The sequence below is a fragment of the Populus alba genome, chromosome 6, assembly GCF_005239225.2.
Source record: "Populus alba chromosome 6, ASM523922v2, whole genome shotgun sequence".
Taxonomy (NCBI): Eukaryota; Viridiplantae; Streptophyta; class Magnoliopsida; order Malpighiales; family Salicaceae; genus Populus; species Populus alba.
This window is the reverse complement of record NC_133289.1, coordinates 19,561,770-19,672,769: the sequence shown is the minus strand read 5'-3', so window position 1 is coordinate 19,672,769 and position 111,000 is coordinate 19,561,770. Positions and strand designations below refer to the sequence as shown.

The following is a 111,000-nucleotide window of genomic DNA, read 5'->3' as shown; positions in this document are numbered from 1 at the left end:
AATTATCATTTTGATTGTATTATCTAACAACTACAGTTTTAGTGCCCAGCCTTTTATTATTATTATTATTATTTTGTTCGAGTGTTTAATTTTTTATTTTACCTATATAAGTGACTAACATTTGATTTTTCAACATTAGACTTTAGAGGTTGATGTGGCTGGTGTTAATGACACATGACTATTTGTATTAACGCATGGTAAAAGATAGGCCCTGCTTGAAATTAGAGAAAATTACAGTTTTAGTACCCAATATTTTTTTTTTCTTGTTGAATGTATTATGTCATTTTAGATTTTTTTTTTATTAAAATGGATATCTAGATTAATTTGTGCGCATCTTGATTAATCCTATAAATTTTAAAATTAACAATCATATAAATTTCTAGTGATCAAAGATTTGTGGGACTCGAATTAATAATCTCTAAAGAATAAAACTAGAGTTTGATTAATTGAGTTACATCTTATTTTAAATGAGAAAAAATTTTCATTTTAGTTTTTTGTTCAGTTTGAATGTCTAACATTTTATTTTATCTATTTGAACCAGTAACCTTTAAATTTTTTTTTTTTTTTCTATTTGAGTGAATTTCATCACTTAAGACCTGTTAAATGTTGACGTGTACAGTATCGATTGATACTTGATTGTTTTGTACTGACACGTAGCAAAATGTGAGTCTCACTTGAAATTACTGAGAAAAAAAAATGAAAATGATTTTGTCGTGACTGCACGAGCCTTCACATATTGTTTGAAGTTAGGTACAAAATAATAAAACAAAAAAATTGATGGATTAAATGTTAATCCAAGAAGTTTGGGAATATCGTGAAATCTTGTATGAAGAAAATGATATCATTTTTGAGCTCTTGTCACAGAACTAGATGAGCGATGAAAAATATCTTTGGAGTAAGAAAAGAAAAGAAATAATCAAAGGTTAATCACTTATATAGGTAAAAATAAAAGATTAGGCACTTGTCCCTTTTTTACCACGTGTCGATACAAAATAGCCACGTCATTATCTAACAATGTGATATGATGAAATTCGTTCGGATATAAAATAATAATAAAAAAGATCACGCAAAAAAAATAAAAAAAGTTAAATAAAATAAAGATCCAATGTTGGCAATCAAATTGGCAGTTTCTCTGTATTTTTCTTCATTTTGAGAGGATCATAACACGGTAATTACGTCAGCCTGATGAATGCATCTCTCGGAGATAAAAAAATGTGAATAAAGCTTTCAGATATCATAATCAGGAGAGGTCTGCCCTCACAAACATATTGTATTGAAAACTAGCAAATGAATGCGTGAGAAGCTTTTATTTATTTATTTATTTATTTTAATTATGAGTATTCGAGTAAGTTTACGTGTATTTCAATTAATTTTTTTTAAAAATTTTAAAGTTAATAACCATATAAATTTATAATAATTCTAAAATTTATAAAACTCTAATAATTTTAAAAAAATAAATTTAAAATTTAATCAATATCCCGCAGGAAGTTTTTATTTTTAATGCTATGGGTGTCGTTGTCACGCGTTAGAAAAATAAAAAGAAATGATGCCCACTGGATCCATGCCGGGCGCACTTTTCTCTTTGAAGATGGACTCCTGCCCTCCTCCATTAGTATAGCTCCATTATACTGAGAGGATCGTACGTTATCACAGGTGGAGATACAGGAGGAGGACTTCTCTATCTCCTTCGCGAGTCCAAAACTAAATTAGAATCAAGTCCCTTTCTCGAGAAAGCATGGAAAATCTCTTCTCCAAGCAAATAACTCAGTGATTCACGCACAGAACTTGCCATCTTTCAACAACCCTAAATGGAAAAGCAAAGAACATTCCTTTCTCATTCTCCAAATTACCTATCAAATATTATTCTGCCGCACTCATGGAAAGGTTGCTTGCTTTTCTCGCCACCATCCCTCTGCACTCTAGACTTGGTCAGAGTTACCACGGCGGGCTGACATGGCACGCTAGATCGTGACACTTGGCCCTCACTGGTTGGGCGGCACCGTCAGTTAGAATTTCCTTACCTGGCTAAACCTATCTTGGACCTGGGAGATAAGTACGTTGGTATGTTATGCTGGTTGCTCCATTGAAACAATGCCACCTGTATATAACTGTCATTTTAGATAGACTAGACTTAGAACATGGGTCTAAGATGTTAGTGGACTGGGTTTATTATGTGGTAAGAAAGCCCGACGTGTTCAATGAGATTAAACTTTAAAATTCTCGTTTTGGAAAAGAAAAGAAAAGAAACAGTAGACTTAATTTGTAATGATTTGTTTCCATTGTATTCTCTGATACACTTTATTTTCTCAAGTCAAGCACTACTTAGAAGACTTGATAGTAAATTTACCATTACCTAAAACCCAGCTCAAACTTTCAAGGTTTAAATTCAGTTTTTTTAATTTTAGGTTTATAAAATTAAAATTAAATCAAATTAATTAATTTTTTTAAAATTTTAATTAGTTTTTTTTCACGATTTAATATTCTCATATTTTATTTATGCATTTCCTATTTGGATGAAACATATTTTTTTTTATCAATAGTATGATTTATTCACATAAGGCACGGGGCACCGGGGAGGGGTAGGGGAGTAAATTTTCGCATAGAAGAAATAAGAAGATTATGAGAGATAATTGATTTGTTTTTATTTGGAAGTATATGAAGAAGTGAAGACAGCGAGGATTAAGATGCTAGGTATAAAATATTAAGGATGCAATTGCTTCCTTCTCTAATATCTATGGACGCCACTCCTGGCCACTGCTAGGACGAAGTTACAATAAGAGGAGGAGGAGGAGGGAGGCAATTGCCCTTAATGTTTTTCAAAAAATTCATATTAGTCCTAAATAGTTGTAGAATTTTGAATTTGCTCTCTTTTTTCTAGGAATCTGACCCCGTAGTTTTTTAAGCTTTCCCATGTTACATGACATGTCTACTATAGAATAATTTGTTTAGAATAACTGTGCCTAAAATTATTATTTAAACAGCCTATTTTTTATTTTATAATTCGATTTCGAGATGATAATTTTGTTGCAATACAATATCACATTATAAAGTAATATTATTTTTCTATAATAATCAATCAAAACACGTGATTCTGTGATGTGGGTGTGGAGCCTTGTGGGCCACATCAGGAAGAGAATGGCATAAATATTTACTTATATCACCTGTTACTTTAATTTTAAAAATATTTTTAAAAAATTTAATTTTTTTTTATTTTTTTATTAACTTTAAATTAATATATTTTTAGTATTTCTAAATTATTTTGATGTGTTAATATTAAAAATAATTTTTAAAACAACAAAAAAAAACATCATTAATATATATTTTAATACAAATATTTATTAAAAAAACAATCATAATTATACTATCAAACAAACATAAAATTTCATGGCTGGAGTCCAATGCCTAACTAAAATCGAAACCTAACTCTCGAAGCAATTGAAACCATCGACGAACTGGGTTAATGATGTTAGAAAACCGAACCACAAGGGTTCGCCTGGCCGAGAGAGGGCTGAATAGAGAGAGATAAGGGCCTCTCAAGATCTCATCCCAAGGCAGAGAAACCAGGAATTTGCGAAGAGGTTAGCTTCTTTTATCTCGCTGATGTTTGTTTAGAGAAAATAATATTTAAGTCTTTAACTTTAATAAAAAAAAATATTTGGGTCGTGTTTTACTGTACATATACTTATATTTCATTGTACATTGCACGGTAAAATAATCATTTTATCATTTTAAAACAAAATGATATTGCTGGTTGTTACGGGTAAAATGATCTTTTTCATGGTTTAATTTGTCATTATCATATCAATCAAGAACAAGTCAGTCTCTTTATATTTTAGGTGCACGGTGAAATGACTTATAAAAACAAAAATAAAATAAAAATTAGGGTCTAGATGTTTTTTTTATCTTTTAACATTTTGATTGTATAATAAAATTACTCCATTGTCATTAAAAGAAAAGAAAAACTAAAATTAACATCTAGAATCATTTTCATCATGATTTTTTTAGTTATAATCGATTTAAGCAAGAGGCAATTCAATAATTTAACAAATAAAAATATAATTTGAAAAAAATAGTTGGTACATTCATTGCAGGTATTAGCGAGTTGGAACCTTTGTTCTTTAGACAATGTGTATAGCACTAGTCAACTATCAAACATTGTCTTCGTATTATATTAGAAGCATTGTAACATCCTTTTCCTTGTGGCAAAACACATGTATACGGTAAAGTAGTGGTTGAGCTCTGGTGAGTTTTTTTTTTTCTCTTTTCTCATCTTGTATTTAACATCTAGCTTTCAAAAATTAAACGTGTCTTAGTTTGTATTTAAATCAATTTTGATTATTATTTTTTTTATTATAATTTGTTTTGCTTTTAAAGATTTTTTATTTTTTTTTAATTGAACATAACCAATGCAACAGTGTAACCCATCAATATGGGTTTTTTTTTTTTCAATTATTATTATTATTTGCTGAATTATGCAACTTTGACAAATTTGTTTTTGGCATGTGTTACTAAACAACTCAAGATTTTTTTAGTGGTGTTTGGTAACGGTATGGAACATTAAGAAAAATAAAAAGATAGAGAAGTCACATGTTCCTATATTTTATATTTAAAAAATACATAAATTCATAATAAAATTTTCTAAAAAACATAATTAATCATCTTTGTAACCCTAAACAGCATTGAGCAGCAAGGATGGAGGGACATAACCGAATTACCTGTCACATTCGTCAAGTACTGGAAAAGCAAGTATCCATGTACAGGACAGAAAATTGAGCAAGGCCGACAAATACTCATCAATGCAAGAAACAACAAATGCACACCAGCCAGTCTTATTTCGCTAAAATCCCACCTCCACTCTTTCTCTTCACCAAAACCCTTCAGCGAAAATCATGGCTGGAGTACTTAACATCCACAATTTTCCTCTTCTCCATTCGGTTCCTGGCAGCCGTAAAACACCCAAGAAGTCAATTCCTACCATTAGAGCTACCTCTGAGACCCCGACTTCATCTACTTCTACTTCTACTTCTTTTACTGCACCACCCAATTTCGAGCCACCAGAGCCAAAGCGGTTTGGAGTCAGACCCGACAAGGTTTGGGATATTGTTGGAGCTTCTCTTGCCTTGATTTTCCGGTTGGGCACTGGTGTTTTTGTTAATGGGTATGTTGAATTAAACTGAACAGTTCTCTTGTTTACTCCTTTTCTTTCAGTTATGTTAATTGCTTTTTTATGTATATATTGGTTTCTCATACGTTGACAGGATTAATTGGAATCTTGTAGCTAGATGATTTTTGTTATCGATTTTGCTGTAGAGTTTACCGTGGATTTGAAGATTTCAATGTACTCAGCCACAAATGTACTATAAATTAAGTGGTATTAATAGTAAAAATTAAAATTTGCACGTAGTTCATATGAAATTCAAATTATTTTTTGTACAATGGAGCACAAAATATGTTTCCGCAAGTTAATTGAAGTCAAATAGTAGTAACTCTTGAGTGTAGTAATTCTTGAGTTCCTTAAACTATATGGGGACATAATGACCTTTTAGGTTCCCAATTTTCTCCAGATAGATTTTCGAGGCTCTTTGTACAAATGTAGAAAAAGGAAATTTGGAGGGCAATCCTGTGACAGATGATGGGAACCATAATGGTCATTATTTAAAGTCGCTTGTCTTCCATCCTTGCAATCCATTCGGGATTTCAATACGGGTGTTATCACATAAAGCAGTGAATTAGCAAAGATGAGGAGGCTACCCACGGACCCTAAATTATCAAGGAGAAAAGCTAAATGGACCTGCAGGGGGGAAAGGGAATGGGTTGTGTTGTTGGTGAAGTGACTTAGAATCCATCCCCACAGCTTTGCTCCTTGTTACAGATTCTCATATGAACTAATGTATGTTATTTTAAAAGGGCAGCAAAACTGAAAGGGAACGAGGGATAGGAAGGAAAAGGTTGGGAATTAGGTCCTGATTGGATGAATTGAGAGGCTTGGACTTACAGAGACAAGGGTTTAGAAGGCACCAATAGTATTAGATTGATTTTGGAGTTCCTTATTTGTGCTTTCTGATTAGACAGAGTCCTGTACCATTCATTGCTTTAAAAATACAGCTTTCATAGAAACCATGGAACCTAAAAGCTCAAGCTTCTAGCTGAGGTACCAAGAATGGGTGATTATATTTTCTTACAAAAGCCTTAAACTTCAGGTGTAATCTTTTAGAAATTCTCCTCCTTTTTACTTGTTCCACCCTTTGACGTTTTCCTTGTACCATCTTCCAAAGTGTACATGAAGATGCACCCTTGCCTTCTTTTAGACGCATGTAAGTTATTTTTTGTATTTTATTATCAAATTAAATGTGAAAAAAGACAAACCAAAAAGACTGAGAAATGAGAGATTATCAAACCCACCAATCTTAATCTGTAGTGATGTTATTCTTATACAATATGTGAAAACTATCATGTCCTTTATCATGTAGTTGGATCTTGTGGCAGCCACTTGGAGGATTCCTGAATTTATTATATCTTCGTGGGACTGTGGCAGGTATTCTGTATCTTTTGTTTCCAAGGATGCAATTCCACCCGACCAATATTCTCTGGAAGTAGCTGGTAGGTGTCAAATTTCCCAAATTTTAGTTGTCATACTATATGAAGTTGATATAGTGTACTTGTGTTGAATAGCTGGTGCAAGTTTCTATACCAGCTAAAAGATCAGGACAAATGTGGAGGATTTATTCTAAGTCCTAAGTTGATGTGAAAGCATATTTGGCATTCCTGTTCAAACCCACTATCTTAACAATTAATTTTGCTGATAAATGTAAATATGATATTTGTCTTTCACAGGTTATAAAGTGAAAGAGAGCTCAAAAATAGGCCCTCGACCAGAAAAGCCTATTGAGATATATGAGTTTGAAGGGTACATTACTTTCCAAATCATTTTTTTTTCTTCTGCATAATGTAGTTGGTAGAGGGAATCTAGGTGGTGAGTTTCCTTGCAGTCTTTTCTCTTGTTCTTCGTTCCACTTATGACTCTCTTACATGCAATTATGATGAATTAATACTGAATGGTTGTACCCCTTTTCCCCTCCAAATATGGATTCTGATGCACCACCTGCAAACTTCAGCTGCCCATTCTGTCGGAAGGTAATGTCATTCAAAAATACCGTGTTACAAGTTATACTTAATTGACCTTGGGTGTGTTTAATTTGGTTCGTCCCAGGTCTATATGGATGATGAACCTTGATCCATTACATATGTTGCTAGCTAATTGTTCTTATTACTGGCATGTCTCTGAAATTACCTTCTATGGCTTTCTTAAGATGTTAGCTGACGGTTGTGCAAACATGTTCAGGTTAGAGAAATTGTTGCAGTGTTGGACCTTGATGTTCTGTTTTATCCTTGCCCAAAAAATGGTCCCAATTTTCGTCCCAAGGTCGCTCAGATGGGTGGAAAACAGCAGTTCCCTTACATGGTTTGTCTTTTTTCTTTCTATTATTTTTCCCCAGTCACCACAGGTACATAATGACCAGATATAGGTTTAGCAGAACAATAGCTTGACATAAATGTTTGGAAGAACCAGGTTTTACAAGTTAAACAGTAAAACCACAACGAATCAGTGTCCAGTTCCCTATCATCTCATTCAACACCCTGAACCTTGTTAACATGGTAACAGAAGGTATCATTGGTTTCTTCGAGCAATTAATTTTCAGAGAATGAGAATCTAATGGTCACCAATTGTCTGACTGCCAACCATAAAATCTATATTATAGTTCTAGCTATTAGAAAGGAGATGACATATATATCTGGGTCTTCAACTTTATCTGTATTGGCCGTGCAAAGGGAAGTTCTTTGGCATTTAGTCTTAACTCAGGTTAGGTGTCCATTTTATCTGTGAATCATAGAATTAATTTATAAATTATAATTGTCTCTTTGTTCGAACAAGATAGAATGAAGGAACCTGAAATGAAGCCACGAGTAGCTTTGCAGCCAAACACTTCCAAAAATAGCCAACAATGTGTGTATATGCCACTGAAGAACTTAAACTACAACTCGAAAACCAATCCGCTTTGTGAAATATGATTAATATTCGAGGTATGAGCAGGTTGGGAATGTGTGGCTCTTTGTATTCTGGTCCGGGCAGCAAAATTGGTTAACAGTAAAGGCTATTTAACACTTCCTGGCTTCAGAATTCAATGCCCCATTCACATGCTTGCTTGAATTAGGTCTTCTCAAGTTCTGATTTCATAATCTAATCATGTCTCTTGCAATTTCAATTTCCTATTTCACTCTTGCAGAATTTCATATCGTCATTTTCCTTCTATCCTTAGGTAAAGCCGGCTTAAGGTGAATACAAGTTTTGGGCTAAATTATAAATGAGATCTTTTAAAATATTTAAGAAATATTTTATTTTTATTTTTTATGTATGCCTGACAAGTGGGGTCTTGGGCAATGGTCATTTCGTACTTGGAGCCTTTTGTTAAGTGGGGACGATCTTCATTTCATAAAACATAATTGACAAATATACATTACTTATTCTTAGGATTTTTTGTTAAGTGAGGGTTTTGGGCCATTGTCCAAGTGGCTCTTAGGCTCTGTCCTTAGGCTTAATGGTTTTAAACTTTTAATGCAAGTCATACCTTAAGGGAGTGACTTTAAGTCGAAGCCAAGGCTCAAAATTTTGCTTGTGGTTGCAGGTAGATCCAAATACTGGAACTGCAATGTATGAATCGGATGACATAATTAAGTATCTGGTTCAAAAATATGGTGTGTTTCTCAACATCGACCCACTTTCATAATTTACTTCCATGTCTTTTCATTGTTTTCTCATCACTAAACCACGTTATCTGAAAGAATAAAAAGTAAAGCTATAGAATACAATTTGCATGATAAGTTTGCCCTTTTTTTTGTTTTTACTGCTCATTTTATTAATAGATAGATTAAATTTATTTTCTTAAAATTTTGGTAACTGTGATTCCATATCTTATCTTGGTCAAAGCAAGCCTATTTAGTATGGCTTGTTAGGTACTCTTTCATTTCATCTATACCTTTTGTCAATTTTAGGTGACTAAAGGAGAGGTTTAAAATTTTAAATGACGATTTGCTTCTTTTTTTTTAAGCATGATATTTTAACCTATCTGCTCTCTTCAACCATCTTATATATCTCTCTATTTGATTATCTTATTTAGGTGATGGAAGTATTCCTTTCACGCTGTCGCTTGGTCTTTTAACGGTCAGCAATTTGCTTATCTATTACACTCTCTAGTCAATTTGTAGAACGTAAATTTCAAAGATATCTCTTGATGATTTCTGTTGCTTATCTATTACACTCTCTAGTTAATTTGTAGAATGTAAATTTCAAAGATATAGAATGTAAATTTCAAAGATATCTCTTGATGATTTCTGTTGCTTATCTATTACACTCTCTAGTCAATTTGTAGAATGTAAATTTCAAAGATATCTCTTGATGATTTCTGTTCTTGCAGACTCTGACCGAAGGTTTTGCCATGATTGGTCGTATGGGAAAGGTAAATAATGTTGAATTTTAGTTTGTAAATAGTTCCCATGATTATTACAAAAGAAGCTCATCTTTCTTCCTGTGAAATATTTATTTATAAAACGTTCTTTGTAATTTGTAAAATTATGTTTTATGCTGCCTTCAATTCCATTTTAGTTCATCGTGATTTTTATGTTCTCTACTAGTAATGTAATGGTGCAGATTCTCTTTAATGATCATTTGTGTTAATGCAGGGGTCCTCTTATACTCCATCTAAACTGCCACCCAAACCACTTGAACTATGGGCATACGAGGTTTGTAGAGTGTCATATCAATTTTGATACTTCAACTTGCACGCTTGCTGTTCTTTCTCCTTCGACACCCTCTTCCCTTTCTGCTTTTCTATTGGGACTTCAATGGCCTTTATGTACACGATACAGAGTTAATTGTTTCCTGATTTTGAAAAAGAAGTTTTAGATATTTGTTTTCTATTTCAGGGTTCCCCGTTCTGCAAGATTGTTCGAGAAGTACTTGTCGAATTAGAATTACCACATATTGTTCGAAGGTAAAGTCCACATTTTTTTTGTGCTCTTTCTAACAAACAATTATCACTCCCATTAATTCCACTATAATTGGCATACTTTCGACGTGTTAGTAGTGAGGCACTGTTCCTTTCTGTCAATAGAAAGCATTTCACCGGTTCCATCAGTTTTGCTTATTGAGTAGCATGCCATCAAGTTACTGTTTTAAAGCGTGTGTACCACGCGCACACGCGCACGCACACACGTAATATGCAGGAACATTTTGTCTGATAAGGCTTCTGTTGTTTTTTATTATTAGCTGTGCTCGTGGTAGCCCAAAACGACAGATACTATTTGAGAAAGTTGGGCATTTTCAGGTGATTTATATTTATTTGTTAGTGCATTTCATATGTAACTAGAAACACACACCCTATTATCAGCATCTATCTATTTAGAGTGTGATATCAATTTTACAACAATGGTTTCCAGGCGCCTTACATTGAAGATCCAAATACTGGGGTCCAGATGTTTGAAAGCGCAGAAATTGTGGAATATCTAAAAGTAACATATGCAACTTCATAAGCAAACTTCCTACAGGCATTTGAGGTTTTATAGTATAATTGTAGTGAATGTATAACATAGTGTATTGCTGTGGTTCTACCGAGTTAAGTGCACCACAGAGAGGGTTTGGCTAGTTCCTCTTTGATTAATCTGCATTTAGGATGAACTTCTGTTGGATGTTATTTTCTTTTTCAATATTGCTTCCTGAAATTCTGATGTTCCATTCCACAAGAACTGTTCACTCAATAAGTCAATATTTACAAACAAGAGGTAATTCAATTATGGAGAATATGTTGTTAAGGGCATTGAACTAAATATCTGGGCTATGTTTTTATGTGGTGTGGGACCTTTTACAACTAAAATCATTTACCAAATAAAATAGCCGATGCAGGACAAAATTCCCTATTTAAAGCAGAAGAAACAAGAAAAATTTGAGATATAGATATAGATTATTGACTTGATTTGATTTAATAAACTTGATTAATTTTATAATATAATTAAAAAAAATTAAAAAAGGCATTGACATTAAAAAAAGCAAAAAAAATTTGTAATAATTAACTATAAAAAATGAATTGCCAATATTATACTTGATAGGAGAATAAAAAAAGTATGTTAAAGACTTATCATCGCTCCGTCACGAACATTGCCTCACCAACAAAACGAGTCTATTGAGACAATTCTAAGTTATTGTAAAAAATTACATGACTATTGAAAGAGACTGCACCCGCTGTTAGAGTGATAGCCTAAAATGCAAACAAAATAAAATATCATAAAGTGAGCATTTCATGCTTATATTTAATTAATTAATTTAGTTTAATTCAAAAATAAAATTTATTTTAAAAAAGCTGGTTTTTTTAAATAACAAATAAAAAAAATTTAGATAACCCGGGTTCATTTTCAAAATTAGTGAAGAATCCTATAGAAAGCAATTAAAAAAAATAACATTTCCCAATTTCTAATGAAATAATGTTGAAAGATGAAATTGATACACAAAAACAAGAGCTAAAAAGGGGGGAGAATCAGGTAAATCCAAACGAATCTTCTCAACTAATGTTAATCTCCTAAACTCACAATCCGTGAAATCATAACCCGGATTTAATCAAGAAGCTTAATTCCCAATTAATTTAATGTTGAAGATTAAAATAAAAAAATATCAATTTAAAAAAGTTGCCAAGTAAAAAAAAAAAATAGCAATCAAAAGAATGAAAATCAAATCTAATAGGAAATAAAAACTAATGGAGGATAAAATCGTAAAAAAAATAATTTTTAAAAATTATCTCAAATAAAACAAATAACAATCAAAATAATAAGGACCAAATTTGATAGATGACAAAATTGAAGGAGGATAAAATTGAAGAAAAATCATATTTTATAAATTATTTCAAATAAAAAAAATAATAATCAAAAGAAAATGGACCAAATTTGAATGAAAAACAAATTAAAGGGTAATTCATGAAAATTAAAGAGGAAAAAAAAATAAAGGAAAAACAAATTTGGAATGAAATACAATCCTAACATACATACTATACACGTATAGAATTTATACTTAAAACAAAACTAATTTAAATTATTTATTACTTATTAAAGTTCTTAGAATATAACTAATCTGAAATTTCATTATTGTCATTATTGTTCTTAACTTTGTGCAAAAGAAACCAGCTACAGTAAGCCTTTTGATATTTCAATAACATAACTTAAGTTAGGTATACTCCTAAATAATAACTAACGAACTACAACAATTATACTCAATTATATCTCTACAAAGATTGAGCCTATACTCCAGACTTTAAGGAAGAAATTTTGTAGAAAGTTGAGCACTGCAGTAGCAGTAGCTATGAGGGAGAGGGATCATATTTCTTTTATCAAATCTTTGATTGGTACCTTAATTCCATGCATGAAATTGCCATCCATGATTTTATTTTTATTTTTCTCAATAAAAGATTTTGTCTAGACTAAATTCCGATGTAGCGTGTTTGAAGGTTCTAAACAATTAATTATAAATATATTATTATTGGATCATGTAGAAAATCTAGTATATTTATTTATGAATCAGTAAAATTAAGTTAAAAAAAAAAAAGCTTGATTGTGCTAAATAAGCAGTCTAATAAAAAAAAATTCATAATTTTTTTATTTAATTATTAGATCATACTTAAATTTAATCAGAAAATTTTACAAGAGGATAAAATAAAGAAAGCCTTTAAGGCTTAGAAAATATTATTTGAGCTAATTTTTATTTTTCTAGTTATATTTTTGGATTTTTATGTTTTTTTTTTTAATTAGAATTTTTATTTTTGTTTATCTAGTAAAGGTCGGTTATTTACAGTTTTAGATCTCTTGAAGTGATAGATTACATTAGAAAAAAAATATTCAGTAGTAAAAATATAAATCAAGGTTCTAGTTTACACCCTTTTAGGCAAAATTCTATCTTTTTTTTATGCTTGCTTTTTTCTTGTCAAATCTGCTGCGTCAAAATCCATGATAAAAATACGAGGAGAAAACTCAGTTACCACCTCAACCAACACTTAAATTATTTGATTTTTACCGTGTTCTATCCTATTTGCAGTTTAATGGTAAAAAAAAAAAATCATTCATCTTGATCAACAGTAAGAACAGTGCATGAATTCAGAGATGCAGATTATATCTATCTAAGTATAGTCATCCCACTAAGTTTGATTAAACTCAGAAAGAGCCAATGGTCTGCATTTTTTACCAGGCCAGCTTTCTGCGTTTTCAACTTTACAATAACAGAACCAAGCTGCTACTTTGCATCAAAAGTGCAAATCCAATGGTAGGGATTTAGGTCAGCTCCCTAATTTAGGATGAAGGTTTCTTTTAGAGCAGAAAACAGCTAAAAATATTGAAGCACAGAAAAAAAGAAGAAAAAAAAGGATAGAGCAAACCCCACTACGCCTATAATTAGACATAGACATACAAAACAAGGTGTGCCAAGGGTTTCGAGAGAAACACTGCTAAATTTACCAGCTCTCTCCAGATTTAGCACCAGTACAGCTGCTTATTAAGCCTATAATTTAACAACTCAAATCGATAGTGCCGCAGTTTTCTAATAAACATCTTCAAGGGAAAGGTTTTACTCTGAGACGAGAGCATGGCTCCTCAACCCTCCTCCTCCTTCATTGCTATTGCATTGTTGCTTGCTGTCGCTTCTGCAAGTGCTACAGATCAAACTCAAGGTATGACTCTCTTGCATGCAGTACTCTTTCTTTCATACACACGCACACAGACAAGCATATGTGTTTTCTTTTTCATTTTTCTGCCATTAGAATGAATGAGACTTTAATTATATATGGTAACGTAAATATGTTTCTTTTGAAACACGTATTTGTTTTCCTTTGACAAGTTCTATGATCTGAATTCGTTTGCTGTCTCTTTGGAGCATTCTTAGAAATAAGAAGCATAAACGACTCATTCTTTCTCTTTTGTTATGTAACAAGTGAGTTTGATTCTTGGGATTTTCTTGGCAGCATCTGCATTAGAATTCAGTTACGCTGGTTCACATGGCCCTGCCAACTGGGGAAGCTTGCACCTAAAATTCTCTGCATGCACGTCTGGAGAAACTCAGTCTCCTGTCAACATTATCAAGAAAAAGGCCGTGAAAAACAAAAATTTGACACCCTTGACCAGGGCTTACAAACTTGCGAACGCTACTCTTGTTAACAATGGCGTCAATATTGGGGTTTGTTCCTGAAATAACTTTGTTGCTTTTATCTTAAGGAATTCCTATGCTGTAATCAGCTCTTTGGCATATATTGTGGTAGGTCAGGTTGATATGAGCTAATGGAGAAAAAATAGCTTCAACAGATCTCCTGGAAAACTTTATATATGCTGGTCCGAAATATATCATTTGCCTTTTCATAATGCTAATAATTATTCTGAATGCTGAATTTTCTAAATGCAGCTGAGGTATGAGGGGAACCCTGGAGTCTTGATTGTAGATCATCAAAACTACACATTGAAGGAAATGCACTGGCATTCTCCTTCCGAGCATCAGATTGACGGAATCCGGTATGCTCTCTCTCCCTCTCTAGGTTCATAAATTGCTATCCAATGGCCTTGACCCTGTCTGCTTAAAGTGGCCTGCCCTTCCACGCACTATTTAAAACTTTATTTTCTTAACCTTTTTCAAAAATCTAATCTGCATTAAACATGTGTACATTACCGTAGATAAAATAAAAACAATCTTTGATTCATAGTAACAGACACTCAATTGGCATTCTATGTCTGCAGATACGCCGCCGAGCTTCATCTAGTCCACAAGAAAGATTCTGGCTCTGTCGCTGTTGTGTCAATACTCTACGAACTTGGTGATGCTGATCCATTTATCAACAAGGTAGAATTCACGTCACATTTTCATTGTATACTATTTTTTAGTTATTTCCAAAGGACGTGTAGCAGGAATCCAAATAAGCAATTACTACATATTTCTTTGGTTGACGGAAACAATCCTGTTCATTTCTGGTAATCTCGTAAGATCCTGAATTTGTCCTGCATGAATAGATTGAAGGCCTGACATCTCCAAGAGAAAATTTTAACCAATAAAAGCTATTCGTGGTTGCAGATTAAAGGCAAGCTGGATGCTCTAGCAAAGGAGGTTTGTGCTGGCAATGAAGAAGCCCGTATTCCTGTTGGGGTCTTGGACAATAAGCTCTTACGAAAAAATACCCGCAAGTATTACAGATACGTTGGTTCTTTCACCAGTCCTCCATGCACTGAAAATGTGATCTGGAACATTCTTGGCAAGGTAATATATACGCATGTATAAATATAGCTATATTTGTATGAGTGCAGACATATACAACGATAATGACACACGAATATGCAGGTGAGAACAATATCGAAGGAGCAGCTAGAAGCCCTGAGAGCTCCATTGGGTGATGATTACAAGCAGAATTCAAGGCCTGTGCAGTCGCTGAATGGAAGAACGATTGAACTATATAATGAATTCACCGACTAAAATTATTCCTTCTGGAAACAAATTGTTATTTTCCTGTCATACGAGCTTCTGTATGTAATATTAATATTGCTAATTTACCAGCGTAGGTCATTTCCATGACATCTCAGCTGTGTACGCAGATGTAGCTTCACCCCGAATTGCACTTGCTTTTATTTCAGTTTGACAGCTGTGGTCTAAAATAGCAGTTCATATAAAGCTGATGACAAATACCTTGATTTCAAGTCTAATGCCAGGCTAACCATGGTTGGTGATGTGTACAATTCTCCCTAAATTCATGACATTGCCAGAAACTTGAAAGCAACAGAAATTGTCCCAACTCATCAATCAATCAATCTATGCTTAGAAAACCGGCAATTTAATAGTCTTATCGATCCACACCTTGTAATTAATTGAAGCAAGAGAATAAAACAGGCTGGTCGAGAAAAGTCAACATGATTTGATTGGAAAATCAAGCAAATAATTGCATTTGCCTGTTTGCTCTCATGCGTCAAATTTGCCAACTGTGTTCAAATTCATATTTGTAGGGATTCAAGATCAATCCGTTGACAAGAGTTCCCTAGTTGAGCAATCCCACGTCGATTTGCTTGTCCCCGCAAAGTGAGAGAAGAAGATTGGACTAATCGGTGGAAACAATGTAGAGTTTTGATTGGTTTGCTTGCTTGAATATATATCAGAATATTTTTAAATTTTCTTTTTTATATGGTTTGGTATAGTCAAGATTCTAAAGCATTCACGCAATGGCATTTGCAGACACCACAGAAGTCAATAATGGCGGGATTCCCTCGCTTAAAGAGTGAAGAAAGTTGAACACACCGACGACTTGTTTACCTAAGAAAATGGTAAGTTCGCGAACACCATTGCTAAACAGATGAGACCACGCAAAGATCAAACTCACCCAACTTTTCAAGTTACCTTAATATCCTACTTCTAAAACTCTTAAACTCTACCATTAGATAGTTGACAATAGCTTTCCTCGAAAGATTCAGGCATGCCCTAACCTTGTTAGCAAGAAAACACTTATTGGTGATTTTCTCGAGCCTTACTCTAAAAACCCTTGTAGAACCTTGAGAAGAAACTGAGACATGTATCTTCCAAATTAATCTTTATCTAGACGATCAAACTAGACAAATGAGTGATTACTTTCCATATGAGTGGGTTCCACGCGCATGTGAAGGGGATGACCAAACTTTCGAATGCAAACAATATTTACATTAGAAATTTATCAAATTTAATATTTCATGCATTTAACCCCGAGAAAATGATAAAATCACATGCAATGTAAAATTATAATTCAGCATCCTTGCAGAAGAGCCACTATCCAATGATATATAGTCTTCATGAACTGCATTATTATAATAATAACAATTTACACTCAATTTATATCTACAAGCCCTTTCAGAGGGGGGGGGGAAGAGCAGTAAAATCAGGAAAATTTTATAGGATTTAGGGAGTAATTAGTAATATTTTATGAATTATTTTTTAGATATATCTTAAATAAAGAGAGAAAAAAAGATAAAATCTACAATCATAAATATATTTTCCACTAAAAGTTTTCTCTCCTAATTTTATTTATATATATATATATATAAATTCAAAAAATAATTAATAAAACACTACTAATTACTCCCAAAACATTATAAAATTTCTCACAAAATCACATCACAGGCTAAAAAACAACGTGGAAAGGTAGTAACTGTAGTTACCGCGTTTGAAACGGTTAATTCACCAAGCCAAGTCATCCTAAACTGTAATTCAAATTGAACCCCAGAGAAGATACCCAATCACGACCGCAACCCCTCTTGCCTGGACCCCACCGTTTACTTGACCCAATCAGTTCAAACCACGTCAATCTCGACACTCCACGACTCCGATCTCCTCCCGGACGCAAACCTCGTCATTCCTCCCAGACCAACAACCGGCTCCATTCCAACGCTCCTTCTTGGTGGCGCGTCTCTATCACTCGCCGGCAACCGGTCCCTAATATCACTCGATTTCTTAAGCGCGTAACTCTCGCTAACCGATCCACCATGCGACGTGACATTGCCACTCTTCAGTGATATATCTTTATTGTTACTCTTAGACCTGAAGATGGCTTTAAAACTGGCAAAGAAACTTTTTTTTTCCTTCTTGTCCCTTTTAGTACTTTCCTTCTTTCCGATTGATTGAAAAGATCTTTGTTCTTGCTGTTGCTTCCGCAATCTACGGTTACGATCTTTCTTCGATCTCACTCTTCCCATACAAGATACTTTCGGTGAAGACGGTTCAACCACCGATTTACCGGTCGAACCGGACCGTTTAGGAAACCATCGTGTGTTTCCAGGCTTACAGTTACGGCGATTGTTTTTGTCAACAACGAAGGTTGATTTCTGTGTCTTTGGTAAGCCAATGATTGACGCTTTAGTGTGCAAGCTGGAGAAACGCTGTGAGTTGGAGGGGTTAGGGTTGGGGATGATGTTCGGGTTTAAGTTTGTGGAGTTCGAGTTTCCTTTTGTGGAATCCTTGCGTTCGTAGTAAGCATTGGTGCTGAACCAGTCGAGTTCGGCATCTTTGGAAAGCCAGAAGGATTCTGGCGGGAAATCTGGTGGTGCTTCGGCGAGATCGGAGGAGTCCAGTGGTGGTTGGGAATGGTTGGTGGTGGTGGTGGAGGAGGCGGCGATGGTTTCACATGCGACTTTGCGGTCGCAGGAGCCGCCGGCGCAGGCTGAGACTAGAGTTTCAAGATCCACCTGTGGCATTGTCCGTACAAAAAAGAAAAAAGTATGTTCACAGTATCTTTAGAGAGAGAGAGAGAGAGAGTAATTAGAGAGGAGGAGATTAACACTGGAGGGTTTTTATAAAGGAAGTGACGAAGCACAATGAGAGAGAGAGAGAGAGGTTTTTTGGAGGGAGAGTTTCAACTTGTTGACTGGTGCTGGGTGCTGCTGGTATTTTTATGAGAAAACAAGCACTCTGTCTGTTTTACGCAAAACAAAACCTTTTCTTTAACTTTCATGGGAGATAAATAAATAAAAATACAACTTCTTTCTTTTAAAAAGAAAAACAATTAAGAAAATAATACATCAAGAGGAGCAAGTGAAACTGATGCTAATTAATCAATCTTCTTAATACAAAAAAATAAAAATAAAAATACCTTTTTTTTGTCTCCATAAAAGCCTTATTTTCTACCAGTCTTTTTCATATTTCCTACTTCTCTCTCTTTTTTTTCTTCATTTTACTTTTTAATTCAGGTTTTGTCAATTTTATTTTACTAAATAAGAAAGGAAGGAAGGAAAATGTTGATCGGGGTAGCGGCTTTAGGCCGCCGTTCTCCACCCTCCCTCTCTCTCTTTTTTTTAATATTTTCTTCTTCTTCTTCTTGGGAAGTATACTACGACCAACGTGTCTTGTTTTTTATACAGTTGGATTTCTAATTGTTCCGCTCACAAAGACCAAGTTTTTTCTTTGTTTCTTTCTTTATGTTACGAGTACTTTTATAGTAAAAACCGTGATAAGTTTTTTTCTTCTTCCTCCAATGAAACTAACGCTTTTATTAAAAAAATAATAATAACTAAAAGAAGAGGTGAATTTGTTTTTCACCTCTTCATAAGAAAATAAAGAAATGTTCTAGGTTTTTTTAAAAAAATTATAATTTAATATTAAATTTATAGGTGATTGAGTTTTATAATATTTTCAAATTAATTTTTATGAAATTATTTTCACCTTATAATCTAGTTTGTAAATGGATACGAGTGAATCTAATTTATTATATTTTTTTCTCTTAATTAATTTATACTCAATGAATGTAGTATTTAGGAGTCGAATATCAAGTCGATGGAAGTTATTTTTGTTTGAAAGGCAATCTACATTTGGATCTTGAATATACTTTGAATAAGCTTCGTGATCCATCCAAGATGTAGCCTGTGTCTTTTATATGGGTCTTACCTTAAAATTTGTGACACAAACTATACATATTTGTTTAATTTTATTAATATTATCTTCCTTCATATTTGTTTAATTTTCAAAGAACAATTCATCCTGTAAAGACCCAAGTCAATATTATTGCCATCTCCATCCAGGCCAGTCCCTTGAATCCAACAACTCGAATATTTGGTTTGAATAATTAGAATTATAATGTTTATTTATTTTATTAATGTTATCTTCCCGTGCTGATGCATGATTGAATACTTGATGGACCGAGCATCGAGGTTCCAGCCTCGGTACTATATTATAAATCAGCTCCCTTTATATTCTATACGAAAAACACAAAAACTTGGCTACTTGGGGTCCATATTTATTAATTTATTTTTGTTTTACTTGAAAGCTTATGGAGTCGATAAAAATCTAACCGACCCACGTCTTCTTTCCCATCTTTTCTTTTCCTGATAAATTTAAACGAATGAGTGTCTGTATTATACAATAGCTTATATTAATTAATTAATTAAAGAGAAGTACAGTTGATTTTAAAATGTTGTTTATTTTGAAATATATTAGAATATTATTTCTATTTTTTAAAAAATTATAATTAATATCAGCATATCAAAAAATTTTAATATATATAAAACACTGTTTGAGCTGTAGTTTTTTATACGAATGTGTGTGTTGAATTTCAAGAGAGAAACATGTACGCTCAGCTCATAAGCATCTTGTTTGCATTAAATATAGCGTGAGATCCAAATCTAAGCTAGTTTTAAAACTTAATTTCCTACACGAAGGCATTTTTAAATTAAATTTATTTACTAAGCCTGTTATTATTGCTATAAACTTTTGTTTTCAACATATATGCTTATGTGGCTGTAGTTTAAATTTATTACATTAATTCTGTACTTAAAAGGAAAAAAGCACCTTGTTTTTATAAATAAGTTTAGAAGGACCTTAGTTTGAAAAATATGTATGTTTTTAAAGTACCTTTCTTCTTTAAAAAAACAAATAAAACTCGTTTATAATTTAATGCAAAGTTATAGTTACTATGATTTCGAACTTAAAGAAATGTTTTTGAACGTGGTAATAAATGTTTTTTAATTAAAATAATATTATTTTATTTTTAAAAAATTATTTTTAACATCCTTACATCAAAATAAAATTATTTCTGCTGCCCACGTGATCATTCGTACTTCATGTAAAAAGAAAATTCTCATAAATTCCCTGATCCCAGCGCGTATAACTTGTTTTTTTGACAGGATAGGAGAGATGGATATTTTTATCTCTATGGGCGAAAACTATTCCCCACAAATTATAAAACTATAAATACGGAAAATGATACAAAGTCTATGATTTATTGTGTACTGTTCTTGGAAAAGATTAAAAAATGCATAACTAATTTGATGAACTGATTGCATAATCAATGACCCAGCCTGGCCAGCTATCAACAATCTTGGAACGTCTATATATATATATATATATATATATATATATGGTCCACGGCTTCATATATACCAGATGAATCTCTGGTAGAGATTGAGGGAATGACCATTCTTGGCAGCGACAACCACTTGAGATTAATTATATAGTATAGTATATAATTAAAATGAAAATCTGTCGAGCCCTGTTTTAAGGAAGATGCCTCCGGCGACTGGGGGCAAATTACCTTCACTTTCTGGCAATTGACTCCAGAACAGGCATGTGACGTGTCCCCATGTATCCAATCAATTATAACAACGTGGTCGCAGGGATATCCAGCGTAAGCCATGAGTAATCTCGTGCAAAACCTCGTGATTCTTTCTATGGCATGTCCTGATCTGCACTCCTCCCGTTTATTATAAATAAAAGCTTCTGATACACTCCCTAATGGACCCGGAAGCGCGCAGGTTTTGTACGGCACGGCGGTGCAATTAATAGAAGTGTTGAGATCCAGGAAGAAGGGGATGGAACAAGAGAGAAAATCGAGACATGAAGCTGCAGCTGTGTTTTCCATGGAACATGATGTTCGAGTAACTAAAATCTTTAGTAGCGTGGTTAAAATTTAGTGTTTTTTAAAATTTTAAATATTTTTAATGTGTTGATGTAAAAAATAATTTTTAAAAATTAAAAAATAAAATATTATTTTAATATATTTTTAAGTATAAAATAATTTAAAAAATAATTATTATTGCACTTTTAAATATCCTTTAAAAAAAAAAACAAAGAAAAATTACCCAAGAAATGTGTAACTATGCTACCATAAAGAAGAATTGTGAGAATAGGTTGCCTCGATGCTATGTTTAGATGATATGATGGAAATCAATCTATATATTAACACACGTACAAGAAATATGAATATTGTCCTGTATTGATGATGCATATATTACATTATTATTATTAGAAATAGAACAATTTTTTACAAAAAGAAAAGGGGTAAATAAATTGATTTTTCTTTTACGGGACGGATTTTTAACCACCCAAATAAAAGAACACGAAATTAAACTATTAGCATTGTGATTTGAAAGATAGAAAGGGTTTTATCGTTAAAGAGAAGGATGAATACCTTTAATTTATTAAAATGCAAAACTAACCCTCACTTTACCTAATATCAACAAAAAAATCAATAATATAATACCAAAAATACCTCAGATCCAAGGCATAAAAAATTTAAACACAAGGGCAAGAAGGTATTTTTAATATGCAAATATAAAGGATAAGACAAAAACACCCCTCGTAACTTGCCAAATTATTTTATATATAAGGTTAAATTTGTTATTTGAGTCCATTTTATAAGTAAAAATACAAATTTACTCGTAATGACACTAAACAATGCATTAATCATAAGGGTGTTTATGGTAATTTACTATACAATTTTAAAGTAAATACTTATTTTGCCCTTGATCAATTTAAAAATATAAAAAATACCCTCATTGAAAAGACAATCATGCCCTATAACTCTAGCTGAGAGGATTTTTTTAAAAAAAAAAAAATGATAAAGGGATAAATTTATTATACCCACAACAATGTTTTGATGAACAGTAAATTTGTCCATTTTTTTTTAGTTTTTTTAATAATTAAATAAAAAAAAATTAGTTACTTGCCTCGCTTGTTCAAAATATTTGAAACTGAAAAAATTAAAAAAAAAAAAAACAAAAAGAGAAAGATGAAGATAGAGAAGCTTTCTACCACTTAACCAATCAAAATAATAAAAAAAAAAATCAGTATCAAACGAAATTTTTTGAATCTATTGATATTCATTTTGATATCAAAATTAAATCATTATAACCACCATCTCGCCATTACCATCACTTCACTGCCATCACCTAATACAACTAAAAGCAGCATCATTTGCTAATTAGGTGTAACAAAAACACCTCTAGTTAATATTAAAAAAAAAACAATTTAATTTCAACCAATTTAAGTAAATATGGTTCGTTTTTTTTATAATTAATTTCAATCAATGTTAGATTGTTGATATCTTTTATTTATTTATTATTTATTTTTAACTAACATTATTTATATTATTTATTTATTGTTATTATATTTACTACTTTTCTTCTAGAAAAGCTTATTTTACTTTCATGTATAAAGAGGATGATGTTATAGAATTAGCCATAGTTAAATTAATAGCGGCCAAAAAAGTGGACAGGCAGACAAAAATGGACCTCTTTTCAACTAAAGTCTTTTTCACAGGTAATGATTCCAGCTGGACGATCCATGTTATGATTCAAGGAGTTGTTTTTTTTTTTTTAATGTGAAACCATCCATCCTTTCTTCTTTGTTTTTGTTTTTTGTTTTTTTTTTTTTTTTTCCGTCCAGAAAATTGGATGTCTCCTGTGTTTTAGTAAAGACAGAGACAATGATGACACAACTAACCCACAGCAAACGACCTTCTTTTATCGATGAAAACGAGAAGGGATGGAATAAAAACAAAAACATGCTAGAACGTGACTTTTCATCTACTCTATATATATATATATAAGTACTTGCATCTTTATTAATTCTTGGGATTTTGAAGTTAACAACCAGGTAAACCTCTAGTAATCCTAATGTTTATGAAACTTTTAATAATGACTTATAAAGAAGAAACTCAAGACCTGATCAGTTGAGATATATCTCTCAGAGTTTCTCATATACTATTATTAGTTATGAATATGGTTGAAATTGTATTTTTAAAATAATTAATTTTTTTATTTAAAATTAAGTTTTTATATTTTAAGTTTTAATGTATTGATGTTAAAAATAATTTTTAAAAATTAAAATATATATATTTTAATATATTTCTAAGTAAAAAATATTTTAAAAAGCAATCGCTATTATATTACTGAATATTTATTTTTATCAACTTTCTAATTTATTGTTAATGGCTTCTTTGATGTGTTCATGAAACATTTTTTTTTTGTCCTTACTTTTTTTGGATAGATTTCATGAATAAATTTATATAATTTTTATCTGCTATCTTACATGCTTTTCTTAAACTTTTGTAACTCTTTGTTTGCTTTTGACTGGAATCTCCATAAATTTGCATATACCATTGAGAAAAAGAAAGGTTGTGATCAATTGTGAGGGTAACTTGTCTTTTCTTTTTAACTATAAAGGTAAAATACGTCTAGCAATCTCATGATAATTTTGGACATTTATTAGAGTGTAACATTAGGATAAATATAGATTGGTTGACATTCCTAAGAACTAAATTTTTTTAATTATCAATCCTTGTTCAACAAAATATTTATTCCACTCATAAAATATTACTGTAATTATCTAAATCTCTGGTGGAAGTAAGCCAAGCGTAGTAACTGTTTTTTATATATATTTTTTTTAAAAAAATATAAATTGATGTTTTTTAATGTTTTTTTTTATGGTTTTAATGTTATATTTTTCAAGTAAAAAATATTTTTTTAAAAAACATCATTTGAGATACTAATACATATATACTCATTAAGTATTATTATAATTATTAAAATTATTTTGATATATCTTCAAGCATAAATATTTTTTTAAAAAATATCAATTGAGATTCCAATACATACGTAATTGCTTAAATCTGATTTTGAAGTAAGTCAATCCAAGCCATGTGCTAGTTATATTTTCTTTGAGTATTGGGTGTTTGTTATTGTGATAACTTTTGTTTTTTTTGGTGTATTTTAAAAGTGCATTTTACTTTAAAAATAAATCAAATTAATGTTTTTTTTATGATTTTAATGTAAAATATATAAAAAAAATTAGTTTAATATATTTTTAAATAAAAAATATATTTCAAAAAAATATAATATATCACAATACTAGACATAAATAAAATATAAGGATATGTCTGATTGAGAGTTAATAGAAAAGTCAAAACACGTCATTGCCTTTTGGTTATGTTTAGGTAGAGGAAGGATTCCTAATTGAGATAGGAAAAGATTTCCTAGATTTATGTGTAGAATCTTTATTTAATCAGTTAATCAAACTTTTTATTAAATTAGTATTTAGAATTCTTATTATTAAAGAATAATTCGAGCTTATCATTATCCTTGTGAGTTAAATATTCAAGTGTATAGTGTTTTTAATAGTTAATATCAAGACTCAATTAAATTCTTGAGAGTTTAGTTTTTTCGGATTGGAAAAGAATTTCTCAGACTTCTCTTATCAAGTACTTACAAGTTTTTTTTTTTTTTTGAAGAAAAGAAAAATGTGATTATTGCTATATAAATTCTGCATTTTCCGCAAGAAATACTCAATTTCAACTCTTCTGCTTTCGGCTTACTTTGTCGTGAAAAACGTCAGTGAAGGCGATCTGCCATGGAAGTAAAAGAGCACTGCTTTATAATGGCTCCCACCTAGAGAAAACGAAGACGCAGCCAATATGGTCTCCATTTTTTTTTTTCCTAGAAAACCAATCTTTTTCTAAAGTTGCTGCTGGACAGTGGCCGTTATCAATCAATACAGGATGTGTATCAACTACCAATCTGTGACAGCAACAAATACCCATTAAAAAAAAAAAATGTAAAAAATCTCGAAAAATAGTTTAATTGGTCAAATTTTAAGTTTGTTTTTTCAATAATTATGAGTTTGAATTTTCGTTGGTTATTGAGGTTTACATGATCATTAACTTCAAAATTATAAAATTAATTGATATATATGCAAACTGACCATGAACACTAACATTAATAATAATAATAATAATAAAAATAAAAATAAAGAAACAAAATGTAAAGGCCCCATGGAGAGGTGCAGGTGCTTAGAATTTTCTCGGCTAAAGAATAATAAGAAAAAGAGGCCCGCTGCTCCATGACAAGATACGTGTAGAAGGTTTCTAGATCTTCTGAGTTCAATTTTCAAACAAGAGCAGTTGATTTGTGATTAAAAATATAATGATAATAATAAAAAAATTAACTTTTTTGTTTCTTTGTAGGACTTTCGTCCATGAGTTGGAGGGATTTTCATGTAGTTGATGTACTAAATAGTATTTTTATTCAGTGAAAATGAAAGATAAAAGAACACATTCAGTAAAAAAAAAAAAAAACTAATGGAAAGACAAGATTATGAGTGAAATATAATTTAGAACGATACAATCTTGAAATAAAAAATTAAAAAGATAATTTTTCAAAGAACTAAAGCTCGGGGAAGGGAGGGTGACACCCATTTTACCGGTGGACTGTTTACCAACTATATCATAATTATTATTGGGCTATCATCCAATTCATGAGTTGGGCCTAGCCTTCTTGATCCCACAAATTTTTTATTGAAAGTATCAAGTCCAATATTTGATTTTAGTTGTTTTTTCACAAGTAAGGATAACTTAATGCCTCATGACGTGGCTTATCTAGGAAAGCAAGTTCGAGTTTCAATAACTCCAATTTATTTGGTTATTATGTAATAATAATAAAAAAGATTACCTTATTATATAGCCCATGTTCTAATATATCTCTTATTTAATTAAAAAATAAAAAAAATATATATATATATTAATGGTGATAAAACAATCATAAATCTTAATCATTTTAATGTTCGCTTTGAAAATACGGTTTAAACTATGTTTTCTAGAAATTTAATCTTTTTATTTAAAATTAATTTTTTAATTTTTTTTTAATGTATTGGTATCAAAAATAATTTTAAAAAAAATAAAAAATATTATTTTAATATATTTTTAAATAAAAAAACACTTTAAAACACAATTATTATTATATTTTTTAAACATCTTTCTATTGGGCTTGAATTTATTTTCGTTTAAAGTCCATCTTAATCTTAATAAGAGTTACAAAATGCTAGGAGAATTGTCTGTTCACGACACCAAAATGAAAGTAATTTTTTTTCAAAAATAATGTATAAGAAAATAAATAACAATAAAAGGCAAATATAAAATTAAATAACTAAATCTTTATTTTAAATAAAATACTCTAAAAAAATGCAAAGTACAATCATGTTTGTAATGAATCATCGATTCGTTGTCGGGAAATTTAATACACATAAAATTTCCCGGTTTCGCAGAATCTATTACGAATAGGCCAAAAAGAAGATTTTTGGCCCCTTTCAAAAGGACCTAGTTGCAAGCATATTACAAAATTTGGGAGAAAAAAGAAATATAGGAAACGTATGCACAATGAAAGAGATTACAGAAACTCACGAGGGCTTTCTAACAAAACAATAAAAACATTCGAAAATTTCGACCGTTGGGCCCGTAGTTGCAGACAAGACACAGGGTAACGGTTAAGTTCTAAAGAAAAGAAAGAACATCCCCCACTACCTTGCTTATACTATCTCTTTCAAAACTGCAAAGCGATTGAAGAAACCACCAGAGACAGAAACAAACAAAGTAGAGCGAACCCCACAAAATCAGTAGCAATGGGATGTGTTTCTTCAAAACTGTTCAAGAAAGAACTCCGTCAAGAAATCAAATTCAACAATGGTGGACGGTGTGTTAACCACGTGGTCTCTCTCACTTCTTCAACTTATGGTGCTCTCAAACTTGATTGCAACAATCAACAACCACCACAAAAGGAACAAAAACAAGAACCCATCAAAGAAATTGCGGAAGAGAGTAAAATAATGCAACAAAGATCGCCAACAAAAGAAGAGCCAGAGGTTATCAACACATGGGAGCTAATGGGGGATCTTGAGGAAGGTGTACCTGCTTTAAATCAGACCAAGAGAAGTCCAAAGTCAAGGGTTTTACGTCGTGGGTTTGCTGATTTGGATGTTAGGAGTCCAATGAAGTTCCTGAATCAAATTGGGTCTCCAAGAAAAGCGAAAACTTTTGGTGGAAAAGAAAACAAAGTAAAGAGATCATCAGATTTTAGCCCTAAACCAGTTTTAAGAGCCGGCAATTCTTCAGGGAATTCGTCCAAGGCAGTTTTGAGATTGAGTTATCCAGTGAAAGGGTCTCCGGTTGGGCATAAAACAGAAAGTTTTAGAAGCGAATCTGGAGTTTCGCCGAAGAGGAGGAGGAGTTTTAGTCCTCTGTTTGATCCAGAACTTGTTGCATTGTATGAGAAAGAGTTATCTGAAGAAGAAGAACAAATCAAGAGGATAATTTTGCCAAGTTCAAGAACCAAAAAAGTAAAGGATTTGCGAGATTTGGAATCTATCCTTCAGTCTTTCGAACAAAAATGTCCGCCTGGAGGGGAAAATAAGGTCGTGATTTACACTACTACATTGAGAGGAATTCGAAAAACATTCGAGGATTGTAACACTGCGAGATCAATTGTCGAGTCACATCATATTCACATTGTTGAAAGAGATGTTTCCATGGATTCGGGTTTTAAGGAGGAATTAAGGAGGCTAATGGGAACAAAAGAAGTCAGAGTTCCACTTGTGTTTGTTAAAGGGAGGTTAATTGGCGGTGCTGACCAAGTGGTAAAGTTGGAGGAGGAGGGAAAGTTGGAGATTTTGTTTGATGGAATCCCGAGAGGGCTTGCCGGAGGATGTGAAGGGTGTGCTGGGGTTAGGTTTATGATGTGTGTGCAGTGTAATGGGAGCTGCAAGGTTTTGGATGAGATGCAGAAGAAGATGGTTAGATGTGGTGAATGCAATGAGAATGGGCTGATACAATGCCCTATCTGTTGCTGATTGAGTTTAATGAGGTGTGTATGGCATTTTATCTAACCTATTGATTTGATTTTTGGATTGTGAGGTTTTGGCTACGTTTGGTAAATTCTTGTGATACCTTGTCAAGAATGAACATAGATTTTCTTCATGATGTTCCTTTGTTGAAATACTGGAGGTACTAAAGCGGGGTTTAGGCCTCTTGTCAGATTGACTTCTTGTATTTCTGGATATTAGTTGCTTAATTTACTAATGTATTTATATTTTATGAGTTCTTTAGAAATTCATGGCTCCATTAAGCTCTAAATCTTACTTTGTTAAACAAGTGAATCGGATGCCACTCTGTTTTGTGCACCATTTTTATCACTGTAGAGTAACTTTGCAATTCAATTGGTTCTGAAGCTGCTTTGTTTTATTCAATGCTGTAATGGTTAGGATAGCTATTTTTTTCACTTCCAATTTGTGCCTGTGATATGAAATCCAAATGCCATCCGTGTAAAAGCTGGCGGAGGTTGTTCGGTGGCTTGCCTCGTTCACCGATGAAAGACGAGAAAGAAAATGGTTGTCGGGGCTCCTAGAACTCAAGTTTCTGAGAGAAATTTTGTCCCGCAAACATTTTTAACCCCTGTTTCCACTTTGCGTAATGCTAACAGAATCACTGTTACTGGAATCATTTATTCTGTTTGACCCCTGTTTCCACTTTGCGTAATGCTGTTTTTAGAAAAATAAACGATGTGTCATCCGCTCCCCCCCCCCCAAAAAAAAAAAAAAAAAAAAAAGGTTTGCCAAGACCATTTTCTTTTAAGCTAGGTGCATGGGTCTAGTCTTCCAAACTTGGTAGAGCCTGCCATTTCTTTATGGCAGGCACAAGTGGATCGTCCTTTAAAACCTAGGCAAACATGAGTTTCTTTCACTTGGCTTTTAATTTTTATATATATTTTAAAATAAAATTTATATTTAAATAAATAACTATAATGATATTTAAAAAATTCGATTATGCTATTCTTTTTAAATAAATAGAGTTTTTTTATAGTAATATTTTCAATTATTATATGAACAATTATATATCAATTTGATATACAATTTTTTTTATTAAAAAAACAATAGCACATGAATATTCAATGAGAATTATTATTATTATTATTATTATTATTATTGTGAATTTTTAATATAATTTTCTCAAATGAGTTATTCTTTTATCTTTTCAAACAAGTGCATAAAAATTATCAAGACATAATTTTTTAAATTTTTTGTTGAAACTTGTTTTTCAAATCATGATAGATTTTACTTAAAAACATGTTTATAATAAATAAAAAAACATGTTTTCATAAAAATAAAAAAAAAAATTAAGTAAATGAAACTTTTTACTAAAGAAATACATTTTTGTTCCTGTGAATTTAAATTATTAGAATGCTTATGAATATTTATTTATTTAGTATTAAGTTTCTTTTTATTAAAAAACCATACTTTTAATTAAAAAAAGACATTTTTCATTAAAAAAGGAAAAAAAATACATAAATAAGAAATGAGGATTTTGACTAAAAAAACATTTTTTTTCTCTAGAATTTAAATCCTTTAAACTCTTTCAAATATTTATTTTTCATGCCACAAAATTAAATAAATATTCAAAAAGTTCAAAGGATTTAAATAAAATTGGCTTTAAAAAAGGTCTTATATCTAACTCTTTTTTCTATTTCACATATAGTTATCAAACTCGGTTCAGAGGAGGTTAATCTAGCTAAAAGATACTTACCAAAATCTTGAATTCTTTCTTTATTATATTTAAAGTCTTGAAATCAACTTGATATTATCATAAAGATAATGTCAGAATGCTTCCAGCACTATCATGAAAGGTGGTTTTGGGATGCAAAAAGGTATCTCATATGTTATTTAAAGCATGTTGGTATTGTTCACACGCGAATCATTTTTATTTTTTAAATTATATTTTATATTTATTAAAATACTAATTTTTTCCCTGTATTATAACTTAATTTTTTGCATGTAAAGCTAATTTAATTATTTTTTAGTATGCTTAAAAAATATGAAAACACCATACTGTACCGATCATTCTAACAATTACTAATAAATTGTATTATTCCAATAACAAATTAATTTTTTTTTTTTTTGAAAAGGGCAGAAACATCATTATATTGTATGCATTCAAGGTGAAACAATAATGAGCTCTTTTATATTTTTGTTAATGGTAGAAGTTTGCATAGACTTCTCTCTCATGATCTAAATTATTATGTTTCATTTTTGAAATTGACTAATATTCCGTGTTAAAACCAACAGGCACCGCTCTAAATAGAACTCATTGAGAACTCGCCACGTCATACTCATGTGACCTCTTCACTTACGTTGCAAAATCTTATTGGTTAATCATTATCGCAGAATGTGAAAATTCTGTTATTTCTAAATTATTGTCTCACACGTAAACCCAAACTCATTCACTTCTGTGTAAATAAGTTTCTTCTCTTTTTGTCTACATTGTCTGCTGTCTCTCCCCTCTCTCTCGTAACTGAATCGCCTCCTTCAGTACCAAAAGAGAAGAAATGGTTTGTAGAAAGCGAAGGAAAGTCAAATCGTAAGTTGGGTTTTGTTTCTATTGACTTAAAACACTATAAAGTTTGTTACTTTACTCTTTTTTTAGCTTAATTTGTGATTTAATTGCTTTACTGTTAGGGTTTCTTATCAAATTATTTTAGGGTTTTAGAGATTGTTATCTGTAGGGGTTCTGTGCTGATGCAAGTTGGTTTCTTTAGATTGTGTTTAGTAGTTTTGATTGATTGTGGAGAATTGGACTTAAAGTTGAATAATTTCATTCCAGTGTGATTTGAATATGATGCTCTGGTTTTAGAGTGATTTCACATATGGGTGATGCTTTTTGAAAATCTGAAGAACTGTCGATTTGAAGACTAATCATGGAGGGTTTCTTAGAATTGCCATAATGTGTCATAGGGTTTTGTGATTTTGATCAGTGCTGATTCTTTTATTTGGCGGCTATACACCATCAATTCATTTGATTGATTTCTGGTTGAGCAATGCAATTAAAATCTTTTGATACTTTGTTTAAACTCATTTTTGGAGCTGTATCGTGGCTTTCAATACTTAGCATAGAGCTGGTGGTCATGGTCACGGTCATGGTCATGATCTTTTCGTAAATCAATTGCCTTTTACTATACTGAGCTCAGAGAAAATTACCAAGATTCTATGATTTATGCTTTCTTGCTGCAATCAATTCCTTTATAGGCAGCGATCTTTTGGGATTGTTGACTCCATAATGTTTTTGATTTGAGAGATTCCACTTTTCAGTAAAGGTCCCAATCTATCACTACTATCCCTAAAAGTAAAACTGAAAAATGGTTATAAATTGCATTTTATACTCTTTTTACTTCCCTATAAATAGAAAATGAGGATTCTATCTGATCTCAGTCAAGTAATTTTTCCTTGACCTAGGTTATCTGCGAGAGTGGTGGATGATAAAACAACAACAACAAAGAATAAGAAAGCGAAGCTTGAAACACAAACTTGGTCTGACCTTCCTATAGAACTTCTGGAACTGATTTTGTGTCGCTTGTCACTCGAGGACAATATCCGTTCATCTGCTGCCTGCAAAAGATGGAACACTGCTGCCATTTCAGTCAGAGTGGTAAACCAATCACCCTGGCTTATGTATTTTCCAAAATTTGGTAACATGTTTGAGTTCTATGATCCAGCTCAACGCAAGACCTATTCTCTTGAGTTGCCAGAGTTGTATGGGTCCAGAGTTTGCTACACTAGAGATGGTTGGCTGTTGCTATACAGACCCAGAACAAACCGTGTGTTTTTCTTTGATCCTTTTTCTCAAGAAGTTGTGAAACTGCCAAGATTTGAATTGACATATCAGATAGTTGCCTTCTCCTGTGCCCCAACATCTAACACCTGTGTAGTTTTTACAGTTAGGCATGTCAGTCCAACAATTGTTGCAATCAGTACTTGTCATCCAGGGGCAACTGAGTGGGTTACTGTTAATTACCAAAATCGCTTGCCTTTTGTGAGTAGTATTTGGAATAAGATCGTTTTCTGCAATGGATTCTTCTACTGTCTAAGTCTCACTGGCTGGCTTGGTGTTTTTGACCCACTGGAGCGTACTTGGAATGTTCTTGCTGTGCCCCCCCCTAAATGCCCCGAGAATTTTTTTGCAAAAAATTGGTGGAAGGGAAAGTTTATGTCAGAGCATAATGGAGACATTCTAGTTATTTACACTTGTTGTAGTGAAAACCCCATTATATTTAAGTTAGATCAGCCGAAGATGGTCTGGCGAGAGATGAAAACCCTTGATGGTCTGACACTTTTTGCCAGTTTCTTGTCATCTCATTCAAGAACTGACCTCCCTGGAATGATGAGAAACAGCGTCTACTTCTCTAAAGTTCGTTTCTTCGGAAAACGCTGCATATCTTACTCTCTCAATGATTGTAGATACTATCCTTGTAAGCAGTGTTACGACTGGGGAGAGCAAGATCCTTTTGAGAATATCTGGATTGAACCACCTGAAGACCTCTCAGCCTTCATTTGAAGAGAATACCTGTGATGCCTGATGTCTATGTGCAAGTTATACAGGTATGCTACTTTGGTTAACCATTTTTCATATTACTTTATATTCTTTCTTGCACAGGATTGAATGCTGCTGTTGCTCCTTGTATTTGTTGTAGCTCGTGGAAACGTGATTATCTTTAAGGAACTTAAATAATTTCAATGCTTGTCTGATGTAAAGCTAAAGATATACCAATTGAAGATTGAAAATCAAGAACGGTTTCGGCACCATATATTTGCTAACACCATGACCAAGGGAAGCTTGTAAGCGAATCTCACCGTGTTCTTATGAACTTTGACATGTAATACAAGAAAGCATGGAATGCTGTTTATAAGTGACACTAATGGTTACTGTCTGGGATAGAAAGTACAGTGATAGTGGAGATCAAAATATGTTTAGTTGAAAAGAGAAACAGAAAAATAAATTTGTTTATAGGATAATTTTAAAGTGACTTTTTACATTTTCAAATAGGAGGTACGAAGAGGATCAGAGATAATATTTTTTTTTTTTTTTCTAAAAAATATCCTTGTAAAAAACTTTCAATTTTAAATTGTTCAACTAAGACATGCAAGGATAAAAATATTTATTATTATAGTTTTAAAACTCGACTTGGGGTCGATTGAAGGCAAAACTCAGGACACTGGTCAAGGCACGGGTCAGGTTGACCTGATTCAGCGTAAAAATAAAAATAGTTATTATCATAGTTTTAAAACTAAATTTAAAGGTTGATGCGGGTTGATTGTTGATTCAGGTTAATGTAAGGATAAAAGTAATTATTATCATAGTTTTAAATTTTGTCTCAGGGGTAGAGCTAGGGCAAGTTTTGGGCTAAGCGTTAGAAGGGTTAACTTAGGGATGAGCAAAAAAAACTGATTAAACTGAGAAAATTGAAAAAAAAAAAAAAACCGAACCGTGAAAAAAAAACTGATTAAATTGATTAAAATTTTGAAAAAACCAACCGGTTCGGTTTTGGTTTCGGTTTTATAAGCCTAAAACTAAAAAAACCAAACCGAACCGAAAAAAACCGAGCCAAACCAAGCCAAAATTGGAAAAATCGAGCCAAACCGGTTTGAACTGGTTTTTGTTCTAAAAAAAGAATCGAACCAAAACCGGCCGGTTCAAACAGGTTTTGTTTTTTTTGAAAAAAAAAATTTCGGTTTGGTTACTTTTTTGGATAAAAACCGAACCGAACCGAAAATGATCACCTCTAAGTCAACTACTCAGGTGGATCTAGGTTGATATAAAAATAAAAGTGGTTATTATAATAGTTTTAAAAATAGATTCGTTAGTCAATCCATGGCAATGCTTAGGTCATGGATCATGAGGGTCAACCTGGGTCAATGTAGAGATAGAAGTTGTTATTGTTATAGTTTTAAAATTTTATTTGGGGGTTGACCAGGGCAAGAATTAGGTCACGGGTTGACCTGAGTCAACACATAGAGAAAATTGTTATTATCATAGTTTTAAAACCCGAATCAAGAATCGATCTAAGGTAAAGTTCAAGTCACGGGTCGAGAGGGTTAACTTGATTGACAAAAAAAAATTTAAAAATAATCAAAGCTACTTTTGATCGATTGTTTTCTTTATAAAAGTAATGGTTTTTAATTTGTGTGTTATCCCAGATTGAACTAGGTTTTTGATCGAGTTAGGTCGTGTCAATGCTTTTTTTATTTTTTTTTAAACTCGCACCCGTCCAAGCCTCGAGTTAACTTGATTCCGGGTCAATTTGTCACGCCAATCCTGGTTTAACTAGATTTATTATAGCATTATTAATTTCAACACTTGTAAAAAATATATATGTAATTATTTTTTAAAAACAAGTATGTTCGACAAAAATATATTAAAGGTAAAATATATTTTTGTACATTATTATCAACACAATTCTCTTTCCATCTTGTTCTCTGTTTTTATTGTCTCTTTTCTTTTCCGGACAGTAACCAAACATTGTTTGAAAGCTTAGAAAAGTCAACCATAGTATTATCATTGTATTTGCACAACTTCTTACACGAGCAGAAACCTCTGATACAAGGATCTTCTATTGTACACTTGCATGAACATTTGATACAAGGATCTGTCTAAAAAGTTTCCCTTCAGCAATGAAGGCCTTGAATGGTGCATTTACAGACATCTTCATATTTGCCTCCCTGATACTTGATCCTGCATGATTGTTTAATGTTTAGTTAGATTTTGTTCTGTGTCACTGTGGCTGCAGCGTTCCATGGAGCAGGTTTAGAGTGCCCACACACGCGCATCAAGATGGAGCTTGTTCATCACTGAAGAGTCTTTGAAGCTTTGTGATACGGTGCCGCTCAAATGCAGTGTGCTTGAAGCATATATTAGGAAGTTCTTTCAGTACAGGGGAGTGAATAACCTCGAGGAATACCGAAATCCACTCCACATTCCCTAGAGTGTGCCCTTTGAGGATCCGAATTTTAGATTCTTCGGAAGGGCCACTGTGTATGATCATCTGTGCATTCTTAGGCATATAATGTGTGCTTAAAATAAATATGTTTATTATTTCTCGTACAGTTGAATACCTAATTAATGTTGTTTAGTAGCTTAACCAAGTTGGAAACATGGTAACTTTAAAGACATTGATTAGAACCGAGAAGGCGAACCGATTTGAGAATGCAATGTTAGTCGAACATTACAGAATTTGTGTTGCTGTTGGTGTCTTCGGTTATTTTGCTGGAAATCCCTCCTTTTCCGAGCCTGAACTCATCCCATTTGAATAACCACGGATCTTGAATATCCAAATTTTGTAACTGCTTCTTCAGTTCTCAAGCCTTGATCAATTGTCTTTTGATTATAGATTGTCCTCGATCTGGATAATGAATAAATACAATTATTAGAAGGATAATGGTCCTTGCCTACTTCAAGTAATTTTTATAATATTAGAATTTTATATTTACCTGAAGTTTTATTTATGTGACAATATATGATCTAGTAATTTGTTTTATTTACACAATTTATTTCGCAATTTACTCCTATCTTTTTCCTAATTATTGCTTTTATCTGTAGCTTTCTTTCATTATTGTTTTATTTAGGAAGAATTACATTGTAGTTTCGTGCCTCCATTCTTTTAAAAATTATGAACTCAACAAATTTCTTAACAAAAATAAAGTATAGTTTGTTCTTCTACCTCGCTAGATAGGAAAACTAAAACTCTAAATCTAACCATTCTATTTACTGTTGCACTCGAGGTTTTTGAAATTTTTATTGCTTGTTTCCTGACCGGGGGGAAATGACCAAGTGATAACGAGTTTTTTACACTTTTTCGCACCCTTTCTTCTGTTGATTTGACTATTGCCATCAAAATCTGATTCTTCTACTGGTTTCAAACCTCAAACCACTTGGGTTTAGTGCTCGACATGGAGACGGCGAGGCTCGTTGTGTGCTTGAAAAAGCTTCCGAATACAACGACGAGAGGGCTCATAAGTGCTGGATTCTGTCCTCTCGATTTTGAAAAAATGGGTTCACTCTTGGGGTTGTTCTTCTTTTGATCCAATATGAACAAGAGAAATCATTTCAAGCTCGGATAAAAAGAGCTTTAAAATCTTCTGTAAAGAAGTCCAAATCCACCATGGTGAAGCTTTCCTTTGGGCTTTGCGGGTGTCGAGAAGGTGAAATTGAAGAGTTCATAATTTTTGTCCAAACCCATAGTTAATCTCTCCAAGAATTTTATTTTTTTTGCCCTCACAAATCCAGTCAGTTTTTTGTTGGGTCTTTATTTTCTTTCATGGAAATAATTTATCAGGGCCTCAATTTAGAGAAAAATCAGGGATCTTCTTCCATTTATTAGGGTCTCAATTTAGAGAAAAATTAGGGTCTTAAGAGATCGGTGTTTGTGCATATTTTTATTTGAGTGAACAATCTAAAGACACTCCACAATAAAAACAACAAATCCCTAATTTTTTCCAAAGAGCAAAACCCAAAAACCATAAATATCAAAACCCTAAAAAACCATTACTATCAAGACCCAGGATAGTCAAGGCAGAAGAGCGGGTTCCCTGACAATTTAAGAGGCTTGCCTATAACAATTGCCAATGATGGGTTAGCTTTGTTCTTTGGTTTCGACACTTTCAGTTATCAACATTTTCAGATCTGTACTTTTCGATTTGAGGGCGAAGATCTGAGGAAGAAGCACATGTCCTGTTTTTTTTTTTTTTTTTTTTTTAAAATGAAGCTTTGAAGGCATGCTGGATTGTTATTTTTTATTCTGTGATATTTTTGTTATTTTGATACACCAAGTGTTCAACAGGTAGACTTAAAGCGTCAACGTCCATGCTCTTCATTTTTTAGCTAGCTCTCTAGAAAATTACCTCACATTCATGCTCTCTAAAATAGGAAGTCATGAATTTTTTTTTAATAAATTAATAATTATTACTTTTAAAATTCTTCAATGTCAAATTTACAAATCTAGGAACACAAGCTGGTAAAAAGCCAGCAAATTCAGAGCAATCAACAAAGTTCATAATCAAACAATCAGGAAAACTCAATTTGGGGTTGAAAAGCCATTTAACCATGGGTGAGCTTTGTCATCAAATTACCTGCATTGCCAGTTCATTATCAGCATGTGAACCTCCATTTACAACATCAAAATTACCAAGGTCTTGTTTCCAAGAAGATTTGTAATGTGCTGCAAGATAAATGACATCACAACAATGAATCCCCGCAAGGATTACAATGAAACAATAGAACAACAGACTACACTAGCACTTCATGTATACCTGGTAAAGACGGATCTTCTTAACCATAGCACCTACTTTGCAAACAGCAAGTGACACTGTTAAGAAATTGGGCGAGCTTTAACTACCTCAATCATTGCCCTGGTTGATCTTAATTTAATAAAATAAAAACAATGAACAAGAAGAAGAAAAAGAAAAAAAGTGTCCATAAAATCTTACCTGGTGGGAGTGGAATTTCAGGCGGTAGAAATATAGGATTATCATTAGCTCTGGTGTCGGGCATAAGACATTGTTTAAGCTCTAAATGTAACGAAACTTTGAGCCTGGGCTACAAATTTTCAACATATGAAAGACACATCGCTCTAAAAATACAATTTGTCTTCTCATCGAAGGATCAAACTTGAGGTAGAGAGCCTAGTGCTGCTGCTACATGTGATTAAACGAGATGAATAAAATTATTTAGCTCCGTCTTTGTAATTGATATCACCAGTGATCCTGCCATGTGACTTTTCTCACAATTTGGATGAGTTTTCTGAGCTAAGCAACAAGTTGCCCTAACCAAGCAGAAGAAGAAATGCAAGGTTAACGAGATGACGTTGCTTCATCCAAAAATTCATGATGTACTAACAAGCTGTTTTCAGTGTACCTAGACATAAATAAGCTGTCTGTATACATAAAGCAACCTACACTACTCAGGACTACCCTGTGACCTGAAGCAAAAACAAACAATGAACCAACATGCTCAAAACTCTGATTGTCCACCCTTTATAAAAATAAAAAAATAAAAAGAGCAAATAAATGGAGTTTTCGAAAATATGGGCCCGTTTCCACTCAACGAAGTTAATTTTCTTGCTTGTTTGAGATGTTACAAAGCTTTTCTCGTCATCCAAGTAATCAATGTCAAACAGTAAAAAAATTCCTCTTCCCCTTCGCATTTCCACTGCTAAAATTAGTATGGGTTATATCGGCTGCGTCCACGGCCGCCATCATTACGTCTCCCACCACTCGAGCTACCAGAACCACTACCCCTGCCACCCCAGGGCTGTGGTGGAGGGCTGTGCATTTGCATTCCAGGCTGTTGGCTGAGGCAAAATAATAAGGATATGTTAAATTATGGCTGACAACTAATTATTCTGCCAGAGCAAGAAGTGTAAAAGTACAGGAATCAAATTCAGGATTTGCACGCCATTAAAATAACTGATCTGGCAAGTGCAGCATTAAGGAACTGGGGTAAGACATCTTTTCACAACATAGTAAGAAGCTCAATCATCATGTTCATTGTGCTCAGGGTATGACCCTGTCCGAGATTAGCTGTGCTCAATTCTCAGCACGACACATTTGAGAAATATTTTAAGGGTACTTAGTATTACAACGTGAGAATATAGCAAGGTACATTTCCAAACGTTCCAGGTACACGAAGCATTTCAGAGTGATGAAAGGAGGTTGTTGGACAAACAGGTAAACAAAAGGATGATGACAAATAATCAGCCAGCCAATAGAAAAGTACGAGCAACTAATATCAAACAATGGAATAGAAAAATACAGAGTTCTAACTTGCTAACATATGTAACTGGTTCCTGTTGGATATGCAACTGATTGAAAATTATAAAAAAGTGATACTTACAGGACATATCCAATCCTTCCATCAGGCAAAAGCATTGGCATCATTGACATGCCAGCAGGAGTCGGTCCCCTACCATAGATGACTGGCTGCATGGTTTTTCATGCCAAAGAGCGAATACACTTAATCAGAAAGTCTGTAATAATTTCAATATGCACACCAGACATCTCATAACAAAGCGAACAGACTGATCCTTATCAAGCACACACTTTGAGTGATGATGTAAAATGCAATTTTTGAATTGGAAAAATACTTTTTATGAGGATAACCTGTTGCTTAATGTAAATACAATTCACTGGGTCTTTTCTTGTTGTAATTAAATTGTGTTTATTGTTATTAATTCAGGCATGTATTGGGCTCCACATTCCAAACAAATATTGCCAATCACAATAATCATGCTGAATTACAATCAGTAATAATTTGCAGTCAGCATTCAAATCGACTTCTTTATAATATCAAACAAATGGTCACCAATGTGCCATTCTGTCACACCCGACAACCAACATTAAGAAATCTGTTTATGCCAACTCTACCCTGCAGCATCCTTAGAGAAATTTTGCAAATATAAAATCAAGCAAATTGACATCAGCAGGACAAATTCCTGCCAATTAAAAGTAAACCCATCTTTATTTTCTGTCTTGAAATGAATGAAAAGGCAACTAGCTCTTCAGCATCAAACCAAAAAAAGAGGTTGAAATAACTCAGATATTCAAGTTGACAAACTCTTCAAATATTTCCTTCCTTGATTGACCATAGCAGACAACCATAAATATGCTTATTCTGTGTGTCAGAGAGCTGAGTGTGTGTGTGTGTGTGTGTGCACGTGCGCGCTCGCGAGAGAGAGAGAGAGTACAATTTAACATCAACTTACCTGTGCAAAGCCAGCAGCCCCAAATCCTGCACCAAGAGCACCATATGAACTCCCAACTAAACTATAACCAACACGAGGTGGGAAGCTTGAATGTGGGGATGACTTCTGTGAATTTGGCCCTCCAGAAGACTTCAGATCTGCTTGAGGCTTTGCAAGGGAACAATCCAAAACTTGACCTACCAAACAAAGAAGCAACAGTCATTAATAGAGAATATTCACAAGTGAAAGAAAGAGAGGATATGCTAGATCCGAGGACAAATTACCATCAATTTCATATTTCTCAGTGTTCTTTAATGCCTTCATGGCACTTGACCTCTCTGCAAAATGCACAAAACCAAATCTGCTCTTTTCATGTCCTGGTTTTGCAGGTGGCAGAACTACTTTTGTGACTTTTCCATGATGCTCAAACAGCTGCCTTAGACGATCCTGATTAATATCTTCTGGTAAGTTCTTGACATACACTGCCTTGACCTGCACCAGATGTATTAAGTCAGCCATGACTTGAAAACCTCTCAAAATAAACAATTCGAGAGATGTAAACACACTGTCTTTCTGTTGAGCACGACCAATTGCCTAAGATGCTAAAAAAAATTTTAAAAAACAAATGTTCAAAAAAAAAAAAACAGAGATGGAAAAGTTGATTTAGCTTGGTCTTGTGAGAAGGGGAAAAAGGATGGTCCTCATAACCTCCAAGAAATAAGACTGTTTGGTATCAATACCAAGAAGGCAACAAGACAGGTGCAAAAGCAAATAGCGGACAAAATATGATAATACAGCAGACCTGAGAAGCAGCAGAAGATCCTGCATTTTTGGGATCCGCCCAGCTCACAGTTGGAGCATTATCATCTAGCTTGAATTCTGGGTTTGACATCATTTTTCTTGAGTATTCTGCACATGCATGATTATAATACTCAATGAAAGCAAATCCACGGTTACGGCTTGGGTTCTGTGGGTCCTGTAGAAGATAAGGAAGTGCGATAAAAAAAAATCATTACACAATTAAACATCAGCCTGGGTTGTCTATGTATGCATGTACAAGAAAATCAAGCACACAAACCTTCAGCAATTCCACTGAATTAACTCCTGGCCCAGTCTTTTTTACAGCCTTCTTCATATCTTCTTCTCCCCAGTTTCTTGGAACATTTCCAATAAACAATCTATGATTTGCTTGAGATGTCGAACACTTAACCTTTTTACCCTGAATAGAAAGCGGGCAGGTTAAAAGAAATGGAAACTACCTGCACTAAGAAGTCAGAAACTCTTTTTCAAAAAAATAAAAAATGAAAGTAACATTCAAACAACATAAAGTGAGAAAGATAATAGTGAAGGCAAATTCCATTGCAAGCATAAACCTGAAGTGATGTTCAAGGCTGATGTTGTTTCTATAAAAGAACTCAGAAGTATGATACCTTAAATTCAGTATTGTTCAGCTCTTCAATGGCCTTGGAAGCCAACTCCTTTGTTCTGAAAGTCACAAAAGCATAACCTTTTGACTCACTTGAGTCTTTTCCCTTCATTATCCTTATCTGTTGTCAGCTTAAACAAGATTTAGTCCATCCAAAACAAAAAACAATGACAGCATTTTTACAAAGACAAGATGAGTTACCTCTGTTACTTCTCCTATAGATTCACAAAATTCTTTCAAATCCTCTTCAGAAGCATCAGGGGGGATGCCACCGAGATACACCTCTGACCCATGAGGAGGAAGTGCAAGAAGCGCAGAATGTTTTCTACGCTCATCTTCCTCCTCATCACCATCTGAGCCCTTTTGCGAATCTGCTTCATCAGAAGCCTCTTCATTTTCTTCCTCCTCTACCTCCTCTTCCACCTCTTCCTCTATCTCTTCCACTTCCTCCTCTTCCTCTACTTCTTCATACTCAACTTCTTCTTCCATTGTCTCCTCGCCTTCATTGTCACCATCAAGGTCAACCTGCTCTTCATGCTCGGCAGACTTTTCAGGCACATCTGGTTCATCAGCAGATGCACCACTTGCCCTTGATCTCGGCATCTTATGTATCTAACAAAAGAAGCTTGCAAGGCAACTGTGAAGCAAGCACAGAAGCCAGAAGCATTCACAGAAGGAAGAATGCAAGTATGGAAAGGTGGAAACAAAATGAGAGGCCAAATGGAGTTGCAGAATAAGAATCTCGACAGAATTTGTGCCATGAGAAATCGGTCCAAGGAGGTTTAATGCGAATGATAATCAATTAAGGGATCATGAAAAGCAAATAGCTTTAGCGGCAGCAAGAAAGAATTAGGAATGACAATAGAGAGGATAATGATTGATGATGATAATGTTCAACAGATTAAAAACTACATACAATGAAGCCATGAATTTCTTGAAATTTTGATACTGATACTGGCCCCAAAAAACAACAGCCAGTTTAATTGTTCAACTATCTATCCGGATCAATGCATCCAGCCAAAAACAAAAGGGAGAAAAAAGAAAAAGAAAAAGAAAAGTAATGAGAGATTGAACTAATGTGATTCACAAAATAAATTACATAATGATTATGAAGTAATGTAACGAAAATGAAGAAGCTTACTATCCCCGCATAGAAATTTATAATTAATTAAAAACAATATGTAATAACATGCAATAGATACAGCCTTCTCTTGATTCAAATTCAAACCTTTTCAACCTACACCAACCCAAAAAAAAACCCCAAATCTTAATTGCATCTTCTAGAGCCATCTGGATTTACAGCTACATTGCTCCATCTACTACAAAAGCATCTTAGTTCATGCGCCAATTGCAAACATTTTTTGCAAGAATTAAATCCAAGTCAAACCAATTCCCGCCATTAATGAGCTAGTTCGCTCCTATTTTTCTAATTATAACATAAATAAGGAAACAATGAAAAAACCCTCCTTTATTCATATTAGCTGCTCTCTTTAAAAAGAAATAAGAAGAAAGAAAATACGAGTCTCTCCACAATAACATATTAATCTACGGCCCTCGAGCAACTAAAAGCAAAGCCAACAGAACCAAAGAAACCAAACCCATAATCATATTCTAGACAAATAATTAGAACACAAAACAGTTCCTATTAAACTAATGTAAAAGCAAAGTATCTAACTTTAATGGCAACAACAAAAAGGATAGAGAGAGAGAGATTTTACCGTATTAGGAGCACGCAAACTCGAGCTAAATAATCACAGAGGAAGAAGAAGAGGAAGCTTTGAATGATTTTTTTTCCTTAACAAAAACCCTAACTTTATTTTTTTCGGTTTTCCTTTCAGCTCTAATCGTTGAGTTCTTTTGGTAGTTTGTTTTCGCTGGCCTTGAAATCTAAAGAAGAGGATGCGCGCTGTGCCCTAATTTAATGGGCTAGTTAATTAATAAGGAATAACGCTGCAATGGATAATGAATGGATAACGGATACCTACTCCAACGGCCCAATAAATGACGGCGCAGCAAATAATAATTCAGATAAAACAATACTCCTAGTTCTTTTATTAATTAATTCTTACAAGATATTAAAGATTGAAAGCTAGCATGGATTTCAATATAAATTCATTTTTCTTATGGGCAAATTAGATATACCTTCGGAGCTTGTTACTCAAGAAAAATTATAATTAGGATCAATATTGAAAATTATGATATTTTATTAGGTATAGTACTTTATATTTTTAATTATAAAAATAATTTTAGATAAGCTTTCATGTACATAGTTATAAAATCTGATTTGATTCATGACTCAATCCAAAATCGTTACTCGGGCCCCTGTAATCGGTTAAGGCAATAATTACCATGATGATGCATGGATCTTTCTTCCAAAAATGAAACAATTAGGAGTACCGTAATTGGTTGCCCTTTTTTTTTTATTATTATTATTATTTTTTTTTTTATTGTTATTGTACTAAATAAGGGAGAGATGTATGCAATATTATTGTGTACTCGCGCAGGCACAGTTTAATGAAAGTTATATATGTTCCAAAATTTTAGAAATGATAGTCATGAGATAGTAAAAAACCCAAGTATGTAAAATTTATGTGTTTGATAATTGGTTAATATTTTAATTTTAATAATTTGATGTATTTTTTCTATAGCTAAGATGGTTAGTACATGCAAAAAATTCTCTTTTATAAATTTAGAGACTTTCTTATACTTAAATAAATATCTTTTTAAAGAGAAAAAGTGCAATATTATTTTAAAGAGATAATTTCTAAAAATACTTATGCTAAGAATATTGAGAATTAAGAAATTATAAATCCAAGCTTGAAGGATTTATGAGGTATTTACAGCCCATGAGTAATTTTTTTTATATGAAGATGAAAGGTTGAAATGTCATTTTATCTTGATAGAATTGATAAAAGATAATTATCCCTTACATGTGTATTAATAAAGGCTAAATATATCTCTTATAAAAAAACTAATGCAATGGAAATATGATAGGCTCTTAAGAGAACTTTTATAAACTTAAGAGTGTAAGAAAAGTAGGACTCAAAATGTAACTGAATCCATTGGGCTGACCTCTTTTCCTAGCTAAACCCACAAGAGCTGGGCTATTCTTCTATACCAAGCCTATGAGAGTCGGGCTCTTCCTAGATTGAGCCCATAACGTTGAGCTCTTTCTCGAGATTAAGTCCATGTAAGCTGGGTTCTTCTCATATAATGAATCTATATGGGTTGGGCTCTTCTTTAAAGTTGAGTTCATGGCATTGAGTTAAACTCTTTCTTGAGACTGAGCCCATAACATTAAGCTCTTTCTTGAGACTGAGCCTATATAGGCTGGGTTCTTCTCATATAATAAATCCATATGAGTTAGGCTCTTCTTTAAAGTTGAGTTCATGGCGTTGAGTTAAATTCTTTTCAAGACTAGCCCATGAAAACTTGACTTTTCCTCCGTATTAAGCTCATGGTGTTGGGTTTTCTTCTTAAGCTAAACCTATGAGAGATGGGTTCTTCTCCTAGATTGATCTCATAGATGGCTGCCCATGCTTGTTGCCTAAGAGCTAAGACCATAGAGTTTTGAAACTTTAGGGGTTTTTTAGGACATTAAATTTAAGTTTATCATATAATAATATAGTTTTCTTTAGTTATTCATAAGAAGTCTCTCACCGACAATCCAAAATTTACATTTACAAGGATTGAATCCAAGGAATAGCCATCTATATATATATATATATATATATATATATATATATATATATATATATAGTGATACTTTTATTGTAATCTGGGTAATTTAAATACCTACTGTATTGATTAGTTTAAATTAGAATATGGCATAAGACAATAATCTGATAAAATATTTTTTTTTCCAGTAATATTGGTAAGAAAAACAATACCATTAGAGATTAGATAAATGGATAATGGCTTTGGTGGATAATGCACCCTCATGAAATTCTTCCCAAGGGTACGTATGTTCTTAATTAATTAAGAGATTTCTATGCCTTGAGTACCAACGTTGTAATATTTATCTTACTAATTGCTCTTTGTAACTTAAAGTATCTGCCCATGTCCGAACTCTTAAATAGAGTAATTAAGAAGGGAAAAAAGAGTTAGCCTTTCTATAAATTTGTGTTCGTGTCTACTGTGTTTCTATCTTTCCCTGATTTAAGAGCTAGAACTCTTCCTATTATGGAAGTTCTAAGTGATTCTTTATGGACTCATTATCATTACTACATATAAAGTTCATCAACACACACACATATATTACAATTGTTTTTGGTTAAATTTCATTGTTTTCAATTAATATTAATTGCTGCCCCCACCACGAAACCAAAAAAAAAAAAAAGCTCTTCAACTCCTGATGGCCAACGTCTTGTTCTTGATTGTTTTTTATTCTTAGACATGTAATGGCTGCATAACATTTCTGGTCAGAGAAATAATTTGATTATCGTCTAGATTGGAATGCTGCATCATTTCAATGGAGCATCGTCTAGATGCCTAAGCTTGGTTAACCTGTTTTGCGAGCTATATCAAAGTTTGAAGCCTTGACCACCGAAGTAGATTTTATTTTCTATATATAATTAGAAAATATATAGCCAAACCATCTAGGCAGCAGATAAGGTTAATTAGATAGGCTTTCATGGGAGGGGTCAAAGTAATTTACTCGGCAGATATTTAATTTATACAGTGGAAATCTATTAAGCTTATGACTTTTTTCATAAAGTAAAACTTTAAAAAACAAAAGTAAAGACTACTAAATTTCTTTTTTAGCTATCTGAGAATTGGATTTTAAGGCAATGGTCAAGCACAGGGCATCAAATGCTGCTCTATAAATACTCACAACCCATTATCATCTCTCAAGCATAAAATCACAACTCAGTAACAGAGAGGAACATTTAATATATCGTAAGAAAGTGTGAAGATCATTAAGGAAATAAAATGGCATCCGAATGTCAAGACTCAAGGAATTGACCAAAATTCCACGGGTTAGAAATGGCATTCGCGTGTATGTATGCTAATTAACTTACGAGTGTTTTAATTAATGCAAATATTTGTGCTTTCGCAGGTAAGAGTTCATGGCCCGAGCTCCTTGGAGCACAAGCAAGGGTTGCCATAGCATCTATTGAGGCCCAGAATCCTTACGTTGACACTCAGGTTGTGTTAGAAGGAACGATTGTGACTGGAGAGTTCTCTTGCACTAGGGTTCGTGTTTGGATTGACAGAAACAGAACTGTTACTCGGGTTCCTATAATTGGTTAAGGCTCATACATGTGTGCTGAAACTTGGACATTAATTATCACGGATCATTCTGCCATAAAATGAAACAAGGAGTTTTAATCTCCAATGATCATTCTGCCATAAGAGATTGTTTTCTCCATGATTTATTACAAGTCAAATAAAAATGGCTTAACGCGCTGACAAATTGTCAGATTTTATTTTTAGTGTTCTTTACAATATTAATCCTCTCGTCTGAGTGAAAACACAGTATAGGGAGAGCAACCAGTCAACTACATCACGACAACCCTTCTGATCTTGGGGTGTGAGGAGAACATATATATGATTTTATGGCTTAGATCTGATTCATGTCGCGTGATGTGCACAGTTCTGGATGTGCTTGTGGTTTTAGGGTATCACAGCCTTGTGGATTAAGGTTTTTGCTGTCGTTGTATTCTACGTACATATTTTTGTTTGTATTCGTCTTTATTAGACGTTATTATGAACGCTTCTGATCTTAAGCTCATCCAAATTAAAAGAAAAGGAACGGAAAGCTTCATGTTTTACACAGCCTCCACTTTTTTCTTTGATATTTTACAAGCAATGGGATATCTCCATGGGTATGAAGTTATGGAAACACTTGGATCAATAAAGCCGGCAAGGGTCCATCTTTTCTTTTCTCTCTCATTTTGTTCTTTTTGCGGGGCACAACATCAACTAGTTAGTGCTGAAGAGACTAGCTACGGCTATTTTGCTTGTGAAACAGTAGAAACTAGATCGATTAATACAGGACAGTCATATGTGAACCAATCTACCTGCATTTTTTTCTAGAACAACGGGGACATTTCCTGCTGTCAATTGCGTGATTGTACTGCATGTATTGTTCTTTTATTCTTTTATGAAATACGAGAATTGTACCTGTTGAGAATGTTGAACTCGTCGAATGCTCGTAGCTGACTTTAAAATCCAGTATCAACCCCGGAAATTAATTACCAGAGGTCGTATGAATGCAATGCCTCAGAAGGTATATGAAAAGAAGCTGCCAGTTCATCTACAAATAGAAAGAGAAATTAAGAACAAAGCAGACGAACTTGCTTTGGGCTTAATTAATGGCCAAAACGCTTTGGTCTCTTGATTATTACTTTTTTATAAGCAAGAGATAAAAATGAAGACATCAAAATGGAGATAGGATCCATTTGGAGAAAAAAAAGGAAAACAATCTGCGGAAAGCAGAAGAAACAAAATGTTAAAGGCAGAAAAGGCAAAGTGCAGCAGAACATAAGTAAAACTCCTGGAGGTCCTGAAGCTGCAGAGATTGGGCTCCTGATTGTTTGTTATTCTTATGTGATGATCACTAACTTTAGCAATTTCAGGTCAAAGAAATTAATTATAGGAAAGGTTAGCAAAGAAATAGTTTGATGATCAGATTTTTCTTATTTCTTATTAATTTCGAGAATAATTCTATTAATTAATTTTCCCTATTGATTCCCATGAGTAGCCTGCAAGCTAGCATAAACCATCTACTCGATAAGATTAGCTGAACATTGAATCAGTCAGAGTAAAATGCTTCATCGGCAGATATGGTTGAAGATTTGACAATATTCACCAGAACTAACAAAGAAAGGTTTAGAATATACATATACAATATATTGTGGACTGCATCTATGCTTTTTTTTCTTTTATTATTGTTATGGAAGACTATTTATGTATTGTTGAAATTAGATAAGATTAAACAGAGGAAAAACATAGGAGATCGTTGCTTCTCACCTTGAAAAACGTGGAAAAGTGGCAATGGCTAAAATATCTGCAATGGTCAAGCATGCGAACAAGCCATTCAATGCCTCTCAACTACAAAACTTTCTGCCTTGCGTTCAAATTGTGTCTCGACTCGAGGTTCTCTTCACTTCCATTCTATTCTTATTCCTTGTAGGTTTTCTTCAAGCTTAATATCATTGGGCCAGTCTGCTAAAATGCTCAAGAAAAGTCAGCTCATGGGAAGATTTCACCTAGAAAATCATTGATAATTAACATGAGAAGTCCAATTTATCTTCTAGCTGTAGAGGATTGAATTTTCAAGCAGTAATGGCTAGAAATTCAGTAACGGTCAAGTCAAGCTATCGAATGCAGCACTATATATACCTATTGCCATCTCAAATACAATCACAACAAAACAGCAGAAAGAGATATCGTAACAGAGCACCGAAGAGCATTATAACAATACTACAATGGCATCAGAATGTCAAGGTGATTAATTATGAATTAACGTGTAGCAACTGCACGTATGTACTGCAGTGTGTGTTTTAATGCAAATATTGGTGCCTTGAATTTTGCAGGTAAGAGTTCATGGCCAGAGCTCCTTGGAGCGCAAGCAAGGGTTGCGATAGCCACTATTGAAACGGAGAATCCTTACGTTGACACTCAGGTTGTGTTGGAAGGAACTGTTGTGACTGGAGAGTTCTCTTGCACTAGGGTTCGTGTTTGGATTGACAGGAACAGAACTGTTACTCGGGTTCCTATAATTGGTTGATCAAGGCTCATGCATGCTGATTATCGATCATTCTGCAGGATCTTATGAAATAAAGAGTTTCTAGTCCTCCCTTGGTGTTTGTTTTATTGTACTAAATAATAGATCTTGTTTTCCATGCATTATTCTGTAATTGTGCTTCAATTTCAATAAGACTGGTTTAATACTGTTATATGTGTTTAATTCTCCTTACAATTACTCTCTCTTTGAACAAGAACAACGTACGTGGGATTAGTGCCATTAATCACAATTAATGGTTTGTGCCTGATGAGCAATCATTGAATATCTTCCTTTTCCCCGCAAAGGACCACAGGCATAATCTGGAGACTCTCATCCAAGTAAATACTGCCCACAAGCAGCGCACATGGAACTGCATATAAAACACTGCACGGGTTTAAGTAACAGGTAATTAGCATCAAGCCGTTCCTGATTGTTTTTGCAATTAAAAAATGTTTTTAAAAAAGTTGAATTTTTTTTTATTTTTTTATTTTATTTATTTTAAATTAATATTTTTTAATTTTTTTATATCATTTTGATGTTTTGATTTTAAAAATAATTTTTAAAAAAATAAAAAATATTATTTTAATATATTTTTAAATAAAAAATACTTTAAAAAACAACTTGAACTAAACTCAAAAAATTAATATTAAGTGATTAATCTCACCTCATTGAAACAAATACTATAATATGGAAAAAAGAATAAGTTCAAGGAGTGAGCAAATTGAAAATTAAAAACCTTTTCGGCCTTTTGCAGCTAAAGTTCGATTTATTTTATTTTTATTAAAAAAAAATACTTATATTTCCTCGATTCAGTTAAATTACAACTCTAATCCAATAATCCTGGTGCTGGAACAGTACGTTATGGTAGTGCTTTTGAAGATTAAGCTATTAATCTTTTCAAATTTAGATTTCAATATTGTTTTTTATTTTCTTTGTATGAGGTGTCTCTGGATTGTGAGATTTGCAAATTAGTCAGATTAACTTGGGTTTTTTTTAAAAAAAAAAAATTTTCTTTAATATTAGATTGATTAAGATTTTTATTTTATATTATTTCTATAGAGTTAACCCGGTGTCTTGACCTAGGTTTAATAAGTTAAATCAGGTTGACTCGGGTTTGTTTTGTCATCTTTTTTTTCTCAAATTAACACTTCAATATTGGGTTAATTAAAAATTGTGATTCATTTTTTTTTTTTGCTTTTCTTTGGGGTTAACAATGTCTTGTGACTCGGCTCACAGATTAGACTAGTTGACATAGGTTTTTGTTATTTTTTCATTTGAATTTTTTTTTCAATTTTATCATTGAACATTGAATTAATTGAGAATTAAACTTCATAATTTATTTTGGTTTACATTCTATGAGGTTATCTCAGTCTCATAATCCAAATTACAGATTTTGTTTAATCTCATCATTCAATATTGAATTAATTGAGAATTGAATATCATAATTTATTTCGATTTACTTTCAATGGGATTATTTTAGTTTCATGACCTAAATTTAGAAGGTTAACTTGGATTATTTTTTTAATTGAATTTTATTTTTAATTTCATCATTCAATATTAGATTGATTAAAAATTGGGTTTAGTAAAAAAAAAAAAATGACTTTCATAGGGTTATTAGAGTCTCATGACTTGGGTAGTGGATTCGGCGAGTTGATCTGAACCTATATAATATTTTTTTGTTTTAATAATTTAAAAAAAAATATTGTCTTGATTTTTTTAATCAAAATATATTTTAATCAGTAATTCAAATTGTTTTTAAACTTTTCAAGTCAATCAAGTTACATTATTCAAGTCAATCAAGTTACATTATTTCAATTCTTATATAATTAAAAAAAAATATTGCTAAAAAACACTTTAACAACAACTGAATATTTTTTTATTTTTTTTTAATAAAAAAACGATACATAGTATAGCACAAACAATAATTTGGTTTCTATAATAAACAAAAAACTGTAAGGGATGCTCTTGGTGTTAGTTTGGGAATCAGATGTGGTGAAATAAGATTTGAGTTTTTTTATATATATAATTACAATTCCTTTAAAGCACAATCACATTAATAAGGTAGTGTTTAGTTTTACAGTACAACCATACTTTTAAAAAATATAAATTTTTTTTCTTCAATTTGTTTTTAGAATTTTTAAATTATTTTAATGTATAAACGTTAAAAAGTATTTTTTAAAAAAATATATATTATTTTAATATATTTTTAAATAAAAATTATTTAAAAAACAATTACTATCTCAAATACCAATCAACACCTCAATATGTGCCAATCACCACCTCAAAATGTCTCAATATGTGTTAGGACCTAGGAATTGAGATGCAGTGAGTTTAAGTTTTTTTTTGTAGGTACAATCTTTTAAAGCACAATCCACAAATCACTAAAAGCTAAAAAATATATATATATTTTACTTTTGTATGATTCTACCAAAAAAAACTCAAACTCATCGCAATTCCAAAGACACCCTGTAAAGATACATGCTCCCCACCAAAGGGATGCTGCGAAAAAGTATTTTTGAGTCTATTATAGGAACAGTCATCTAACAAGGAAATGCTCCGGAATCACAAAATTAGGACGATCAAAACCATGCCGAAGGTTAATTTCTTTTATATAATCAATACCACCCGTTTATTTGCTGTCAAAGGCGCAGAAAATAACGAGAATTTTTTTTTGCTGGTGCTCAGCAAAATATGAGCTCTACACTCAACTTTACTGATGTTTACACAGACCAAAAAACAGGTTCAAGAAATCTCTAAAGACTGGTAAATACTACTGCATGATTTACTTTGCCCATCAACATCTTCCACCTAGCTACATCAGGGCCAAAAGAACCTCCAGGTTCAAGACAAAACATGGCCACCATACCTCAGAGGAACAAGTGCTGATATTCCCCATTTGCAAGCTGACACAGCTGATTGTAGTTATATGTATCTGCCAACATAATGTGAAGAGACTTTTAGAAGCACATTAAGTTCATGGAATGGCTAACCTAATAATGTCAAAATTTTAGTTTATTCAGCTGGCCAAAACACCATGCTATTCCCACTATTGCTAATCACAACTTGCACATGCGCAGAGGGGGAATAGAGAGATGCACTAAAAAACTGATCCCAGAACACATTCTAACAAGCATTAAAAAAATGAGAATTAAAAAAATCAGCATAAACCTCCACGCAGATAGTGTTATCCGTGACACTCAAGCTAGGATTAGTCATGAGATATAAAAAACAATAAAAACTGCGCCAAATCTTGTTTCAGAAGTCAGATGCTTGTCCTTAATGAACATTGTAGCTACTACAAAAGGTACTAGCCTTGATAGAACTTCAAGCTGCCAAAAGATCAGTTGATGAATATAAAACAGCATTGAGGAGTCACCGCCCACTAGAATGACATTCCTATACATACAAACTTAACTACACTAAAGATCTGTTCACTTAAGCATTTTTAATGATTCAAGGAAAATCTATACGTAGAAGAGAAAATAATCCGTGTCTGCTCGATTGGCCCACTCAATCTTCTCAAGTAAAAGCAACAAAACCCAATATATTTTAAGAAAGGCAACACAATAGAGAGAAATTTAACGAAAAAGCAATATGCCATACCAAATGCATCCCCAAAGTTGGTCCATATCTCAGCCTGGATTGATTTTTCACTGTCAGCAATGCCAATAACCTCAACAAAATTTGTAAGAGGAGCAGATGGCGGAGAGCCTTTTACAACAAGCTGGAGATCATCCGGGGATTTTCCAACTACAGCTCCACGATCAGCTCCCACAACTTGAATCACAGTCCGGACCCTCTTTCGAACATGCATTGGCAAAAGTGCCCCGTTGACAAAAATCGCAGGTTTTGATGTATCCATAACCTATCAAAAACTAAAGAGTAATATTATTATATCCAAATGAAAACATCACATCCTCATAATTTTCTCAGATTATATTTCATTGAAAATAGGCTTAAAACTGCTATTAAACTCAATTTTAAAATCCAAATCTCTAAATTGCCCAAACAATACTAAAAAATTCAAATTCTAAGTTGCCCAAACAATACTAAAAAAATTCAAATTCTAAGTTGCCCAAACAATAAAAATGCATCTCATTCAAGATAATCACATTAATCACTCACATCAAGCCTTGAATTAAACAATTATATATAAAAATTTTCAATTAAGCATAGATAAAAATACTCATTTTAATTCGCGCATGTAACCAACAGATTTATGACATAAGAAATAAATATTGAGGAAAAAAAAGTGTAAAGTTAAAGAAGCTAGGACTTACACGGGTGTAGAGAAAGAAAATGAGGGTGTGCTTGGTAGCTGATAAACCTAGAGATGAAATGATCAGTTAAATTTGCGATTTTCCTGCGTTTAATCTCGCCGAAACCCAAACGGAGAGTGAAGAGAAATTTAGGGTTAGGGCAGGACTGAAATGGGAGACGGAAAGGCCGAAGAGAAAAAAGGAGAAGCGCGGGGTTTTTATTGATTTAGTTTTCGGATGGCGCTAAATAGTTTATGAAACCTAAAAGGGTACATCTGTCTTTAAAAAGGTGTTTTGTAATTATTATTTTTTAAAATATTTTTTATTTAAAAATATATTAAAAAATATTTTTAATATCATCAAAATAATTTAAAAATTATAAAATTAAAAAAAAATTAATCCATTTTCATTTGGCGAGTATCCCAAATGAACACTAAATATGTATGGTCTTATATAGTATACAAAGAAAATTGAAAAATTTATCATCATTTTAAAAAAGAAAACTAAGATTATAGGATTCATCAATCACCGTATTGCTAGAAATAAATAATTTAGTCCCTTTTCTTTTGGAAATTGTAATTCACCAGTGTATATTCATATAATTCTATAACTTCATCCTTTTTGGTTTAGAAGAAGAGAAGAATCGGTCCCTATATTCTTGATTATATACTAGTTTAAACTCTTTTTTATTTGTATTAATACCAATTCTATATTCTTCATTAAGATCGATACAATATAAGAGTTTAAGTTATTTAAGAAAAAAAAATACAAATAAAAACCCATCATTTTCAAATAAAATAATATTTCAAAGAAAACAGAATCAGTTTGAATCCCTAAACCTTAGTTCCCATTCTCTCTTGTAGTTCCAAATGAATCTCTCATAAAACATGGCGTCACATGACTCCTTTTTTCTTTGTTTTTTTGGAGTATGGTTGTGGTTGTTTTTTAAATTGCTTTTCATACTGAAATGAATCAAAATGATATTTTTTTTTTCTTTTTTAAAAAATTATTTTTGAGATCAACGCATTAAAACAATAAAAAATACACATAAAAAAATTTAGCAAAAAGAATTAAATTTTTGGGGAACGCGGTTTGCACCGCTTTCTCAAACGGTCATCCATTAGCTTGTACCTCACTTTTTTATCCAAGTTATGTCGTGGGTATAGTAATTTTCTTTTAATTTTTTAAAACATATAACGATGTTAAAAAATTAAAAGATTTGATAAGTACCGAAAGAGATGCTTTTTAAATACTTGAATGGTGATATATTTAACAATATATGTTTTTTAAAGAAAATATTAAGACAATGATACATTAAATTAACCCGAATCTATTATGGATAACTTTTGAAACCCATGATTCAGGTTATGAGACAATAATAACTACATGAAATCCAAATTGAAACAAAGTAGGAAGCTCAATTCTAATTAATCAAATATCAAAAGCTAATTTTTTTAAAAAAAAAAAAACCCAACAAAAGAAACTCAAGTAAATCTATATTGGTGGTCGGCAGAAAAGAAACTAGGGGGAGGCAAGCGGGGGCCCGGGCCCCTGTAAAAGATTTTAGATTTATTTTATTATTTAGTTTTTTAAATAGAAGCTAGTATAATACTTTTTTATTTTAAATATATGAGTTTTCTAATAATAAATTATATCTTGAGTTCTGCCCCTATCAAATAATTCCAACCCCGCCCCTGGTGGTTGGCATAACGCCATGGCCGAGCCAAATCTTTCTAAACACAAAATAAAAAAAAAAAGTTAAAATGACGCTAGAGTTTCTAAAAAAAGAAAAAACAATGAGACTTTAGTCACCGAGTTGACTAGGTTTAATAAGCTCAACTAATTTAATAATATTAAAAAATATCTTAATTTAATAATATAAAAATAAAGTAAACTCAGATGAATCTTTTTAACCTATGTGAATCATCCAAGTTCATAACCCATAAAATTCTAGACTCAGGCTCAATCAAGAATCCTAATTCCTAACAAAATTAATGTTGAAAAATAAAATTGGAATAGACAATCAATTAAAAAAAACTAACTAAAGTAAAAAAAAAAAAAAGGAATAAAAAGGAATAAGGATTGAAAAAAAAATTTAAAATCATATCAATTAAAAAAATAACAATTAAAAGAATATGAACCCATATTTAAAAAATGAAAAAATTGAAGGATGATGAAATTGAAAACAATTTTCAAATTTAAATAATTTATTCAAATAAAAAATTACAACTAAAAGAATAAGGACTAAATCTAAAGAAAAAATAAATTAAAGGGTTACAATAAAGTTTTTTAGGGGCAGCACACAATTTGAGGAGGAGACCAAGAAAAGGAGAAAAAATTATAACTAGCATCAAACCACCATGGATTACAATACACATGTCACCTAGAGAAATAAGTATTGTCGAAACAAATCGAAAAACACTAAGGAAAACCTTTTTTAACCACCTTAAGCCATCACATGCACCACCGAAAGATGGCGGGGCGGATTATGCTCTGGTATGTGTGTTATATGTGACAATTATTTTTTTATTAATGAAAACATTTAATTACTTCTAAGCTCATTTTATGATAACAAAGATAAAAACCAACAATGAAAACATAGAAATAAACATGTAAGTCTTGTTTTAAAATTTTTTGAATATGAGTATAACAAGATAATTTGACTATGCTTTGAAAAGTGAATTTCCAAAAAAGCTTTTACATAAGAAAGTTGGTTTTTTAGGGGTATTTAAATTATTTTAATGTGCAAAAAAATGCATCAATCCAGAATGATTAATAGTCTCCATAAATAGATTTATGTATCCTTCAAAGTCAATTCATCAATTTTCTTGATTAAGAACAAAGATGTAATTTCATTATTTCTAATTCACAATGAATTAAATATATTGTCTACACTACTTTTCCCATGACAATTAGGTTATGTTAAAAATCTGGTTGTTGAACTGAAAGTATAAAGATCATAGATCACATAAAAACACAATAACAAATATTTTTTCTTTTTCAATTTTAATTTTCTACCCCTTTTTTTTTTCAATGAAAAATCATAAAACTTGTTCGTTTCTTACTATTTCATTTAATATTTTTCAACTACAATCACAAAGACTAAATTGAATAAACTTAAAATTTAGGACTAAATTATAAACCTCTTATCTCCTACCTTGAGTAACAAATTAGAGAACATGTTTGGGTCATTTGCAGTAATTGTTCTAATTGGATTATAACCATAATACATTATAAATGCACCGAGTCAATCTCATGCTTCTTGTTGCATTTTACATTGGAACAAAACCAAAACTTGAAAACAAAATTAGCCTGAATTGACATAAATATAATTTGAACCATTAAAAAATGGGCCAAAATGGTACAAGCAAGGTTAATAATACCTTTAAATCTACTTATGGAGTAGCCATTTGCCTAATGAAAATTATGTTTGTTTTATTGATTCCTTTAAGCAACTTGAAAGACTTAAAAAGCCTAGGAGAAGGTAGGACTTTATCAAAATTCTTGACACTTTAAAAAATTAATCTTTAATTACTTTAAAAATGTCAAAATCCATAAACAATATTCAAGAATAATTTTATCTCTTCAAATTCAGCAACTACGACAATAACAAATAACTAATTAATGCATAAGTAAATTAAGATAGAAAAAGAGATAAACACACTGATTTTTATAGTAGTTTAAATAATCATCTATTCCATTACTTGAACTTTTGTTCAAGTATAAATTATCACACATGATTTTGTTAATGGGTGAGATCAAACCAGTTACACAATATTTTATGGGCTCAAAATTAAACCCAATTTTTTTACAGGCTAGTGATCAAATCTATTATAATTGTTTTACGAGATCAATATTAAACCTAATCCTTTTACAGGCTAAGAGCCTGTTTGTGAGTGTGATTGTGGTTGTAGTTGTTTTTTCAAAGTACTTTTCATTCAGAAATATATCAAAATAATATATTTTTTTTATTTTTTAAAAATTATTTTTTATATCAGCGCATCAAAATGATATAAAAACACCAAAAATATATTAATTTGAAGCAAAAAAAATAAAAATAAAAAATCAAGTTCTTTTAAAAGCATTTTTGAAATGCAAAAAACAAACATGACTTTAAAAATCAAGCCTACTACAATCATTTTCAAGAAAAAGATTAAAACCTCTCTGGCACATAACCAAATAACTACCCATGTGGTTTTAAGTACCACTTGCATTTTTACAAATGATTTTATCTCTCGCAGGAGAATGATCACACCTTAGTAAATAGAAAATTACAAAGATTAAGTTCAAGTCTTAATATGAATATATTCTAGCTCACGAAGGTAAAAATAAGATTTCAATGCAATTAAGATTCAAAGCTTTTACAAGAGAATAAGATAATAATCAAAGATTTTTTGAATAGAAAATATCAAAGCATCAAATATGTAAGATTGTAAAATAATATAAGTGTTGAGAGAGAACTTACATGAAATCAATGGGGTATTTATAGAAGAAAATCCCCAAATTGTTACTCACATGAAATAAAAAGAAATAAGAAATTTATTCTTTCAAATATTCTTCTCAATTGTTAGAAATGTATAAGGCTTGTTTTTTTTAAGGAAAAAAGTTATTGTAAGTGCATGCTAAAAATATGAGTTAACATCTAATGTATAAATAACTCTTAAGTGTTTAGTACACCTCTTTCAAAGTTACAACATTGCCACTTAACTACAAATACATAATCAGGTTTAGGAACCTATCTGATAAAATATTTTAGTTACAATTGGATATTAAAATACTTTAAGGTGTAAAAGCATATGATAAAGATAATGGTCTTCATTTAAGTAAGAAATACCAAGATATATGATTAAATAATTTTTCATGATGTATTTTTCAATATGTAGTATTTTGTGCACTTAAAATATTTCTGGATGGAAATTCAACAGTAAAATATTTTAGGATAAGTGAAGTTCATTTTATGATGTCAAACTAAATTATATAAAGACTTGATTACATAAAAATATAACATTGATAATCATCAAGTCAAGTTTGCATTAGAGAAGTCCAACGCTTTAATTTGATGTAGAAAATCCCTATAACAATAATACTTAGACATACATATTACACGTAATATGTTGTTATCATTAAAACAAATAATTCACCGGTACATAATGACCTTTAGACTAACACAACAAATTGATCATAAAAAGTCTTAAAAAATTCAACAAATTAAACTCTTTTAATCATAAATGATCACTAGATTAGTGGGTCGCATGACACCTTGGTTAATTTGATAATATAATAAAAAATAGACAACAATAAAAAAAAAATTATATATAAAATATTGGTCCATGTAAAGCTGGGCTAACATGCGAAACCCTTGACTTGACACATAAGATTAAAATAGCCCCATAGAAAGATAGAATCAACAAAAATCAATTGTAAAAAACATCTAAAAAAAATATAACCTAACTCGGTCCAATCTTTTAAATTCATGACTTGAAAAGTTAATAAAATCATGAATAATAAAATATTGAAGGATGAAATCAAAAGGAAAGTTTCAATAAAAAGGATTAAAAAATCAAATAACAATAAAAAGCATAAGGATCAAATTTGATATAAAAGAAAATGAACTAAATATTGAGGGATGCAATTGAAATGATATTTTAATTAAGAAAATAACTAAAAAATAACAATCAAAACAATAAGAATCAAATTTGAAAGGTGAAAAACCAAAGGAGATGTATATTGAAAGAAAATCTCAATTCTATGAATAACTTAAAATAAAACAAATAGCCACAAAAAAAGTCATAGACCAAATTTAGAAGAAAACTAAATCAACTGACTACTTTGAAAATGTACAGAGAAGACTCTAAAACCAAGAAGGAAAAAGGAAAGAATTTTTTTAAAAAAAGAAACAACAACCTACACATAATTAGATATATTTTCATTATATGTGCCGCCCAATAATAAAGGTGACATAACGAGAATTAAAACACCATACGTGCCATCCAAAGATCCCGAGAGCACCCATGTGTAATCAACTTTTTAAAAATAAAAAAATATTTTATATATGTCAAAATATTAAGCTACATCAACTTGGAATTCAATAAAATAATTATAGAAAAACCAAATAAAAAAACAAAAGCACCCCTTAACCCAAGGCAAGAGCAATTATGATTCAAAGGCATTATGGTTATTTTAGTGTGCAACTAAAATAAAATAAAAAAAGTCTTATTTATAAGGATATATCAATTATTTTACTTTGCAAATAACTACAAGAAGACTACTATACCCTTGTTCCCAATATCAATTGTGTTATGTTTATAAAAGCAAAATCATTATTTCATTGTTACAATTGACAATAACAATGAACCAACATGTACAATAATAGAGCTATAGTGAAATTAATATGAATTAAAAAAAAAATCTATAAAAAGTAAGGTTTAAATAAATAAATCATAAGTTTAATTATGATATGTTTAGAATTAATAAAAAAAATCATAAAATTAAACCAAATAAATAAATAAACACAACATGTTTTTTTTTTAAATTATCATCTTTTAATCTCTGTAAGTTTTCAGTAACCAAACATGGTTTTTAAATAAATAAAAACTAAATAAATCTAAATTCCACAAGGAATTGAAGTGAAGAGGGGAAAGGGAAAAGAATACCCAACAATTGCCCATGTAAATTCTCCGAATCTAAAAATAATATGCTTTTTAAAAATAACAGGATATTTGGATTTATTTGGATAGAATTCAATTTAAAGATTTTAATGATATACGACGTTTGATTATTTTTTTTTAAGTATTAAAATTGAATTTCAAATATAATTGAATTTCTAAAAATATTAAAAAAATAAATTAGAAATGAACCCTTTTAATTTATTTTTTAAAATTTAATATTAAAATTAATTTTTCTAAAGTATTTATTTACTTATTTAAAAAAAAAATAAGATAAAGATAATGAAAGTAATAAGATAAAGATAATGGAAGTAATATAGAAAATAAAATGAAATTGAATATTATTTTATCTCGTAAATTTAACTTATTAAATTTAAATTAAATATTATAATTGAATTTAGAAAATCGGTAAAATATACTCTTATTTTGTTATTTTTAATTCTCTCTCTCTCTCTCTCTCTCTCTCTATATATATATATATATATATATATATATATATATATATATATATGTCAAACGATTTATTTTAAAATTTTCATTAACACAAAGAAAAACTTCTCTTCCGCTAAAACTCCAACTGCAAAGATAATCTTCAATGATATCATGGTTTTACCTATAGTTTTAAGACCCGGTTCGATTGAAGATCCGGGGTTTTGAATTTTGATTGGGTTAATTTTTTTTTTTTAAAAATCAAAACAATATTGTTTTAGTAAAAAAAACAAAAAATAAAATAAAAATCAACGAGTTTGCAACCGGGTCACACCGGAATTTTTTATTTCCTTGTTTTTTTTTTTTTCAATCTGACCCGATTCAAGTCTCAAATCAGCTAGATCCCAAGTTAACCCACCAAACCTAATTTCAAAATTACGAGATGCATGCTCGCGCGTTGCCATAGGCTTATTAAACAAATATATTTTATAGTATTATAATTGTAAATTAGCGCTAAATAAGTAATAAAAACTAAAGGTATAATGGAGCCAATATTTCATGACGGAAAAAAAAAGTTGTGTTGGTGATAAAAAACTTAGAGACTAAACAAAATGATTTGTAGTAATCCACAGTGTTTTAAAAGGAAAGATATAGTGCTTTCACCACATGATTTAACTTTTCTATTAATAAAAAGCAAAAAAAATTACAAAGCTAAATTCTCTACCAACTTAATATTAAAAAAAAAAACCAACAAAGATAATTTTGGAAGGAAAAAAACCCATGAGAAAAAAATATTGCAACAATTAACAATGTTTTGTGAGAAAAACTACAACGCTTTTCCCATATGATTTAAGTATATTGTAATTATAATTTTCAACCAACTTGATATTAAAAAAATAAAATCGACAAAGATAATTTTTTTAAAAATAATATGGGAAAATACTGCAACAATTCATATTGTTTTAAAAAAAAAATACAAAACTAAATTCTTAATCAGCTCAATATTAAAAAAATAATAATAATCAAATTGATGGAGACAATTTAAAAAAAATAACAAAAAAAAAACTCAAAAAAAGAAAAAAAATCATGTTAGAAACACTATAGCAATTCATAGTGTTTTGTGATGAAAGCTATAATGCTGCCCCACATGATTTAGCCTTATTTGTAATGACTTATAATTGTAATTCTCAATAATGTTTTGTGAGGAAAACTACAGTGCTTTTCCCACATGATTAAGTTTTATTACAAAGTTAAATTCTAACCAACTCTATTAAAAAAAAATAAACAAAGATAATTTTAGAAAAAAATATTACAAAAAAAAAAACACAAAAGAAACTGAAAAAAACCATGTGAGGAAAAACTGTATCAATCCATAGTGTTTTGTGAGGAAAAAACTTGTATTCACTTGTAATTGTAATTGCAATTCTTAACCAGCTTAATATTTAAAAAATAAAATTGATAAAGATAATTTTAGAGAAAAACATAACAAAACAGAAAAAAAAAAAAAACTATATAGGAAAAAACATTGTAACAAGCCACAATAATTTGTGAGGAAAGTTACAATGCTTTGTTCACATATTGTAACTGTAATTTTTAACCAGCTTAATATTATAAAATAAAATAAGATAATTTCGAAGAAAATCATAAAAAAAAAATTAAAAAAAACCATGCGGAGAAACACTATAGCGATCAACAATGTTTTAAAGAAAAAAATTACAAAACAAAATTATCAATCAACTCAATATAAAAAAAAAAAAAATTGAAAAATATAATTCTAAAAAATAATAAAAAAATAAATGGAGAAACTACATGGAAAAACATCGTAGCAATCCACATTATTTTAAATGAAAAAAATTATAAAGCAAAATTTTTAACCAGTTTAATATTTAAAAAGTAAAATCAACAAAGATAATTTTGGAATAAAATAAAATAAATGAAAAAAAAAAGGAAAAAGAGGGAAGTTGGAAAAAAAAGGAAAGTAATTTTGGAAAAAAAAATGAAAAAGTGCAAAAAAAAAAAAAAAAAGAGAGAGGACTCCACAATGGATTATTGTTGTAATCCATAATGCATTTGGGTGTGAGGAAACAATGATTTCAAAAAATAAAATCGATAAATATAATTTTGAAATATAAAAAAATAAAATAGAAAAACTATATGGAAAAACACCGTAGCCATTCATAATATTTTAAAGAACAAAAAATTACAAATCAAAATTTTGAATTAGCTCAATATTTAAGAAGTAAAATTAACAAAGATAGTTTTGGAAATAAAATAAAAATGAAAAAGATAAAAAGAGAAAAGTTGAAAAAAAAAAATAATTTTGTAAAAAAAAAAAGAAAAAAAAAAAAGAAAAAAGAGAAAGTTGGAAAAAAAAATGAAAAAGTGCAAAAAAAAAAAAAGGAATGCATTGTGGATTACTGTTGTAATCCATAGTGATTTAGGTGTGAGGGAATAGTGATTTCCCTACATCATTTAGAGCTTGTTTGGTAGTGTGGTTGTGGTTGTTTTTCAAATAATTTTTCGTGCCAAAATGCATGCGAATGATATTTTTTTATTTTTTTAAAAATTATTTTTAAAATTAACACATGAAAATAATTTGAAAACACTAAAAATATATTAATTTAAAATTAAAAAAAAATTAAAAAAATTTAAATTTTTTTTAATATATTTTTTAAAATACAAAAACAAGCAAACCAATACCAAATTGTTAATGGTTTTAACCTATTCCACTTCTCTCTCCTGTGAAGATAAATCTTCAAAATCGCATGATCTTTTGTACTCTCTCCACATTTTTATTTCAACTTCACGATAAACCCTCCAAATTCCTTCACGTTCTCTACGTTTCCCAGGAGAAAACCTGCTTAAAACCGCTACTTCTGATCCGGGTTTTCTTTTTATTTTGCAAAGCTTCTCACTTCTCTCTCTATTATTTCTTGTGTGTGTGGTACATCTGATTGTCTTGCAAAAAAATGGCATTTGGGTCTCAGCTGGCTGTTGATTTTGAAGGTGGAGAAAATGTCAACACTCGAATCATTAGGGAAAAGGTTTCATCTTTGAAATCGACTTTCATGTCTAGGCACTTCACTGAAGTGGAAGAGTTTTTGGTGTCCATGGTTGAAAATTTGGAGCTTGAGATCAAGTCACTAAAAAAAGAGAAGGAATTGATTGAAGAAAGAGCTCAAATTCAGAGATTAGAGAAGTTGAAAGTTGAGGGTGAACTTAGGGACTGTACAAGAGAGTGTTTGCAGTTAAAGAAAGAGCGAGATGGGTTTAATGAGACAGTGAAAAGCATTTCAGAAGTTGAAAGGATAATGAGGGAGCTCAAAGAGGAAAATAGTGACTTGAAGGGTGAAAAGTTGAAGGCAGAGACCGAAACTGATTTCTACAAGCGAAAGTTTGAGGATTTGGAGATGAAGTTGTTGCTTTTAAAGAAAGATGTCATTTTGAAGCCTGGGGAGCCTATAAGCAATGTTGGGGTTCCTGGAGAGGTTGTGGGAGCGAAGGGCGTTGTAGATGAGAATGTTAAGCGTGATGAAAATGCTGTTAATTTGAAGACTAAGATGTTTGCCACCGATTGTAATGATAATGTTGTTATTGAGGCAAAAGGGGTTCCTAGTTGTTACAAGCCGATGGGAATTGTTGATTTGGGTGCTCGGGGTTTGAGGTGTGATGGGGGTTCCGGTGAGGGTTTGGGAAAGAACGGTCTGATTGAAAATGAAAAGGGTGGTGAAGGAAGTGGTAATTTGAAAGAAAAAATGGGTTTTGTGGATAGCCATGGGAACACGGTTTTAGGAGCAAATGGAGGTTCTAGTAGCAATTTGCTGGAGAATGGAGATGGAATCGTGGGTGGTGCTTCAGGTATTGCTAGATCCTTTAGTTTTTTTTTGTTATCACATGCATTAATTAAACTGATTGTGTCTACGAATTTGTTACTAATGTTTTGTTTAATTGGGGCAATAGGTCCTTTGATAGGAAGAAATCAGTTTAATGCATGTCATATGAGAGGGACCGTTTCTTATTTTCCCAATATGTGGTTTTTGCTCTTGAAATTTCTCTGCTGCTTCTGTGGAAGACATAGCCAGATATTGATAATGTGGTTTTTCCATTCCAGGTGGAGGAAAACCTCCATTAAAAGAAATTATAGAGCTTGTGGACAGTGACGATGACTCATCATCATGTGCAATTTCGAGCAGAAACGAATTGGCAATGGAAGGATGTCAGTATGAAGCAGATTTAGATCAGGGAGTTGTCGAAAATGAGACCAAATTGCTCAAACGAAAACGCGCATCTTCTTCGACTTCCAAGGACAGCCATGGTAGTGGCAATGAGCAGAAGGCAACAAAACACAAAGGGTTGATTGAAGGCCCTGATAGTCTTCCTGTCAATCATCCCTCGGCGACAACCATGTTTTCTGAAAGCAACGAGGGTCGAAATGTTTCTACTCCATCAAGGCAGGGCCAAACAATTTTGAGGCAACTTGAGGAGAAAATGACGGCTGAATGTTTTTCCCGAATTCAGAGGAATGAGCTTGTCTTGGATAGGCTTCTTCTTGATTCTGATAGTGAGGATAGTTCCAGTTCCTCTGATTCAGAGGATTTGGATTTTTCATTTGACTTCTCTGCCATGACAAAACTCTTAGCAAGCAAGGAGAAACAGGAGTTGAATGGCAGTCGTCATGTAGAAAGCTAGCAGCATCTGCCAGTGATTTTATGTGATAAAATTATATGATATTCTTAATTGGAAGTAAAAATTGCTCTGTTAATCACCCTGGATATACATTATTGGACGCCTAAAGACCCTTTGTATAGATTAATCTTTTCTGGTCTTACAGTGAGGGAAGGGGGAAGAGGCTGCACTTAAACTCAGCTTAGGGGGGGTCAGACCCGCAGCCTGTCGCATGATGTGGGGGGTTGCTACCACTAAGCCAAGGGTCTATCGACGGATCAATCAATCAATATAAGATTGAATAACATGTGTCGTCACTTTTATTCAACTTCTACTACCAGCCAACTAGCCCAGCTATGTTATTAATCTTTGGATGAACCACAATAAGATAGGCAAGCATGACTGCATTGTTATTTTAACCAGGCATGTCGCGCATACTGTTGATCAGTCAATCGAACAACTCTACCTGCATCAAGGCCCCGGAACTATAACAGTATAGAATGTTGACGTTTTGAGCATCGCCAAACCTAGCAGCCCTCACCAACAATTAACATATCTTTGTGTTCACTCTGATTTGGTGGCCAAATAAAATGCGCCAGAAACTATGCTGAGCTTTACTAATTATGAAAGAAAAGGGCGAAGCTCAAAAATGAGGAATCCAGGGGTCAACCAAACCCAGAGTATGCTAAATGCCTTTCTAATGGACTATTTCAACCTTGTCTAGTAATTGTGTATTCCTGGTAAGTTATAGATAGCTGTTGTCTAACCTCCCACCCCCTCAACTTTACAAACTAAAATAGAAAAAAAAAAAAAAAAAAAAAGAAGCAGCTTGGGTGCTCTGTTCTGTTCCTCCATGGATATACATGCATGATGGCATCATGATGGTAATTGTTGCGAATCTGGGCGTTGTAGTGGAAATAATATGTGCTGAATTTGATCACAGAAACTGCTGCAATGTGGGATAATCTAGCAGATCCAGCTATGGTTTCAGCAGCATCCTGTTATGAATGCACATTGATTTGTCCAACTTATGCAATGCCTTCAAATCACAAGCCCAGTAAATGTCTGGGAGCTGTGGTGGCTGCCCAAGAGAGAAGGAGTCAGCTCCTGAAGTTTTCCATCATCTAAAAGAAATACTCGCTTTGCCATTAAAACTGTTTCCAACCGGTGGGCAATGACAAGCACCTATCACCATATAAACTAGTGGTTCAGTACACGTTCAAGCCATCAAAAAAAGAAAAAGAAAAAAGAAAGAAGAAAGAAACACACATTTGAATGCATTATTCATAAATGAGCCCCTCAAAGAAATGGTAGTTATGACTTTCTGCCTGCCTTTCAAGAGCGATACCCCCCTTATATTGAACACAATTTAATGGATTCATGTTGAATTCTTACTTCTCCCATATCTCAGATGGTACTAGTTTGAATTTGAATTAAAATGTTATGGCCAAATGAGGCAGACACCAGAATGTTAGTTGCATTTCGTTGGAACCATCAAACTCCATGGGCAAATCGAAAAAAGATATGGACTTGTCATCCACAATAGGAAGTATCTTTAACAGGTGGTGTTGGCTAAGTGTCTTGGACACATTTATTTAAGCACTAATGGCACAGGGCCTGATTTAGAATAACCTTTGCTCAAGCCAGATTCTCCTCGTCATATCCATACCTCAAAAAATAAAAATATATTAACAAAACACACATTGGCTGATAGAATGAGTAGTTGTCCTTACAGTATGGTTTTCCATTAAACGTTCCACAGCTTGTCTCACCAGCAATTCAGACCTGCTATCTAGAGCAGAAGTTGCTTCATCCAAAATAAGTATAGAGGAATCCTGGTAGAGTGCTCTTGCAATAGCTAGTCTGCACATTTAAGGAAGCATAAGGGTTGGAGTCCTACACTCTCAGCTAGATATATTAGCCAACCACCAATTCCCTCAAACAAAAATCAATAACGGAAACACGAGTTCAGATGGAAGATTTCACCTTTGTTTCTGGCCTCCACTTAAACTTGAACCCCTGGGCCCAATATTTGTTTGGTACCCTTTGGGAAGCTTTCTAATAAATTCATCAGCATTTGCAGTTTGTGCTGCCAACTCAACCTTCTCCATGTCTATTTTTGTCATTATATCTCTATATCCAATGTTTTCAGCAACTGTTCCTGAAAAAAGACTCTGAAGCCATATACAAAAGACTAGATGAAGAACCACCAGGAGTTTTCTCCATGTTTCATGATGTGTGTATAATAACAGTATTTCTGACAACATTTTTACTTGCCAACCATCAAGAGGGCTGTTGGAAATTATACACAATAATTAACAAGATAAACTTCAAACTTCCAAGTTTTAGCTAGCAGGCTGACAACAATAGTATATATATATATATATATATAAGTTAACCAATTATCTGATTGATTAGGAATAGACAGTTTCACCATGGAAATTAAATGAGCTTTCCATTTTCTAGAAAAAAGGTAAAATAAGAAACAATTAAAAATGAAGTGGATGAATGGAAACGAAATCAAGCAGCTGCTGCTTGAAAAAAGAACCATTTCAAGCCATTTGGTATTATGAATGAACTCTTTCACAAATCTCAATTGAATGAGATTTTAGGGAGCTGAATCAAAGGCCTTGAACACAAGGCCTTACACTCCCTTCCCCTTCTTTTTCCTTCTCTTTCTTTTTCTTGACAGAGTCCAAAAACAGAGATCAAACATAAAAGGAAGTTCAAAATCTTACTATATCCTGAGAAACCAGACCGACATGCCTCCTCAAGCTTTCCAACTGGACGTTTTGGATATTTTGGTTATCAACAAGTATGCAACCTGTTAGCATGAAAAGATTAGATAAGCAGACACTTTTAAAAGGAACAAAGAGTTTCAAAGTCCAAACAGTTGACTATAAATTGACCACATTTTTCAAGGAACTTGTAAAAATTGTATATTCAGATGGCTCACCATGTAAAGGATCATAGAGACGGAGAAGCATTTTAATTAGGGTTGTCTTTCCTCCTCCAGATGGCCCAACAAGAGCTACTGTCTCTCCAGCTTTGATATGAAGGTTCAATCCGTTTAATACAAGAGGGCTATTTTCCCCATATCTAAATGAGATATCACAAAATTTGACATCTCCCGAGACATGGTCCAAATCCACAGCATCTGGTTTTTCAGTCACCTATATTCAAGAATGATTAATTTGCAACTACAAGATGATAAATCATGACAGGCAAGTATTCAGGAGGCTGAGCCAGGATTCTTTTCTTGGAGGGGCCAGTGTTAATATAGGGGAAAAAAATAGCACTATCTTGGCATAGGTTCAATATCTAAGATAATTCCAAACACCAGAAAAGCATGCCATCGCTAGAAGAACCATCCCCACTGGATAGATCATGTAACCCGATTAGAGTATAAGCAAGTGTATGTTACTTCAACAAATATAGAAATCATTCTCTCTTTTTATGTTGTGCTTCCTGCTCTTCCATTGAGTGGAAAATCATTTATTGCCATGCAATCAGAAATTTATTAATAATTGCCAAATGACTGAAAATGATGACACTTAAGTCAAATCTCTCTCTGAGTATAGAAAATCACAGCTTAGTATGTACAACATCAATTCATCTGCAGATAAAAAAAAGAGGAGGAAGCATGTGCTGCATAATCTAAAAGACATAATATATAAAGTTTTTGACAATAACTACAGTTACTATGAAGTTCTGACTTACCTTTGATTTAAACCTGGTCAAATCAAACAAGCGTTCAATAGCTGGTTCTCCTTGTTTCCACTCATTGTATGCCTTTCCAACATCCTGTATGATGCTTTAGATTTATTACTTAAGCCAAATCTTGATTGGCTAAAACATGATAAACATAACAAAAGGCACTGACTATATCTTTTACAACAAACAAAGTTCATAGCAAGCAACGGCTTTTTTTATTTTATTTTTTGCTAGATAAGTAATTATGGTTATTGGCACTGGGGCCACAGTCCAGGACACCTCCAAGTCCAGGATGCTGTGTGCATTTCTGGGTGGTTAAATTAATAAAGGGCAGGTCAGAGGTAACATCATATGAGGGAGAGAGGGGAAGGCAACAACAAAACCAAGGAAGATGCTAGTAAAATCCCTCTTATTTCTCATAGAATCCAAAGATAATGTGATTAGATGATGTTACCTGGATTGGCTCAACGACAAAAATCAATGAGGTTATAAAAGAAACCATGCTACAACCATCAAAACAACCACTTGAAACCACCATTGATCCAACACAAAGGATGGATAATGCTCCAAAGTATATAATCTGTACAATTTGAGGGATAAACGCCTTCATTTTCCTTTTGGTAAGAAGTGCAGATAGGTCAGCATAAGCAAGCCTTTCAAACCTAGCAATCTCACAAAACTCTGCATTGCTTGCTTTCACAAAAAGAATTGCCGGGAGAACCTAATATATATAAAATAAATAAATATATCATTTAACGATAAACAACAGGGTAAGGGCTAAGACCAAAACACATGCATAATTATATGTCAAAAACAGATTAAGTGCAAGTGTGTCTGCCTCGGGGAGTTGGGGGGGGGGGGTACACCTATATTCATATTTTGGTAGATTACCACAAATGTAAAAGGTGGGACTGATAAGGAATAAACATAAGCATAAGGTATGAGAAATCCAAAAACTATGACATGCATTGCAACATAAAGGAATTTTGGGCATCATACAAGTTTCAAAACTTTACCTCGTTAAGGTAGGCCGAAAGAGCTGAAATACTAAGCTGTGCCTTCTTAGATATCTTCCGAAGCCTGGTTCCAAGGTATGCAATTGCAAGAGCTGTGCAAGGAATCACCTATAACATTGCAGAAAAAAATCCAGACCCCTAGATGAAGAAGAATAATCTGAGCATAATCAGATATGTTGAAGCTGCTTTATCCCTTACCATAGCTGAGATCAAGGAAAGGGCAGGGCTAATAACCAACATCTGTGAGGCCATTGCTGATAGCTGCAGAGCACTGGGCACAATGGTCTGTGATACAAATTGAACTCATCATTGAGAATCAAAGCAAAATGGAGCACACTTTGTGTGCAAGGTTTATCATGAGGCTTTATTCCATAACAATGAAATTAAAAGCAAGACATGTATAGATGCAAAATCACAACGGGTTCCTCCACACAGACACGCCACCGAGCACAAAACAAGAGGTTACATCTACTCAATAAAGACATGCGCATGATTAGCCGTTTTTAATCTACCCACTAATAGAGAACTCTCATTTTCCTAACCAGTAACTTCTTGCCAGTGTGCACAAAATTGAGTCTTACAAGCAATCATACGAAGATTAACATTATATACCTGTAATCGATTGTCAAAGAAAAAACACATAAAATCAATTAACTTTCATAAAGGGAAGCAATTAACTCCCTACATTTGTTCACACAAAAATAAACAATCACTCACATTGAGAAGCGCATAGAGAGTGTCGGCGACATCAGCAGCCTCAGCAGTGATCCTATACGCCACATCCCCAGAAGAAACAGCACCTCCTCCTTCAAAAAACCCCAATTCTCTCTCCAAAACCCTCTCAAAAACAAAAACTCTAATCTTATAACTGGCATTCAATGCCGCCTCCCACAAGAGTGCATGCTGGCCATAAGTAGCAATCAACTTAGCCAAAAACAAACCAGCCAGCACCAACCCGTCATTTCTCAGCGTAACCCCATCAATTTTACCAATACTAGAGGAGAATTGACCAAATTTAGGCACAAGCTGGGATAAAGAAAGGACAGAAAGTAGACTGCAAAGCCAACCAAGTAGGATTGGCTTATACTGAGAAAAAATAAAGGGTTTTATAATGGAAAGAGGATCAAATGGTTCGTTAGTGTTCCCTTGTTGCTGTTGTTTATGGGGGCCTATTTGAAGCTGTTGCCTTTGTTGCGGGGCGATAGAAGAAAAGAGAGAAAAGGTGGAATAGAGGGGCTTAAGGAGAGTTTTTGAAGGGAGTTTGAGAGTGGGGTTTGTTAGCTTTAAGGGTTTTGAAGGGAAGGGGATTCGGCGTCGGGATTGCAGATTCTTCATGTGGAGAGGAGAAGGGAATGAAGACGAAGAAGGAGAGGGTTTTAGTTGACATTGAAGAAGGGACATCCTCTCTCTTTCTCTCTGTTTTTTTTTAATCTTTTACGCCTTACGTCTTGTTGTGTCAACCGGCAGAACTAGTCTCTCTCTAGTCTCTGCTCGCTCTTAGGAAGGCACCTTCTAGCCTTGGTCTCGTTCTTTTCTTTTTCTTTTTCTTTTTCTTTTTTCTTTGATAAATAAATAAATATCTTGGCAAGAATCTTTTAATTTTTATGCACCGTTGTTATATTTATTTCGGTTCTTATTTATAGCTGAAAAAAACAAAAATAAAAACAAAAACAAACGTGTGTATAATAAACTACTATTGATTGACATGAACATCGGTGGAGCCAGGGGAGGTAAGCAGGGACTGGATACCTGTAAAATATTTTTAATTTTTTTATTTAATATTTAAATATAAAATAAAATAATATTTTTATTTTAAATAAATAAACTTTTTAATAATATATCTTGTTATATTAATTTTAACCTCTCCTGTAAAAAGCTACCAGCTCCGCCCTGGACATGAAAGAAGGCCAATATTGGTTTTATAGGGTTGGAATATACTTTTTTATTTATTTAGTTGAAAGAAAGTGGAATAGAAATAGAAATATGATTCCTTCCAATAATTTTTTTTTTTAATTTGAAACTAAACGCATTGTGACAATATTTTATTATATCCATAGAAAATGGGTGGTTTGTCTAATTTAATATAAAGTATCTTATTTTTCTGAGGTGAAATTCCTTTCTTAGAAAATTCTAATCATTATTATTATTAATAATAAATCAAAGGATTTTTTTCAAAGGTTGGCTGATAGCATTATGGCTTTGGCTACTGCCAACTCCCAACTTCTATACACGAAAACTTAACATCCAACTACTAAGAAGCACAGAGGTAAACAAGATAAATGACCTCTAGTATGCTATTGAATTTGAGATTAGTCATAAGGTTTCTCCTTGTCTTACACTTTGATCCTCTATTTTTTATTTATTTTTATTTCCTTAGCAAATGTTGACAAATTGATCATGAAATTACACATAGAAGACTGCAATTGAAGAAAAAAAGAGTTTGAGGATGAAAATTTAAAAAATGGATATTATGATTCGCTATAATGATTTACCTATCCTTTTAGTACATTTTGTGATTGTAAATTTGAGCGCTATCACTTTGTTAGCTTTAACTAAATCAAGATAAAAAAAATTTAAAATTTTATCTTGATTTAGTTAAAGCCAACAATGTGATAATGCTCTGCATGCATTATCAAAAAGACATTTAATAGTTTCCTTTTTTATCTTTCAAATAGTAATGCCAAGTCATCATTTTTTATTTGATTTAATTTTTATATTAAAAAATAATCAAATTAATTTTAAAAAAATAACCAAAACCGGTTTAAACTGATTGATTTTAATTTTTTTAGGACAAAAACCTGTTTAAAGCGGTTTAGCTTAATTTTTTTTTGGTTTTTTTATGTTTGAGTTCGATTTGATTTTTTTCAGTTTTAGATTTATAAAATCAAAACCGAACCGAACCTGTTATTTTTTAAAAAATTTAATCGTTTTTTTTTATGATTCGGTTTTTTTAATTTTTTTTTACTTTTCTCGATTTAATTAATTTTTCACTGTCTTTACTCACTCCGCATATGAATTGTGTAAACTATGCTACCACTTGAATTCCATTTCCTTGACGTGCAGTAGAAATTTGTAAAGGCAACTCATCCAAAATTAAATATTTATAGGTTGTTTAATTCTTATTATAATTGAATTCAATATATAAATAAATTAAATTCAAAAGATAAAATTCAATTTATTTTTTATATTACCCTTATCACATTTATCTTATTTTTTAAGAGGTCTGGAAAAAAAAATTGGATGGATAGGCATTTTAGAGAAAAAAAAATTAACATTAATTTATTATTTTTAGTATAGAATCAACAATCCTCTAGTTTATTTATGTACTATTTTTAATGATTGAATTTCATTTTAAATTCAATTATTAAAAATAAGACTCGAGAGTAAAAAAAAAATTCTCCTTCAATTATTATTATTATTATAACATGCAGTAATTCACATAGCAATATGGAATGCACATGCCCATCCTTCACTGCTAAAAAAAAAAAAAAAGTTCCCTAGAAAGAATGGAATGCCTTGTGATCTCAAAAACAAAAAAATTATCTGAAAAACGTTTAAGATGTCAGGAAAATTGAGCATTTGCTGGAGTTTATAATACCATCCGGTGATTTCATCTCTCTCTCAATTTTTTGGTTACGGCAAAGACAGCCCCGGCAACAGCAATGATCATGGCTGAAACTAAGATGGTTGTTTTGAGTTTATGCATAGCATCCTGCTTTTCCCTTTCGCTTTTCCGTGCAGCCGCATCTTGTTCCTGCAATGCAATGCAAATTAGTTGGAGACGGAAGAAAGACGCCGGAACAAGGAGAGGGAAAACAAGCAGGCATAATGAAGGTTTTCTTAAATATTCAAGAGGAGTGATGTCCTCCAGGATTTTTCACATGTTCATGATTATATCATTTCCCAATGAGACCTTTTGGACTGCTATGAGAAAAAAAAATCATGTTTTTGGGCATATCAATATGCCAATGGAATGCATTTTTGCCGGCATGTTCATACCTTGAAAGCTTATATTACCAAACAAGCAGATGACTTTCAAATCTTCAGATGTCATTTCACAACAAATTTATATATATTAAATTGGGGACTGAAGGGACTGATGGTTTTCTGTATGCATGAACATACGATTTGCAGATCCCTTTTTATCATCAGATGAGCATAAAATAAATCAAGATTTGCGTAGCCTTTGTGGACACGCTAATTTTCAATATCAGAACCTAAAAATGTACGAGTCCATATAGAAATTCAAATAATAAATGGTCAAAAAAAGAAGAACAGCCACAGTTTTGATTGATGTCTATTTCCTCCTGTACTGCGTGTAAAGATTGGTTGAATTGAGTGCAAACTGCAACAGTACCTGCCGAGTCTCCTTTGAAGTGGCAATATCTGATGATACAGGATCAACTTCAAACTCCTTGTTTTGGCTAGGGTTCAATGCTTCATCAACATCAGCCTCTGGAAATGATGATGCTCTATCTATTGCCATTGTTTCTTCCCTCATAAATCTGTCTTTCAAGTAGGTGTAACCTTTTCGTTCTCTCTTTTGCTTGCCAAGGAAGAAGAGGAAAAACTGAAAAGGAAGGGACCTATAAAACTGGGCTTTTAAATAAATAGTTTGTTGTGTCATGCCCCTGGTAATCAGATGCTAAAAGATTGGTACTGTTTTGGGATCTTAAGGACTTTCTCTTCTTTGTTCACAAGAATCACAACTTCCCGGGAAATCTGTCAGATTCAACTATTTCTTGGATGTACATAATGACAAAATTGTCCTTGGAGCTTAGCTTCTTTTGTCATTGTTTTGATGTAGATAGCCACCAATTCTCAAGTAACATCTGTAAGACTACAAGTACAGCAGAAAGAAAGTGCACATGTGGTCTGAGAATCATGAACTGGATACCTTCAACAGACAATAACACAAAAAAAAAAAAAAAAAAAAAGCCCTGCTATTGGGTAGAACGTAAGCGATGAACACCAGTCATTACAGATTACACAACAGTTTGTGTACTAAAAATATTACCAGAAAAACATGATTTCATCTCAGCCTCTGTTCTCCACTAATACATTCACATCTGAATTCTTAAACAGGCATTAATGCATGGTTCTTCGCCACGAGGACGGTTGAAAACATTATTGTCTCAAAAATTTGTATTCATGAAGAGAATTGTCACTAACTATCAAGTCCCTTAATCTCAGCGAGCTTTGAACTCTACCTTCATGATGAGTGGAGATATGTGAGAACTCGTAAAAGGACTGGGGCTATGATTCGTTTGCTTCAAGTCATTCTTGCAGCGCCTGCCAGCTTAAGCTCCTAATTACTTGATCCAAAACCACGAGGACTTGGCCTTGATGATGCCGAGTCAACAAATCGCCTCCTTGATTCAGATTTTCTCCTCCTCCTTGCAGCACCAGGAGAAGCCTTGTCCAGGAAATATCCAAAAAGACAAAAAAGATAGATTAGGATGAGGACTTATCAGATGGATTCGAGTTAGCTTTATAGTTTCTCTTCAGGTGTCCGATATTCTTAATGCCTTCAAACATGGGAATCGCAAAATTTGTACAATTATAGGTGTAAGGACCATGCAAGTTATTAATGTCTTTTACGTTTTGCAAGTTGCAGAGAAGTTCTGTAAATAGGAAAAATAAAATAAAATTCAAAAGGCACAGATAAGTTTTCTCCTGATAAAAAAAGATTGCTTAAAAGAAGCAAGCTCAATTTACCATCCTGACAGTATTTTGACATGCCATACTATCACTAAATATCCAAATAAGATATTATTTAGCTTCTTGTTTGGTTTTGTGAGTCATCTAAGTGAATCGAGCAGCAGATCATGCAAGGGAAAATTTTCCTTCCATTCTCCCTAACCAGAGTGTAAAGATAAGAGAGAGATCTCTACTTTCTCAATGGTTAATTTTATTAATCTGTATTGCTGACATGTTTATTAGCCAATCCTCGAATAGGCCACAATCACAGCAACATGTGCCTGCGTAGAAATATTCTGCTATCCAAAAAGCACTTCCACAATCCACTTAAACTAGCTTTCTCTTGTCTAAACAGATTTAGTAAAACAAAGAAATAGAGACCACTGGCTCATTTATGCGACAACATGAAATGAAGAGCGATTTAAATTGTTGGTCTCATTAATCAACTCAATGTTGAACCGAAAAAACTTTTCACTCGTGATATTTATTGTATTCATAGTTTCACGGCCTTCGAAAAAATTTATGCATAATGAGGATGTCACAAAAGTGGGTGGTAAAAGTAACAATAAGAACTGAATAGCAGAACTTGTATATTCTTTTTAGAATTACTGAGAACATTCTGAACAACCAGTATGCCTCAGAAACCCTTTACCAATGTCTATAATCATGTGGGAATTGAACAGCAAACCAAACATTAAAGCATGTAAAGAAAAAATATATACACACATAAGCAGATAAGGTACCTTCTGTTCGGTTTTTAGTGCATCCTCAAGATTGCTCAGAGAAGGAATAGATCCGCCATCCATTGCACCCATTAGGTTCTTCATACGAACACGCATTTGAAAGAGTTGAGCAACCAGTTGACTCACCTAGTTTTGATATCACAAGCACACCCATGCAAAAGTAAACAGCTGAATTACACAAGTACAGAACCTCCATTGTTTTCCAGCACACACATCAAGTGGAAAGTGTGCATACCTGCTGCTCTGTTTTTCCAGAAGCCTGAGCAATTCTTTTCCTCCTTTGAGGAGATTCTGCTAACAATTCTGGTTTCTCTCTCTCCTCTGTAAATAAACAAAAAATCAGAAAACACTACAAGGACTGGATATTCTGAAGGGTTAAGCATGTGCAAACTGTATCGCATAGAAGGAAAAGACATATAATACATAATCCTGTGAAATTAGAACCAAATTTCTACACTTTGGTTGAATTGAATAAGTTATTAGATAAATTTCAACTAGAGAATCATCCAACAAGCAAATCTGACTCCAAAAGCCTGGCTTTTGTTAATTGCGGTGTGTTTAGCATCTACGACAAACAATGAACAAAGGCATGTCTAAGTTGAAAGTATGAACAATAGGTGTGTGAGGAGCAGAAAGAAAAAAAATATTAAATCCTCGGAAGACAACACTGTCAGGCTTTATCAGCATGTTTGAAATAAGTTCTAATTTTCCGAATACTGTAGTCACTAGAAAAACCAAGTAAGCCTATGCATACTGGGCCAGATAATAAGGTTTGCTGTCTTTGGTTATTTTCAAAGCAAATCAGAAAAAACTTGTAATGCAATACTCTGATCAAGAAAGTACTGAATTATTGAATCCTTACCAACAAAGTTTCTTATAACATAAAAGATTAATGACAGTCAAGTATTGGATTGAAGTTTCACCAGAGTATATTTAAAGAAAGAACTATTGATAAGAGGATTATAGGGTGCTGGACTAAATGAGGGCAATTGTACCAAAAGCTCTAGTGTCTTATCACCGCTATGTAACTTTATATATGTTTCCAATTTGTCCAGGTTTTATATGTCAAAAGCAGTTATAACAAAGAGCACGTGGAAGAAGAGACCAGGAGTCATCGCTTCGATCATTCCTTCCATTATCTTTAAACTCTTCTCTGCTTCTCGAATTTGTGCAGGAGTAACCTGTTTGCATGCACACATAGCAAAGTCAAATGAAGCTTCTTCCACAAGTATACAGACTTACAAGGAAGAGTGATGAGCCACATAAATATAGCCACTTCCATCATCTAGGTTCATGAATTGAATCTTCAATGATTTCTAAATCACCAATCCAAAAATTAGAGCATAAATTTCTTAAAACAACCAACAAACACAGTAACTCTGAAAAAATATTGAAGTTATACCAGACTTTCATACCTTTGCCATTCCTGGGATCATCCCTAGGACACGAGTCATGGAACCCATCTTAGCAACAGCACGAGTTTGCTTTAGGAAATCATTGAAGTCAAAATTGGCACTCATAATCTTCTTCTGCAAATCTTCAGCATCTTCTTGTTGCATCTGTACAGACAAATCAACTAAGAATTGCACTGAGATGCACTCACTTCAAAAGAAATAGAAATGTGATTCACTAAAACTTACAACTTCTTGAGCCTTCTCAACAAAGGACAGAACATCTCCCATTCCTAAGATGCGTCCAGCCATTCGATCTGGGTAGAAAGGTTCAAGATCCTCCATTCGCTCTCCGCGTCCTACAAGTTTGATTGGCTTTCCCGATATCTGTCATCATTAAACAACTAAATACTTAGTATATATGTAATCTCTGTACTATGCACTGAATAAAGATGAGACCAGCCAGAACCTACAACATTTCCATTCATCAATTACTTATGTTCTGCACTGAATCTCTGTATGTGTGCATGATAGAGAGACAAGTGAGTTCATTTCCTGCTAAATCTCTCTTCTCTCTTAACGCAGTGATACGCCCAATAGAACCAGATTTTAGGTGATCTTGATAAAACTGAACTGGATAAACAATTTTCTCTAAATTGACCAGTTACTCAGCTGACTGGTTTCAATTTTTTCAAAAAGGTCAAGGAGTTCATTTCTGATTTCCCCATAACATTATCCCAGGGCCTTAATCTTACAGACAACCATCACAACTCCTTATCAGAAAAGCAATCAACTTTATGAAAGTTCCCAGACAAACAAAGAAGATACAAAAGATATCATAAAATGAACAGAAAGTTATGCTAAGTTTAGTTATAGTCACAAAAACTCATCCTCGCATGAATTCAAGGCTGCTATAAAATAATGAAAAAAAATCTATGCTAACATTTGTTGTAGTCTTATAGTCACATAAACTCACCCTTTGCATGGATTTGAGGCTGCTATAAAATAATGCAAAAAAAAAAAAATAATATATATATATATATATATATAAGGGAATTCAAATGCAGACCTCTTTAACACTCAGAGCTGCACCACCTCTAGAATCCCCATCTAGTTTGGTCAAAATGGCACCCGTAATTCCAATTTCCAGATTGAACGTTGTAACCAAGGCTGTGGATTTACCCAAAGAAAAAGTATCCATGAAGTAAGAATTGTAATTGTAAGTGTGAGAGTAAGTTCTGCACATTTGCTTAAGATTATAAGATGGACAGAAGCAAAAAATTGCTAATAAGAACTGCACTGCATGATAGGATTATAGATTGAAGCCCATATGACCTACCAAGGAAAAACAATGTATGGCTATAACCTATAGGTTTGCCAATTTACTTTACAATGGATTCATCAGAAAGCTGAAGGTTAGCATAAAAAACTGATCAAGAACAGAAAATTCACAGAGGTTCTATTGGTACAAGCTTTAGGTAGAATGAGCAAAATGGTTCTTTCAATTATTATGGAAAAAATTATCAATGATTGTTAGCAACAGAGAAGTAAAAAGTTTTATCATATTTTTTACACACATGTGATGTACCTATGTTATTTGTGTATAAACAAATAAGAAATCAATAGCTCATGAGACATTATAGGAGCATTTTGCAAGACAAAAAGTTTACTTCATTAATCCGTAGATTTTATATCTAGAGAAAGACTGTGACTAGCAGTTTAAACAATAATCAAATTAATTGACCATTATCAAAGAACAGTGAAAGCCACTGTACCAGCAGCTTCTTGCCCAGTCATTGCATCCACAACAAGCAAAACTTCCGTTGGATTCAATACCCTTTTAACATCTTTCAGCTCATCCATCATCGCTTTGTCTATCTGTTAAACATTTTGAAAATAGAATGTATTCCAGTGAAATCATAAACTGATAAGTGCTGCCCAAACAGAGAGTCACAGGGCATATTTTGTAACTATCTAGAAGACCAGACACACAAAGAAAGTATTAACCTGAAGCCTTCCCGCAGTGTCTACTATGACCACATCTATGTTCTTCTTTTTGGCTTCCACTAAACCTTTCCTGGCTATTTCTGAAGGTTTAACATCGGTTCCTTCAGTATAAACAGACACCCCTACCTGTCAAAAGCCACAACTACATATAAGAACAATGATTAATATCCAAAAATCACAAAGATATATTATGAAAGTAAAACAACTAACTCATATAACCACAGTAACTTGACAAATATGGAAGTTAGTTCACATCAAGTTAGTGAGAAACATCATATTTAGTACTCCATCTTGGAGTACAAAACAAGAATAACTGTTGCCTTTTCTGTCAAAATTAGCATCACTACTTGGTAAAAGTGCCAATCTCTGCTAATAAAAATGCTCAATAAATATATTTGCACATTTTACTTGACATCTTAGGCAAAATCGAAAAGGTAGGCAAATGCTGACAGCATACAACAGCATTAATCCAGTACTCTTCCCGTAGGTACTAAAGCAATTTTTTGACAATCAGTATTTAATACCTGTTCACCCAAAATAACAAGTTGATCAATGGCAGCAGGTCTGTACACATCTCCTGCAACAAGCATGCAAGACTTCCCCTGTGGTTGACATCACATACTAGTGTCAACAATATAATTAAGCATAACACAAATCTTATCAAAGCAAACTAAAACACCACACTAACCAAGTTGTGGCTTTCAAAAGGTACCTGCTTCTTAAGATAATTAGCTAACTTTGCACAAATAGTTGTCTTCCCAACACCTTGTAGGCCGGCCAGTAATATTACAGTGGGACCAGATTTTGCAAAGACCAATTCAGATACCTCTCCACCCATCAATTTCACAAGCTCATCACGCACAATCTGCAAGAACCAAAGATTCATAACCACCAATTCAAACACGATAAAAGACTTCCTAGCTGTTCTTGACTTCCACATTAAAGTCATGTACTCAATATTTATAATACTTTGATAATACATTATCAATCTAATGAGAGTGGTGTCAACTGCCTCCTAAGAGTTTTTATTCATGCTGCAGGCTAGTTTCAGTTCAAATTAGAAAACAAAGACAATAATTTACAGAAACAGAAGAATAGAAGAATACAGCACCAGATGCGCCAACCAATGATAACAATAAGTGAGCATATACCACATCAAAACTCACTGAAACTTAATGAAGTTCACAAACATAAAGAAGGAAATTTCACCATTTTTTTCACAAACCACTCAGATTGAAGTATTTAGTTCATAGGAATTTATACCTTGACTAATTGCTGATCAGGTTTCACTCCTCTTATGAGGCCAACACCAACAGCTTGGTCACCGACTGATTGCACAAACCTTCGAACAACAGGAAGGCTTACCTGTTAATAGACCAATCATATTCTTTTCTTTTCAAAAAGCATTTAAAGAAACTCAAATTCTAGTTTACAAATTCACTTACATCTGCTTCCAGTAGAGCTCTTCTTATATCCCTCATTGGCTCCGCAATATTTTCCTTAGTCAAAACCTCTGCAACAGGAAAGATAAATATTCAACCATAAACAAAGGCCAAACACCAACAACCTGGCTGAGTGAAACATTTTAATACAAAAGGAGAAAAGAAACCCACAATTGTAATCCATCTATAGACACCAAAATCAATGCTTTCCTTTTTATAGCTTGCTAAATTTGATGCACTTTAATAACTAAAAACACATTGATTGATGCATAAAGTCGCTAACGTTTTTTAACAGGAAAAAAAAAAAAAAAAAACAACAAAACTAATTGAAGTGCACACAGACAGTATGTAAGCTCAAACCTTCTCCTTTGAGCTTGTTCCAAGCAGATTCAAGGCCACTAGTTAACTGACCAAACATCTCTGCTTTGATCACGCCACCCCCCATTTCTCTTCCCAAAGTAACAACACTCTTACAATTCACCCACCTCCATATCTCTCTCTGTTCACCAAAAAAAAAAAAGCAACACCAATCTGTTCATTAAAGATAAGACAAATTTACTGAGATGGGTGTCCTTTTCGTTTCTTTCTTGAACTTACAGTGAAAGAATTTCTTGAAGAAAGCGAAGTGACATTATTGCTTGAGCCAGTCCACGAAGAACAAGAAGATCTAGCTGAATTTCTTGAACAACTTGAATAGTAAGACAAACTCTTGTTGTTTCCCGCAAAAGAAGGTGTAGAGAAATGGCGGGAGGCAACGGTCGAGAACTGTACAGCCTCCATTGCCTAAAGGCTAAAGGTAACAAGCTCCCTGACAAATTTTTTATCAGTTGAAAATCTGTATGTTCTATCTCCTTCTTTATCTGTATGGTTGGTTTGGATAACTCGCCGGCTATGGCTTTATTTTGATTTGTTGGATCAGAGCCGTCTAAATCTGTGACGTGGATATATCATATCAAAACTTAACAATATTGCATGTATTACCTCACTATAATTTAAGAAAAGAAAAATTAAAAACTCATAGCCAGACTGCTTGGATTTTAAATTTATTCTTTAATAATTATAAATTTAATTTTTCAAAAAATTATTAAAAATTTATATAATTATTAACTTTAAAGTCTATAAAATTAATTAAGATATACATAGTTTAAGCATTCATGTTAATAAAATTAAAAAAAATTACTCTATATCACATAGTTTATAAATAGATAATATTTTATATAATAAAAAATTTAAAATGAAAATAATAAAGATTGTTATTATAATGATTAATTTTTTAATATTAAATATACAATTTCATTATTAAAATTAAAAAAAAACTAGCTATCAATTAATTTAACAAGGGAAGAACAATTATTTTACAATAATGGTGGAGAATGGAGATTGATAGCGTGTTTTTTATATATATTACAGAAACACCATTTTTTTTATGCCCAAACATATTAAACAATCCTAAGAAATTCTTTTAGAAATTAGACAATCCCTTAGGATGATACCTGATGGATTTCTTAAAATAAACTAGGTTTTGACACGTGCTCCACATATTTGTTATTCAGCTGTTTTATAATATTTTTTTATATAATCTCTAATGTATTATTTTGAATTATTTATATGTAATTATTTTTAGTATTTTGGTTTTAAAAATTTGAATAGTTTTATATAAAAGTTAAAAAATTATAATTACTTAATTTAATTTAATTTTTAAAACATATTAATAAATTTTAATTGTTTTGAAATAAAAACTATGAATAATTGTAATAGCTAACACGTGCTTTGCTACATATTATATAATTGTTTTTTTTTTAAATAAATATGTATGTTTTTTTATATAAAAAATTCTAAATGTAAATAAGAAAAAACTTATGCAACAATCTAATTAAATAAGTTGGTAATTATTTATTTAAATAAATAAATAATCATCAATAATTACTAAAAAATGAAACTGGAAATCAAGAGATATATAAGTCATTTGTTTTGATATTGATAAGTTATAATCTTACTTTGCTATCTTTTAGTGACTCTCTTTCCATGGCAAACATCAAGACTCTATTAACATAAAATCAATTGACTCTCCCTCAAATACTCCCGTGGGGGGGAACAAATTCTTTAAAAAACTCAATTTCCAATCAAAACATTTTAATTAAACATAAAAAGGAAGAAGAAGAGTCTTAAGGGAGAACCCAAATTTGTATACACTAGATAGACATGTAGTTTATGTATTTGTGTTGTATTACATATGATAATAAATTTATTTATTTTATTTTATTTTAAATTTTGATTTTATTGTAAAGTGTAAATTTTTAAAGCATACATGCAAAGCGAAAAAAAATGATCAAACTATAGGAGACTTGATGTAATTTTTCTATTAAAATTTTATTTTTGACAACCAAAACACTAAAAATTATTTTAAAAAGCAAATATAAATATTATTAAATTGTCAAATTAATACAATCTTATCAAAATCATCACATTATTAAATCATATGCCTAATTATTTTTATAAGGAATATTGGTTGTTGTCTTTATGTTGTAGAATCATTTTCTATTCAAAAAGGTTCTTGTAACATAAAGAACAACACTTGTAAAATCGATTATCAATCTAATATCATGATATTTATTTGACATTGCAATAACTCTATAAAAAGTAAATCAAAATAAATTACAAAGTCAAATTTCCATCTAATCAAATGTTGAAGGATGCAAATGAAAAAAAAATCAAGAAAAGCTTAATATTAAAGAATGAAATTAAAAAATTATTTTTTTTTAACAATCTCTGGAAAGCTTCACGAAGTTAACTATCATTAACTCTAACCTAAAATTAACTAAATGTAAAAGGATTAATTTGACAAAAAATGAAGTAGTTACAAAAAAAAAAAGAGTAAACGGACAAAAAAAATAGATCGGGCTAAGGTATGGGTTGGCCAATGTACTTGGGCCTTAAAATAAAAAAGCCCACTTGTGTGTGTTTGGGGCAGGCTTGCATGCTTGGGTTAATTATATTTTTTCTTGTTTGTCTTTTTTTTTTTTTTAAAAAAAAGTAACATGTCGCTTATAATGAGAGTCAACTTATTGCCCACCAACCTAGAATCTAGGCACCTTAAAGGTGGTCAAAAAATTAACAGGGTTTTGTTTTTGTCTAAAACCTATTTTTCAACACACTCACCTGAAAACATTCTAAAACAAAATTAAAAAACCATTTTATCAATCTAAAAAATAGCTTAAAACACAAAATCAACCAAGTGAAAAACTCTTTATTCACCATGATCTACTGTTTCAAGCTATATGAAAGCCCAAAAATACCTCAATGTCACCCTTATCATCAAGAGAAACACTTTAACACCAAATTTGTCTATTTTCAATCAAACAATCGAGCTCCTTTTCATTTTCCACAAACTCTCTCTTTCCCTTTTCAAACTCAAGGGTCAAAATGTGAAGAAAGTTAAGTATTGGATCAAAATATAAAAACCTTAAAAAATAGGATTTAAAATTGTAAACAAATGAAGAAAAAATAGTACGGAGAATAAAAGTGCTTAAAACGCGCCTCAACAATGCTAAATCGAGGAAAAAAGAGTGTGAATTTGTTCCAATGTTAATTTTTTTCCTTACAATTCTAATTATATTTAATCAATTAAATTAAGTTTGATTTTACAAAATCAAGCATCAATGTAATATCAAAACATTTTTTAAACATTGTGGGAAACCCTTGTAATGCTAACTAAGTCAAATCATTAACCCTAACCTAAAATTAACTAAATTTTGAAGGATCAAATTGAAAGTAAAAAACTAAGTTTTCATAACCCTTTTTTACCCCTTCATTTGTTTTAAAAAAAATTATGTATTTGGTCAAAGATAAAATACCTTCAACAACATATATTTGAAGAAAAATTGTAAAAATTATTTTCAAATCAAACTTTCAAAAAATTGAACAAGAAAAGTTATTTCAAGATTGATTGGGAATGCATTTAAGGGGTTTATTTGAAAGAAAATTGAAGGAAAATGTTGAATTTAGCTAAATTGAAAAAATTAAAGAATCAAATATCAAAATGACAAGTTGACAGACTCAAGAGGTCCTATTTATTTAATCAAGAATTCAATTAGAGAAAATAAATTGAGTTGGGTAGTTGATTTGACTAAAATTAAAGGAATTAAAGAACCAAGGATGGAAAAGTAAAAGGCAGGTATTTTAAATGTGCTATATGATTTCATCCAGAGACCTAATTGAGAAGAAATCTTATGATTTGGCTTGACTTGTCCTTGATTGCATGAATTAGAGATAAGGAAGGACTAAAGTGAAAAATACATTAAAAACCATGCATCCCTTTGGACGTTCCAAACATTTTCGTTTGAGTTCCCAGATATCTATACCCTTTTTTTTCTTTTTCTTCCCCTCATTTATGCAAACCCTAACTATGTATAACCTATTGTTTCCTCTCCCATGCCCTATCAAATACTTTTCCATATTGCTTGGTCATCGTTCCTTATAAATCCATATTTCACTAGCATCGTTTACCTTGATTTAGCATTGATTACCTTTCTTATAGCCATGAAAAAACTCACGTGTCTTAACATTTTTTATTGTACCGTCCTTACAGTGATTAAATTGTACTAGGTGACATGCCCGAGCGATGGGCTTATGGTATATTTGTGCATTATCATGGATTTGTGAAAAAAAATTATATAAAAAAAACTGTTATCATCCACAATATTTTAAAGGAAAAAACTAGAAAGTTATATTCTCAACTAACTTAATATTAAAAAAAAAATCGACAAAAACAATTATGAAAAAAAAAAGATGACAATTTTGGAAGAAAAAAAAAAGCAAAAAGCAAATAATAAAAAAATGAAAAAAAAAACATGTGGGGAAAGTTAAAGCTAAATTTTCAATCAACTCAATATTAAAGTCATTTAAGAAAACACTCTAGCAATCTATAGTGTTTTGTGAGGAAATATACAATTATAATTCTCAACCAGCTCAATATTAAAAAAAAATCTACAAAGATAATTTTGACAAATATAAAAAAAACAAAAGGAAAAAAAAAACATGCAGGGAAACACTATAACAATCTATAGTGTTACATGAGAAAATCTACAATTGTAATTTTTAACAAGCTCAATATTAAAAACAATAAAAACAACAAAGACAATTTAAAAAAAAAACATAACAAAAAAAATCATATGGGAAAATACTTAGCAATCAACGATGTTTTAAGAAAAAAAAGCTAAATTATCAACCGGCTCAGTATGAAAAAAATAAATTTGACAAAAACATATTTGAAAAAACAACATCGATAAAAAAAACATGTAGGGAAACACTATAGCAAGACAAAAATCATGTGGAAAAACATTGTAGCAATCTACAGTGTTTTAAATAACTACAAAGTTAAATTCTCAATTAGCTTAATTTGAAAAAAATAAAATCAACAAAGATAATTCTGAAAAAAAAAATTATTTAATAAAAAACCATGTAGAGAAACACTATAGTAATCTAGTGTTTTAAAGAAAAAAATAAATTCTCAATCAGATCAATAGTAAAAAATAAAATCAACAAAAATAATCATGAAAAAAAATATAAAGAAGAAACACAATTTTGAAAAAAATTTAAAAAAATGAAAAAAAAAAGTGGGGAAAGCAAAAGCTAAAGCTAAATTCTCAACCAACTCAATATTGAAAAAATAAATTCGACAAAGATAATTTAAAAAAAAATATATGGGGGAAACACTGCAGCCAAACAAAAAACTATGTAAGGGAAACACTGTAGCAATCCAAGATGTTTTTTTTTTTTTTTTGAAAAAAAGCTACAAAGCTAAGTTCTTAACCAGCTCAATATATATAAAAAAAATCGATAAAGACTATTTAAAAAAAGAGAGTCAATTTTGGATAAAAAAAATGAAAAAAAAAACATGTAAAAAAAAAAAGAAACAAAAGCGAAAAAAAAGACGTGGGGAAAGCTATAATGTTTTAAAGAAAAAAACTAAAAAAACTAAATTTTCAACCAACTCAATAGTAAAAAAAATAAAATCAACAAAAATAATTATGAAAAAAACAAAAACAAATGTAAAAAATGAAAATTTTGGAAAAAAAAACAAACAAAAAAAACATGTGGGGAAAGCTAAAACTAGATTACCAGCCAGCTTAATATTGAAAAAATAAATTCGATAAAAATAATTTTTTAAAAAAATATATGAGGAAACAATGTAGCAAAAAAAAACTATGTAGGGGAAACATTGTAGCAATTCATATTATTTTGTTTTTTTTTTTAAATAAAACTACAAAGCTAAATTTTCAACCAACTTAATATAAAAAAAAAAATCTACAAAGACCATTTTTTAAAAAAAGAACAAATAAATCATAAAAAAAAAACAATGTATGAGAATATTATAGCAATCCATAATGTTTTAAAGAAAAAAACTACATAGTTAAATTTTCAACCAGCTCAATATTTAAAAAAATTAGCAAACATAATTTTAAAAAAATTAATAAAAAAAGAAAAATAAGTCAATTTTGAATTAAAAAAAAAGGGAAAAAGGTAAAAAAGAAGAAGAAACAAAAGTAAAAAAAAAAAAAAAAAAAACTACTAAAGTGAAAAACCTATACATTATAGAGTATTTGTTAATAATGTCTTTATCAGGCCACCAAAGGCCCTATCCTTACCCTTATATAGGGTGACCAAGTTTGTCTTCACCATTTTAATAGAAAGGACAGAACAGTGAGGACTCAACCTTATATGCCTAGCCCAACATATAAAGGCACATTATGTGTGTGGGCCTATTAGGCTAGGCCATTGCACCTAGCATTTTATATTATTATTTTATGTTTAAAGGTAAATGATGTGACACATTACTCGTCTTTTATTAAAGAAAAATAAATAAATGATGTGTTGTCTATTCGTCTAGTTTTTTTCCTTTAAAGAAAAGGCTAAAAAGTTATTTTTCAATTAATTATCATATGAAAACACCTAATAAACATTGCAAGAAGCTTAATAACCAATTTCTAACCCTAAAATACATTTAAATTGATCCAAAAATATAAAATAAAAATGCAAAAATTCTCATTTTACCCATTTTACTTTCTTAGTGAGATATAAACTCAAAAACACTTTAATGACTCTCCTCTCAATAAGAAAAATCTATTGACATCAAATTGGCTTTTTTTTTTTTTTTGTGAAATGTGACTGTTACTCTCAAATTTTTGAGAATTAAATGCAAAACAAACAAAGTTTAGGTTGAAAAGCTAAACCTTTAAAACACAAGAATGGAAAATAAAAAAATAAAAAATTAAGGATCAAAGTGAACCTTTACCCGCCTAATAAACAGTAAAGAAAGAAAAGAGAGGTGGCCCTTAGCTTTATCAGGATCACATAAACCAAAAGGAATTATGAGGATCTAAATCATATGCAAAATTGAAATTAAAAAAAAAAAAAAGTTTCGGGGTTCAAAATGAATAACTGACCAAGGAAAAAAAAATGAAAACAAAGAAAAGCAGGCGTCCTATAGTATTCCACACTACACCTGCGTGTGCAGGGAACGGTAAAAGCCGATGTTTGTACTTTGTAGTGTAATGTAATATTTCTACCCGCCCAGGCCAACCGGAATTTTGCCGTTTTCCTTCCCTCTCATTCTCCCTCGTCAAAACGGCTCCTTTCACCACCGTTTTTATTATCTCCATCATGCTATGTCATGACTATGAAGACCAAACTATATCACCATCTCCAATCAACGACAACAAGGAACCCTCAATGGAACACCCTTTTAAGAGAAGCAGCAAACAAATCCCTTTTCAACAAAGCTCTCTCTCTATACCTCCACATGCTCCGCTCTGGGGCATCGCCAAACGCCTTCACTTTCCCATTCGCTATCAAATCCTGTGCCGCGCTTTCTCTCCCTATCACGGGAAAACAGCTCCATTGTCACGTCTTTAAAACCGGGTGCTTATTAGAACCTTTTGTACAAACCTCTTTGATATCTATGTACGGTAAGTGCAGCTTGATCGATAATGCACGCAAATTGTTTGATGAAAATCCTCAATCGAGAAAATTAACCGTTTGTTACAATTCTTTGTTATCTGGTTATGCATTGAATTCTAGAGTTAAAGATGTGGTCGTGTTGTTTTGTGAAATGAGGGAATTGGGCGTGGAAATTAATGGGGTTACGATGTTGGGTTTGGTTCAGCCTTGTGGGATCCCGGGGAATTTGGGATTGGGGATGAGTGTTCATGGTTTTTGTGTGAAGTTTGGTTTGGATATGGATTCATCTGTTGGGAATTGTTTGCTTACAATGTATGTGAAAAGTGGGGAAATTGATTGTGGAAGGAAGCTGTTTAATGAAATGCCGCGGAAAGGGTTGATCACTTGGAATGCAATGATTAATGGGTATGCTCAAAACGGGCTTGCTAATAATGTTTTGGAACTTTATAAGGAGATGGAATCGAAAGGGTTTTGTCCTGACCCTGTAACACTTGTTGGGGTTCTTTCTTCTTGTGCTCATCTTGGTGCACTTAGTGTTGGTAAGGAGGTAGAGAGGAAAATGGAGGGTTTTGGGTTTAGCTCAAATCCGTTTTTGAATAATGCTTTGATTAATATGTATGCGAGATGTGGTAATTTGAAAAAGGCTAGGGATATATTTGATGGCATGCCAGTGAAAAGTGTAGTTTCATGGACGGCAATCATAGGTGGGTATGGAATGCATGGACAAGGAGAGGTTGCCGTGGAGCTTTTTGATGAGATGATTAGGGGTGGAATTAAACCTGATGGCACAGCTTTTGTAAGTGTTTTGTCTGCATGCAGTCATGCAGGATTGACTAACAAAGGGTTGGATTATTTTGGTGTCATGGAGAGGAAGTACAGGTTGCGGCCTGGTGCAGAGCATTACTCTTGTATGGTGGATCTTTTAGGACGTGCAGGTCGGCTCAATGAGGCCCGGGAGCTTATTGAGTCTATGCAAGTGAGAGCTGATGGTGCATTATGGGGGGCCCTTTTGGGTGCTTGTAAAATCCACAGAAATGTAGAGTTAGCAGAGTTGGCTTTTGAGCGGGTAATTGAGCTTGAACCTACAAATACTGGCTACTATGTTTTGTTATCTAATGTATATACTGAGGCAAGGAATTTGGAGGGGATACTGAGAGTTCGGATGTTGATGAGGGAGCGGAAGCTCAAAAAGGATCCAGGGTGTAGTTATGTAGAATTTAAAGGGAGAGTTCACCTTTTCTTTGCTGGAGATAGAAATCATCCTCAAACAAATGAAATATACAAAAAGTTGAATGAGTTAGAAAATTTGGTGAAGGACCTTGATGGATGTAAGAAGAACGATCATGAGAGAAGAGAAGAATATCTTAATAGTATGGGTGTGCATAGCGAAAAGTTGGCTGTTGCATTTGCACTCTTAAACACCAGGAAAGAAACAGAGATTATTATTATAAAAAATCTTAGGATATGCGGAGATTGTCACTTGTTCATAAAATTGGTTAGCAAGATTGTGGATCGTCAATTTGTTGTCAGAGATGCAACCCGCTTTCACCATTTCAAGAATGGATTCTGTTCTTGCAAAGAGTACTGGTAATACTCACTTGAGGTTTTTATATTTGTAGAGCCAAGTCAAACACAGCAAAAACAAGAACGATTTTTCTGGGCACAGGTTACAAGAACCCAACAACAATTCTTCTCGATAAACCAGGACAGTGTGCAATTAAAAAGGTCAGGGTTGGCACTTGAGGTCTTGGCCCAGCGGTTGAAGGGACATGTTCCCTTCCTCTGCATCCTGGGTTCAAACCTCACCGTGCACGCCTGTCACCCCCGCGGTGCCTTACATGCTCACTGGGTTTGCAGGATGTTCAGTGAACCGTGAGATTAGTCGTGGTGCGCGCAAGCTGGCCCGGACACCCACGTAAATCACAAAAAAAAGGTCAGGGTTGGTTTGATTCTGCAACATTGGATACTCAACATTAGGTTTGCTTGTCTGGTTGGTTGTACTATTTTCTCAAATATCTTCGCCTGTCAGCCGTAGGCTTTATTCTGCAAATTATCGTTGATGAAGGTTACTGAGATTGATTTCTTAAGACATTATTCTGCATTCTGGTAACTTACAACTAGTTAGAAGATCAGGTCATTCATCAGTGATCGCAGTTTAATTGCTGGAACAAGGCTAGTTGCATTAATAGAGAATTTCAAATAGTTTGAAAGACCACCCACAGGCAAGTGGCAGGGTTGGGCATTGCTGTGAAGAAGAAGAGCGCATGGCCCTCGACAGAAGGGATGTGAGCTCAAACCTCGGGTGCCTTGCAACATGCTTTCAATCCTAGCTAACCCACGTGCTCCAATGACGAGCTTTGGTCAGCACTAATTCACTAATTCAAGTTTCTAGGTAACTTGTAGGTCGTGTTCAAATTTGTAATGCTGCCAGGATTATTGGTGACCTTGCACACGCAGGGTGGGATGCCTACAATCCGGGCTAACCCACTGGCTCCAATGAGGAGCTTTGATCAGCATTAATTCAAATTTCTAATGTTATGATTGGTGGAAGTTAAAACTACTTTTTGTTTCTTTTCTCATTGGTCATTCATTGTTGATTCCTGATCATAGGAAGGTCAAGAATTCTGTAGCCTCTCTTGCTTTCATTTAATACTTCTTAACATTTTGACAAGGATAGTCTCAGGAGTCAGGATTTTCCACTCCTCAGCATCAATTGTTTGAAAAAACTGGAGGTTAGTTAATCCAGTTCGGTGATTTTTATCTTTAACAAATACACTCAATGGAGGTGCTGCACATACAATATATCATGCCACTATTTACTATTGTCTGATCATTCTTCTACCATCTCGTCACCTATCCTCTATCCTCTCCTCTTCATCAGCATATAAGGTCTGACTAGAAGGAATTTTAACTTTTCGAAGTTAATCAACTTGTTCCCATAATTCAGTTTCAAGAGTCAATAGTAACCTCTTTTTAGTGTTTTGTCGTGAAAATTAGAATCTAAAGATTGCTTCACAAAACACACATCTATACATTGGATAGGCGTATGATGTAAAACAAAGGTTATAAAGAACAGAATTTGAGTACAAATCAAATGACTTTATAATTTACAAAAGATCAGCACATATGTCTTGTATCTTTACTACCTATGAAAGGTCACTACTTTAGCAACGAATCAAATTTTTTGCTTTCTGTTTATGAAATATGCCACAATGCGCATACAATTCCAAATAAAAAATTAATAATGAGAGAAAAATGGAAGTATATGATCAAAATTGCTCGATCAAGCCTGCAATAGGTACTACAGCATCAGTTCCAGAAAAGCACTCATCTTCAACGAATGGAATGGTTTTCCGTACGGTCAATCTCATTGGAGCACTCATCCCAGCATCACTTGCTTTATCTTTTTCCATGCAAACGGCAGCATAATGAGAACTGGCCAGTTCAAAGAGTCCGAATTGCCAGTTGTTTGCGAGCCTCTCAGGATGATCAGAAGATTCAACAACTACTTCAGATGCCTGATTGCAAAGTTTGAAAGAAACATTAATCATTGGCTTGCTTAAGAAGATCACCGATACTAAAAAAAAGAAGGCAACAATAAAAATGTCAGGAAGATGTACAAACTAGATCAGAAATATTAGGAAAAAAGGGCAGACCATCTAATGTTGAGACGCTTTGTTCTATTTTGTTTGTATAATCTGTTAAGAATTAGCATTTTAAAAGTGACCATACATGATAACCAACTAAAGGAGCTTAAAGGGGGCAAAAAAAAAAAAAGGGCTTCCTCTGCTATCTGCATTGCTACTCGAGTATCGCTTTCCAGGTAACCTTTCTTTATTTGCTGCATAAATCTCAAAGCACAGAGATGAGCTCACTAAACTTGATAAATGGTTCATTTCATTAACATTAGCCATCTGCTTACAAGTCATAGAGTCCAGCAATGTGTTCCCATGGACATGGGTCTCTTGATCACAGAAAAATACTATGATGCTCAAGCTATAACTACCTATACTAAGAGATAGACGCAAGGAGAGAGTAAATCACATTCAAATCCAGTAAAAGTGATAATAATATCTCTCTAAAAAATTATTATTTTTTAATTCAAATAATTTTTTAGAAGAGAGATATTCTTATCACTTTTAATGGGTTCATATGTGATTTTCTCTCTCTATCTCTCTCCTATGCTTGTCCGTAGTTAAAGCTTGAGCACCATAGAATTTCACTTGATCACACACTTCAAAATATGTTAATTTATTTGCATACATTTCTAATTTGCATCGGTGCTTTCTCAAAGAAACTTGAATTTTATGGCATACCCCAGATTCTATATCATCAGCATGATCAAAGCCCCTCCTAAAGGCATTCTTTATGCGAATGGTGAAAGTCTTGAAAGGTGCAGCAGAGAAGCCTCTTCCCAAAGCTTTCACATATGCCTCCTACAAATAAGATTCACCAATGAGAGGCTTGAAGAAGGTATATATGGCCAGTAATTTCAATGAGAAATTGGTTTTTGGCAGCATCTAGAGCTTTTAGATTGAAAATGAACTTGAAACAGAACACATGCTGAACTCAGTCAAGCACTGAAGTCACTTGCTTATATCTTTTTTAACGAGAGATTTTAAATCAGGTTACATTGATACATACACACGGAATGGATTCAAAGATATACAGGTTTCTACAGTTAAGTGGATAGGTCTATTTGATACCAATTATACGAGTGTAACTGTAGTGACCTGTAGCTAGTCTAGAAATACAAAAGGAGTGCATTCCATTATCTAACTGTTTAATTAACCTTCACACCCTTCTGTTAAACCAGCTGAAACTCATACAGACTATCTGATAGGAAAAATGTTCATTGAATTGAACTGGAACATGGCAGATATAACTTTGATATTTCTTTGCCATATATATCTGCATCCAAAAGGAGAACAGATGGATAAACAAGAGGGAAAGCATGTTCGACCATTAGAAATCTTAATATCTTTGGTCCTAATAAATTGGCATGGAGGCAGACTTTACTGCCAGACACGGAAGCAAGGAAAAAACAGTAATGAAGTTTAACAAAGAATCATTCATAAATCCAAGGAAGAAAAAAATATATATTTCATGCATCTTGGCAATTTCAATTTTGACAAGTATCATAGACAGCATCGCAATAATCTTGCAGAATATTGTAACAATTCAAGAGTGCATTCTAGCAGTTTCTACATGACAATAGCCAAAAGATGAATAAAATATGCCAAGTTTATAGCTTTGCATGTAAAATAACACATACTTTTAGAATGACATAGCACCATGCTCACCTTGAGAGTCCACAACTTTACAAATTCCTGGCGCTGAACTTCAGAGTCTGAAATAGCACTTAAATGTTCCACTTCATGGAGAGAGAAGTAACGCCGTGCAAAAGCTAAGATATTGTTTTTAATCTTCCGTTGCTTCTCTTCTATATCAATTCCAATCTAGAAATTACAAATTAAAACAGGCTCTAATCAATTTATTACAAATCAGCAGAAACTTAGATGAGAGCAGCCAGGTCACCTTGGGCATCACATTAACTGAAAATATACTTAAAAGAATAAAAATAATCAGAGTACACACCGATGAATTCACAGTCACTCCACAAGCTATCAAGGACGAAGTATGTGAGATATTGAAGTGTAATGGTGAGGGACACTGACCACCATCACTTTCCCACTCTAACTACACCATGAAAGCCAGTAAGTAGTATAAGAAATGAAATTGAGCTTCAACTAAAAAAGTAAAGAAACACATTCCACAGGTAAATAATGAGAAAAAAAAAATAGTACCTTTCTGAATTAACAAATGAAAACTAACCTCAGGCTTTCCATGAACATTCCTCTTGAACTTCAAAGATCTTGGATCAACAACACGATTATTTATCTGATCTAGTAATAAAACAACATCATTCAAAAAAATCCGACATAACCTTTTTTCTATCAATTGCACAGTGCAAAATATACATCATGGTAAAATATGTTATGGAGGTTTTAAAACTGCCACCCTCCTACAAAAGATCCCCCAAGTTTAATGAAAAACGAGAAGTGAAAGTGAGATCTCAGATCTATCTTTCCCCCCCTGAAAAGTGGATGATCCAACTCATTACTCTAAGATATTTCAAGGTCCCTTGTCTAATCTTTCTCCTTAATTACTGCAGGACTTGCGCAGACCCAGACCAACCATGTTATTATCTGAAATGGGTCCATTGCAAGAAGAACAAACAAGCAGTTCAGGTCTCTAAGAAATGCTGCATTTGCAACCCTATAATGCCGTAGCCAACAGCATCTTGAAGCACAAATGCTACAAACAATGTAGCAAACAATGTATTGAGATAATCAAGCCTAGCAAAGAGATGTTTTCAATTTTTTTAGCTCGACTCTGAATTGGGTCCTTGAGATTTTTATTCATAATTTCATAAGATTCATAAGAATAGATCATTCCAGTTCCTGGACTCGTTATTTATTATCTTTTCAAACCAAATCGCATTATATTGCCTATCTGCAGAATCAAGAACACTAAACTGCCAGACAAAACATATCTGTTCAACTACTACGACAATGAATTCTAAAAAGTGCTCAATTACTACATCCAGCAAAATAACATCTGCTTTTAAGAGGTACATTAGATAAAATGTTAAAGTGCTGCAGCGAGCAAGACTTTTGTAAGTACAATTCATATTGTGACGGATTTTCTTTAGTTTACAGAAGCAACCAGCAAAAGTAGCATCAATGGAAACAACACGGTCACCAGCAAACCAATCCAAATTTGAAAGATTCATTTCATCAAACACATACTGAAATCACTACTAAATCCAAATTCCAAAGCCCATTTATCCATTCATTTACATAACGTTAACGAAAAATCAAAACTTTAAAGTAAGGAAAAGGGTATCGGTCAAATATGTAAAACTGAACTAAAAGAGGAATAGCTGACATAAAACTTACATCTTGCAATAGTAGTGCGAACCAAAGTACGAGCAAGCAAGGCACTTTTCTGTAGCTGCTCTCCACGCATACTCAAAACATTTTCTTTCTCACATGGAGATAGAAGTTCCATGTATTGATTCAAAAGAGACACGCTCTTGAATTCGTCCGGTACAACAAACCAAAGATGGGTTTCCCTAAAAGAATAAAAAAAACAACATAAGCAATCATTAAGTTCAAATGGGCATCGAGGGGGAGAACCAAAAAGACAATAAAATATGTGAAAACTTACATTGGAGATGGAAGCTGCAAGGGAGGTGTAGGGAAGGGGGAAACAGAGAAACTCCTTTGAAATCTAAGCATCTTTTGCATAAAAGAGAACATGCGAGCTGCTTCGTGGCTAGCTGTGTTTCAAGATTCAAAATTTAGAGATAGAGACCGTCCCTGTTGTCTGTTACGGTTGCTGGAAAGAACCAGTCCAGACTACAGAATGTTTGGTGCTTGGTACTTTGGTGGAGACGCGACGGTGAAAACAAAAGAAAGGAAAAATTAACGAGGAGCAAGTATTTTATTTTGATGGAGATGTTCTTATTTTACTAACAAAAAAATAATTCTAATTTTCCATTATATGTCATTTAATATCTAAAGAGACATTTAAGGCTTTTTATCATACACGCTTTCTTTGGATTATCCAAACGCTCACATTTAACATATAAATCAAACAAAGCAAAATGAATCTCTCTTTCTTCCTCTATTCCTATTTGGGGTTTACTGTGGTAAAATCAAGTAGGTTGTTGTCTTCGAGGGTGGGGTAAAGCCTCAATAGCCGTAAACTTGGACAGAAAGCCATTCGAAGGTTTGGCTATAGGAGACAACAACAAGGTCGGGCATTAAGGATCCATAAATGGGATAAAGGAATTCTTTAGGAGGTGGTTGCTGTGCAGATTTTGAGCGAGAATATAAAGAAATATTTCTTTTATTTTTTCTATTGCTGCGACATAAAAGTACTGGATGTTTTTTTATAATTATCCCTTATTTTTATCGTGTTTGAGTGCATAACTTTTTAATTTACCCATTTGAGTGATTAATTTTTTTTTATAAAAAGACACAATAATAAACATTTTACGTGGAGCCATGTTTAGGAGTGTAGTTGTTTAGGAGTGTAGTTGCGATTGTTTTTTAAAGTATTTTTTTATTTAAAAATATATTATTTAAAATGATTTAAAAACATTAAAAAAATATTAATTTGAAGTAAAAAAATTAAATTTTTTTAAAATTATTTTAAAAACACAAAAATAAAAAATATCAACCAAAACATAATGAATTCATACAGCGTCTCACTTAAAATTATTAAGAATAAAAAATATAAGTACAAAATACATAAAAAAATTTAGTTTTATACAGGCTATACTCGCCTTCATAGATAGTTTAAAGTCAAGTACAAAATAATTGATTGAAAAGTTGGTGAATTATATGTTAACTCAAAGTTTGGGAATGTTGCAAAACCTTGCGTAAAGGAAATGATACAAAACCAAATGAGTGCAGAAAAATATCTTTGAAAAAATGAACTTTCGAGAACCTATTTGGATGTCAAGGTGATGCAATATTTACATCATTTTCACAAAAAGATTATTATTGTTTCCATTTGTTTTTTATTTTTTATCTTTGAATTTTCTACCATATTTTTCTTTTTATATATTTTTATTTGTTTTATTTTTTTGCTCAAAGCGAGACAATATTTAAACAGACTCAGTAGAAAGATTTTGAGCTAGAATTATGTATGATTGTATCAATGCGCTCAAAACTAAAATGAATATGTTTAGTTAAAAAATAATTATAATTTTTTTTTTATAAAATAAAAACAACAATAATAACTTCAACTTCTATAAGAAATTGCTATGAAATTGAGTCAAGATTTTTCCTTTTTAAACATTTAACTTTTGATTTATCTAATTCTAATTTCTTTATCTATCTTGAAAAAAAAAATTGCTTTGAGCCATTTTTTACTAAATATATTTATAAATTGAACTATTATTTTATAAATTATTTATAAAAAAAAAATAACTTTTGATGATTGCTTATAAATTGAACTATTATTTACTCCGCTAATACCAAAAAACCGAAAGTGAAAAGATTAAAAGACCCTTGAATGCATGGTTTGAATTTTTTTAATTCGAAGAGTAAAGTTATCAATTTACTGTATTTAAAAAATTAAAAAGACTTTATTACACATGCTTGCCAGCCCTAGCTAATTGGGCTAAACCTTTAGCAAAACTTGTTTGATGATTCTCTTAGATGTTGAAATCACAGAGAGTCCTGAAGGAAAAGAGGAAGATGGAATTGACAAAAATGAAATACCAAAATCAATTTTGTAACTCAGTTTCTGCGAATTCTACTTTTAGCCATTGCATCCCATTAATTTACAATTTGAGTTTTGTAACTCAGTTTCATCTGGCTTGCAACTCACTGCCACCAAGGCATCATTGTAACTCGCTTGCACCTCACTGCCACCAAGGCATCTATTTCGAAAATCCTCTCAACTTAATCCGGCGACCATTTTTTTTTATATTTTGTAGTTTCTAAAAAACCAGCAGCAGTAATGGGAGTCAACAGCGGGTGAGAATATCTACTAACAAAGATGATGTCAATCCCTGTTCACTGAAGCTGTGCTATGAAAAGACTTCAGTAATGTTGTAATAGAAATTTGGTAGGGATTCTACCACTTGCAAAGCTACTTAACAAGGCAGTTCAAGGCTGGAAATGTTCAAGATAGTAGAATAGGGAATGTCAACTTGATCAGAAACTGTACTATGAAAAGACTATGTTAGAACCGGTCAAGGAAATATAAACAAGAAGCAGCGAAAGGTTAATGAAAACCCAGAAACACTTGCAAAAGCACACAGGAAATCACACACGACATTTCTAAAGTAAAGCACACACAACAATGCCAACTTGTTTCCAAATTCCCCAGCCTCTAGCACAAGCTGGCAGCCTGGTACAGAATCCACACCCTTCAGCGCCAAGCTTCAAACAGTTCCGTCTTTGGATTTATGTGGCCTACGATACCAGTTCCCTCACCCTTCTCTACAGGTCCAGCTGCTCTAACTATTAGCTGCTCCTTCACCTTTTTGGACCCTCTTTTGAGAGTTGAATTACTCGATTGACCAGTTTTGCTCTTGCAACTTCTGGTTTGGACCCCTCCAGTTTTATATGTATGGCCACCCTCGTGGTGTTCATTTTTCAAGGCATCCACTTGAGATACAGCTTCACAAGGACAGTTATCAACCAGAGACCACCTTCCTCCAGGAATGTTCTCGATAGAACTTAAGAAACCAGCAGACCCATCCATGGTACTAGAATCATCTTGACTAGGTTGAGAAGGGCTCTCGAAAGCAGGCTCTTCAGCAACAAATGCTTTCTCCCATTCATTTTCCTCGGTGGCATCTTCATCCTCCTCACAAGATGGTTGAGAAGCACTCTGGTTCCCATTTCCATCAGTAGGCTCAAGGCGGGAAACAGGAACTGAATCGATCACGGATTCATCTCTTTCTCTAAGCATCCTAATGATTAGATTCTTGAGAAAATTCATCACTTGAACAGCATACATTAGAGCTGTTAAAGGATCAGACATCTGCAGTTAAAGAAGCGGGCTGTCATTGCACTATAAATTTACCAAGGCTACCCTTTATCTGATAATATTTGACAACTAGACCAAAAGAAAATAGAGCATTTCATAAAGACATGTGCTATAGACCAACAGTATTCAGTGAGAAATTTGATTGAAGAAAAATAACAGTTGCAGTTGTCTGACAGAGGGTTTTGGCATTGGTCTGGAGTGGCTCTTGTCAAAAGTGGATCTTTGCATGTACAGAAGCATCAGAATGCCAAATGAGTAGACTATTTTGTTCCTGCATGTCGTAATTCTACTTGTATATTTTTAACGAGTCCTACAAGTTTTCCAATTAGAAGACAAATACATGATTATCCTTTGGGGAAGATGGTGAATGCATATATCACCAACAAGGCCTTGTACAAGTTGTCTAGGACAGGCTAAAAATTCACAAAGTATTGCATGGAGTTGGCTATTGGTATTTCCATCTTGGAAAATATAAAATATTTACTCACTTGAGTCATGTTTGGTGCAAACACCATAGCAACATTGCGTGCATTCATCTTGTTCAGATGTTCCATTTGCGCAACATCAGCCATTAGGTTTACTGCCCAATCAAGTAAAGCAGCTTCTGTTGGGGGAAGGAGCCCTGCAAGCCGAGCACATTCCTCTTCAGACTGACATTGCATTACCTGCTCTGGTGAAAGAGAGTCCAGGACACTGGTTGGAAGTTCTCTAAACCAAGCCTACAGAATCACCAATGCTTAGAATTAGTGCAAAATATCTTGTCCACTGTGGAGGACAAACACAGTTCACAGAAAATCGAAGGATGTGCACAGGGGTGAATTTCAGACCACCTTCAATAGTTTGGTACTTCAATTAAAAAATATCCGAACCTCAACTTAACCAAGCTCAATGCCAAACTAATTGGCATTGGAAAATAAAAATATTCAAAAATACCAAAAATACATATATAAAAAAATAAAATCAAGTAAGCAAATTAGAATCGGTAGGTGGCAACCTTGTGATTGCATGCTTGCATGGAACATGATCTCATGGAATTAAAGTGATGAACGAAAAGCCACACTGTACCTTTATAAGGCCTGCCAAGCAGTGCACGTCTATGCCATCTGGGATCACTCCCCCATTTAATTGGTCCCTGACATACTCCTCCTGGCTGTTACCTGCAGTAATTCTGAAAATCCCTTCTGCCTGCACAATCCAGTTTGAGGATTTAATATCTGTTGAATTCAGTTTACATGGACATCCAGTTTTCATACAATCTACAAACCAAAAACTGTGCCCAGAAGATGAGCCACTACACCAGTCAAATTATGCTATATTTGCACCTGGGAGATAGTTGGTTTGAACTATAATTCATTTGGCACACATGGAACTGGAAGAAAGGAATTGTACCTGCAAACCTCCTTGGGCATACAACCGTCTCTGCATCATCAAGAGTATTGTAGGCACACTATTCCCTCTAGAGTCATATGACAGCTGCATGGACTCTGTCGAAACCCCAAAAACAGTTGCACTACAGATGAAGGATGCATAGTCAATATTCAAGCATTAGCTTAGATAATGTGACAACATCAAACAAGAGAAACTAGTGTCCATATAACTGGAATAATTATGAAGATGGAAGTCCAGAAACCTTAGTTGTTTCATGACTTTTGTCATAATAATACATGGATGCAAGTTGAGATTACTTATCTAGATAGATATACTGCAATTCAATAAATTAAGTTCTTGGTATATTGGGATGAGAAAATGATGGAATAAGCTGAAAACTAACAATCCAAAAGGCAATAGCAAGAAACTAATCTGTTGCAGAATAGCCTGAATACATGAACTGCACCATATTAAGTCATAGGCATAAAGCTGCTTTTCTAGTTATCCTGGGAACTTGATAAAGATTCAACTGAAGTCATCAGCTGCATTTTTCAATCATTTTCGTGTTGGCAAACATTAGCCAATCACCTATATCTACGAAATAAACAGATTAACTCTTGGCTTTAAACTCCTATGGAATAACTAAATGATTGAGATAATATCATAATAGTTGATCAAATATTTTGTAAATAGAGTATGGCTTATAGGCAGTTAATGAATCCACAAGACATGGGTGGAACACTATCAAGGCCCAAAACTCCATAGGCTCTGCCACCAATGGTGCTGGCACAGATTTTCAGTGGCCAATTTCAAATGGTCAACACAGACAACGTCAGTATGAAATACTGAGATCTGTGGAAATGAGTTTTGAGACCAAGCAAAAGAAGAATATTCTGTTCGTCTATCAGATATATAGAAAAATAGTGCAATGTGAATAACTACATAAGGCTTGCAAGGAGAGACAATATTCAAACTCAATGGTAGATGTATACAGAACTCTAGGTATGACATGCAGCAGACTTCACCAATTGAACGTTGACATATGCCACTAATGCTCGTCCAGTTCAACCTCATGACTCAAAGAGACAACATTGTGCACATGTAGTAGCTCAAAAAAAGAAGTAAAATAAAAAAAGGCATTCACAAAAAAATGATACCGACTACAGAGGCAAAACTAGAAGCAAAAATTTCCCCTGATGTAAGCTAAAATAATTAGAGGAGTCTTTATAATTAATTCTGTTTCGAAAATGTTGTATCCACATTGCTTTTCTTATTTTTTTTCCTGGAGAAAGATAGGATTGACACCAAACATTAGGCAGATCAGAAAGGATTGACACCAAACATTAGGCAGACCAGAAATTTAATGAAGAATTTACTCTGAAAAACTCAACAGTAAACTGTGAGACTAGAGATCTCTGCAATGTCTAAGAGCCTGAGAAAAATTATCCTTCATAAAATATGCTTACAACAGAGATATTCATATGATGTAATCATCTTTGATAGGTTCAAATACAATTTGACTTGATTTGCCACCGTTATTCAGGAGTTGTTCTCCGCTGGTTATGTGAGTCAAGTCCACCCCAAATTCCAAATAATTTTAACTAATTTACTTTTCCTAGCTGTATGACTTTCTGCAGAATCCAGGGTTTTTTTCTTCCGAGAAAATAAACATTTTGTAAAAATTATTGAAACCACATGAAAAGTTTCTCAAAAAAATTAATCATCTACTAACAACATAAGATTAAACGTCACTAGAAGTTTATACCAGCTACAAGTCTAAAACCCAAAACAAATCCCAAAAGACATAGAAACCAAGTAAGCAAACCAATTAATTTAGCAATAAGGAAAGAAACCCAATATATTTCATTTCAAAACTAACCTGGCACTAGGCGCTCTCCTGGGAACCTCAGGTTCAAACTCAACGGGCAAACCAAGAAACCCATTAAACCTATCAAAAGTTACATGAGCAACATGCCTAACATTAGTTGGCACTCCAATCTCCATTTTACAAAGCCCTTTACTCCCAGTGCTAGCAGTCACACTACACCCAACAACAGACCTCCTAAAAGCAGCCAACAAAAGTTCCACAATTGACACTTGATCGCCTTCTCTCTCCCTTTCTTTGCTCCCTTCTTCTTGGTCTAATATTTCATGGGGTCTATTATGCGTGTGGTGTTGCTGTTGTTGGTGCTGGTGTGGGATTTCAACATCATTGGTATTGACAACACATGGTGTAGAAGTGGAGCTTGAAGGAGAAGGGAAGTGATGAGGAGGAGATGATTGGAGTACTTCAGTCATTGTTGTTATTTTTGAGAAAAAGTTAGAATTTTTATTTTTTTTGTCTTAAAAGAATTAAGTAAGAAACAAGAAATAGGGCCAGTACTCGGTTTTTTTTGTTTATGGGGTTTATTTTTAGCAGGGTTTTTCTTGAATTTTAGTATTTATGAGGGGTCACGCCATTAATTTTTTGTGGGTATGTTGTAGAGTTGGATTGAAGGAAAGGTTTGGTGTTGTATTGTTGTAAGGTAAGACGTGACCATCATCACTTTAGTATTTTATATGTTATTCTCTCTTTCCAATCCCTGCTTGGCTGGCCCTTTGGTATTTTGATGTTTGAAGAAGCAACAGGAACTGTATAGAGTTACAAACTTGAGAGAGGAAGAGAGAGGGAGAGGGAGAGGACGAGGAGTAGTGGCTGGAGAGAGGAAGTAGGTCACTTTATACCCAAGCAAACCTGAGGTGCAGCTCCATCAACGGTACATTCGTCTTATCATCCTCAATGTTCTATAAAATATCGCCACCTCATCAGCATGTGAAATCAAATTATGCATCCAGTGTGAACTTGAATAATATATAATTGGTTCCAGGGATCATCGTGGTCGACTGAAATAGAACTCATGGGTATGTTTGGACTTGTCACAAAATTGGATTCTATCCACAAGGGTAACTCATTAGTTTAAGGAACGAGAGAGATAAATCAGATAGATAATAATAATTTATGAAATCACGATTTTAGATTATAATTGTGTCGAATTACATGTCTATTTGAAATTTTATACTATATTCATCCAAACAGCTTATAAGATCTGTGTTTTGAAAAGAAAAAAAGATATGGTCAACTGGAATATGTATATTATTAATACAAGTAATCTTTCATTTGAAGAGAAGATTCTATCTCTTTTATTAAAAAAGAAATGATTATGGGGATTGATTTTAAGAACATCATGAATAAAACGTACTCGTGTAAATTCAATGGCTTGTAAGAAAACCAAACAGGTCATTACTTAGAGGTTCTGAAGGAATGACAGGTAATGTCACTTGGGCATCTCTATAAAGAATGCTTGTCTTACGTGAAGCCAACTAGTTCTACAGATGTGAGACCAAAGTAAGGAACGGACCACCTAGTCCTTGTAATGGAGTCTCTAGGCTTAAACTCTTTATTGTGTTTTATTCTAGTTATGTGGTCCCACCAGTTACCTAACATACGGGTTTACCAGCTCAAAGCTCTATACGTTGGTCCCTCTTTTTTTCCCCGTTCAAGTGAAAAAAAACGCTGGAGTTAACTAAAACCGGCTTGTTCTCACATATCTACCCGCTAATTCACTTATTCAAAATTTAATTCAGGTGAGTTTCATGTGAAACCAGATAAATCATGAACCGAGCTGGACCAAGTTTTATAACTATGAAAAACACTGTGGCAAGCTAGCAGGGGGTAGCTTGGTGGATAAAAGATGAAAGAAGACGGTAAATCGAATTCAAATCTACTAAGCAGTGATCTGATGCTTTCCTGCTACAAGAGTGTCAGTAATATGCAGAGGGTTTGCAGGAAAAGGTACTGTGATGCTGTGACTCATCATTACTTTCCTGGCTGGTTAAGCTTGTGGTAGCAAGTGTTTACTATAAGTGAAGGTAACAGTGTTTACCAGCGCCATTTACTTTTTCTTCTGCGAGATCATCCTTCAAAAATTAGCCCATGTTTTCCACCCTGCAGTAATGATGCATCAGAACTTAAATCATAAGGTATTTGCTTTGTAAAACACCAATGTTTGGATACAACGATACATGGTATCTCAACGTAGTTAAAACATCCCCTAATCATGTGCCCCAACAGGAAAGGTTTTTTTTTTATTATTATTATTAACGCACGGGTGTTTGAGTTAATTTGTACACACCTCAACTAATTTCACAAGCTCTAAAATTAAATATCATGTAAGCCTCCAATTGACCTGAAGTTTAAAAAATTTAAATTAATAATCTTTAAAAAATAAATTTAAGACCTGATCAGGTGAATTATATCTCTTAAAATTAAAAAAAAATGTATTTAATCAGGCATTGTGTGCGTGTGTGGAGTTTGTGCAATTATCAAACTACTTAATAATATAGCTGCACAGAGCACTAGCTTGCCATTATTAGGGTTCCTTCTACATTCTACCTTCATGCCCCTTTTGCAAGAAAGTACACAAAAATATCATGAAGAGTAGTAGAAAGAATAAAAAGGAAGCACTAAGAGACGAGGGAAAAAGCGGAAGTGTTGCTCAAGCAAAATAATTCTGTCGTCGAAACCCTAATCCCAGTTTTCCACCAAACACATTTTGCCATTTTCAAGTTTCGACGAGATATATAATTATTGTCTACTGGGACTCAAGCAATTTGATTGTCGGGAAGGAAGAATTCCATCTTGGGATGTTTGATGAGTTGTTTGCAGCCAAAGCTTTGTGATTACTCCTACCAAATTTGGAATGTTATTTAGCACTTTGTACTGATGCATATGTATTATTGGATACCTGAAGAAACAGCAAAGCAAGATTCACCCTTCGTTTTCTAGGGAATCTAATTACAGCCCAGAATTGCCAAGAAAAAGCAGAGTGAAAGCACACAGACCAGCTGAGGCTGATATAACATTGCACAAAGAAAGAAACTTTCCCAGGATTATGCCGTTGGGATGCCGTGACTCGTACACTTAAAGTCACTGTTTCAAATTCAAACTCAATTTAGCGGGCAGCTGATCGTCATCTAACCCGAGACATTGAAACAGGAGAAAAGGAAAAAACTTTTCATGGTGGGCGAAACCCCACTCTAAAATTATATCGTTAAGGAGAAAGGACCACTACGGGTGACAATCCCATGAAAATAACCCTTCAAGCCTTCATACTTGCAAACCAACACTGATTATATCGAGAAGTAAAAGGAATTGAATCCCAAGATGAATATATATATATATATATATATATATATATATATATATATATATATATATATGAAGCAACTCGCAACCTAACCCTTGCATCAACAACCACCAGCTGGATTGCTTACCATCTCACTCGGAGCCAAAATTGTCAACCAATTTCAACTTCACTTGCAAAATAAATCAACCTGATAACAGTGCAAGCTGCCAGCAGGACTACAAAATGCATCTTTCTGAATAAAGGTGTGATGATATTACAAAAGAACCCAAGTGCTAAGCCAATCTGGAACAATCATGCGGGTGTTGTCCGTACTGAGACCATCATTCGCTAGATGAGGGAGCAATCAAGCAATCACAGGCAACAAGACTAGTAAAAATTATAGAATGCTTCCCTTCACCAACTGGCAAAACAGCTCGCAGCTGTCCAGACTTCTGCATTTGTCATGGCAGGTTTAAAACGGCAGAATATCTATGAGAAAAAAAAAAAATAGAGAGAGAGAGGTCCGTTGCCGACCAATAGGAGTAAGATTATCAAGAACCAATCGAACTGACAAATGAATAAGACAGATGACTGTCTGTCAAAAATGCTTTGCCAGGGCACTCGAGGTATTCGATGCGCAAGAATTTAACATGAGAAAAAGGAGTCTGAATTCCTGGCTTAAAAGCCAGACCAGCCTGATGATGTCAACTTGCGATTAACCTCTGAAAGCATAGGCATGTCGATAACATTGCAATTCAAATCAGTAACAACTGTCCAAACCCACTAGCTTAGAAACTAGAAAATAAATACTGGCCTGCTTCAAAGGAAAGCAAGAATTACTGGAAGAATAAAAGATTCATATAACCTTCATTGCAACAGAAATTATTAAACAACTTGATCTCATACAAGTGTAGCCATCCGGGTCAAATTACATATGAGTTAAAGCCAGCCTAAATCAGTACAAGTACACAACCATTCATCACTGTGATCTGCTAACAGGTTCCAATGCTTCAACTGTGACAACACTATTGCCTCTGATCACCTGCAGCAAGAAAGCACTACCAATTTAAAAATGCTAATAATTGGAGCATAATTCTGAACTAATGATTTAACTAATACTGAACAAAGAAAAATGGTGAAAAGATAACTCACCACCATGCCTATATCAGTTTTCTCATCACCATTCAACTCCACAGTGTTGTCAACAACTAAATTCATGAACTGGTCAAACCCGCGAAGTGTTCCAACCACCATCCTATTTGCATTCAGCTTGACTGCATTGAAATGAAAAAACTCATCAACTTCAAACATTAATATCAATAATGTAAAACACAGGCAACTAGTGTATCAATAGGTGGCTTAAAGAGCCAGAAACAAGTTGGAAAATAAACTGATTGAAGATGGACAATCTGAACTGACCACAGTGCTGTTTCATCTGAATACAACAGTAATTTAGTAACAAAACTTGCACAGGGTTTCATATCAATGTGCCTTATTCCATTTTACACCGAGGTCAAAACTGAGTGGAAAGTCAGATTGGAAGAGATTTAAGCAGCTCTGAAACTTGCTTAAAACCATGATTCCCGAGCAATTCAAGATGTGTTGCTCAGATTTTAAGATTATTTGTTTAATTCTGCATGCAATTTTACATTTGCGCTTCGACTTTTCATACTTTCAAGATATTGAAAACAGGAGTCAAAAAGTTAACACCCCAAAAGTTCTAATGTTCTACAATGAACGTTCAGATAGTCTCCAATGAAACACCATAAAACTTCCCTTAAGAAACCCCCATGACATCTGTTCATCAATCAGGTTGAAACACAAGAATAGTACTGGTACAGCATGTATACCTGCTCCAATATCCTGATTTCCTCTTCTTGAATCAATTCCAAATTTTAACCAAATTCCAAAACCCTTCGGACTTGAAAAATCCAGCCAAAAGCAACTTGAAAGATAATTCCTGCATCTAGGGAGAGCTTATTTCACCTCTAAGCTGTCTTATGGATTATTCTAAATTAAAATAAGCAGCAAATAAATATTTATAACAATTTACAAAAATTAACCGCAACAAGAAACCAAAAAAAAACAGCCACTCGAATCAGACTTTGGCCACATGTCAATTAAGTACACTGACTCTAAAGGCAAAACCAACCTCTTTGTGTCTAACAGGGTTATGAATTTTTCACCACATTAAACAAAAAACATCAATTCAAGACAGAAACAGCAAATTCAAAAAAAAAAAAAAAAAAAGGTTGTAACAAAGAGAATCCACCACCAGCAAGTTCACAAAAAAAATTACAAAAAAAAGATGTATTTTACACGACACCCTATTGAATACTTCTATACAGATATTTTTACAATACCGTGTGACAAAAAAACACAAATAAATAAAAAGTAGATATATAGATATCACAGGTAATAATATCAAACCCAAAACTCTCCATCTTTTTTTCTTTTTTCTTCCATGATTATCCAGCGACTAAACAGTTGTGAAATAAAAAAACATACAGGAAAAGAAAAGGGAATTCAAGAGAGCTTACTTTGAAGCTTCTTGTCCATATACCTGTAAGACCAAAAATAAAAATTAATAAAATAAAAGAATTAGAGAGAGAGAACTACAACTTCGCAAAGGAAAAGAAACGAGACGAATGCAAGGATAATTGCGACAATAATAATAATAATAATAAAAAAGATTACTTCTTGAGATCTGGTGGCTGACCCGATCGGCTCATGACTGAAACGAAGACTGAAAGATTTTCTGAGTGTGGTTGTCGAGAGAGAGAGGGCAACAAAATGAGCGGTGGACCAGGGGTTTACACCTCTTGTTAAACCCTAGGGATACGAAGGCCAGATTGGGCTGTCTGTGGGCTTAAAACAAAGATAAATTATTTTTTCACAAATTAAATTGAAGGGGTGTTGCGAGAATCGAACTCGCGACCTCTCGCACCCGAAGCGAGAATCATACCACTAGACCAAACACCCTTTTTATTTATCAAAGCAACATGTAAACTATTTGTTCATGTCAATCTAAACCTATTTAAAGGGCTTATATATAAATATAACTGTGTGACTAGAGAAAATGCGAATGATTTGAAACGAGAAGAGTTTGTATATATAGGGTAATGCTCCGTGCTGCGGGTAGGTATCCACGGGTTAGAATTTTTAATATTTATATATTATTTATTATTGATTATAGATTAAAAAAAGATATTTATAAATTTTGAGCAGCAAATCAGTAATAAAATATGAGATGATAAACAGTGGTACGTGCACAATGAAAAATCTACACTTTTTAGTGTTTTTATATAATATAATATATTTTATATCACTCTAGATAAGTGGTTATGCTCCGCTACAAACTAAATTATTTTTTTCAAAAAAAAAAAAAAAAAAACTTAGATAATGATGATATTATTAAAGAATCAATAAAAATATGGGGCTCAAGTCATTGAATTGAATGAACTCAATAAATTTGGTTAATTTAATAATATAACCATAAAAAAAGCCAATAATGATAAATACACACACACTTGGGAAAAAAAAAGACGATGAATAATAATAATAATAATAAAAGAGAAATGCTTATTAATATTATGAAAAGATACCCTCTAAATATTCTTAAAACATCTCGATAATTTTATTTAATAATAAAACAAAAATTAAACGAGAACGAGACAACTTTATAAAGAAAAAAATATGAAACTCAATTACAAGCAAATTAAATGTTGAAGGACCAATTGAACAAAATTAACGGATTAAAAGCAAAACAAATAGCAATTAAAAAAATAAAAATAAAAATTGATATAATTACATATTAACATTGACACATTTAATTTTTTGAAGGATAAATGTGAAACCCAAGGCAAAGAGAGAATAAAAAATAATTCATCAAAGCCATATCGTCAATCTTCCATTGATTCGTGCCTTACCACCATTCAAAAACGGTGAAGGCCTCTGCTTTGTGATGAGCGTGTCCATCAGTCAACTTGATCATAACTAAAAACCTAATATTAAAAATACAAAGAAGCTCTTGGATGGCATCTTTTAAAATCTCACTCTTAAGATTAATTTAGTCTTTTCATTGGACTTTTAAAGTTGTAAGAAACTAATTTATTTTTTATTAATAAAAAAAAAACATTGAGATAGTTGTGAATTCCATTGGATTTTTTTTATTTGATCGAACAACCCAATTTCAGTTATTTCAATTACTCAAATTGATCAAGACTCTCTAGTTTATGGCTGTTTTTTTATGGTGCCAATTATTGCTTCATTGAATTTGCTTTATTAATAGGCTCATGAGTTGATTTTGATCGTTATGGACTAGTACCAAGATCTAGTTCTAGATAAGTGGACTTGATTTTAACAACAGTACAATAACCATGAAAAAAACTTGATAAAAAACCATATTTCCTCTTCCTAATAGCTAGTTTAATGATTTAATACTTAAAAATAACAAAAAATTATTATACTATAATAATTCATAATATTTTGAGTCTGTATGTACGGTGAAACATTGAGCCTCACTACAATCACCCTATGTTGCCAAAATAATTGCAGTCAATTATCACCAG

General features: G+C 32.8%; 15 protein-coding genes and 1 non-coding gene across 25 annotated transcripts; 6 read left to right on the top strand and 10 right to left on the bottom strand.

Moving 5' to 3' along the window:
* The first annotated feature begins 4,686 nt into the window (after positions 1 to 4,686).
* Positions 4,687 to 10,848, top strand: LOC118030721 (uncharacterized). Its single transcript, XM_035034948.2, has 12 exons — positions 4,687 to 5,158; positions 6,536 to 6,600; positions 6,835 to 6,907; positions 7,116 to 7,134; positions 7,343 to 7,462; positions 8,685 to 8,754; positions 9,177 to 9,220; positions 9,474 to 9,515; positions 9,739 to 9,798; positions 9,982 to 10,049; positions 10,325 to 10,382; positions 10,495 to 10,848. Exons 1-12 carry the CDS (start codon positions 4,890 to 4,892, stop codon positions 10,585 to 10,587), a joined length of 981 nt encoding a protein of 326 aa, XP_034890839.1. The 5' UTR covers positions 4,687 to 4,889; the 3' UTR covers positions 10,588 to 10,848.
* A 2,824-nt stretch (positions 10,849 to 13,672) lies between these two features.
* LOC118030866 (alpha carbonic anhydrase 1, chloroplastic) lies at positions 13,673 to 15,123 on the top strand. Its single transcript, XM_035035165.2, has 5 exons — positions 13,673 to 13,757; positions 14,049 to 14,260; positions 14,483 to 14,589; positions 14,812 to 14,914; positions 15,082 to 15,123. The coding sequence occupies exons 1-5, from the start codon at positions 13,673 to 13,675 to the stop codon at positions 15,121 to 15,123; spliced, it is 549 nt and encodes a 182-aa protein (XP_034891056.2).
* Positions 15,124 to 16,797: 1,674 nt separating this feature from the next.
* On the bottom strand, positions 16,798 to 18,506 carry LOC118030719 (uncharacterized). Its single transcript, XM_035034947.2, has one exon. It carries the CDS (start codon positions 18,271 to 18,273, stop codon positions 17,374 to 17,376), a length of 900 nt encoding a protein of 299 aa, XP_034890838.1. The 5' UTR covers positions 18,274 to 18,506; the 3' UTR covers positions 16,798 to 17,373.
* Positions 18,507 to 27,129: 8,623 nt separating this feature from the next.
* LOC118030717 (uncharacterized protein At3g28850) lies at positions 27,130 to 28,853 on the top strand. The gene has a single exon (XM_035034943.2). It carries the CDS (start codon positions 27,239 to 27,241, stop codon positions 28,460 to 28,462), a length of 1,224 nt encoding a protein of 407 aa, XP_034890834.1. The 5' UTR covers positions 27,130 to 27,238; the 3' UTR covers positions 28,463 to 28,853.
* A 2,011-nt stretch (positions 28,854 to 30,864) lies between these two features.
* Positions 30,865 to 35,666, top strand: LOC118030718 (F-box/kelch-repeat protein At1g57790). Of its 3 annotated transcripts, XR_004684370.2 has the most exons (4): positions 30,865 to 31,022; positions 31,895 to 33,037; positions 33,130 to 33,274; positions 35,224 to 35,666. XR_004684370.2 is itself a non-coding variant. In XM_035034944.2 (3 exons), the coding sequence occupies exons 1-2, from the start codon at positions 30,991 to 30,993 to the stop codon at positions 32,991 to 32,993; spliced, it is 1,131 nt and encodes a 376-aa protein (XP_034890835.1). In that variant the 5' UTR covers positions 30,865 to 30,990; the 3' UTR covers positions 32,994 to 33,037; positions 35,224 to 35,666. The 3 variants fall into 3 exon arrangements, 2 of the variants coding, with proteins under 2 accessions (XP_034890835.1, XP_034890837.1); XM_035034944.2 differs by lacking the exon at positions 33,130 to 33,274; XM_035034946.2 differs by lacking the exon at positions 33,130 to 33,274 and having other exon boundaries at positions 35,196 to 35,666.
* A 2,608-nt stretch (positions 35,667 to 38,274) lies between these two features.
* On the bottom strand, positions 38,275 to 43,514 carry LOC118030715 (heterogeneous nuclear ribonucleoprotein Q). 4 transcript variants are annotated; one of them, XM_073410131.1, is made up of 10 exons: positions 43,315 to 43,514; positions 42,513 to 42,591; positions 41,798 to 42,233; positions 41,601 to 41,717; positions 41,249 to 41,389; positions 40,973 to 41,146; positions 40,455 to 40,662; positions 40,192 to 40,367; positions 39,324 to 39,418; positions 38,275 to 38,781 (listed from the first exon to the last, which is right to left on the bottom strand). In XM_073410131.1, exons 3-10 carry the CDS (start codon positions 42,197 to 42,199, stop codon positions 38,649 to 38,651), a joined length of 1,446 nt encoding a protein of 481 aa, XP_073266232.1. In that variant the 5' UTR covers positions 42,200 to 42,233; positions 42,513 to 42,591; positions 43,315 to 43,514; the 3' UTR covers positions 38,275 to 38,648. The 4 variants fall into 4 exon arrangements, with proteins under 4 accessions (XP_073266232.1, XP_034890828.1, XP_034890830.1 ...); XM_035034937.2 differs by lacking the exon at positions 42,513 to 42,591; XM_035034939.2 differs by lacking the exon at positions 42,513 to 42,591 and having other exon boundaries at positions 41,798 to 42,208.
* Positions 43,515 to 51,898: 8,384 nt separating this feature from the next.
* On the bottom strand, positions 51,899 to 53,824 carry LOC118030714 (replication protein A 14 kDa subunit A). Of its 2 annotated transcripts, none has more exons than XM_035034935.2 (3): positions 53,609 to 53,824; positions 52,932 to 53,203; positions 51,899 to 52,260 (listed from the first exon to the last, which is right to left on the bottom strand). In XM_035034935.2, exons 2-3 carry the CDS (start codon positions 53,188 to 53,190, stop codon positions 52,196 to 52,198), a joined length of 324 nt encoding a protein of 107 aa, XP_034890826.1. In that variant the 5' UTR covers positions 53,191 to 53,203; positions 53,609 to 53,824; the 3' UTR covers positions 51,899 to 52,195. The 2 variants fall into 2 exon arrangements, with proteins under 2 accessions (XP_034890826.1, XP_034890827.1); XM_035034936.2 differs by having other exon boundaries at positions 52,932 to 53,193.
* Positions 53,825 to 63,423: 9,599 nt separating this feature from the next.
* LOC118030713 (uncharacterized) lies at positions 63,424 to 65,446 on the top strand. Its single transcript, XM_035034933.2, has 2 exons — positions 63,424 to 64,539; positions 64,793 to 65,446. Exons 1-2 carry the CDS (start codon positions 63,651 to 63,653, stop codon positions 65,368 to 65,370), a joined length of 1,467 nt encoding a protein of 488 aa, XP_034890824.1. The 5' UTR covers positions 63,424 to 63,650; the 3' UTR covers positions 65,371 to 65,446.
* Positions 65,447 to 65,937: 491 nt separating this feature from the next.
* LOC118030712 (ABC transporter B family member 29, chloroplastic) lies at positions 65,938 to 71,573 on the bottom strand. The gene is made up of 10 exons (XM_035034931.2): positions 70,794 to 71,573; positions 70,275 to 70,361; positions 70,077 to 70,184; positions 69,515 to 69,781; positions 69,067 to 69,150; positions 68,303 to 68,519; positions 68,085 to 68,170; positions 67,333 to 67,520; positions 67,080 to 67,209; positions 65,938 to 66,531 (listed from the first exon to the last, which is right to left on the bottom strand). The coding sequence occupies exons 1-10, from the start codon at positions 71,475 to 71,477 to the stop codon at positions 66,388 to 66,390; spliced, it is 1,995 nt and encodes a 664-aa protein (XP_034890822.1). The 5' UTR covers positions 71,478 to 71,573; the 3' UTR covers positions 65,938 to 66,387.
* A 1,906-nt stretch (positions 71,574 to 73,479) lies between these two features.
* Positions 73,480 to 74,862, bottom strand: LOC118030711 (uncharacterized). Its single transcript, XM_035034930.2, has 2 exons — positions 74,434 to 74,862; positions 73,480 to 73,830 (listed from the first exon to the last, which is right to left on the bottom strand). Exons 1-2 carry the CDS (start codon positions 74,701 to 74,703, stop codon positions 73,687 to 73,689), a joined length of 414 nt encoding a protein of 137 aa, XP_034890821.1. The 5' UTR covers positions 74,704 to 74,862; the 3' UTR covers positions 73,480 to 73,686.
* A 136-nt stretch (positions 74,863 to 74,998) lies between these two features.
* LOC118030710 (signal recognition particle subunit SRP54, chloroplastic) lies at positions 74,999 to 82,229 on the bottom strand. Its single transcript, XM_035034929.2, has 15 exons — positions 81,957 to 82,229; positions 81,720 to 81,858; positions 81,363 to 81,430; positions 81,181 to 81,282; positions 80,630 to 80,782; positions 80,442 to 80,519; positions 79,918 to 80,043; positions 79,686 to 79,788; positions 78,980 to 79,080; positions 78,160 to 78,297; positions 77,935 to 78,078; positions 77,625 to 77,700; positions 76,755 to 76,840; positions 76,520 to 76,645; positions 74,999 to 75,492 (listed from the first exon to the last, which is right to left on the bottom strand). Exons 1-15 carry the CDS (start codon positions 82,137 to 82,139, stop codon positions 75,385 to 75,387), a joined length of 1,731 nt encoding a protein of 576 aa, XP_034890820.1. The 5' UTR covers positions 82,140 to 82,229; the 3' UTR covers positions 74,999 to 75,384.
* A 6,549-nt stretch (positions 82,230 to 88,778) lies between these two features.
* Positions 88,779 to 91,947, top strand: LOC118030708 (putative pentatricopeptide repeat-containing protein At3g11460, mitochondrial). The gene is made up of 2 exons (XM_035034926.2): positions 88,779 to 91,043; positions 91,252 to 91,947. Exon 1 carries the CDS (start codon positions 89,032 to 89,034, stop codon positions 90,907 to 90,909), a length of 1,878 nt encoding a protein of 625 aa, XP_034890817.1. The 5' UTR covers positions 88,779 to 89,031; the 3' UTR covers positions 90,910 to 91,043; positions 91,252 to 91,947.
* Positions 91,948 to 92,365: 418 nt separating this feature from the next.
* Positions 92,366 to 97,152, bottom strand: LOC118030709 (uncharacterized). 2 transcript variants are annotated; one of them, XM_035034927.2, is made up of 7 exons: positions 96,552 to 97,135; positions 96,281 to 96,456; positions 95,154 to 95,224; positions 94,917 to 95,018; positions 94,622 to 94,777; positions 93,635 to 93,754; positions 92,366 to 92,836 (listed from the first exon to the last, which is right to left on the bottom strand). In XM_035034927.2, the coding sequence occupies exons 1-7, from the start codon at positions 96,641 to 96,643 to the stop codon at positions 92,588 to 92,590; spliced, it is 966 nt and encodes a 321-aa protein (XP_034890818.1). In that variant the 5' UTR covers positions 96,644 to 97,135; the 3' UTR covers positions 92,366 to 92,587. The 2 variants fall into 2 exon arrangements, with proteins under 2 accessions (XP_034890818.1, XP_034890819.1); XM_035034928.2 differs by lacking the exon at positions 93,635 to 93,754 and having other exon boundaries at positions 96,552 to 97,152.
* A 1,877-nt stretch (positions 97,153 to 99,029) lies between these two features.
* LOC118030707 (rho GTPase-activating protein 4) lies at positions 99,030 to 103,967 on the bottom strand. Its single transcript, XM_035034925.2, has 5 exons — positions 103,144 to 103,967; positions 101,286 to 101,406; positions 100,962 to 101,081; positions 100,385 to 100,615; positions 99,030 to 99,890 (listed from the first exon to the last, which is right to left on the bottom strand). Exons 1-5 carry the CDS (start codon positions 103,560 to 103,562, stop codon positions 99,273 to 99,275), a joined length of 1,509 nt encoding a protein of 502 aa, XP_034890816.1. The 5' UTR covers positions 103,563 to 103,967; the 3' UTR covers positions 99,030 to 99,272.
* Positions 103,968 to 107,269: 3,302 nt separating this feature from the next.
* On the bottom strand, positions 107,270 to 109,267 carry LOC118030706 (probable small nuclear ribonucleoprotein G). 3 transcript variants are annotated; one of them, XM_035034922.2, is made up of 5 exons: positions 109,127 to 109,261; positions 108,970 to 108,992; positions 108,280 to 108,395; positions 107,582 to 107,703; positions 107,270 to 107,471 (listed from the first exon to the last, which is right to left on the bottom strand). In XM_035034922.2, exons 4-5 carry the CDS (start codon positions 107,681 to 107,683, stop codon positions 107,409 to 107,411), a joined length of 165 nt encoding a protein of 54 aa, XP_034890813.1. In that variant the 5' UTR covers positions 107,684 to 107,703; positions 108,280 to 108,395; positions 108,970 to 108,992; positions 109,127 to 109,261; the 3' UTR covers positions 107,270 to 107,408. The 3 variants fall into 3 exon arrangements, with proteins under 3 accessions (XP_034890813.1, XP_034890812.1, XP_034890814.1); XM_035034921.2 differs by lacking the exon at positions 108,280 to 108,395 and having other exon boundaries at positions 109,127 to 109,267; XM_035034923.2 differs by lacking the exon at positions 109,127 to 109,261 and having other exon boundaries at positions 108,280 to 108,389.
* Positions 109,268 to 109,339: 72 nt separating this feature from the next.
* Positions 109,340 to 109,411, bottom strand: TRNAP-CGG (transfer RNA proline (anticodon CGG)). The gene has a single exon. It is a non-coding gene; the product is annotated as a tRNA-Pro (tRNA).
* Between the last annotated feature and the right edge of the window lie 1,589 nt (positions 109,412 to 111,000).

What these genes read in the sequence shown, in the direction of transcription:
- LOC118030721 (XM_035034948.2), top strand. Translation starts at nt 4,890, where the DNA reads ATGGCTGGAGTACTTAACATCCACAATTTTCCTCTTCTCCATTCGGTT. An exon ending in TTGAACTATGGGCATACGAG is followed by an intron (nt 9,799 to 9,981) that starts GTTTGTAGAGTG and finishes TTTCTATTTCAG; the next exon opens with GGTTCCCCGTTCTGCAAGAT. An exon ending in AGAAAGTTGGGCATTTTCAG is followed by an intron (nt 10,383 to 10,494) that starts GTGATTTATATT and finishes AATGGTTTCCAG; the next exon opens with GCGCCTTACATTGAAGATCC.
- LOC118030866 (XM_035035165.2), top strand. Translation starts at nt 13,673, where the DNA reads ATGGCTCCTCAACCCTCCTCCTCCTTCATTGCTATTGCATTGTTGCTT. An exon ending in TGCTACAGATCAAACTCAAG is followed by an intron (nt 13,758 to 14,048) that starts GTATGACTCTCT and finishes TTTTCTTGGCAG; the next exon opens with CATCTGCATTAGAATTCAGT. An exon ending in CTGATCCATTTATCAACAAG is followed by an intron (nt 14,915 to 15,081) that starts GTAGAATTCACG and finishes CTGCATGAATAG; the next exon opens with ATTGAAGGCCTGACATCTCC.
- LOC118030719 (XM_035034947.2), bottom strand. Translation starts at nt 18,273, where the DNA reads ATGCCACAGGTGGATCTTGAAACTCTAGTCTCAGCCTGCGCCGGCGGC.
- LOC118030717 (XM_035034943.2), top strand. Translation starts at nt 27,239, where the DNA reads ATGGGATGTGTTTCTTCAAAACTGTTCAAGAAAGAACTCCGTCAAGAA.
- LOC118030718 (XM_035034944.2), top strand. Translation starts at nt 30,991, where the DNA reads ATGGTTTGTAGAAAGCGAAGGAAAGTCAAATC. An exon ending in AAGCGAAGGAAAGTCAAATC is followed by an intron (nt 31,023 to 31,894) that starts GTAAGTTGGGTT and finishes TCCTTGACCTAG; the next exon opens with GTTATCTGCGAGAGTGGTGG.
- LOC118030715 (XM_073410131.1), bottom strand. Translation starts at nt 42,199, where the DNA reads ATGCCGAGATCAAGGGCAAGTGGTGCATCTGCTGATGAACCAGATGTG. An exon ending in TGAACAATACTGAATTTAAG is followed by an intron (nt 41,390 to 41,600) that starts GTATCATACTTC and finishes CTTTCTATTCAG; the next exon opens with GGTAAAAAGGTTAAGTGTTC. An exon ending in ATTCAGTGGAATTGCTGAAG is followed by an intron (nt 41,147 to 41,248) that starts GTTTGTGTGCTT and finishes TATCTTCTACAG; the next exon opens with GACCCACAGAACCCAAGCCG.
- LOC118030714 (XM_035034935.2), bottom strand. Translation starts at nt 53,190, where the DNA reads ATGGATACATCAAAACCTGCGATTTTTGTCAACGGGGCACTTTTGCCA. An exon ending in CAACTTTGGGGATGCATTTG is followed by an intron (nt 52,261 to 52,931) that starts GTATGGCATATT and finishes TTATGTTGGCAG; the next exon opens with ATACATATAACTACAATCAG.
- LOC118030713 (XM_035034933.2), top strand. Translation starts at nt 63,651, where the DNA reads ATGGCATTTGGGTCTCAGCTGGCTGTTGATTTTGAAGGTGGAGAAAAT. An exon ending in AATCGTGGGTGGTGCTTCAG is followed by an intron (nt 64,540 to 64,792) that starts GTATTGCTAGAT and finishes TTTCCATTCCAG; the next exon opens with GTGGAGGAAAACCTCCATTA.
- LOC118030712 (XM_035034931.2), bottom strand. Translation starts at nt 71,477, where the DNA reads ATGTCCCTTCTTCAATGTCAACTAAAACCCTCTCCTTCTTCGTCTTCA. An exon ending in TGACCAGGTTTAAATCAAAG is followed by an intron (nt 68,520 to 69,066) that starts GTAAGTCAGAAC and finishes TCTTGAATATAG; the next exon opens with GTGACTGAAAAACCAGATGC. An exon ending in TCTCTATGATCCTTTACATG is followed by an intron (nt 68,171 to 68,302) that starts GTGAGCCATCTG and finishes TCATGCTAACAG; the next exon opens with GTTGCATACTTGTTGATAAC.
- LOC118030711 (XM_035034930.2), bottom strand. Translation starts at nt 74,703, where the DNA reads ATGACACAACAAACTATTTATTTAAAAGCCCAGTTTTATAGGTCCCTT. An exon ending in CTTCAAAGGAGACTCGGCAG is followed by an intron (nt 73,831 to 74,433) that starts GTACTGTTGCAG and finishes ATTGCATTGCAG; the next exon opens with GAACAAGATGCGGCTGCACG.
- LOC118030710 (XM_035034929.2), bottom strand. Translation starts at nt 82,139, where the DNA reads ATGGAGGCTGTACAGTTCTCGACCGTTGCCTCCCGCCATTTCTCTACA. An exon ending in TGATCCCAGGAATGGCAAAG is followed by an intron (nt 77,701 to 77,934) that starts GTATGAAAGTCT and finishes GCATGCAAACAG; the next exon opens with GTTACTCCTGCACAAATTCG. An exon ending in GATCGAAGCGATGACTCCTG is followed by an intron (nt 76,841 to 77,624) that starts GTCTCTTCTTCC and finishes GTTTATTTACAG; the next exon opens with AGGAGAGAGAGAAACCAGAA.
- LOC118030708 (XM_035034926.2), top strand. Translation starts at nt 89,032, where the DNA reads ATGACTATGAAGACCAAACTATATCACCATCTCCAATCAACGACAACA.
- LOC118030709 (XM_035034927.2), bottom strand. Translation starts at nt 96,643, where the DNA reads ATGTTCTCTTTTATGCAAAAGATGCTTAGATTTCAAAGGAGTTTCTCT. An exon ending in ATGTTCATGGAAAGCCTGAG is followed by an intron (nt 95,019 to 95,153) that starts GTTAGTTTTCAT and finishes TTCATGGTGTAG; the next exon opens with TTAGAGTGGGAAAGTGATGG. An exon ending in GAGTGACTGTGAATTCATCG is followed by an intron (nt 94,778 to 94,916) that starts GTGTGTACTCTG and finishes TGTAATTTCTAG; the next exon opens with ATTGGAATTGATATAGAAGA.
- LOC118030707 (XM_035034925.2), bottom strand. Translation starts at nt 103,562, where the DNA reads ATGACTGAAGTACTCCAATCATCTCCTCCTCATCACTTCCCTTCTCCT. An exon ending in AGGAGAGCGCCTAGTGCCAG is followed by an intron (nt 101,407 to 103,143) that starts GTTAGTTTTGAA and finishes CTTCATCTGTAG; the next exon opens with TGCAACTGTTTTTGGGGTTT. An exon ending in GCTTGGCAGGCCTTATAAAG is followed by an intron (nt 100,616 to 100,961) that starts GTACAGTGTGGC and finishes GTGATTCTGTAG; the next exon opens with GCTTGGTTTAGAGAACTTCC.
- LOC118030706 (XM_035034921.2), bottom strand. Translation starts at nt 109,161, where the DNA reads ATGAGCCGATCGGGTCAGCCACCAGATCTCAAGAA. An exon ending in CAGCCACCAGATCTCAAGAA is followed by an intron (nt 108,993 to 109,126) that starts GTAATCTTTTTT and finishes TTGGTCTTACAG; the next exon opens with GTATATGGACAAGAAGCTTC. An exon ending in TATGGACAAGAAGCTTCAAA is followed by an intron (nt 107,704 to 108,969) that starts GTAAGCTCTCTT and finishes ATTTCAATGCAG; the next exon opens with TCAAGCTGAATGCAAATAGG.